At 41.8% G+C, this 140,291-nt stretch overlaps 10 protein-coding genes across 10 annotated transcripts in view; 3 read left to right on the plus strand and 7 right to left on the minus strand.

The window, feature by feature from the left end:
• Positions 1-1,515: 1,515 nt before the first annotated feature.
• On the minus strand, positions 1,516-9,603 carry actr6 (actin related protein 6). Its single transcript, XM_088339518.1, has 11 exons — positions 9,211-9,603; positions 7,053-7,170; positions 5,993-6,061; positions 5,799-5,922; positions 5,600-5,735; positions 4,456-4,512; positions 4,293-4,391; positions 4,149-4,227; positions 3,918-4,089; positions 2,827-2,965; positions 1,516-1,906 (listed from the first exon to the last, which is right to left on the minus strand). The coding sequence occupies exons 1-11, from the start codon at positions 9,276-9,278 to the stop codon at positions 1,777-1,779; spliced, it is 1,191 nt and encodes a 396-aa protein (XP_088195644.1). The 5' UTR covers positions 9,279-9,603; the 3' UTR covers positions 1,516-1,776.
• Positions 9,604-11,168: 1,565 nt separating this feature from the next.
• On the plus strand, positions 11,169-33,945 carry LOC148362080 (glucose-6-phosphate isomerase-like). Its single transcript, XM_088339515.1, has 18 exons — positions 11,169-11,413; positions 13,051-13,141; positions 15,045-15,113; positions 15,180-15,299; positions 15,364-15,447; positions 19,440-19,586; positions 20,571-20,642; positions 20,760-20,804; positions 20,891-20,944; positions 21,014-21,074; positions 22,569-22,612; positions 22,681-22,833; positions 27,207-27,336; positions 27,401-27,477; positions 31,280-31,408; positions 32,886-32,961; positions 33,508-33,574; positions 33,661-33,945. The coding sequence occupies exons 1-18, from the start codon at positions 11,292-11,294 to the stop codon at positions 33,782-33,784; spliced, it is 1,665 nt and encodes a 554-aa protein (XP_088195641.1). The 5' UTR covers positions 11,169-11,291; the 3' UTR covers positions 33,785-33,945.
• Positions 33,148-37,143, minus strand: mphosph6 (M-phase phosphoprotein 6). Its single transcript, XM_088339516.1, has 5 exons — positions 36,980-37,143; positions 36,780-36,892; positions 35,024-35,114; positions 34,174-34,271; positions 33,148-34,109 (listed from the first exon to the last, which is right to left on the minus strand). The coding sequence occupies exons 1-5, from the start codon at positions 37,016-37,018 to the stop codon at positions 33,983-33,985; spliced, it is 468 nt and encodes a 155-aa protein (XP_088195642.1). The 5' UTR covers positions 37,019-37,143; the 3' UTR covers positions 33,148-33,982.
• Positions 37,144-38,392: 1,249 nt separating this feature from the next.
• Positions 38,393-47,700, plus strand: kcnj11l (potassium inwardly rectifying channel subfamily J member 11, like). Its single transcript, XM_088339519.1, has 5 exons — positions 38,393-38,840; positions 39,756-39,989; positions 43,066-43,335; positions 44,791-44,998; positions 46,277-47,700. Exons 1-5 carry the CDS (start codon positions 38,682-38,684, stop codon positions 46,648-46,650), a joined length of 1,245 nt encoding a protein of 414 aa, XP_088195645.1. The 5' UTR covers positions 38,393-38,681; the 3' UTR covers positions 46,651-47,700.
• On the minus strand, positions 45,292-50,550 carry LOC148362083 (CD59 glycoprotein-like). The gene is made up of 3 exons (XM_088339520.1): positions 50,231-50,550; positions 48,231-48,332; positions 45,292-46,893 (listed from the first exon to the last, which is right to left on the minus strand). Exons 1-3 carry the CDS (start codon positions 50,445-50,447, stop codon positions 46,694-46,696), a joined length of 519 nt encoding a protein of 172 aa, XP_088195646.1. The 5' UTR covers positions 50,448-50,550; the 3' UTR covers positions 45,292-46,693.
• Positions 50,551-53,321: 2,771 nt separating this feature from the next.
• Positions 53,322-73,110, plus strand: LOC148362084 (transcription initiation factor TFIID subunit 4-like). The gene is made up of 16 exons (XM_088339521.1): positions 53,322-53,830; positions 56,888-57,125; positions 57,187-57,314; positions 60,392-60,493; positions 61,389-61,529; positions 61,590-61,712; positions 64,306-64,395; positions 64,489-64,647; positions 64,730-64,793; positions 64,862-64,973; positions 66,931-67,100; positions 67,667-67,797; positions 68,034-68,159; positions 68,234-68,290; positions 70,107-70,232; positions 70,305-73,110. Exons 1-16 carry the CDS (start codon positions 53,351-53,353, stop codon positions 70,437-70,439), a joined length of 2,382 nt encoding a protein of 793 aa, XP_088195647.1. The 5' UTR covers positions 53,322-53,350; the 3' UTR covers positions 70,440-73,110.
• A 2,254-nt stretch (positions 73,111-75,364) lies between these two features.
• Positions 75,365-91,228, minus strand: hbp1 (HMG-box transcription factor 1). Its single transcript, XM_088339522.1, has 11 exons — positions 91,136-91,228; positions 88,723-88,827; positions 86,527-86,701; positions 84,300-84,420; positions 84,117-84,231; positions 83,933-84,054; positions 82,782-82,938; positions 79,836-79,980; positions 77,552-77,791; positions 77,211-77,352; positions 75,365-76,071 (listed from the first exon to the last, which is right to left on the minus strand). The coding sequence occupies exons 2-11, from the start codon at positions 88,778-88,780 to the stop codon at positions 76,054-76,056; spliced, it is 1,293 nt and encodes a 430-aa protein (XP_088195648.1). The 5' UTR covers positions 88,781-88,827; positions 91,136-91,228; the 3' UTR covers positions 75,365-76,053.
• A 4,619-nt stretch (positions 91,229-95,847) lies between these two features.
• prkar2b (protein kinase, cAMP-dependent, regulatory, type II, beta) lies at positions 95,848-106,761 on the minus strand. The gene is made up of 11 exons (XM_088339524.1): positions 106,343-106,761; positions 105,199-105,234; positions 104,827-104,882; positions 103,260-103,343; positions 101,888-101,994; positions 101,666-101,819; positions 101,455-101,556; positions 101,317-101,391; positions 98,842-98,910; positions 97,724-97,853; positions 95,848-96,233 (listed from the first exon to the last, which is right to left on the minus strand). Exons 1-11 carry the CDS (start codon positions 106,587-106,589, stop codon positions 96,115-96,117), a joined length of 1,179 nt encoding a protein of 392 aa, XP_088195650.1. The 5' UTR covers positions 106,590-106,761; the 3' UTR covers positions 95,848-96,114.
• A 1,143-nt stretch (positions 106,762-107,904) lies between these two features.
• On the minus strand, positions 107,905-129,721 carry hsp90b1 (heat shock protein 90, beta (grp94), member 1). Its single transcript, XM_088339523.1, has 18 exons — positions 129,553-129,721; positions 125,868-125,970; positions 123,588-123,729; positions 123,399-123,515; positions 122,087-122,418; positions 119,941-120,052; positions 119,728-119,859; positions 117,818-117,934; positions 116,557-116,694; positions 116,405-116,482; positions 114,649-114,714; positions 114,312-114,581; positions 112,554-112,799; positions 111,387-111,523; positions 111,234-111,312; positions 109,756-109,911; positions 109,514-109,615; positions 107,905-108,116 (listed from the first exon to the last, which is right to left on the minus strand). The coding sequence occupies exons 1-18, from the start codon at positions 129,602-129,604 to the stop codon at positions 108,093-108,095; spliced, it is 2,403 nt and encodes an 800-aa protein (XP_088195649.1). The 5' UTR covers positions 129,605-129,721; the 3' UTR covers positions 107,905-108,092.
• A 3,690-nt stretch (positions 129,722-133,411) lies between these two features.
• The window catches only part of nup160 (nucleoporin 160), a 37,080-nt gene continuing 30,200 nt past the window's right edge, over positions 133,412-140,291 (minus strand). Inside the window, exons 27-33 of the mRNA XM_088339526.1 lie at positions 139,538-139,648; positions 138,263-138,386; positions 137,178-137,279; positions 136,951-137,092; positions 134,781-134,906; positions 134,626-134,721; positions 133,412-133,559 (exon numbers count right to left, since the gene is read on the minus strand). Of these exons, the coding sequence (XP_088195652.1) occupies positions 133,467-133,559; positions 134,626-134,721; positions 134,781-134,906; positions 136,951-137,092; positions 137,178-137,279; positions 138,263-138,386; positions 139,538-139,648 (794 nt within the window). The 3' untranslated portion in view covers positions 133,412-133,466. The remainder of the gene's footprint in view (positions 133,560-134,625; positions 134,722-134,780; positions 134,907-136,950; positions 137,093-137,177; positions 137,280-138,262; positions 138,387-139,537; positions 139,649-140,291) is intronic.

Below are 140,291 nucleotides of genomic sequence, written 5' to 3' on the forward strand. Positions count from 1 at the left end.
GCTGCCACAACAAAATTGTGAATATGCTTAATTGCTGTTAAAAGTGTCAATAAAATTGTTCAAGCCAAACCTTCAGGTTGACATTGGTCTAAAACACTTCATTATCCCATTACTGCAATCAAACTGAGTTTTCGTGGATTTTATAGAGGGCTTGAAGCGACTGCCATGTTGGATTACAAGCGACAATGGAAGAAAATGCCACTGCGAATCTATATTTCCAATAGTTTAGAAACTTAATCTAAACTTATGAACTTTTTGGCAATTTTACTGGCTCAAAGTGTTAGTGCTGCCATGCACTTTCTAGAGAATTCATTCATTACATATTACGTTTTGTTTTTTTAATTTGATTTACTGTTTTGTGTATTGTTACCCAATGCTCAATCCATTGCACCCTAGTAGGGAGATTACCACTTGTGAGGCCCCTTCTCAAGGTTTCTTATTTTCCTTGCCTGCGCGTTGGTTTAAGATCAGGGGATGGTGTCATTGTAACCTGTGCAGTCCTTTATGAGAAATTTTGTGATCAAGAGCATCACAAATAAATGAGACTTGACAAAGATACAAGGAAACAAGCTGTATGTGATGAAAAACTACAAGTTGTCATTGGATTTTCCCTGCAAATCAATACCGAACAATGTCAACTATTTGATGAAGCGACCAAGATAGTTCACCCTCGATTAACTTCAATCCTCGAAATGGGTTTGTTAGTCTTTTTTGATTTTGGACAGGTAAGAAGTTTAGGTATAAAATTAAAGGGGAAAAGGCCAGGCTCTAGTGAAAACCCACAGTTTTGCTTCAAATATGGGTCTATGTTATTTACGAACCTCAACTTTCCTTGTTTTCCATCTTTGAAACCCTATCTAACCTTATGAAGCAGATCGATGTGTAGTTTTTCTTTCACTTGTACTCCGATCACGTGACACTTGGAACCCTCCATAATAAAAATTAACCTAAGTGATGAAATGAGTTTATTGTTTTTAACTTTGGACACCTGTGGGAGGGAGATTTCATGAGACGCCAGTTCATTATTTAGACTAATATTGCACAACATTTTCACTATTGGCCAATCGTGTTGTTGTTCTTTGATTCCCGCACCTTTTATTGCGGATCTGCTTTAGTAACCAAGAAGATGTCATAAAAAGAAAGGGCTCAGGGGACAACCTATACAACAGGTTGGACTTTCATATCTGAAGGGTTCTCTCCCTGTCCTCTGTTCAAATCCAAAATCCATAGATGACTTCTCTCCATGAGTATCTACTAAACCTTAAACCTAACAATAACTTGCACTGCTGTTCACTTCGAAAGTAAATATTGGGGACTTCATTTGTGGGTGAAAAATGCTGATATATCGTGAGAAAATAGTCATTTTTTTAATAAATATAATTTGACTTTTCTATCTGAAGGTTTCTCTCCCTATCCTTGCAAGTTCAAAACCCTACATATTTTGAGTGTCTACTATAACCAAACGAAACAGTAACCCAATCATTTCTGAAAAATTGATAGGTCTTTATACCATCACAATTTTAATGTTGTTCTCTTTAATGTGAGACACAAAAGCAAGACACCAAAAACTGGAGTTATAAAATGACATTTTCTCAAAATTGTTCTGGAATATCCAGGTCAGGATAATTGATTCACGTTATCGGCATAAAAAATCAAAATCAGTAAAAACAGTCCCCTAAGAGTGTTTTTGAACAAAGACCAAGTATGTCCTATGATGTCCGAGGACACAGTTTGCTTGTCCTGCGTGGTTGGGGTCCAGTACCACAAAACAAGGTCTCAGATGTCAAACCTTTCTTCACAAATGAAATGTCCATTCTCCTCGTAGTCGTCTCGCGTGACTACCATCTCTTCGTAGTCGGGATCGTTGGCTAGCAGCTTGCCTCCTTCCCACGCATAGGAGATGGGACTGTTTCCAAAAGACAAAATTGTCACCGCGCATACAAGCTAGGGCTGCACGATTCACCGAAATCTAATCGACGGTTTGTCAATTGAGTGACGGAGTGATTGGCAAACGAAAATTGACACGTTTCGGAGTTTAACAGTGCCAGACCAATCAGAAGCCGGGTTTTATGGCACTAGCCTCAGTCCACCCGCCCTTGCACAAACGGCCACCAGAACAAATGCGACAACTCGAAGCTTTAGTGAAAAAGAATTCATCAATGAAATCAGAGTCTGAGAAAAGTCAGAAGAGCGCAAAGAAATGCCGATCACCAACGGGTGCTTCGTGGATTGTTATCGCGTTCGGTAATTGACGGAGGGGGCGTCGAAAGGAAAAGCTAGCAGCTAGGCTATCAACTTTTAAGCCAGCACTGCCGAAAGTGGCTAGTAACCAATGCCGGATCCATTACCCGTTTAACGAATGACATGGAGATACAACCCACGGGAAGCTGCGACATCCATGACTATTTTAATCAACGCAGAGACCCTTCTGAAGTCACAGCTACCAAATGATAGCGTTCAGCTATCTAGATGCTCTGAATTGCTGTCTTACACTGAAAGTCCTCTCACGTCCTTGTACTTTTGTTTAATTACAAAAAAAGTTCATTTGTTTTACTGCAATTCTCCTTTTAATTGTAGATTTATAGTTGTTATTTGGTTACAGTCGATTACCCTCAGTCGGTAATAACGTTGTCTCGAGGTATGTTTGCGTGTCACTATGTTTAAGTTCTCTCCAAAACAAAACAAGCACAGAAATTGCACTTTACATTTAAAATCAAAAGTCGCATCAAATTGCAATACAGTTCTAAAAAAATAACAAATAGTTTTTTTTCCCAAAACCGTGCAGCCCTAATGCTAACAGACGCTAAGTGGCGGCGTGGAACTTACTTGTCGGGCAGCGTGACTTTGACGGGAATGTGAGCCGGAACCAGAGCTCGAAGTTCAGCTTGCAAACGCTCCCGGAAGCCCGGAAATAAAACGTTGCCTCCGGTCAGGATGATGTTGCCGTACATGTGAGGCTGCATGTCTGCGCACACGCAAAGTTCATGCTAAGGGTTTAGCATTAGCGTGCGTAACCACGCCAGGGATATCAAAATGTCATCATAACACAGCGGTGGTCAGTCCTTTTTTCCATTTCAAGCAACCAGCATTCCAGTTTTCTGATAATATACCTTGTTAATTGCATTAGAAGGCTAGTGGATAATTAAAAAAACTCTGGTGCAATGATGGTAGAACAACTAAAAACCTTCCTTTGAATTTATCTGGAAAGTATCTGGAGCATCGCATTTGGGGGTGTGATACAACTTTCAGAATGGCAGGAAAGAAAACTCTCATGAGAAACTTGACAGTCTATTCCTGTTCTAACAACTGAAGGCCATTCCACGTTTAAGATTCTCTTACTCTCTCTTCCTTTAGTGGGGCACCTTCTCGAGATTTTTCAATTTCCTCATGCTGAGGTTTTGAGTTTTTCCTTGCCCTCGAGTATGTTTTAGATCAGGGGATGATGTAATAATAGTCTGTCGTGTGTACAGCCCTTCTTGTGATGAAAGGCATTGCAAATAATCATGACTTGACTTTTTTGGGCCAGTTTCATATATGGCTTTTTCTTTGCCACTCTGTATTGAAGCCAGCATATCGGAATCCCCTTTTCGCTGTGAATGTTGAGACTGGTGTCCTGTAAGGCATTTATTTCTCATACTCGAGACTGATAGACTTGTCCTCTTGCTTGGTTGTGCAGCGGGGCCTCCCACGACTCTTTCAACTCTGTTTGAGCTGTTCTCTGACGGGAGTAGTATCTTGCGGGAGATCTTCTTGGGAATCTCTAGCAAGGAATAGTTTTCTGGCCATTTTGAAAGTTCTATCACACCTATAAATGCAATGCTCCAGATACTGGACCATCTGTGTTCTCAGCTGTGCATTTGGCCGGTGAGGCATAGTTTGCCCACCCCTGCCCTAAGTGAAAGAATAAGAGGCGAGACCTTCTGATAGAGACTGGACAGAGTCCACGATGGCCTCGGGGATCCCCATCTCCTGGATGCCGATGTCCGACGGGTGGAAGAGCATCTCGGGAACGGCGAAACGCTCGTTGGCCAGCCTGAGGATCTGCTCCCCCGTCTTGTACTTGCCACTCAGCACCACCTGGTCAGCAGGCTGGCAGAAGAGGCATGCTTAGGGCGACGCCTCACAACTAGGCCACGTCCGACTCTTACTTTGCAGAAGCCTTTTTTAATGCCGCTGAAATCGGGAAGAACGTAGTCCCTCATCACGGTGTTTTGGAGTCCCTTCAGCCTGGAAGCAGCCACAAGGTCAGCTTCAAGGGCGCGGCGCTGGGCCGACGGCCGTCCGACTCTTACTGTGCCGTGGTCATGTCCTGGTAGAAGTCCTGAGACACGAAGCAAACGTCCTCCTTCACCTGGTTGATGACGTGAGTCTCGTCCATTACGTGCAGCTGCCTGCAAAGGCAAAAACGCTGAGCCGGACGCCGATTGCGGTGCTCCGATCTGTGGGCAAACTTACCGATAGGAAATGATCTCTTTGAGGTGATTGGTCAGCAGTTTCCCTCCAACACTGACCCTAAAAGGAATGCTCGTTATGTAATTGAGAGGGCAAAAAAGTACAAACACTAATGACAGAGATCACACACCTTTTCCATGGCCAAATTTAAGCACTTTTCAAAAACTTTCAAGGCCAATCTTTCCATACCTTTAAAAAAACGAAATCTAGCACCAATCAAAAGTAGATTGTTTTCTTTAAGACTTTGATGATTAAAATCTAGTGGGCGATCATTCTTCTAACACATACTTTGTGCTATTTTGAGCTGTTCCTATCTCTGATCTACAATCTTTTTGTGTCCATGGGTTGGACATTCTGCCTCAACCATTGACTATGCCACACTTGTTTACAAACAAGGAAAAAGCTTCATAGGCGTTGGGTAAAAAAGGAGTTCAATACGGAAAAACAAAACGAAAGAAACGACTGTATGCATAAAAAGCAGAAACCTGAGCCAAATTTGGACTCTCCTTAAGGACATCGATTGCACAGAAGCGGAGTGAGTTCATCAATTGTTTTGTTTTACTTATTAAAATTTAGATATTTTGCGTGTTTTGCAGAGGATTTGTGTCTAAATATAATTTAAAATATTTTCTTTTTACATTTAATCATTTATTTATAACACTGAAGAGTTCTTTATCTTTATTTTATTGTTTTACATTTTCAGGGATTTTGTGTTTTTGTTTGACTTTAAATCTGTTCAGTGTGTAAAAGCTGAAATTGTTGTGTTTTTTAGATCTGTGAATATTTTAATTAATAGTTCATGTGTTTGCAGGGATGCCCTGCAAAACATAGGAAAAGACTAGTTACTAAATATTTTGGTGCATAGTTTTATTAGAGCCGGCTCTTCTCAGTGAGCAGAGGCAAAAGAGATGGTTTTCTAAATAGTGCTGTCCCCTTGGGTGCGACCAGTAGGGGGCGGTGACGCTTCACATGACAACGCGTGGTCTTTAAAATCAGACTGCCAGAAAACATGGCCATGGCAACTAGTTCAAGCATTTTCAAGTACCTCACACAAAATTCAAGCATTTTCATGACTACAAATACACAACATTCAAAAACAAGTATTTCAAGCACCCAGACAAACCGGGTAACGCGTGAACGGGCCCACCTGCGTATGGCGTCCTTCATTCTGCTTCCACGGCAGTAGGGGGCGATGTGCGTGAAGGAGAAGCCGCTGTCCACCAGCAAGCAGCACAGCTGGTACGGTTCTTCCCGGAAGTATCGGCGAGCGCTCATGGAACCGGCTGAGCCACAAAATAAGCGGGGTTAACGCGGGGTGGCGCCCGTCGGCCACGTTCGGTACTCGCCATTTATCCGGAGAGCCGACTGGAAGCGGTACTCTTCGAACAGGATCTCGTTCATGGACTCCTGGATGGACGTGAAGTTGAAGTAAGGCTCGCTGATGAGGATGCTGCAGTCGGGAAAATCCACCTGCAGGGGAAACGACGACGTGAGCGACCGAAAAAGGATGAGGGGCTCGACGGCGAGGGAGGTGGGCCACCTTGAACATTTCTTTACCGAACAGGTGGTCCCAAACTTTCCGCTGGACGTCCCAGTTGACCAGGTAACCCTGGGGAGATAACCGGGCAAAGGTCAGAGGAGCAACGTGACTGGTGAGGCCGCAACAGACAATTAGTGTTTGTCAATTAACTTGACAAGAAAAATATATACAACTATTTGCTATCCACTGGCAAATATGTAAGATACTATTTCCTACCACCTTATCCGAAGATCATATTATACTTGGGACTTATAATACAGAACAAAAAAGAAAGAGCAATTCTTTTCATTTTTTGTGTAGGAATTTGGTTATATCTTTGGATATGATCAACTCTCCCAATATGAAAATGATATATAGTATGCATAAAAATCTGCCCCCTCATGTAGAGTTAAACATGTCATGGTTATTATTTGTGATTTATTTATTATGTTTACTTATTTTCAGATTCTTCTTCTTTGTTTTCTGCAGCACTATCTGTTCTGTAGAAAATTGATCATTTCGTGTCATGTAGAAACAGGCTAACACTAAAAATTAGAAACTTTCATGCCAAGTTTTTTTGTAATGATGCATCCATCCATTCATCCATTATCTGCACCCCTTATCCTCAGTAGGGTCGCGGGGGTGCTGGAGCCCATCCCAGCTATCTTCGGGCAGTGGGCAGGGGACACCCTCAACTGCTTGCCAGCCCATCGCAGGGCTGTAATGATGCAATGTTTAATGAAAAAAATATGTAAAAAAAAAAAAAAAAAAAGTAAGATAACTTTTTAATAGAACTGTCTTGGCTTCCTCTGCCGGACTACAGTGGTACTACTCTCAGCATCCCTCTTGTTGCATTGATTAAACGTACTAAGTGGGTCATAAATCACCGGATACAACGAATCGATGATCTAATTAGTTGCCTTTTTAAAGGGTTCGATTGTGGCCAAAAAGTAGGGGCTTGTAGTCCGGAGTGTACGCTAGTTTGAAAAGCAAAACCAAAATGAGCAGTTTCTGGACAATATAAATGACAGAAGTGACGATGGCCTTGTGCTAAGCGCAGAAGACGGAATTGAGGGCCGACCTTCTGGAATGGCAGAATGTAGAAGAGCGCCGAGGGGTCTTTAATCTCATCCAATTGGTTGGCGGTGAACGTTTTCATCCGGGACGTCTTAGAGCGGAACTGGCAGTTTGGAATGACACTGGAAAGGAGAAGAGAGTGCAATTTATGTGCTAGTACAGCGGTCGGGAACCTTTTTGACCCAAAGAGCCATAAAAGAAAAAATATTTATACACATTTTTGGAGGGTACCCCACCTTATATCTGAAGACCAAATTCAATAAACCCGCTATCTAGACCAAAACGAATTCTTCAGCAAATTTTATTTCACTGCGTGACGTTTGATGATTTGATAGATCTATGAAATAACATAAATGCCAGATCCTGTGTCCCATAGCAATCCGAATATACCACCTAAAATGTGTCTCCCTCCTTGAGTTACTTAAGAGTGTTGAGGTTCATTTTTGCCCTACATAATGGTTTCAAAACAAGGTGCGAGCATAGTTCTTTTGTAAAAATGTCACAAAATACCGCAAAGGGCAACATTTTCCTGTGGTGTGTCTTGGGCAAGTACAGCCTGGTGGCGCCTATCCCTCTCCAGGCCAACATACGTTTCCACCCTGTCTCCAACCGGGGACCTTTCACGTATTAAAAATGATTGTTAACGTGTTTAAAAATCTCAAACTAATCTGGATAATCTACTTACGGTAGTCACACATAATAGCAGTGAAATCTCATAACTGGCCTTATATAAAAGGGACGGTGTGTATTATTTTTACCGTTGTTTTGTGTTCCGCAACAGAAAATGTGTACATATAAAACGCAACAAAGCATAGGAACTATGGAAACTCATAAGTACCAAACCAGATCATTTGAGGTATTTATATACCCGCAGAAGCAAGATGGTGGACAAATATGTTAGGTCCCTCTTGGAGAGCCACAGGTTGTCATTTAAAAGCGCATTTCTCGACCCACCAGTATTTTGAAAAAGCACTTTTTTTAAACTTGTTCATTTATTTTAGCTTATGATTCAAAACAAAATAGTTATCCCTCATTTAACGCAGGAGGTATGTTCCTAAAAAAACTGGTGATAGGGAAATCTGTAAAGTAAAAACCTTGTTTATTTTTACAATTACAATACAATTGAACACTATTATACACTAGAATTTTTTTTTTTTTGGTGGAGCTGAAAACGAGAAGGACGAAAGATTGAGAGCGTCATCAAAACAGGAGTTCGTCCAAATCTATTTGGAGGTCCATGCGTTCCACTGGCTAGAACTTGGTTAGAGATTTAATTTCCCCCAATGTTCCTCACTTTAAATCTAGGATTAAAACACATCCTAAAGCTTATGCATAACCTATATTTGATGTTGAACATTGCTGTGTATTATTGGCCTGGTCATCCTGGAAGGGGGGTGACCTCATGTGCAGTCCCTTCTCAAGGTTTCTTCATTTACCTCTATTGAAGTTTTTGAGTTTTTCCTTGTCCTCATGACGGTATTGGATCAGGGGATGATGTAATAATACTCTTTAGTTTGCAATAATCTGTGGTCTGTGCAGCCTTTTGAGACTCCTTGTGTCACAAATCTCTCTCATTTTTTATATAAAGCTTTTCAAGTCAAGACTTCCCAAAGCGCTTTACAGTGTGCTTCACATTTCCCAATAGTGACCGTGCAGCCATGTAAGGCGCTAACCTGCATATTGGGGGTTCAGTGTCTTACCCAAGGACACTTCGACATATAACACGGAGGAGCCGGGATTCGAACTGCGATCTCTTGATCCCAAGACGGGCGCTCTACCTCCTGAGCCACTGCCGCCCTAAATAAGTAATAAATAAACTGGACTTGACTTGAAGGCAAAGAAAAAGCATTTTACAGGCTCCTGCATTTTTTGAAAAATAAAATTACTGTATTAATATCTTTATTAACAAATAACTACTACGTGGGGGAACTGTCAGGCCAATCAGATTCCAGAACACAATACAAATACGCGAAGTAGTAAAATCGTGAAAAATAAACCGCGTTATATGGAGGGATCACTATATATTTAACGGATAGTTTTTAACAACTAGGGTGCCTATATAATATACACTGTCCCTTTAATGAGTAATTGTAAAATAATTTGTGGTCATTCAGAAACGTTATTAGCAGTGCGCTAGCACAAGCTAACATGGCGCAGCTCACCTGACTTCCTCAGAGCTGTATCCAACTTTTGCCGTATAAGCTCCATTGTCCAATATTAAAGTGGCCATTGGGAGTCCAAAGTGAATTTCTAAAGCGTTATTTGTAGTGGAATACGTTTACGTTTAGAGCGTCGCCATCCCAACATTCTCCCCACTGCTCCACGCTTATTCGCTGCCGGAAGAAAACAATAAGGGACCTGGGAAATGCCGGTGCGGCCATCTTTTGTTGCCTTGTCGTCACGTAATATTTAAAAATCTTGGTGCGTGGGTGAGTAAAACAAATAAACAAAGCAGTTGAATCCACCCAAAAAATGTGTACAATGCAGATAATGAATTAGCCTGCGTGAAATGTTAATTGACACGGGACAGAAAGACGCCAGCAGTATTCGTTTTAGTGTCCCCAGCAAAAGTCGTTCGGGAAGAAACAAATCTGAACATTTAACAATTCCGCTTGATCAGATTGAAATAACTCTCCCCAAAAATATCATCAAGTCCCAAATGTAAAAAAAAAATATATATCTTTACCTTCCAGTCGAAAATGTATTAATTTAACTGTACATCATAATCACGTGAATAAAGAAAGAGAAAGAAAAAGAGGAACAAAGAAGAAAATATACAAAAAGCTAGGGAAAAAATAAAAGATAAAAAGGAGAAAAAGCACACAAAAAATAGAATAGAACTGTCTTTATTGTCATTACAACATTGTATGCAATGAGATTGGACATGGCACTCCAGGGTAAAATGTGTAATAAAGTCTTTGAAAAGGAAAAAAAGGATAAAAAAAAACCTAAAAACTATCAGAATAAATAGGCAAAAAGCAAGATAAAAGAAGGAAAAAGAAAAAAAATGGTTAGGGTGGAAAGATGCAAACATAGAAAATAATTTTTAAAAATATAAAAAGAGAGGTCTAAATGTAGTGGAAGCTAAAGCTCTTGTTGATGATAGTAATGAGTGGAGAGGTGTTGTAAAAGGATAGTGTGATGTTTTGACGTGTTCTAAGGGATGGGCAGGGCACCTGTATGATGCGGTAGGGGTAAACCAGCGAAAGCTGTCGAGCCCTTCTGTTGAACAAAAGAGTGTGTTGTGTCACCATGACTTGAGTGACACTGCCGCTTTCTTGTGTCCCGTTTCATCTGGAGGGACGAAAGCATAACCGACTTACGTGCCGAGGTGCCCAACTTGTTTGGGTGTTTGGGCAATTGGGTTGGCCATGGTCAAAATTGTTGTCTGTGTTTTTTGCTTTTTAAAAAAAAAAAAATTATTTTCTTTGTTATTGTGTATGTGTTTGTGTCGAGTGATATGACCAGGGTAGATAGATAGATAGCTTGATAGAAAGCCTGATAGCTTGATAGAAAGCCTGATAGCCAGATAGAAAGCCTGATAGATAGATAGATAGATAGATAGATAGATAGATAGATAGATAGATAGATAGATAGATAGATAGATAGATAGATAGGACAGACAGACAAAAGAAGGAAAAAGGAAAAAAAGCAAGAAAATATAGGTAAAAAAAAACTAGTCAAAGGAAAAGAAAAATAAGAGGAAAAGCAAGAAACTAGAAGGAAAAAGCAAGAAAAAAGAAGAACAAAATTAAAGAAAAAACAAAAAAAACAAGAAGAAAAACAGCTTGAAAAAAACTAAAAGGTTTTGGAAAAAAAAGAAACAAAATTAAAAAAAAAATTAAATGCTAAAAGGAAAAAAGAGAGGGAAAATGAAAGTGAGGCAAAAAAAAGAAGTAAACCGCTATGAAAAAGGAAACAAAGACAAGAGAAGACAAGAGATCCGGCTCCTGATTGATATTGAGCCTGCTCATAAAGCTCTTTCGTTCACGAACGACATGCCACTGTTTCCGAATGCACACGGCCCTACTACCTGCCGCGCCTCCTTGCTTTAATTTTGCACACGCCCATGGACTCATTCTCCCCGCCGTTCATTGGCTCTAAATCATCAGGGGGCGGGCACTCCTCTCCTCCGCCCCTCAATCTTTCAGCGTCTCTTCCTGGCTCCGGAGTCCGCGTTGAGAAGCTTAAGCGGCGGCTACATTCTCGTCTCGTCGTTCTTATTTCGGTTCTAGTTGTGGCCATGTCTCTCCTGAGCGACAACCCCGACTACCAGCGGCTGCTGGAGTGGCACCGCGCCCACGGAGGAAGCCTGAACATGAGGGACATGTTCGCCGCCGACCCCGAGCGCTTCCGCCGCTTCAGGTAGGGCCAAATCTCGACGCCCTCGCTTTACGTCGCCGCAAGGTCAACGTCGTACGACGCCATTAAATTACTCGATATTAATTGTGAATACATCCGTTAGCCCTTTTTTAAAAACAAGACGCTACTCTGCGAGCTTCACAGAAGCTAAAAATTTCCGTTCTCCAAGCTGTACACCTGTCCAAAAATCAGAACAGTCGGAAATGAGAACCCCCTTTCCGACGTTCGATTGAACAGTGATGACGTCACGAGCTGGTAGACGTGCGCTGCCGCACGTGCGCCATGCGGAACCCCGCCCCCGTTTAGCGTCCTTTCTAAAAAGCATTATTGTGTATACTTCATATATGTTATATATATATATATATATATATATTTATTGTTTTTTTTTCCATCCTTTCATTCATGTTATCACGTGATAAACCCCCCCAAAATAACGGGTTGAAGCCAAAGGCTCATCTTAGTCATGTCCCCCAAAATAACTCCTTCTATCAAACATTCAAGCAAATGAGCATAGATAGCTTCATTCATTAGTCCATTTAATATGGACAGTATTTTACCATTTCTTAGATTCTATTATTTTCCATCCTTCTCTTCTTTACTCTAACCCAGGGGTGTCATACTCATTTGAGCCCACGGGAGAAAGAGTGAGGGAGATAGAAGAATAGGGAGGTATAGAAAGGCAGAAATGGAAAGAAGGTGAGAGACAAAAGAAAAGGCAGAAAGAGAGAACGAAAAGTAGAGAAAGGGAGAAAGAAAAAGAAAGCGTGACAAAAGGGGAAAAAAAGAGAGACTGAGAGGAAGAAAAAAAAGAAAGGGATACAGAAAAAGAAAAGACTGAGAGAGAGACAGAAAGAAGAGAAATATCAAAAGAAACCAAAATGAAAGAGAAATGAACTAAAGGGACAGAGGGCAAAAGTAAAAAGATGGACAAAGAGAGAGAGAGAGAGCAAAAGAAAGAGAGACAGAGATAGACCGAGAGAGATCGACAAAGAAATAAGAGCCAACAGAGAGAAAAGACAGAAAAACAAAACGGAGAGATGGAGACAAAAAAGGGTCAGGGTTAGGGAGGTGAGAGAGATAGAAGGATAGGGAGGTAGAGAAAGGCAGAAATGGACAGAAAGTGAGAGACAGAAATAAAAGGAAAGGCTGAAAGATAGGAGAGAAAGGGAGAAAGAAAGAGACAAAGGGAAAAAAGAGTAAAAGAAAGACAGACACTGGGAGGAAGAAAAAAAGAAAGGGGGACAGAAAAAGAAAGACTTGGAGAGAGACGGAAAGAAGAGAAAAATAAAAAGAAACCAAAATGAAAGAGAAATGAAGAACTAAAGAGACAGAGGGGGCAAAAGAAAAAAGATGGAAAAAGAGAGCAAAAGAAATGGGGACAGAGATCGACCGAGAGGGAATGACAAAGAAATAAGAGACTCACAGAGAGAAAAAATGGAAAAACAAAACAGATAGTTGGAGACAAAAGATGGAAAGAGAAGAAACAAAAAGGAGACAAATGGAGAAAAGATGGGAAAAAGTGAGAAAAAAAGAGGATAGAGAAAAACGGAGATAAAAAGAAAAACAGAGGGAGAGAAAGTGACAAAGAGATGGTAAAAGGCTCCAAAAGGGTTAATTTTTTGTGTGTGTGTTGGCACTAGCGTGAAGGTGGAGAGCGACGAGGGCGAGCTCCTCCTGGACTTCTCCAAGAATCTCATCACGCAGGAAGTCCTGAAGATGCTGCTGGACCTGGTAAACTCTCCTCCGCCACACAATTTTCTCGCGCGGCCGAAAGAATAACCTGAAAATCTGCAGCGGTTGCTTTAGTACCTTCCTTTTCCACGCGACTGGTTTCCCTCATCCACCCAAAGCACTCTGGGACTTGTAGTACAGACCTTAATGATATATGCCACGCAGCACCCTCTCCAAACAGCCCTCGTGCCTATTGGTTGTTTTCTACCGGATATTACTTTTCCTGCCCCCTTTGCCCGAAATAAACGCTGGTGTATCCGTCTATGTATAGCAAAAATTGTATCCGTCTATATACAGTGTAAGTCTAGCCTTTTGTCGAGCCGTATATGAGCAAAGGGTCCTCTTTCTCTCTTTCTTATTCATTCTTTTTTCTCTCTTTTCCATTTCTCTTAGGCTCACTCTCTCTTTTTTCTTTCTTAGCATTGTTCTCTCTCTCTCTTTCTCCCTTCCTCTTTCTATTTCTCTTGCTCATCCTCCCTCTCTCTCTCATTTGCTTTTTTGTGTACCAGAAATACAATAACATTTCTTTGGGTGTCCTGACGACATATTGATGTCACATGTATTTGCCTAATCATTGGCACGTCGTAATGGCCGCCCCATGAGACCATTAGAAAGGGACAAAAATCCAAAAGTTGGCGAGAAAATTGGAAGCAGCAAGATTGTGCCGTTTGACGCTACTTGGCCAACGCTATCAGGAAGTCGGCAAGCTTTATTGTGAAAGTGCCTGAGGGAATGTCGCAAGCTAGCGTTGCATCGCAACCGACTCGACTTGCTGGGGCTGACTGATAATTGTATTTCCCCGTAGGGCTGCAACAACGAATCGATAAAATCGATTATTAAAAGGGTCCGCGATTAATGTCCTCATCGATGTGTCGTATTGCTGATTTATGAGCCACTAAGCACGTTAATTGAATGCAAATAAGTGCATGGGATCCCGTGGAGCTGGAATGTTGTAGTACCGCGTTGGTCTGGAAGAGGGCGCCTTGAGACAGTTTCTATAAAAGTATCCAACCTTTTTTTTATTGAACATTGCATCATGACATAATTTGGCCCGGAACAGCTAAACACTACAAAGTTAGCAATTCTTAAGGGAACAAAGTGCTACAGATATACAGAGAAAAAGTATGAAAATAAATTGATAATATATATAAAAAATGATAATGATGTCATGTTGATCTCAACACAAGGGGCAGATTCTTAAGCATATCGTATATTATTTTCTCATTGGGAAGATTTAACCCAAAAAACAAATTTGTTGAAGACCGTTTTCAAAGCGGGTTCACATTTTTGATATTTTTTGAAATGGTAAAGCAATTTGAATTTATTGCTTTATCTACATTTTTTTAATATGATGCGTCTAAATGTCATATGTTCTTGGAATCAGGTGGTAGAAGAATACTATCTTACACAAGTTGCAGGTGTATAGCATTCAATTCTGTGTATTTTTGTTTATTTGTCAAACACTTAGGTTTTTTTATTGTATCCTAGAGTTGTCTGTTGTTTTGTGTAATCATTTTTCTATCCGTGCAAAATTTCAATATCGAGTCGAGAAAATAAAATCGCTTCAAGAAATCCGATTCTTCGATTATGAATCTTGAGTTGCAGCCCTACTTTCCCACTATATTTAATGGGGAGCCATTGCAGACCATACGAGACAATTGTCTGCCCTTGTGTCCGCTAGACCAGAGCAGATTTTTTTCTGTCTCACCACAAAATCAGCAATTTTTAAGACGTTTTACTTCAATGGTGTATTGCAGGATAAGACGGGCAGTGCCTCCTTCATTTTGATAGCACAACACCTGCTGCCGGGTGTCGCCGATGCTCGTTAGCAAACGGTTACCTTAAAAACCGATGCCTTGGACGGCGCACAAGCGTCGTTTTTTTATCGTTGTGTCTCGTACAGGCGGAGTCCCGAGGAGTGAAGCAAGCCCGGGAAGCCATGTTCCACGGGGACAAGATCAACGTCACCGAGGTGAGCGTCGCTCGGCTCCGCCTCCTTCTTTACAAAAACCTGTGCTGATTGGCCGCACCTTTCCAGGGACGCGCCGTGCTGCACGTGGCCCTGCGCAACCGCTCCAACGGCGCCATCATGGTGGACGGACAGGACGTCATGCCCCACGTGAACCGCGTTTTGGACAAGATGAAGCTTTTCTCGCAGGTTTCCGCGCGAAAGTTTGCACGCGCGTCGCTCTGCGATGCTGATTTTTCGCCTTTTGTGGCAGAAAGTGCGCAGCGGCGAGTGGAAAGGCTTCAGCGGCAAAAGCGTGACCGACGTGGTCAACATCGGCATCGGGGGCTCCGACCTGGTGAGTAAGAATGTGACGATTCGGTTATGGCTAAGCCCCGCCCTAAAACGCCATGAGCCAATCGCAGTGCACATAGCAGACTCCATACACACTGCTGGCACATATTTATATATATTTTTTATTTATTGTTTTTACAGTTTTGTGCTATAGTATTATTAGTTTATAGTGTTTTTTCGAAGTTTGATTTGGCAACAATAAAAAAAGAAATATACGTGTAAAAATGAACAATGCTTGTCGTCAAAAGCAAATGATCTGCATTTGATCTGCATTTATATAGCGCTTTTCAAGTCAATGACTTCCCAAAGCGCTTTACATTGTGCTTCACATTTCCCAATAGCGGCCGTGATCTGTGCAGCCATGTAAGGCGCTAACCTGCTTATTGGGGGTAATTGGGGGTTCAATGTCTTACCCAAGGACACTTCGACATGTAACACGGACAAGCCGGGATTCGAACTGGGATCCCTTAATCCTAAAACGATCGCTCTACCTCCTGAGCTACTGCCGCCCAAATTGGCTTGAATGTGACTTCAATTTTATGGAGGCGAGTCAGACTCTCCTACGTGCTTTCTCTTTAAATGTTTGTGTGTCACTAAGCTACTGCCATGATACGCAAGATCTGCTTTTCAAACTTTCCGAGTAGTCTTTTTTTTGTTTTTAGCTGTTTCCAGGTTAAAACGCTCCCAATCTTTATAAATGTTGTTACTTGGCCGTCATTTCTGTTAGTAACCACTTGAGATTGCTCGTGAGCGCCTTTATAGAGATTATATTCATGCGAGATGTCTCACTCTGTTGGAAAAACGTGTCTGGTGACCAGGGTTTGGTAGGGTTACTTTAACTGGATTACTTTCAATTACTTTTGGATTGCTCCAATACCAAATATGCTAATAAAAGACAAAATAAACTCAATATGAATAAAATGACCAACTTTTGTGCAGGCTTGAGGAGTAACGGAATACATGGAACGGCAAAAATGATGTTGGCAAGCTGTTTGGATTTATTTTCATTTTGTTTCTGTCGCATTTGATGTTAGTTTTGCCGGAGATCAAAGAGATCAAAGCCAGGAGAGAAAGCTTACCACGTGTTGTGAGTCATCATTTTAGTCATATTTAGTTTCTTTTGTCTTTTATTAGCATATTTGGTATTGGAGTAATCCAAAAGTCATTGAAAGTAATCCAGTTAAAGTAACCCTACCCGACCCTGCTGGTGACAACAGTCTAAAAGATTTCAGAGCTGCCTACAGACGCTCCCCTACTTACCACCATTTAACTTACGCAAAACGATAAATACGAACAATTTTTCGGGATGTGGAAAAATATCCGGACATTGCTGCAAGTTAGATTTTGTATCGTGTGCACCTTTTTTTCGAGTGGAGGACATTACTGTAGTGTTTCTTCCCGCTGCTACCAGCGTGTGGCACTGTGGGAGGTCACACAGCATCCACCCGAAAGTAAAAAACATCTGCTTACTCTTCCTAGTTACCGTATTTTCCGCATTATAAGGCGCACCGGGTTATAGGGCGCACCCCCCAAAAATAGTTTTTGGTCCTATATTTGCTATACATAAGGCGCACCGGATTATAAGGTGCTACAACGGGAACGTCGACAAAACAGTCAGATAGTTCAGTCCAACTTATTACCCCCTTAACATTCCCAAAGCTTGCAAAGAAACAAATACGTGTCTCAGACATATACGGAAACAGTGTCCGTACGATGTCACCAAACAAACATTTCTTAGTTTCCATTTTATTTTTTGCTGGCAACTGTGTGTACAGCAAAGTAAGAATTTGATTGTGCAGGGAAACGGGGTTCTTTACTGTGCATGTGACAATAAACACTTTGAATTGAATTTAGTTTAAAAATAGACTCATCACAGAAACATCAAGATTGTTCTAAAACAAGATACCGGGAAAATATAAATCCGCATAGCTCACCTAAGTTCTCTTGCAGCCTTCACGTTCATTAATGATACGTAACCGTGGTCTTCTTACAACCGTGAGGAGAGTCAAATATTTACTAATACAGAATAGTAAAAAAATGTTTTCTCTATGCCGTAGCGCAACCCAACGTGTGATTCACATTCATCTTTTTCGGCCAATCGCAGGCTTTGTTTCGCCCCTTTAGCATGCGAGCCTGTAAATGATAAAAAGGATCCGCCCCCTTTACCTCCGAATAACTTTAGCCAATAGTGACTGATTCAAATGATGATTGACACATTGGTTAGGAAATGAAACGCCGGTATATAAATCCCAGCATACACCGCCTTCGGGGGAAAATCGAGTCGGCGGCTGCTTGCCTTAGTTGCAAGACTTTGCCACTTAATATTGATCCATAAATAAGGCGCACTGTATTATAAGCCGCATGGTCAGCTTTTGAAAAAAATAAAGGCTTTTAGGTGCACCTTATAGTGCGGAAAATACGGTACTGTGTAAACATCTCTCCTTCAGCTGCTCATAATCCCACCACTGCCACCAATGTAGCCTGTCGTTTTATTTATATTTATAAATTTATTTATGTATTATTTATTTATTTATTCATTTATTTATGTGGGTAATGGATTGCTCCTTGTTCGCGGTCTCTTTGGAGAGCGACAACGTCAGCACCCGTTGATTGAAATCAAACCGAACTCTCTCCAAAATTCAACTCTCGCGCTTCCGTACACTCTCATTTGTCGCCTTACTGACATCATTCATGCGCATTGCACATTCTAGGAACTTATTGTATAATATCTCGAGCCTCCATTCAACATGGTTGGTGTGAAGAGGCGAGTTTTTTTTATTTTGAAACGAAAGTGGAATAAGAAAGCTTGATGCGGTTGACAAAATGGTCGGATCGCTTTTCTTCGGCCACTTTTTACCACGTAGGACAGAGGTGTCAAAAAGGCGGCCCGCAGGCCGGATCAGGCCCGCAAAGGGATTGAATCCGGTCTGTGAGACAACGCTGAGAGAAGCGCAAGAGAAAAACGAGCTGCAGGTAAAAACATGTCCACATGATGTTGCCAAAGCCAGGTGCCTCTCACAAATGCTGTACTTGTATTTCTTTCTCTCTCTTAGTTGTATTTCTCTCTCTCTCTCTCTCTCTCTCTCTCTCTCTCTCTCTTTCCTTCCCACTCTCTTTATCTCTTTCTTCGTTCCTCTTTGTCTCTTTCTCTCTGTATCTTTTTACGTTCTTTTGCTTCCTCTTTTTTCCTTTTATCTCTTTTCTTTTTCTCTTTCTTGCTTTCTCCTCTCTTTCTCTCCTTCTCTTTCTGTTTCTCCTTTTTATCTCATTTGTTTCTCATGTTCTCTTTCTCTCTTTGTTTCTCTTTTTATTTCTTTTGTTTCTCACGCTCTCTTTCTCCCTTCCTCTTTCTTTGTCCCACCCTCTACTTTTCTCCCCCTCTCTTTCTCTTATTTCTTTTTTTTTCTCTAATCTACTAGCCCCACCCCTGAGAGAATGTTGTACTATCGTGTGGCCTCAGAGTTAAAATGAGTTTGACACCCCTGATGTAGGAGGACCTCTTGAAGCCCTTCTTCCTAAAGTAAATTAAACTCAACTTTATCTTTACAGAGCATTTTATTTTATGAAATGTTTATTTTTGAGTACACAACAATACAGGTTATTTATACAAGCCTTAAATATATATAATATAATAATAATTTCCTTGTATTGTCATTCTGTGTAACAATGTACACAGAACGAAATGTCGATTGCACCTGACCCGATGCAGCCGCAGCCAAGAGAGGGCGCCGCCGACCACTTTTTAAGTCTTAGGAATGACTCGGCCGGGGCGCGAACCCGAACCTCCCAGTCTCAAAGCGGGCGCCTTACCATCTAGGCTACTGAGCTGGTGTATAAACCATAATCATACAAAATATAGCACTGAAGCAACTAAGTCGGGCAGTGTGTGTGTGTGTTTTTTGATCGATTTTTGTCGTCAACTAATGGTTGATTCCTTAATGGCGGCGTCTCTTGCGGGGGTTTGCTTTTGAGTGACGGGTGTCGTGATCCCTCCAGGGTCCTCTGATGGTGACGGAGGCGCTGAAGAGTTACTCAGAAGGCGGGCCCAACGTCTGGTTCGTCTCCAACATCGACGGGACCCACCTGGCCAAAACGCTGAAGCAGCTGGACCCCGAGAGGACCCTATTCATCATTGCCTCCAAGGTGGGTGCTACGCCGACTCTGATCGGCCTCGAATCAGGCTTTGAATCGAGTCTTGAATTGGGCTTTTCATTTGTCGTGGTACCGGGCTTAAATCAGGATTTGAATCTGGCTTCAAATCAGGCTCGTTTTAGTCGTTAATCAGTTTCTGAATCGGGGCTTGAATCAGGCTTTTATTCATGGCTTGTCTTGGGCTAGTTTATGTTAGGTTTTTGGATTCAGGCTCTGAATCGGATCTTGAGTTGGGATTTGTATCAGGCTTAGAATCGGGTTACTTCTGGGCTTGAATCAGTCTCTGAATCACTGTTGGTCTCTGGCTTTAAATCAGGTCAGTTTCGGGCTTGAATCAGTCTCTGAATCAGCCCTGGTCTCTGGCTTTAAATCGGGTTAGTTTCGGGCTTGAATCAGTCCCTGAATAGGCGCTGTTCTCTGGCTTTAAATCGGGTTAGTTTCGGGCTTGAATCAGTCCCTGAATAGGCGCTGTTCTCTGGCTTTAAATCGGGTTAGTTTCGGGCTTGAATCAGTCTCTGAATCAGCCCTGGTCTCTGGCTTTAAATCGGGTTAGTTTCGGGCTTGAATCAGTCTCTGAATCAGCGCTGGTCTCTGGCTTTAAATCGGGTTAGTTTCAGGCTTGAATCACTCTCTAAATCAGCGCTGGTCTCTGGCTTTAAATCGGGTTAGTTACGGGCTTGAATCAGTCTCTGAATCAGCGCTGGTCTCTGGCTTTAAATCGGGTTAGTTTCGGGCTTGAATCAGTCTCTGAATCAGCGCTGGTCTCGAGCTTTAAATCAGGTGAGTTTTGGGCTCGAATCGGGCTTTGAATCAGGTATCGTCTCAAGCTTTGAATTAGGCTAGTCCTGGGCTCTGAGTCAGACTCGAGTCAGGCTTTGAAATGGGCTCATCTCAGGCTTCAATTCAAGCTTGAATCAGGCTCAGAATCAGGCTGTTGTGTGTCTCCGGTGTGACGATTTGGATTTGTGCCCGCAGACCTTCACCACGCAGGAGACCATCACCAACGCAGAATCTGCTCGCGATTGGTTCCTCCGCACTGCCAAAGACGTAAGTGCTTTTAATGACTCGCTTTTGTGACTTTTGGCCCGGCAGAACCTGAGTCCCCGCTCTGATTTCCCTCACAATTTTTTGTGTCTGCACGTTGTCCCCGGTCTCTCTTTTCAGAAAAGCGCAGTGGCCAAACACTTCGTGGCACTGTCTACCAACGCGGTGAGTCCGAGGCCGTCATCGTTGGGCTTTTTGGGTCATCTAGAACATAAAACATGTTGGATTTCTTTCTTTTTGTGCGCGTTCAGGTCAAAGTGCAAGAGTTTGGAATCGACCCGGCCAACATGTTTGAGTTCTGGGACGTACGTAGACGCCGACGATTGTGTTTTTTTTGTTTTTGTGACGTCTGACGCTAACGCCGATTTCCGCAGTGGGTGGGAGGTCGCTACTCGCTGTGGTCCGCCATCGGCCTCTCCATCGCGCTGCACATCGGTAGGTCGCCTTGTTCCCGCCCCCGCTCGGGCCGCCGTTAAAAAGTGTATGATCGTCCAGACCATTTGGGGTTTTGTGTCAAAAAGTCACTTTTTGTCCGATGGTCTGAATTTTATATATCGCTTTTCAAGTCAATGAAGCGCTTTACAATGTGCTTCACACTTACCCATTCACACACACATTCACACACCAATAGCAGCCATGCAGCCATGCAAGGCTACCTATCTGCTAGGGATTCAGTGTCTTGCCCAAGGACATTTCGACATATAACACAGAGGAACCGGGAATCTAACCTGCTACCTCTTGATCCCAAGACGAGCGCGCTACCTCGCCTGATGTCTGTGTTCTCCTGCCCACATTCATCTCCTATGGGTGGACAGTCTCAGAGATGGCTTTTACTTTGCAACTCTGCATCTCGGCATCACCTGTAGATCAGGGGTCAGGGACCTATGGTCCGCGAGCCATACTCAGCCCTTTTCATGAGTACATATTTCTCGGCGGATTTCTTCTTGACTCTTGATCGCTAGTAGACCGGTATTTTCCGAGTAAGGGGCTGGTCCATGCATGATTTGGTATCATACCAAGAAAACCTTCAAATCACATCTTAAGCTAACAGGGAGCCAATGCAGGTTAGCTCAAATCGGGGTCATGTCATCAAACTTTCTTGTTTTAGTTGAAAGTAAAAAAAAAAATTATTTTCAGAAGGTTGCCAAAATAATATACTGTTTTGGGTGCTTGTTTTTAAGCACACAATTTGATATTTGTTTTCTTAGTCATTTTGTAAATGAAATGTAATGAAATGATCTGCATTTCTATAGCGCTTTTCAAGTCAATGACTTCCCAAAGCGCTTTACAGTGTGCTTCACATTTCCCAATAGCGGCATTGTATTGCAGCCATATAAGACGCTAACCTGCTTATTGGGGGTATTAGGGGTTCAGTGTCTTACCCAAGGACACTTCGACATGTAACACGGACGAGCCGGGATTCGAACTGGGATCCCTTGATCCCAAGACGAGCGCTCTACCTCCTGAGCTACTGCCGCCCCAATTTTGTAATTGTTGTTTTTCTGTAGTATTATTTGTGTTGTAGTCGCACAACAGGACAACACGGTCAAAGTTAGCACCACAAAAAACGTGTTTTAGTAGTACTTGACTATTGTCGTGATATTTCGACCAGCCGAAATTCGAAAGCCTGCCAGTCCGCATGTGGCTCGCGGGCCGCAGTTTGCCCATCATTGATGTCAACGCACTCAATAATGCCATTTTGGATTTAGTCCAACTATGAAATATTTGGATCAGTCCTTTCATTTATCCATCGCTCGTGCATGCAAACGCATTCGACTCATCCTATTGCTTGTTCCACCCCATCCAGGATGTAGTTTGATGCTGCAAAGCACTGTGGGACTTGTAGTGCAGAAATCTATCAGACATTATCATACATTTCTTGTGGCTGCAGCATTTTGTACCAACCGCCCAATCGTTTTCTCCTTTCAGGCTTCGAGAATTTCGAACAGCTCTTGAGCGGCGCCCACTGGATGGTGAGCGAGCGGCAGAATCGGAAAGCGCTCCGTCCCGCCGTCTTTTGACTCCGAGTGTGGCGTTGCAGGACAACCATTTTGCTTCGGCCCCCCTGGAACGCAACCTCCCGGCGTTGCTGGCGCTTTTGGGCGTTTGGTACGTCAACTTCTTCCAAGCCGAGACGCACGCCATGTTGCCCTACGACCAGTACATGCACCGCTTCGCCGCCTATTTCCAGCAGGTTCGTGCGTACCTTTGTTGAAAACATGGCCTAGTCCCGTTTCTTTGTTTGGCCCTTAATCACAAAAATCTCAAAGGACTGCACAGGCCCCAATGACGACATCCCCTGATCTGAAACCGGCAGGCGGGCAAGGGAAAACACAATAATAATAATAATAATAATTCCTTTGTATTGTCATTCTTTGTAACAATGTACACAGAACGAAATGTCGATACACCTGACCCGTTGTAGCGAGTCGATGCAGCCGCAGCCAACAGAGGGCGCCGCCATTATACCAATTAGGTATGTCTCGGCCGAGGCGCGAACTAGCGACCTCCCAGTCTCAAAGCGGGCACACTACCATCTAGGCTACTGAGCTGGTAATAAGCTCAGAATAAGGAAAATATGAAACCTTGAGGAGGATGCCATGTCAAATCAAATCAAATTATTTGCAAAGCACTTTTCAGGTAACATTACAGTGGATTCAGAGCTTCGCGGGTCTAAAAAATAATAATAAAATAAAATAATATATATATATATATTTTTAAGCATTTTTGAAGGGGCGTCGCTACTTCGCGGATTTTCACTTTTTGCGGGTGGTTTTGGTCCCCATTAACCGGGTCTAAAAAATAATAAAATAAAATTTAAAAAAATTATAATAATTTCAGTCAACTCACTCGCTCAGTCACACCTAGGGACAATTTGGAACGGCCAATTCACTTTAAATGCATGTCTTTGTCCCACTGCCCGATGATTGCTGGGATGGGCTCCAGCAGCCCCGCGACCCTACTGAGGATAAGCGGTGCAGCTGATGAGATGAGATAATAATTTCATTTATTTATTTATTTATGAAGCATTTTTGAAGGGGCGTCGCTACTTCGCGGATTTTCACTTTTTGCTGGTGGGTTTGGTTCCCACGAACCAGGTCTAAAAAATGATAATAATAAAATAAAATAATTAAAAAAAAAAAAAATTGCATTTTTGAAGGGGCGTCGCTACTTTGGGGATTTTCACTTTTCGCGGGTGGTTTTGATCCCCATTAACCGCGATAACCGAGGGATTACTGTATTCATACAATTCAATCCCCTCCTGTATTCCAACCCAAAACACCCCATACACAACAATTAAAATACAATAAAAACAAAGGAAATAGTAATAGAAATAAAATGTGACGATGTCAAAGGCACAGACTAAACATGTGAGGCAAGGGACCTGAGGGAGGCTAATTTAAACACAGGGTTAGCAATAAATGGCATCAAGATTTTCAGCCATTGAACCACAACCAACCAATGCGGGCCCCCCAAATGAGGAAACACCGAAATATAAAAATGACCAGTAAAACATCTGCGGAACAAAACCTAAAAATGTGAAATAAAAAGTCAAGTACTACACGGTGAAAGATTAGGGGTTTTGGGAACTGGTTTGCTGACTCATCTCGGTTTTCCCGCACTCCGCCACCAACTTTTTGAAAGTGTTGGGATTTAACTATTAAAATGTACCGTTTACCAAATTGCTCAAATTAGTTATCTGACTCCAATAACCAAACACGACCTACGTTTATCCAACAATTCTCGGGCGCTCGTTTTTTGAGAGAGAAATTACCAGGAAGGCCGACATTTCCACACTGGGACGGATGTTTATTATTCCTAAAAGCGGATCTAAGTGCAAACAGGAGAGCAGCCCCCATCCGAGTTGCCCGGGATCATTTATATATTTCAACAAACAAATCAAAGGCATCCCACTATTTCCCAATTGGCTATGTGTCTGCAGCAAACTTATGCTTGCTCTTATTGGTTAACTTCTCCCTGCAAGATGGCGTCTCGGCTTCTCCCGTGGGCGTGCCGAGGTAGTTCTTTTGTGCCCAACAATCTCTGGTCGTCTTGCGTCAGCACACCCACGCCTCCTGTTATCAGAAATGTCCTAGACAAAATATTATGCATTTCACACAGCCTGCCCTGACCTTTTATTGTACATTGAACTAAAGCATAGTCAGTGAATATCTTTATTGCACTAAACTGAATATGTGTAATTTGTAGTCAATCGTATAAAATCCTTCATAGTCAAACGTATAAAATCCTTTAAAAGTAGCACTCCTTTATAAAATTATGTTGTTAGACAAAATTGCACTATAACATTGACCTATCCTGCTTTTTATGGTGCCATGTTTGCACTTTTAATGTTTACATTGGGATATGAATGGGTTTTATGGAGATTCTGGATTTCCTTTTCTTTATTGGATGAACGGATACTCCAAACAAAGTTTTGTCTTTTTTGACAAAGACGATGAATATTTTGAATATGTTGGACCGGAGAGCAAAACATGACATTAATCGAGCTGTAACAAACGCACAAATTATAATCTCTGTGTCTGATTGAGACGCTATCGGGCGAATCTTCCACAATATGACAGAGGTGTAGGCAAGCTATCCTATTCAGATTCTTCACATGGAACTAAAACCACAGATTAGGATCAAATATGGCACCTAGATTTATGACCGAGTCACTTCAGATGATATTACATTTTGTTTTTTTCCAGGTTAACCCACACCGAACCAGAACCGTTTTTTGTTTAAAGGCAAATGACGTGATAGTCAGAAATGGCATTTTACAACAAAAAGACAGGGGAGTTCAAAGTCTTACACTAGTGCAGGGGTCAGGGACCTGTTTGACTAAAAGAGATATAATAGCAAAAATATTTTTCATTCGTTTTTCTGAGAAAGCCGCACCTTATATCCTATTAAAGAATTCCACAAAACCACCAAACAATAGCTAATCTTTCAGCACATTTAATTTCTCTGTGTGTTGTTTGATGATTTCATTCAATTTATGAAACAATGCCAGACTCTTGTCTCCCATTCCAACAAATATACCACTTTAAACTTGTCTCCCTCCCACGGTGACTTCAAATCATTGAGGCTCATTTTGACCTTCATTTTTGGGGTAAATACCGGTAATGGTTTCAAAACGAGGTGCAAGCAGAGCTCTTTTGTAAAAAATTCACAAAAACTGCAAACTAAAAGTTGATGGATGTATTCCCCTTCAGTGCAGTGGGCGTGTATAAGAGAGAGGGCAGCGTGCTGTGTGTGCAGAGAGCTGCCCACCCAATCGAAATGTTCTGTGTGCTCAGATAGCGTTTTGGGGTGATTACAGTTTGTTCTGTAGCTTTTTTATCATCAAGTGTCTCAACAATGAACCTACATTGTTTAATGAGCTTCCTTATGAAGGATTCTTTAGCCATGGAGAGCCAAAATGATATCTGTTGGTGTGACACCTGGACTGTAAGACTGTGCCCTTTTGTACTAGACCCAACCTTCATCCATATCAGCGTTGCTTCTGCTATGCACGCACCAAACTCGTATTTGAGCTGATCGGAATTGGAACGCTACAGTAGAAATTCGCACAAATAGCATTTTAGCTCTGACTCATGAAAAGAGCCATATCTGTCCGGTGGGACATAGGTTTCCAACCCAGAGTTCCCAGGGATCCTTGAAAAGTCTTAAAAGGCATTGAATTCAACATTCTCAAAATAAGGCTTAAATAGGCATTAAAGGCTGTCAAATCTGGGCAGCACGGCGGCGCAGTGGTTAGTGCGTGTGCGGCACAGTTCTGAGGTCATGAGATTGAACCTCCTGTGTGGAGTTTGCATGTTCTCCCCTTGCTTGCGTGGGTTTCCTCCGGGCACTCCGGTTTCCTCCCACGTTCCAAAAAAGCATGGATGTCAGGTTAATTGGCCAATCCAAATTGTCCCTCGTTGTCTGTCCCTTGTTGTCTGTCCCTGTGTCCCCAGCGACTGGCTGGCAACCAGTTGAGCGTGTCCCCTACCCACTGCCCGAAGATAGCTGGGATGGGCTCCAGCCCCCCCCCCCGCGACCCTACTGAGGATAAGCGGTGCAGATAATGGATGGATGGGTCTTAAATCTGATTTTCAAAAGTCTTGAAAATTGAAAGATTTTGTAATATTTATCAATTGTCTTCATCCAGGTAGTACAGCGTTTTTATGACGCTACTCTTAAAATTGGTCATGATTATAGCAGTTGTGTGTTTTTCCCAAAAGTTTTACACTGGAGTAGAAAGTCATTTATCAGGCTATACGATAAAGATCCTTCACCAATGTAGCAGAAGAGTTTTGGGGAATTGGGAGTTCTCTGCCACTTTGGTCCTGAGGATCCGTGATGGACTGTAAACTTCCTTTTAATGGATTGTTTTTTAGTTTGTTTTTCAACTAGACCAAATTTGGATTCAAAGTAAACATTCATGTGGCGTTTCTTTAGTTTTGTTTGTTCCATTCGTATTTTTTGTTGTTGACTGTAAGTCTTAAAAAGTCTTGAATTTTCTGTTGGAACCCTGTTCGGGATTTTAAAAAAAAAACGCCGTTCATGGTATTGCTTCCGCAGGGCGACATGGAGTCCAACGGCAAGTACATCACCAAGGACGGGAGTCGGGTCAAGTACCACACGGGCCCCATCGTTTGGGGCGAGCCGGGCACCAACGGACAGCACGCTTTCTACCAGCTCATTCACCAAGGTGGCGCTCTTGCACGATGATTACTCTGGCGTCCGCGCACGCTCACTTTTGTTTTCGTCCGCAGGCACTCGCCTGATTCCCGCCGACTTCCTCATTCCGGCGCAGTCTCAAAACCCCATCAGGGACAACTTGCACCACAAGGTGAGGGCAACAATGGCGAGCGTGCGATGGCGCTCATCATTGGCCAATCGGGCGTGACTCGGCCCCTTTCGCAAGCGCCTGTTGCGTCACCAGTTTTGGCTGTTTGCCCTGCGGAGGTTGCGCAAACGTTTGCAAAATCTGACATCTCGGTCTTTCTTTTGTGCGCCGAGAAACGGAGCGCATGTGACGTTCACACTTCCAGCAGTATCCCTTGTGTTGAAAAATAAAATGATAAAATAAAAGATATAGAATACAAAAATACCCAATATAACGTGTTGATATAGAGTATTTCAATAGTACTACGGAAAATACACACTGTCATAAAAATAGGGTAATATGCAAATGTGGGGGTGGGGTTTCATGTGGGCTTTTACTCCCCGGGTGGAATTAAAGAGCCTCATGGCATGAGGAAGAAATGATCTCCTCAGTCTGTCCGTGGAACAAGACTCTGACCAGGGTTAGGTAGGTAGGGTTACTTTAACTTGATTACTTTCAATGACTTTTGGATTACTCCAATACCAAATATGCTAATAAAAGACAAAAGAAACTAAATATGAATAAAATGATGACTCACAACACGTGGTAAGCTTTCTCTCCTGGCTTTGATCTCCGGCAAAACTAACATCAAATGCCACAGAAACAAAATCAAAATAAATCCGCTTTTTGCCGTTCCATGTATTCCATTACTCCCCAAGTCTGCAAAATTTAGTCATTTTATTCATATTTAGTTTCTTTTGTCTTTTATTAGCATATCTGGTATTGGAATAATCCAAAAGTAATTGAAAGTAATCAAATTAAAGTAACCCTACCCAACCCTGACTGTGACAGCAGTCTGTCGCTGAAGCTGCTCTTCCGTTTGGAGATGATGCTGTGCAGTGGATGTCATGAATTGTCCATGATTGACCCCAGCTTTTTCAGTTCCCGTCTAATCTCTCTGATTAGTGAAAGTCTATCAAATCTGAACTCTTGAATTTGTTTGAACACAAAAGATGAAGTTACATTTTGGATAGTCCACCAATTTGCTTTGGTGGAAACATGGCGTGAGCGCAATGTTGGAAGTATCAAAACGGCGATTCGCTTTCGGTCGCACCATCTCTTGTGTGCAAGAAGTATTTGTGTTTTATTTCTTTATTTATTCATTTGTGACGCCCTTAATCACAACAAAAAGAGGGGGAAAACATATTTTTTCACAGTTGTCTGCATTGGTTTAGGGGGGTGTTGGCCCTGGGAAGGAAGCCCGTTTGTCCTAGTTTTCAGGGACCTGTGGCTTTCAATTGTGTCGACTTGGTCTTCAATTTGATTTCAAAAGGCATTTCGAAAGTCTTGAATTGAGCTGTAAGGGTACAATTTGTGCTTTCCATTTGTGCGCCTTCTATTTTTGTCCAGCAGATGGCAATGCCGTATGTACATTTTAAAACTTGAAATGAGTTACCGTATTTTCCGCACTATTAGGCGCACCGGGTTATAGGGCGCACCCCGAAAAAATATTTTTGGTCCTATATCTTCCATAGATAAGGCGCACCGGATTATAAGGCGCTACAATGGGAACATGGACAAAACAGTCAGATAGTTCAGTCCAACTGATTACCCCCTTAACATTCCCAAAGCTTGCAAAGACGCAAATACGTGTCTCGGACATATACGGAAACGGTGTCTGTACGATGTCACTCAAATGCATCGTTCCATCATTCGGAAGGTTAAAGTCTTGGGATTCAAGAAATGCCAACCATTCCTTAGTTTCTATTTTCTTTTTCGCTCGCAACTTTACTGTATATATGACAATAAACACTTGGAATTGAGTTGAATTTAAAAATAGACACTCCATTCCAGCCATTATCTGCACCACTTATCACAGAAACATCGAGTTCAGTCTGAAACAAGATATATAGCCGGAGTAGCTCACCGAAGTCGTTGTGTTCATAATAATGTGCAGCCGTGGTCCTCTTATATCCGTGAGTGTAGTAAATCCAGGAGAATAAAAATACAAATACAGTATAGTAATAAATGCTTTCTGTATGCCGTCAAACCTCGTGCTATACACATTCATCTTTTTCGGCCAATTGCAGGCTTTGTTTTGCCGTTTAAGCCAATGCCAGCCTGTAAATGATAAAAAGGATCCGCCCCTTGACCTCCGAATAACTTAAGCCAATAGCGATCGATTCAAATGATGATTGACACATTGGTTAGCCAATGAAACGCCGGTAAATAAATCCCAGCATACACCGCGGACTACTTGGCGTTCGGGGGAAAATCTAGTCGGCGGCTGCTAGTTAGTTGGAAGACTTTGCGAATTAATATTGATCCATAAATAAGGCGCACTGTATTATAAGGCGCCTGGTCAGCTTTTGAAAAAAATAAAGGCTTTTAGGTGCGCCTTATAGTGCGGAAAATACGGTATTTGTCATTGATAACATGAACGAGAAAAGACACGGCACTCCAGGATAAAGTCGGAATAAAGACTTAAAAGGAGAGGTGAAATACTGTCAGGCCAAATAGGCAAAACTATTTTACAAGTTATTGCATGGAGACTGTTCTAAATTGTAATACTAGTGCATTTAAAAGTAGTGTAAAATAAGTCAATACATAAGATATGATTGAATATAAAACTTGCCATTTCTTCAAACATATTTAATGTGGAGGAAGATCGCACTTTTCTTGAATAAATAACTCTCAAAAGAATTGAGCATTATTGCCAGCTGAGTTTAAAAAAAATCATTCGCCAATTTTCATTTATGCCAATCGTAGAGTCTAAATGGTACGTCCTTTTAAAACATGAGCTGAAGTAATCCAGCGCGGTTCCCAAAAAGTTTTTTGTTTTTTTTGCAGCTATTTTAAGCTGTTCCCATGATCTTTTTGTGTCAATGGGCTGCTACAAACTGACATGAATTCTGCCATTCTGATTCAACAATGCTACGTCACACTTGTTTACAAACACACAAAGGACTTGTTATGATATGTGTTGTGGTAATAATGGAGTTCAGTACAGAAGACAAAAAAAAAGAAATAACAATAGAGAGCAGAAAAAATTCATTTTAATGGTATTGATTGCGCCGAAGCAGAATGCATTCAATCTTTTAATCTTAGAGACTGCTGATCTTTTGCTTTTTGTTTTAATTATTTTAATTCAACTTTTTGGCCTGTTTTTCAGGGGATTTTTGTCTAGATTGATTAAAATTACCGTAGTTGAAATTTTTCATTGTTTTCATTTGATCTTTTATAGCACTGAAAAGTTCATATTTTTATTTTATCGTTTTGCATTCTCAGGGATTTTGTTGTTGATACGACTTTAAATCTGTTCAGTATGTATAAAGCCAAAATTGTTTTGTATTTTACCCTTTTTGTAGATCTGGGAAGATTTTAATTTATATTTAAAACATATGACATGCTAAACATATGACATGACCAATTACTAAATAGTTTAGAGCATAATGTTTTATAATTTTTGACAATATAGCATTAAAAAAAAATTTAAGATCCGAGGAGTCGTTTGGAAGCCAGCTCCTCTGAGTGAGCTGAGCCAAAAAGAGTGTTTGCTTAAATAGAGCTGTCCTCTTGGGTGCAACAAGTAGGGGGCAGTGACCCTTCACATAACACCATAATGGCAACCCACCAGAGCAGGCGTCTTGGCGTCATTTTCACTGCTTTTTATTGTGTGGTTATTAGTCGGCCTGCCAAGAAACATGGAACAACAATTTCAAGCACTTCGCCCAATCTTCAAGCATTTTCCTGGCGTTGAAAACACAACATATTTAAGGATTTCAAGCACCCGTACCTCGTCTGTTAATGTGCCTTTTGTTTCCAGATCCTGTGCGCCAACTTCCTGGCGCAAACGGAAGCCCTGATGCGAGGAAAAACACCGGCGGAAGCTCGCAAGGAACTGGAAGCTGCCGGCGTGACTGGACCGGCGCTCGACAAACTCCTCCCTCATAAGGTAGTCTTTTTTGGGGGGGTGGGCTATCTAGCGGGATGAAAAAGCCTGATTGCTGTGGAGAGTAGTACCATATTGCACCACAGACATGACAAGTCTTCTTTCGGTGTTGTCGTCGGTGGGTGCCGCAGTAACGAATCAAATTGCATTCGCTTGGCATCATTCTTCCAGCAACGACCGATAACGTTCAATTTCAAATCCCATTTATTTTTTTCCACTACAAACGTCTCAAAAGGGTCTTCACAATACAATTTTTAAAGCTTAAATGATCATGTTGCCTTCGTTGACGGTCTAAAATGTTCTTTTCATTTTCGGTCAGCATCACAGGGGCTATACGCATTATTTATTTTGCTCATCCACAATTTTGCTAGTGTTACTACGTTTGTCATCTTTTTTTTCCCCCTAAACAAGAATTATGCTTTAAAATGAGCAAACATGACTCTCCAGTGCAACCATTTTTAACATGTTATAAGGAAACGTGTCGTCTGTCATTTTTTTTATTTTCCATTTCTTTAACCTGTTTTCCAAGTTATCATTTTTTTTTAATCTTCTAGGAAAAAGGGAACAAAACTAATCTGCCAGTGGAACAAAAAAAGTGTTCTATTTGTTGCGGCTGTAGTATAATATATTAAAATCAGCAAAATGATGCACACCATTTTTTGATTTGATTTTTGCAGTGCAATCTTAAAACGAATAAGTCATTGAATATACTGTAAAACCTCATGAGCAGAAAACGCAGAAAGCTTTCTGCTGCCACCTACTGATATGGATGAATGTTACAATGACTTGGGTGATGGTGGCTGTACATAAAATCAACCTTAAATTCTTATTTGATCGAGTGGCGGCTCTCGCATGACACCTACGGGTGATCTTAGATGGCTTTAAGATTCAACTTATCCAGGAAGAGATTTGTGATGCATCAAAGATATAGAAGTTATAGGAAATGCGCAACAGCGATTATTTTCTTCGCTTTAGTGATACGAGTCTTGATAATCTTACACAGTTGGTCAGAACATCTGAACAGACTACTTACCTTCTTGACCTTGTTGTTTTTCCTTCATTAGATAGATACTTTATTCATCCCCGTAGGGAAATTAGCACTTCCAGCAGTATCCTTGTGTTGAAAAATAAAAGCCCATTTGCTGTGGAGAATAGTGCCATATTGCACCACAGACACAACAAGTCTAAGAATCACCCAATAATAAATTGGACAGAAATTCAAAAGTGTGCCTTATAATCCGGAAGAGGCAGTTTTAAAAATAGAAGAATTGTAAACGCAAAGGCGCTCTCAACAGCCTCTGCAAATTTCAACAGGGTCCAATTCTTTCTTTTCACAAATATCATTTGAAGATAATTGCCAAATTGACCTGATCTTACGAGAACACAACAAAATGTGAAAACTTTGATGGACTTTCTGTGAAAACGTCGTCATGTTGAAGAAAGAAGTGTCTAACTTCATGTTTTGCATTTCTTTCTGAAGGTGTTTGAGGGAAACAAGCCCAGCAACTCCATCGTCTTCAAGAAGCTGACGCCCTTCATGCTGGGAGCGCTCATCGGTCAGTGCCGTCTCTGTTCTCCTTTGGGGGGCTTCCCGCCATTCTGGGGGCGCTCCTCCTCAAATTGCTCATCCAGTGAGACCATACAAAAACCCAGCACAAATTCATCTTAGTTTACTGAGAAAATCCCTGAGATGTTTGGGATGATTTCATCAAGAAAAGATAAAAAGGAATGAATTTCCTGAATAGTTTCATAAAAATATATTTGGTCAACATATAGAAAATCAGTTCTAAACACAATTGCTCCACATTCCACCAAAATAACCACATTTGATATAATTCGGCATATATTTCAGTAATTTTGCATACGTACATTTAAAAATTGAAAAAGTCTGGTTCAAAAATAACGTTTGGAACGAGGACTGCAACTTAAACTCGTTGTGGTGCAGGGGTAACGAAAAGGCAACAGCTTCAGGTGCGATGCAGATGTGAAGGTTGCTTAGAATTGGCATCCTTATGCTTTCTATTCAATTTACGTTGAAGTTCTGAGTGATGAATACAAAAAAACTCGAACGCCGATTTATATTGACAAACGTGTGTGTTCAGCCATGTACGAGCACAAGATCTTCGTCCAAGGGATCATCTGGGGCATCAACAGCTACGACCAATGGGGGTGAGTTTGTCCCTTCCCGGACCCAGTTTGGGTCGGGTATGACGCCGCTCACTCATTTTTTTTCAAAATTTGTTTTTGTGCCTAAGCGTGGAGCTGGGCAAGCAGCTGGCCAAGAAGATCGAACCCGAGCTCCGCGACGGCGCTCCGGTTTCTTCTCACGACGCCTCCACCAACGGACTCATCAACTTCCTCAAGAGCAACTTTGCCTGAGGCTTTCCTCTCCTCGTCCACGCTTCCTTTCACATCCGCTTGTCCCGATAGAAGGCCGCAAAAAGCACTTCCTGTTGTTCGATAACCCCCGTGCCAGTCGTCGTGCGAAATAATACACCCCCCCTCCTAGAGCAAATTAAAAAGTCTTCTTTCACCCGAAATCCAGTCCTTTTCTTGGGTGACCCCGACACATGTGCGTCAGGGGCTCGGTTTGAGGAACTTTTTCTTGTTGTCCTCCTCGGGGACGTCGTCTTTGTCCGCGACGGCGCTCCGGTTTCTCTTGCGGGCAAACTTGTTCCTCAGGCTGGCCACCAAACCTTCGTACCTGCGAGACAACCAGAAGGGTCAGCACGGTCAGCGAGACCCGTCCGCGGGGTCTTCCCACCCACCTGAGCGCCATCTCTTCGTCCGTCACGTCCGCCGGCATTTTCCCGAAATCTGCCGCCTCCTGCTGGGCCGGCGCCGGGTTCATTTGCGCCATCAGCCTCTAGGGGGCAAAAGAGGAAGTCGGGTCGGGCAGAGTGAGGAGGAGACTAGGACAGGGGTCCGGAACCTTTTTGACCCAAAGAGCCATAAAAGCAAAAAAAGTTTTAAAAAGAAATTGAGAGAGCCACATCATATATTTTCAGACAAAATTGAAAAAACACGTTCTCTAGACAAAAGCTAATTCTATTTCACTGTGTCATTTGATGACCTCATCAAATGTATGAAATGATAATAATGGCAAATCCTGTGTCCCAAATCAATGTAAATATGCCATTTACAATTCGTAATCCACCTTCAGTTAAGAGTGTTGAGGCAATTTTTTCCATGAAATTTGTCCTTAACGGTTTCAAAACAAGGTGCATGCAAAGTTCTTTTGTAAAAATGTCACAAATGACTGCAAACGGTAAGCATATAGTCATATTCACTTTGGGTGTAGACTGCACTGAGCGAGAGAGAGAAGGAAGTGCCTTGGGCTGTGTGCAGGGATCCGCCCACCTGTACTGCTCACCCAATCAAAGTCCTTTGCCAGCGTTTTTATTTATCAGTTGAAATGGTTTCTTATTGAACTTCTGCATGAAGTTTCTTTGGCTTTTTATGGATCAAAATCGGGATGAAATCACTTGACTTTGGAACGCCACAGAGAGATGTGCAATAGTACATTTTATTTCGAAGCCATACGTACTCATGAAAAGAGCCGTATAAGGCTCCCGAGCCATAGGTTCCCTACCCCTGGACTAGAATAATCAAACCCACCTCCACTTGGGGATTGAAGCCTCGGAAGGAAAGGCGGCCGTACAGAAGCCCCTCCAGCGGCACCACGCTTGGTTCCTCCACCACTAGGTTCCTGGTGTGGAGCAAACAAAATGATCAAGGAGATGGAGAAAAATCCTAAAAGCTCAGGGTCTCACAGTCCTCAGATCAAGGGTGGGCAGATGACGGCTTGCGGGCCACATACGGCCCATCGGGCGCTTTAATCCTGCCCACCGAAAGTTCAAAATGGAATTATATAAACACAATAATTCCATTTTTCTGGCGAGGGACATAGAAGCAGTTTCTAAACCAAGGATCCGCAAGAGACAGCCTGCATCGGTCTTTTTAATCCTCTCTCAAATAATACATATATGCATAAAATGGTTCCAAAAGCGGGCAGCACATCGGCACAGTGGATAGCGCGTTGTGCTTCACAGTTCTGAGGTCATGAGATTGAACCTCCCTGTGTGGAGTTTGCATGTTCTCCCCGTCCTTGCGTGGGTTTCCTCCCACATTGCAAAAACATGCATTTCAGGTCAATTGGCCGGTCCAAATTGCCCCTAGGTCGGAATGAGCGAGTGACTTGTCTGTCCTGTGTGCCCTGTGATTGGCTGGCAACCAGTTCGGGGTGTCCCCTGCCCACTGCCCGAAGATAGCTGGGATGGGCTCCAGCACCCCCGCGACCCTACTGAGGATAAGCGGTTCAGATAATGGGTTCAAAAAGCTCTACTGACAAAAAATGAGTCTTGTCCCCAGTGTCCCCGTCATTGAAATAGCTGGATGCATTTTTGTTTCATTCTTTTGAATCACTTCTTAATCAAAATACTTTATGTTGTGGACAAGAAATGGCCACAGTCAGCTTTTGACTATCCTTAGGTTGTGGACCATGATTGGCAATACTCAAACTTCAAATACAATGGCAACCATTTTTAATTGTTCCCTCATTAGCATAAAGAGCTCAAAGTTTCATCTGAATTGGCAAAATTTGAATTATTGTTATCACTAAAAGTGTATGTGCTTTGAGAAACAAATCCGTGTTTCACTGAATTTGTAACAGCGATGAGAGTAAAAATATTTTTAAAAGGCAATATTTTATAGGGACAGTGTGTATTTTTTAGCAGCTAGCGGTAAAAACAATATTGAATAAATACTCAACAAAAATACCCAAACTATCGTTATAGAGGTGCATTATTTAAAGTAAGTGTAAGCTGAGAAATGTGTTTAACAAATCGTGAACCTCACGTAGAGGGAGCTGAAATAATTTTTAGCCAAATGAAAAGATGAAAAATGGTGTGCGTCTTGGTAGATTGCATTCTTCTTTGTGCATGTAGCACTTTACACTTAAAAGAAACTACTTTGAAGAAATGATTATTCTTATATTGTCCTCATATGGGTGATAGGAAAATGACAGTAATATGGAGGTCTTCTCGTTATAATTTACCACTGGGACCATTATATTTTTGCACGTCCGTAATCGATATGCAACTCTTGCATCATGGTACCCTGTTTAGGTGTAGCATCTCCTGTAGGAAGATATGATGCTTCCTAGGACAGCACCATAGGGAACGCAACCGGAGAGCGGTTGTTTACAAGCACTACTCCTAAAAACATAACATTATATTTCGAGGATTTCAAGCACCCGTATGAACACTGTCCTGTGATTTGGATCTTCTGATGAGAGGATGGCATTCTTATACAATTTTGAGCTTTTTCTCTTTATGAAATGTTGACGTTGCTGATGTGAGTGTAGGGAATTTACTCTTGCATGCGTCGTTGTGGCAAGTCGATGTACCAATGCTCGTCACTGATCATCCTCTTCTCGCCATCTTGAAGTTGCTTTTTGGCATCTTCGTCCATGCCCCGCTGCATGAACTAAAACACATGGGTGACGTCACTTCCGGACAAATGTTTACACGTGCGCCTGATGGTTTAGCTCCGCTAGCCGATAGCGTGACTTACCTTCATGCGCAACAGATTTTTAGACAGTTTGGCCGACATTTTCCGAGTTTCTCGACAAGGAAAGAAAGAGAAAAAGATGAAGAAGGAGGCGACGTCGAGGGAGCCGGGCGGTCGGTCGTTTCTTGGTTGTCGTTTCCGCTTTTCTTCTTCTTCGTTTAACTTCATCGGCGCGACCGCTTTGCGCATCCACGTCAGCGCCCTCTTGAGTTCGTTAGCATGCTAACAGGAAAACAATGTAGCACCTAAGTCGATAAAAACAACGAGTCTGAAACCTTTTTAAAAATACCCTTAGGGTGTTTTCTGCTCAAATGTCATTTTAAGACTACTTTTGCTGTTGAATAAAAAGAAAACCGGGCGGCGGAAACCTTGTAGAAGGTTCTATCTTTTATTATTATCGTTATTATTATTTTTGGAATGCTTTATTGAGCAAAACGCAAACTCAAAAATGCATTGCAATATTGCGTAACCAAGTATACAGCAAAACAAATACAGAGATAAATAAACATGCCACGGTAGAAAACACAAGTTACATAAAAATAGCGATTTTTTTTTTTAGTTTGAATGGCCTTTTGGTTGGTCGCAAGCTTGATGGACAAAATATATTGTTTTATTTCACAATGAAAAGTGATAAAATGGTATTTTCAGCCTGTGAATTTGCACTCATTAATGTAAAAATGATGAACTTTATTTCGAACATGATAAACACAAAAACAAAACAACAAGTCAGTCCGTTGGCGTCCCCTTCAGTTCGTAATCACGCAAAACCAGAACAACAGCGCCACATTTCAAAATAAGTCGATAGAAAAACTATAACTCTGTCTTGAAAACAGGTTAAAAAAAACTAGAGTTATTTGGTGTCAAAATTTATTTTCACATCTACGTTTTCGTCGAATAACAATGAAAAAAACCGGGCGCAGCGACATCGGGCTGTTTTAACTTGAAAAGGCGGCGGAAACGTTATAGAAACTCTAACTTGACATCAAGCTAACAGGAACAAACGAAGTCAAAAAGAAAAAAATAATCATAACTTTGTCTTCAAAACAGTTCAGAAAACGCCTGATAGTTATTCCTGTTCAAATTTGACTTTAATTCAGCTTTTTCTGTTGAATGATGACGAAAGAAAACGGCCACATCCGGTTTGTGCTTTTTTACTTCGGAAAAACGACGGAAACGCTGCCGTCTAACTTGACTATCGTCTATTCACAAACTAGAGCGAACGCTCGCGTCCTTTCAAAGTAAATCAATAGAAAAAACAATAAATCTCTCTTGAAATCGGTTTAGAAAAGCCCATAGAGGTATTATTTCGTTAAATTTACTTTCAACTTCGATTTTACTGTCGAATAATGTTGAAAGAAAACCAGACACAGCTGCTTGGCACCCTTTTACTGTGAAAGAACGACGGAAACGCTGTAGGAGGTCTCACTAGACCACCATCGGTCGTCCTCCAAATGTCAGAAGATGGATCTCGAAAATATCCTCTTTCGTTTCGAAGAATTCGGTAGTTGAGGCAGAAGGAAACAATTTATGGCTGGAATGACATCAAATATTTTCATTTTTTCTGCTAAAATGGGATTCGAACGCCGCACTTGCCAGCGTCTTCTGACGTCATCAAATTGCATCTTTGGCTAATCATTTTTTAGCTTTTTATTTAAACTCTTGCTAATATTTGCTATTTTGAAGTCGTAAATCCGTTTTTTGAAGGATGCTGGCCAGGAAGGGCCTGGTTCCGGACGGGTTCCTGCTCACCCGGCTGGCGGAGGAGCGCAATGACCCCAACCGGAAGCGCTCCAGGTGCCAACGGGCGCGCTTTATTACAAAAACCGGTTCCTGTAACGTGGCCCATAAGAACATCAGAGAGCAGGTGAGCTTCGTCCTCCGGGACGCCAGGTGGCGCCGTTGCGCTGTACCTGGGAGGCGGGGTGCTCTCAAGCTGATAGTCTGAGGCCCCCCCCCCCCGCCTTCATATGAAAGTTAAAGGGACAGTGTGTATTCTTATTATCGATAGTATAGAGCAAGGGTGTCAAACAGGCGGCCCGCGGGCCGGATCAGGCTTGCTAAGGGATTGAATCTGGCCTACAAGACAACGCTCAGAGAAGCACTAGAGAAAAATAAGCGGCAGGTTGAAATAGGTCCACTTGATGTTGCCAAAGCCAGGTGCCTTTCACAAAGACACTGTACTTGTATTTATTTTTCTCTCTCCCTTTTCCTCTCTTTTCTCTCACTCTCTGTCTCCCTCTTTCACTCTCCGTGTCTCTCTTTTTCTCTTCCTTTGTTGCTCTTTGTCTCTTTCTCTCTCTGTGTCTTTTTACTTTCTTTTGCTCTCTCTTCCTTTTTTCCTTTTCTATCTTTTCTCTCTTTCTCGCTCTCCCTTGCATTCTCCTTCTCTTTTTTCTCTCCTTTTCTTTTCTCTCCTTCTCTCTTTCTATTTCTTTTTGGATTTCTTTCTTTCTCTCTCTTTCATTTCCCCTCTCACTATATCTCTCTTTATCTCTTTTGTTTCTCTCATCCTCTCTCTTTTTTTGCTCTTTCTCTCTCTCTTTCTCCCTTTCTCTATCTCTTTGTTCCACCCTCTCTTGTTTTCTCTCCCGCTCTTTCTCTGATTTCTTTCTCTCTAATCTACTAGTCCAGCCCATGAGAAAATGTTTGTTCTATTGTGAGGCCCCCGAGTTAAAATGAGTTTGACACCCCTGGTATAGAGGTTCCTGCTCGGTACGGTTCGTATGAGTATCAGGGTGGATGCCCTGATACGGCCTAACACGCACGCTCTGCCCGGCAGGGTCGCTTCTTGCAGGACGTTTTCACGACGATGGTGGACCTGAAGTGGCATTACTCGCTTCTCATCTTCACTTCGGCCTTTTTGTGTTCCTGGATGTTGTTCGCCATGGCCTGGTGGTTGCTGGCTTTCGCCCACGGGGACCTCCAGACCGGGCGGGGGCCCGCGGCCCCCGTGCCCTGCGTCACCGCCATTCACTCCTTCACCTCCGCCTTCCTCTTCTCCATCGAAGTGCAGGTACAAACACCTGCTATACACTGGATGCTAACATGCGGATGCTAACGACTACGTGCTAGGAAAGCACATGCTAATGTGTCGGTGTTAACGACTACACGCTAACAACGGATGCTAACAACTAAATGCGAACGACTCAATGCTAACAGGTGGATGTTAATGCGTAAATGCTATTGACATGCTATCAAGTAGATGCTAACATGTGGATGCTAACGACTCCGTGCTAGGAAAGGACATGCTAACGTGTCGATGTTAACGACGACATGTTAACGACTACATGCTAACAACAAATGCTAACAACTAAATGCCAACGACTACATGCTAACAGGTGGATGTTAATGGGTAAATGCTATTGACATGCTATCAAGTAGATGCTAACATGTGGATGCTAACGACTCCGTGCTAGGAAAGGACATGCTAACGTGTCGATGTTAACGACGACATGTTAACGACTACATGCTAACAACAAATGCTAACAACTAAATGCCAACGACTACATGCTAACAGGTGGATGTTAATGGGTAAATGCTATTGACATGCTATCAAGTAGATGCTAACATGTGGATGCTAACGACTACGTGCTAGAAAAGGACATGCTAGCGTGTCGATATTAATAACTACATGCTAACGAGTGGATGCTATCAACTGCATGCTAATCACTACGTGCTAACGACTACGGGCTGACAACTAAATGCGGATGACGTCATGCTAACAGGAGGATGTTAATGCGTAAATGCTAGTGACATGCTATCAAGTAGATGCTAACATGTGGATGTTAACGACTCCGTGCTAGGAAAGGACATGCTAACGTGTCGATGTTAACGACTACATGTTAACGACTACATGCTAACAACGGATGCTAACAACTAAATGCGAACGACTACATGCTGACAACTCAATGCGAATGACTATATGCTAACAGGTGGATGTTAATGCGTAAATGCTAGTGACATGCTATCAGGTAGATGCTAACATGTGGATGCTAACGACTATGTGCTAGAAAAGGACATGCTAGCGTGTCGATATTAATGACTACATGCTAACGAGTGGATGCTAGCAACTGCATGTTAATCACTACGTGCTAACGACTACAGGCTGACAATTAAATGCGAACGACTACATGCTAACAGGTGGATGTTAATGCGTAAATGCTAGTGATATGCTATCAAGTAGATGCTAACATGTGGATGCTAACGACTACGTGCTAGAAAAGGACATGCTAACGCGTCGATGTTAACGACTACATGCTAACAACGGGTGCTAACAACTGCATGCTAATCACGACGTGCTAACGACTACATGCTGACAACTAACTGCGAATTAATTCATGCTAACAGGTGGATGTTAATGCATAAAATCTAGTGACATGCTATCAAGTAGATGCTAACATGTGGATGCTAACGACTATGTGCTAGAAAAGGACATGCTAGCGTGTCGATATTAATGACTACATGCTAACGAGTGGATGCTAGCAACTGCATGTTAATCACTACGTGCTAACGACTACAGGCTGACAATTAAATGCGAACGACTACATGCTAACAGGTGGATGTTAATGCGTAAATGCTAGTGATATGCTATCAAGTAGATGCTAACATGTGGATGCTAACGACTACGTGCTAGAAAAGGACATGCTAACGCGTCGATGTTAACGACTACATGCTAACAACGGGTGCTAACAACTGCATGCTAATCACGACGTGCTAACGACTACATGCTGACAACTAACTGCGAATTAATTCATGCTAACAGGTGGATGTTAATGCATAAAATCTAGTGACATGCTATCAAGTAGATGCTAACATGTGGATGCTAACGACTACGTGCTAGAAAAGGACATGCTAGCGTGTCGATGTTAGCGACTACATGCTAACATGTGGATGCTAGCAACTGAATGCTAATCACGACGTGCTAACGACTACAAAGAAACGACTACATGTCGACATTTACATGATAAATTAGATCAAAGAGCAGGAAGTGACACAGAAAACCCGGAAGTGCTTTCAACTTATTTATTCAACAAAAACCGTTGTTGTAAGAACAACACAATGGTAATAACATAGTAATAACACGATGCGTTATTTGTGAGGATATGTTTTAGTGTTTGAATTATTTTGAACCCTGATAATGACAACCTGGTAATAAATTTGTAATAACATAGTTGTAACATGATTCATTGTTATTTGGGTTGATGTGATTAATCGCATAGTGAAAACACAGTACTTATAACATTACTGAAAATGCGTCCTTATTGAAGTTATATATATAAACACATATACTATTTTATACGCTGTTTTATTCCACTTATACTCAAACATACTTGTCCTAAGTTTGACTTCAGCCTTGAGTGCAACCGCCTTTGCTTTGGAATGTGTATTTGGTTTCAGTCTCTGCAGATAACAATGACTTATCACCTCACCTGGGGGGTTAGAATGTGTGTGTCGTGCCCCATTCTGTCCGGAGGGCGATGACCTATCACCCTCCTCCCAAGCTTCAAAGGACAATTGGGAAATTTGCATCGACACGGCGCGGACCAATCAGCCGGAGGTTTGGTCATGGGGCGTGGACATTTGATCACCATGTGTCATAGAAGCGGGCAACTCGGAAGCCCCCGCCGCTCGCTCTGTCTCCTGCACACGTTTGTAATTGGCACAGGCAGAGACCTGATTTGTTCAACTCTTTGATTCGGCTGAAAAAATTCATATGTGGACTGTACTCGGCTCAATAATTCCTTCGACTTCTGGACATGCTCCAACTGGATTACACAAGACACGGGAATTGTCTTCGGAGTCACATTTTAGTATATGAAATGTTAAAACCTTACAAACTAAATAAAGACAACATGGTAACGACATAGTAATAACAAGATTATAACACAGTAATAAGTCGACGCGTCCTTCGGGCCGATATGTTATCGTGTTTGAGTTGTTGTGAACCCCAATAATGACAACGCGGCAATAACATGGTAATAACATAGTTCTGACAGTAATAAGAGCGCCCCCTTATTTTGAACCCTGATAATGACAGGCGTTGAATAGCATACTGACAAGTTTTTTGGGGTTTGTTCTGCTGCTATCAGGTGACGATCGGTTTCGGGGGTCGGATGGTGACGGAGGAGTGCCCGGCGGCCATCGTGGTTTTGATCGTGCAGAACATTCTGGGCCTGATCATCAACGCCGTCATGCTAGGTTGCGTCTTCATGAAGACGGCGCAAGCTAACCGGCGCGCCGAGACGCTCATCTTCTCGCGCAACGCCGTGGTGGCCCCCAGGAACGGACGCCACGCTTTCATGTTCCGCCTGGGCGACCTTCGCAAGAGCATGATCATCTCCGCCACCGTGCAGCTGCAGGTGAGCAGCTAACGATAACAATAGCGGCTAGCATACAGCCACAGCCTGCAGACAGGCGGCTAACACGAGTGGCTAGAGAAGGAAACAGTCGGGAAACCGGCTTTACTTATATGGAGCAGCTAACAATAATATTAGCGGCTAGTGTACAGCCATAGCCTGCAGACAGGCAGCTAACACAAGTGGCTAGAGAAGGAAACAGTGGGGAAACCAGCTTTACTTATATGGAGCAGCTAACAATAATAATAGCGGCTAGTGTACAGCTATAGCCTGCAGACAGGCCGCTAACACGAGTGGCTAGAGAAGGAAACAGTCATGAAAACGGCTTTACTTGTATGGAGAAGCTAACAATAATAGTAGCGGCTAGTGTACAGCCATAGCCTGCAGACAAGCCGCTAACATGAGTGGCTAGAGAAGGAAACAGTCAGAAAACCGGCTTTACTCATATGGAGCAGCTAACAATAGTAATAGCAGCTAGCGTACCGCCATAGCCTGCAGACAGCGGCTAACACGAGTGGCTAGAGAAGGAAACAGTCATGAAAACGGCTTTACTTGTATGGAGAAGCTAACAATAATAGTAGCGGCTAGTGTACAGCCATAGCCTGCAGACAAGCCGCTAACATGAGTGGCTAGAGAAGGAAACAGTGGGGAAACCAGCTTTACTTATATGGAGCAGCTAACAATAATATTAGCGGCTAGTGTACAGCCATAGCCTGCAGACAGGTGGCTAACACGAGTGGCTAGAGAAGGAAACAGTCGGGAAACCGGCTTTACTTATATGGAGCAGCTAACCATAGTAATAGCGGCTAGCGTACCGCCATAGCCTGCAGACAGGTGGCTAACACGAGTGGCTAGAGAAGGAAACAGTCAGGAAACAGGCTTTGCTTATATGGAGCAGCTAACAGTAATAATAGCAACTAGCGTACAGCCATAGCCTGCAGACAGCGGCTAACACGAGTGGCTAGAGAAGGAAACAGTCAGAAAACCGGCTTTACTTATATGGAGCAGCTAACAATGATAATAGCGGCTAGTGTACAGCCTTAGCCTGCAGACAGGCCTCTAACACGAGTGGCTAGAGAAGGAAACAGTCATGAAAACGGCTTTACTTGTATGGAGAAGCTAACAATAATAGTAGCGGCTAGTGTACAGCCATAGCCTGCAGACAAGCCGCTAACATGAGTGGCTAGAGAAGGAAACAGTCAGAAAACCGGCTTTACTCATATGGAGCAGCTAACAACAGTAATAGCAGCTAGCGTACCGCCATAGCCTGCAGACAGCGGCTAACACGAGTGGCTAGAGAAGGAAACAGTCGGGAAACCGGGTTTACTCATATGGAGCAGCTAACAATAGTAATAGCGGCTAGCGTACCGCCATAGCCTGCAGACAGGCGGCTAACACGTGGCAAAAGTCAGCTAGCAGTTGTCTTCGTTGTCGCTAACCGTCGCTAACCGCGGCTAGGTGATCCGGCGCACGGTGACGTCGGAGGGCGAGGTGATCCCGGTGAGCCAATTGGACATCCAAGTGGAGAACCCGCTCCGGAGTAACGGTATCTTCCTGGTATCGCCGCTCATCGTTAGCCACACGCTGGAGAGGGGGAGTCCGCTGTACGACCTGTCGGCTAGCTCGCTAGCCGGCGCCGACATCGAGGTCATCGTGATCCTGGAAGGTGGGCGTCGCCCAACCCGCTCGCTCGTTAGCATGAAGCATAAAGTTGCTATTGCTAAATTGGACACTGGAATGAACCAAGAACTGATATTGTATTATGCAGCTAATGCTAATGCAGCGAGTGTCAAGTGGCTGGTGGTTAGCTTCAGCTAACTACGGTCATTAATGCCGTTAATATTAATGCTCGCTGCGAGCCATAGGCAGTAGCTGCATTGGCATTAACGGCACTAGCGTATGTAAAATGCTAATGCTAGCCGTGAGCCATAGGCAGTAGCTGCATTAGCATTTCACAGATATTAGTACCGTTAATGCTAATGCAGCTACTGCCTATGGCTCACAGCTAGCATTAGCATTTCACAGATATTAGTGCCGTTAATGCTAATGTGGCTACTGCATACGGCTCACGGCTAGCATTAGCATTTCACATATGCTCGTGCCGTTAATGCTAATGCGGCTACTGCATTCGGTTCATGCCTAGCATTAGCATTTCACATATGCTAGTGCCGTTAATGCTAATGTGGCTACTGCATACGGCTCACAGCTAGCATTAGCATGTCACATATGATAGTGCCGTTAATGCTAATGTAGCTACTGCATACGGCTAATGGTTAGCATTAGCATTTCACAGATATTAGTACCGTTAATGCTAATGCAGCTACTGCATATGGCTCACGGCTAGCATTAGCATTTCACATATGCTAGTGCCCTTAATGCCAATGCAGCTACTGCATATGGCTCACAGCTAGCATTAGCATTTCACATATCCTAGTGCCGTTAATGCTAATGTGGCTACTGCATACGGCTCACGGCTAGCATTAGCATGTCACATATGATAGTGCCGTTAATGCTAATGCGGCTACTGCATACGGCTCACGGCTAGAATTAGCATTTCACATATACTAGTGCCGTTAATGATAATGTAGCTACTGCATACGGCTAATGGTTAGCATTAGCATTCCACAGATATTAGTACCGTTAATGCTAATGCAGCTACTGCATATGGCTCACGGCTAGCATTAGCATTCCACATATGCTAGTGCCATTATTGCTAATGCAGCTACTGCCTATGGCTCACAGCTAGCATTAGCATTTCACATATGCTAGTGCCGTTAATGCTAATGTGCCTACTGCACATGGCTATTGCTGCTTCGAGTGAATGATAGCAAATGCGCCACTAGCATCACGAATACTTGTAGCTAGCTGATAAACAAGTTCTACCGGTTTAATCGATTGGTACTGTCTTGCTACGCTAACGCTACACGCGTGTTTTCTGTTTTAGGCGTGGTGGAGACGACCGGCATTAGCATGCAAGCTAGGACGTCGTACACTCCCGACGAGATCCTGTGGGGGCGCCGTTTCGTATCTATCGTTAGCGAAGAGGACGGCCGATACTGCGTGGACTACTCCAAGTTCGGAAACACGCTTCCTGTTCGCATGTCGCCGCTAAGCGCTAAAGAACTGGACGCGACGCGAGGGGCCACGCAGGGGCCCCGGGAGGACCCGGAGGCGAGGCCCCAGGGATGGGGGTTGGTCCGGGCCGGGAGGGGCGGTTTCCGCAGGGGGGGGCGCGCCCCACAGGAAGCCCGGCCTTGGTACGACCCGGAAGAGGGGGAGGAGTTAGAGGCGGAGCCTCGATCCGCCGCGGACGAGTAAAAACGGCGGCGGGAAAGTTTCTGTTTTATCGTCTTTATGGAGTTCAGAAAAGGAGCGCGCTCAGCAGCAGCCAGCCAATCAGCAGCGGCGTTTGCGGCCAGGCCACGCCCACCGCGCCGGAGTTGCACAGGTTGTTGTTGCAGCATCGGTAGGAAAACGAAGACATGGCCGCCGGGAACATTTGCGACAGTCGGGAATTGTCGCAGTCCGTGTAGCGGATACACTGGCGCACCGTCTTACCGCCTGAAAAACACACAATAACGTCTCATTCCTGGACCTTCGCGTCCTCCACGCATTCTTCGAATGATTTATGACCACATTCCACACATTCCTTGCATTCCTGTTTTCATTTCATGACCCGCCTCCTACATCTGAGCTAAAATGCTGTCAAAATATCGATAATGACCTATTTCCAAACATTCCTTGCATTCCATAGATTCCTCGCATTGATTTTTTAAAAATATTTTTTGACCACATTCCATACATTCCTTGCATTCCTGTTTTCATTTCATGACCCGCCTCTTAGATTTGTGCTAAAAAGCTGTCGAAATATCGATAATGACCCATTTCCAAACATTTATTGCATTCCGTAGATTCCTCGCATTGATTTTTAAAAATTATTTTATGACCACATTCCATACATTCCTTGCATTCATGTTTTCATTTCATGACCCGCCTCTTAGATGCGTGCTAAAAAGCTGTTGAAATATTGATAATGACCCATTTCAAAACATTCCTTGCATTCCGTAGATTCCTCGCATTGTTTTTTTTAAATTATTTTATGACCACATTCCACACGTCCTTTGCATTCATGATTTTCATTCGTTGACCCGCCTCTTAGATTCGTGCTAAAAAGCCGTCGAAATATCGATAATGACCCATTTCCAAACATTCCTTGCATTCCGTAGATTCCTCGCATTGATTAAAAAAAAAATTATGACCACATCTTGTCAAATTTATGCAAACAAGATTTGATTTTATGACCATCTCATGAGAATATGCTGCTGAAAATGATTTATGACTGCATTAAATGATTTCCTTGCATTTCAATCGTTCCTTGCGTTTATTTTTTGTTTTATGACCCCGTATGTCATATATTTGCAAATGTGCCGTCAAAATACGATTCCAAACATTGATTGCATTGAGTAAAAACAGAATACATATTTAATATGCTTCCTGTCAGATGTATTCAAATGAGCTGTCAAAGGATGATTTATGACTGACTGCATTCCATACATTCCCTTTATTGTGAAAAGGAGATTTCAAATTTATATAAAAAGCTTTTTTTATGGCCACATTGCAAACCTTCCAGTCATTGATGTTTTAAAAATTGTTTTATGACCCCTGCCTGTCATGTTTTTGGAAAGGAGCTGTGATATTTCTTCAAACGTGCTCTAAAATTGATTCATGACCACATTCCACACATTCTTTGCATTCATTTTTTTATTTTATGGACCGCCATTTATGCAAAAGAAGTATGAAAATCAGAGAGTACATTTGCACAGGTTTGCCAATTAGGGTCTTAAAATAGCTTGTAAGTAAATGAGAGTTTTGAGGTCCTTTTGTGGCCCTACACTTACCTTGGACGCTGAGAGTAAGGCAGGCGTCCTCTTGGTTGCACTCGTGGACGTTCTCGCAGCGACCCGTGTAGTCCTCGCACCTGTAGCAGCGGAGGGCGACACCTGCAGGCCGGGAGGACAAAACGTCGTAAATCTCACCTCCCTTTTATAACCGCAAATGAAGGCCTTGAAAATCTTTACATTTTTGTTTACAAGTCTTAAATTTAACCTTCGTATTTTTTCATTTTTTCTTCTGAAGGTATTGCGTAACTGGCAAGGTTTTGTTCAATGGGCTTTAGTCTGTGGTAGCCTATGAGGGCCAATTAGAATGTTGATTGACACATTGGTTAGCCAATTAAATTCCCAACATAAATATATACAATTTATCAATGTATATTTTAAATTAGGTGTCACGGTTGCCATGGCCTCCAATTGGCCCCGCCCGTGTGGTGCCAGCAGCGGCTCGTTGACAGATTGGCTTTCAGTCTATTTAAGTGCAGTCTTCTCACTCTTCCTTTGTCAGTCCGTCAACAAACCTCTGTCCCGAAGACGTGGGTTTTGACTCGGTTCTGTTTCCTGTTGGTATTTCCTGTCTGGTACTGTTCCCGTTTATTTTTGTCCTGTTATTATGATCCCCAGTTTACATTACCGTCTAGTTTGTCCAGTTTAATTTCGATATCCTGTTTTGATACCAATCTTGTCTGTCCCATCCTGTCCAGTATCGACCCAAATCTGGTCAGACAATTGGTATCGATCTGGTTGGCCTCTTACTTCCTGTCATTCCACGCCAGACTGCTGCCTAACGTGCATGACTCCCCATTTCCCCATAAAAAGCTTGTGTGAGAAACGTCACGCATTTGGGTCCTGATCCTGTTCCGGTCCATGACATTAGGGCTGAAAATAAATGTGCGCAGACTAATTCTTGATTCATGTTTCACACAGTTTGTCACGGTTGCCCTGGCGCCCGTTTGACCCCGCCATGAGGCACCAGCTTCTGTCACGGTTGCCATGGCGCCCAATTGGCCCTGCCCGTAGGCGCCAGCTGCAGCTTGTTGACAGATTGGCTCCCTGTCAGTATTTAAACTCTGTCCTGTCAGTCCCCTTCTGTCGGTCCGTCTGCAAATCTCTGTTTTTACACGGCAAGCCCTTTTTCGCCTGTCCTGTGTTTTTGCTCCTGTTTTTCTCCTGCTACGATCTGTTTTAAGCTAGACCACGTCTGCTCTCCCGTCCCAATTTATGACATGTTATGATCTCAACCACATCTGTTCTCCTGTCCCGAATAACAATCCGTCAATGATCTCGACCACGTCTACTCTCCTCTTCTGGCTTTCGACTTTTTTCCGTTCCTGACACTGCCATCGCTCGCCACGGAAGTCCCACTTCCGCATCTGAGCAACCTACTCCCTGCGACTAGCAATCTCTGGATCGTGTGTGCGCTCCTTTCCCTTCTTCCCGACAAAACTGTGAGAAACGTTACGGGAGTGGGTCCTGTCTCCGTTCTGGTCCTGACGCCATTATTAAGCGCGAATGCGCACAATGAAGCGGAAAGAGAAGTGAAACATTTACAACTCTTTCACAATGTTTTAAAAAATTGCCCAACGTATCTCACACATTTGCAAAAGTTGTAGTGTTGTAAACTACACTTTTGGAATTGTCTAGATGTACCCTTCGAAAAATATGTCAATGTTTAGTTTTTCAGATTGTAATCAAATTGGAACTGGGGCCAGGTAAGACCACGCAACTTTTTTCAAGCTAAGACGCTCGTGCGACACTCATCGGCATGCATTTGATTCCAAAATGAATTCAGGCGAGAATAAAAACGTTTCTATTTCTGTGAGTTCCGACTCGCATCTGGGACAAAACTTCAGAGTGACATAAAGGGTTCAAAAACAGTTCCGGGTCCTAAATTTCACTGGATGTGGTCTTGAGAAGGTTTTAAAAAGTCTTACATTGGAACGGAAAAAAATCCCGAGGGGAACCCTGCACCCGAACGTCCCGAACCCCAAAGCGAAGACACTCACCTTGCCGAAGCAAACTGAGGAGAATCAGAACCAGGACCGGACCCAAGCGCGGCGACATGACTTCTCCCTCTGCGGCTTGTGCAGGCTCCACAATGCGTTTTTGTAGACTGTGAGCGTTTTTGTGCGTTCGGGTAGGCTTTTGTGTGTCCTCCCCACGCAGCCGTCTTTTCACAAAGACACGCTCTGAGCACGCGCACAAAGAGGACACTCGGCCCATTCAGCGCCAAACAAACGTTTAGTCACAGGGAAAGTTTAAGACCACTTTATTTGCTTTAGTTGCCGTTTTCACAAAGCAGAAAAAGGAATAAGCGATTCTTAAATTTGGAGAAAGAAATAAACAGCTGCAAATATATGACGTAGAAAGAAATCAAGGCATCAATACATTCAAGAAAAAGAAAAGTACACGAGATTTAGGCATGTTGGCGTTTTTTGGAGTCCTTTATTTTTTTCGAGTATTTAGTTGAGAATTTGGTCATTTACAGTGTCATGATTACTGATGTGAATCAGCTGTGCCCGCTCCTTTGGCGCCATATGCCGCAGGTTTTGATTGGCTCCCTGTCAGTATTTGAACCCTGTCTGTCCCCTGTTGTCAGTCCGTCTGCGAACCTCAGTGTAAACTAGGCAAGCCTTTTTTGACCCTGAAGCCCACCTGTCCCGTTTTTGCTCCCGTCTGCGTCAAAAGTTTGCAGCTGGTTCAGAATGCGGCAGCTAGACTTTTGACTAAGACGAAAAAGTTTGAGCATATTACTCCTGTCTTGGCCAACTTGCACCGGCTCCCAGTCCACTTAAGATGTGACTTTAAGGTTCTCTTATTAACATATAACTGCTTGCAGGGACTTGCACCCTCTTATCTCTCTGATTTGATTTCCTCCTATGTTCCTGCACGGAGTCTGCGCTCGTGAAATGCCGGTCTACTGGTGACTCCGAGAGGCAAGAAGTCTGCAGGCTCGAGAGCGTTCTCCATCCAGGCCCCGGTGCTATGGAATGCCCTGCCTCCCGAGATAAGATCTGCAACCTCAATGGAAGTTTTCAAATCGAGGCTTAAGACACATTTCTATTCCAAAGCTTATGATTGATGCCCACCTCATATTCTGTATTGTCCTGTCTTTTTCCGACCGCCGGCCTGGTGGTGATACGAAGGAGAAGGACGATTTGAGATGAGTCAGCGGACCAGCGTTTGACCTGAAGCATGTGAACGCCTGCATGGACCAGCCGGCAGAGATGGGAAGCTGCGTCGTGACCGTCGTAGACTTTCTGGACTAGTTTACAGGCTGGGGGCGTCGCTGCTGTCATGCACTTTCCGGACAAATTTTCAACATGCTACCTAGTGTTTACTATGTTTGTGTACTGTAATGCTAAATGTAATTCACCCTGGTCGTCCTGGAAGGGGGTTACCACTTGTGAGGTCCCTTCTCAAGGTTTCTCTTTTTCCTCACGCTGAGGTTTTGAGTTGTTCCTTGCCCGCATGTTGGTTTAAGATCAGGTCATTGTGTCATTGTAATCCTGTGCAGTCCTTTGAAACATTTTTGTGATTAAGGGCTATATCAATAAATTTGACTTGACTTGACTTGTCTGTCTCAGGCTACGACCTGTTTTGCTCTCCTGTCCTGGTTTTCGTCCTCTTTTGTCCTCGACCACGTCAACTGTCCTCTCCTGGCTTATGACTCGTTTCCGACCCCAACCACGTTTTTGCTCTCCTGTCCCGGCGACTGACCCGTTTTTTTCCGTTCCCGACACCGCCATCGCTCGCCACGGAAGTCCCACTTCTGCATTCAGAGTGACCTGCTTCCCGCGCCCAGCGATCACCGGATCGTCGGTGCAACCCCTTTCCCTTTTTTCTGTTGAAACTGAGAGAAACGCAACACAAATGGGTCCTGTCTCCGTTCTGGTCTTGACACGTTGGCTTGTCTGGGTGTGATATTCAAATCGCTTTGATAATGTGAAACGTTTTTAGGTGATAAATATGAAAAAAAACACGGAAAACAGGAAAGGGAAATGCTATTTCACGACAGTGTATTTTGTCATTTAGATGGTGTATTTTGCTGCGTGTTTTTGGTATGTCGTCAATTATTTTGTCACGTATTTCTGGTCTAGGAAAAACGAAAAAACAGAGCAAAAGCTAGAAAAAAAACATGGAAAAGATATAAAAGAAGAAAACTTTCTCTCCAGCTCTAGCTTTTAGCTCTCTCTCTCTTTCTCTCTCTCGCTTGCTTTTTGCTTTGTCTCTCTCTCTCACTCTCTCTCTCTCTCTTTCTCTCGCTTGCTTTTTGCGCTATCTCTCTCTCGCTTTTTGCTTTCTCTCTCTTGCTTTTCTCTCTCTCTCGCTCCCTCTCGCTTTTCACTCTCTCTCCATCTCTCTCTCTTGGTTTTCTTTCTATCTCTATCTCTCTTGCTTTTCGCTTTCTCTCTCTCTCTCTCTCCCTCTTTCTCTCGCGCACTTTTCTCTCTTTCTTGCTTGCTTTTTGCTTTCTCTCTCTCTCTCTCTCTCTCTCTCTCTCTCTCTCTCTCTCTCTCTCTCTCCCTCTTTCTCTCTCGCGCACTTTTCTCTCTTTCTTGCTTGCTTTTTGCTTTCTCTCTCTCTCTCTCACACTTTTACTTTCACTCTCTCTCGCTCGAACTTTTCCCTTTTTTTCTCTTGCTTTTCACTCACTCTCGCTCTCGCTTTTCTCTCTCGCTTTTCACTCTGTCTCGCTTTCTCTCTCGCTTTCCCCTCGCTCTCATTTTCCCTTTCTATCTTTCTCTCTCTCTCTCTCTCTCTCACTCTCGCTTTCCCCCCTCTCTCTCTCTCTTGGTCTCACTTCCTCTCTCTCTCTCTCTCTTTCTCTCCCCTTCTCTCTTTCTCTCTAATCTACTAGTCCGGCCCCCGAGAGAATATTTGTTCTAACGTCTGGCCCTGGAGTAAAAATGAGTTTGACACCCCTGTTTTAAATGAATATTTTTTTTTTTTTTTTTGATGAGACGGTAAAACATACACGATCCCTTTGGCTCAAAGTGCGCCCTCCCCCCCGCTAGCGGGCGCTCTCCGCCACTCGCCGCCTTTTCATTCTAGAGAGTTAGGCGAGCGCTCGGCGCACGCGCAAATCCCAGCAAGGCGATTTGCACACGGCCCCAGCATCAAAGATGGCGGGAGCCCCCGACCCGCTGGAGGACATGCTCTTCGATCCGGTAGACGAGAAAGCCGTCAGCGACCTGGTGGGCTCCCTTCAAACTCAGTTGGGAGGCCCGGACGACAAAAAAGAGGCCGAAAGCGACGGAGCGCCCGCCGCTCACTTCTCAGGGAAAGTGCGGGAGCCGCCGCAAGGGCAGCAGCCCATGGCGTTGGGGAAGCTCCAGCCCGCCGCCGAGCGCGGACTCGCTGCTTCCCCGTTGGGGACGCCCGCTTCCGGACTTCAAACTTCTATTACGGCCCCTGGTGTTAACGTCTTTAACGGCGCCGCCGGAGCCGCCAAGTTGCCGACTTCGGACCACCAAGCGGGGGCGACCACCACCGCCACCACCACGGTTACCACCAGCAGCAGTCCACAAGCGCCCTTCGGAGCCCAGTCCAGAGTCCCTTGCCCCCTTCAGAACGGACCAGAGTCCAGAACCGGACCCCCCAAGGTAGGTGCGGCAGGTCCATTAAAACCAGGACAAACAGGCTCGGAGACAATTCCTTCCCCGGGGGCAGCACCACCCTAAACGAGCGCGCGAAACTGAAAATGTACACTACTGTTTAAAGTTTGCAGTCTCTTTGAAATGTCCTTAATCTTTAAAGCAGAAGCACGGTTTTCCAATGAAGAGCAAAATAAACTGTCCAGAAATACACCCCAAACATTGTTAACGGGGTAACTTCTCCAGAGCCATCACCACCTTAAACAAAAGCACATAACTGCAAATGTACACGATCGTTCAAAAGTTTGCATTCTCTTTGAAACATCCTCATCTTTAAAGCAGAAGCATCACTTTCCAATATACTATAAACTAATTGGAAATACACCCCAAACATTGTTAACGGAGTGCCTTCCCCAGAGCCATCACCACCCTAAACAAGCGCGTGAAGCTGAAAATGTACACTACCGTTCAAATGTTTGCAGTCACTTTGAAACGTCCTAATCTTTAAAACAAAATCAATGTTCCAATATGCTATAAACTAATCGGAAATACACCCCAAACATTAACGGGATTACTTCCCCAAGGCCATCATCACCCTAAACGAGCGCGCAAAACTGAAAATGTACACTACTGTTCAAAATTTTGCTGTCACTTTGAAATGTCCTCATCTTTGAAGCAGAAGCATTGTTTTCCAATATACTATAAACTAATCGGAAATGAAATGAAATGATCTGAAATGAAATGATCTGCATTTCTATAGCGCTTTTCAAGTCAAAGACTTCCCAAAGCGCTTTACATTGTGCTTCACATTTCCCAATAGCGGCTGTGATCTGTGCAGCCATGTAAGGCGCTAACCTGCTTATTGGGGGTAATTAGGGGTTCAATGTCTTACCCAAGGACACTTCGACATGTAACACGGACAAGCCGGGATTCAAACTGGGATCCCTTAATCCTAAAACGATCGCTCTACCTCCTGAGCTACTGCCGCCCGAATACAACCTAATGATTCTCTTTTTCTCTCTTTCTCTTTCTCAATTTGTATCTCTCTCTTTTTCTCAATTTAATTCTCTTTCTATTTTTCTCTTTCTTACTCACCCTCTTTCTTTCCCTTTTTCGACCTCTCTCTCTCACCTCAATTTGTCTCTTCTTCTCATGCTGACTCTTTTTCTTTCTGTCGTTTCACTTCTCTTGTTCTCTTTATCTTTCTCTTTTTTCACTTTCTTTTTCTCTCTATATTCATTCCCCACTTCTCCATTCATATCTCTATTATGCTCTCTCTTTTTCTCTCACTGTTTCACTCTTTCCCTCCCTCTCTTTCTCTCTCTTTCTCCCTCTCTCTTTCTCTTAAACTTACTAGTCCGGCCCCCGTGAGATTTTTTGATAGCATTTGTGGCCCCCAACTAAAACCAGTTTGACACCCCCGCTATAGGGTAAGCTAACTCCCGTCGCTAATATTAGCATGTGTGCTCACTAGCCATAAAAAAAACGCATAGCCGACGTACATTTGAGTCTGTCATTTTGAGAGGTAGATGTTTAGAGGTTTCTAACTAGCAGCTTTGGAAAACGGCAGTGTCAACGTCTACCCTGAAGAGGTGACTTAGATGCTTGAAGCTAGAGTGACCAGGAACATAGAACTTTCACGAGGAACTCGACAGTCTATTCAAGAAACAAAGGGTATTTCATGCGAGAAATTGCCAAGAAACTAAAGATCTACAATGGTGTGTACTACTCCATTCAGAGAACATTACAGAGTAGCAAGAGGACATTAAGTCAAGTCATGTTTATTTGTAGAGCCCTTAATCAGAAGGAGTCTCAAAGGGCTACACAGACCACAGATTATTGCAAACCACAGACTATTCTGACAGCATCCCCTGATCTAAAACCTACACGAGGGCAAGGAAAAACTCAAAAACCTCAGGATGAGTCGAGTCAAGTCATGTTTATTTGTAGAGCCCTTGATCACAAGGAGTCTCAAAGGGCTGCACAGACCACAGATTATTGCAAACTACAGACTATTATGACAGCATCCCCTACATAATATTTGGTCGTGTAGGGATTAAAGAAGCAAAAACAACCTGAAGAGCCTTTTGGTCACCTAATGACTCCCAACACCTCAGTTGGGTTGAGTGAGGGGGCTGGGAATCCCCTCCTCTAAATCAATCTCCCAAAAAGAGTCAGAAATGACTCTAGCCATTTCCCACTAGGGGGATACGGCTGTAGTATATATATAATATATAATATACCGATTAAAGGGATAACCACAAACCTGTCTTTTTTTCATTTTCTCCTTTTATACTTTTTTTCTTATCTTCTTTATACAACATCATAATTCGTAATATATTGCATCAAAGCAAGTGAGCCGTTTGAGAGCCGGCTCTCTTGAATGAGTTGAGCCGAAAAAGCCGGTTCTCTAAAAAGAGACGGACTTTTCCCCACGCAACTTGAGATCGGCGTGCAGACAAAAACTCTGACCGCGAGACCAAAACAACAATGGCGGATCTGCCTGACGAAAAGTTCGGAGTGCGGTAAATCTTTGTTAAAAAAAATGTAATCGGGTAATAATGACAATTTTGTGTAAAAAAAGTTGCGTCCTGAGGACGCACGTTGATTCGAGACTATGCGTCCCCAGCAAAAATCATGCGTGTCACGCAGGGACGCGGGCAAACGAGAACACTGCGAGCCGAAGAAGCCGGTTCCTCGAAAAACTCTACTGACTTTACTCAACTTCGGTCAACCCCGACATTGACTTCCAAATACCGCATTTAGAACCCAGCGTCAGGGGAGCCTTTGTATTTTTACCTTCATGCACGGTAACTTTGACTTAAATGGCTTCTTAATCAGCAATTTCAAGCCCTGATTTTTGTGAGCTGGCTCGATTTTCTTGTGCGCGGAAAAGCTCTGGGTAGTGCGCAATTACGCACACACGCAGCTTAGAGGGAACATTGATCTCGACAGTCTTTTATTTTTTATTGTGTGTTTACCCTCGAGTGCAATGTCTACCCGGCCGGATATCATTTTCAGCGCTTTGATTTCAATGACATTCAAGCTATTCTATTCATTTCTAAGACACCGGCTCCACTGGTGCCCGGGACCTCGCCCGGCTCACCCGCCACTCGCCCGTTCACCCCTCCTGTCGTCAAGCCAGTTGTCAACGGACCGGTCGGGACCCCCGGCGGCACGGTCCAGCTCCAAAGACCCCCGATGGCCGCCAGTCCCGTCCGCCCGGTCGGCCCCCAGCCTTCTTTAGCCGCCCGGCCCCAGCAAACCACCATCCAACTGCCCGCCGGCTTCACCATGCCCCCAGGTGAGCCCCTTCCTCTCGCCCGGCGCCCGTCCACAGGATTGAATCGTGGCTTTTCCCGTAGGCATGGTTCTGGTCCGCATCGAGACGGGCCAGCTGGTGATGGTGCCGCAGCAGGTTCTGGCACAGGCCAAGTCGCAGCAGAATACCGGCACCGGTCTCCCCAGGGCTCCGGTTCCCGCCCTGGTCCGGGTCAGTATCGACTATTTTAAAGACCATTTTATTAGTCCACTAGTCACCCACTATTGAACCGATGAGTCTGATCATCGGATCATTAGATAGATAGATGGATACATACTTTCTTCATCCCCGTAGGGAAATTCACACTTCCAGCAGTATCCTTGTGTTGAAAATAAATAAATAAATAAAATAAATGGAATACAGAAATACCCAATATAACGTACTCTTACATACTCTATGTATGTAAATAGTGCTCCGGAAAATACACGTTGTCATAAAAATAGGGTAATATGCAAATGTTGGGGCTGGGGTTTAATGTGGGCTTTTACTCCCCCGGGTGGAGTTAAAGAGCCTCATGGTATGAGGAAGAAATGATCTCAGTCTGTCCGTGGAATAAGACTGTGACAGCCGTCTGTCGCTGAAGCCGCTCTTCTGTTATTCAGTTTCTCTTTTATTTAGTATGAATTTGATTTAATGATATGGAAAATGACAATGCAGGGCTCCCGCAGATCCCTGAAAAGACATTGAATTCAAGATCTTAAAAACAGGGTCTAAATTGGCATTAAAATGTCTTAAATCCAGTTTTGGAAAGTCTTAAAAATGTGAACAGATGAGATTTTTGTTTGTTTGAACTGAAAAGATTGAGTTACATTTTAGTTATACAGTGAGCATAATGTTGGAGGTATCAAAACGGTGATGTGCTTTCAGTCGAGTCAAGCCACAATACACATTGCAACTTGGGACCGTGACCTTTTCTTTGGACCATGTCCGCAAAGTCCACATTCAACCCTGTAAGACCCAGATATAGAAAAACAGAATCACCTGGGTTGTAGAGGCACCATTCCCTGTGGTGTGTCTCGGGCAAGTACAGTCTGCTGGCTGTTTTTTGGTTAGGTGTTTGCTCCCTAACATGAAACTGATAGCACTGGTTTCCATGGATATCAGTAGCAGGAGAAGCCTTCTGATCCGACTCGGATTCATCATCTGGTCGCTCTTTTGACCACTTCGATAGTGTTATAGAAGGTCTTTAGAGATTAAAACATAATCTTTGCAAAAAATATATATTTTTTGGTAACATTTTACGATAACGTTGTTGTATTTACTTCTATACAGTATAATGAATCCAGATGGTGAAAGTTGTGCACCCGTGAGCCGGAATTTCCCACCCAAAATCATTGAGTCTGAACAGTAGCACCTGATGACTGTGTTAATGTAAAGTGGGTCAACGACAAAACATTTCTCCCACTTTTTGGAAAGGATAAAAATGGTGGCCTTTAATAAGGAGAAATAGCTGTCCATGGCGAAAAGCTGCGCCAGGTCATGTGTATAAGACGCCGTGTATTGCATGCAAGAAATATTTTTGTTTTCGTGACTTGGTCCTAAAATCTTGAATATAACCAGTGTTAAGATGTAGGGAACTTGCAATCACAGTCTTATTCCACGAACAGACTGGGGAGATCATTTCTTCCTCATGCCATGAGGCTCTTGAACTCCACCCGGTGTGGAGTAAAAGCCCACATGAAACCACACCCCCACATTTGCATATTTCCCTATTTTTATGACAGTGTGTATTTTCCGTAGCACTATTTAAATACTATATACTCTAATACTCTAATATACACGTTATATTGGGTATTTTTGTATTCTGTATATTTTATTTTATTTTTCAACACAAGGATACTGCTGGAAGTGTGAATTTCCCTACAGGGATGAATCATGTATCCATCTATCTCTCTCTAACTAACTCTATATCTCTCTCTATTTATCTATCTGTTTATCCCTCTCTATCGCTCCCTCTATCTATATATCGCTCGCTCTCTTTATATCTCTATCTATCTCTATTTATCTATATATCATTACATCTCTCTATATATCTATATCTATCTCTCTACATCTATCTATCTGCACAGGAAAATGGTTACAATAAAACACTAACATTTGTACAAAAAAGATTATAATTCCATCAGCTGCACCGCTCATCCTCAGTAGGGTCGCGGGGGTGCTGGAGCCCATCCCAGCAATCATCGGGCAGTGGGTAGGGGACACCCTGAACTGGTTGCCAGCCAATCGCAGGGCACACAGGGACAGACAACTCGCTCGCTCAGTCACACCTAGGGACAATTTGGACCGGCCAATTCACCTCAAATGCACGTTTTTTGGAGTGTGGGAGGAAACCGGAGTGCCCGGAGGAAACCCACGCAAGCACGGGGAGAACATACAAACTCCGCACAGGAAGTCCGGAGCTGGATTTGAACCCACGCAGGAGGTTCCCAAGACCTTAGAACTGTGCCGCACAAGCGCTAACCACTGCGCCGCCGTGCTATCTAAAATCAATCAGCCACAGTCTTTGGTCAGGAGAGACATTTAGCCATACATAAACAATTTATAAGGGCGCGGGAATCATAAATTAATTAAAATCAAGTAAACAGCCTTTATCCCAAGCTAAAGACCAAGAAAAGGCTCATTTACATTCAGTGGTCCTCACCAAAGAGTGCAACAAAAAAAAAACGTAACCATAACTGGTGTTTCTTTTTTCGGACTGGCTGCGTTTCATTTTAGATACGTTTGTCAGGCACAGTCTGCCATCATGCTCAAAATATATATATGTATAAAACACAATGCATGTCAAGTGTATTGACTTCAACATGACTTGAATCTTAGTGAGGCAAGTCTGACGCCATTGCGTTCAACTGTTTTTGTTTTGAATGTTCATGCGTAACTGAGCTACTGCCATGATACACAAGATATGCTTTAAGCGCCCTCAGCAGAGATTCTAGCCATGTCAGATCCCTCACTCTGTTGGAAAATTGTGTCCGGCCACAATAGTCTAAAATAAAACGTATATTTCACTTTCTATTAACGATTTGTTTGACGAGGTCGACTAACGATTGCACCCCTAGTGCCCATATGCCAGGTTTGGTTCTGGCAATGGTTGGGACCTTTTGACACGGTTACAACATAGTAATAACATTAAAATATGTCATTTTACGAATGCATATGGAACTGGGTGCTCTTTGCACTCATTCGTAACAAAAAAGAGGCTCTCGTACTTGAAAGACCCCTGGCTTACAGATTTGAATGTCTTTTAGGCTCCCGTGGCCCCCCAGAACGTCCGTTTGCCCACCACCACAACGACACATCAAGGAAGGATTCTCCAGTCAACGGTGTCCTCGAATGCATCTTCCCCGCAGGTAAGACGCTTCAAAGTACAGTGGAACATCGGTTTTCGAACGCCTCTCAGTTTGAACAAATCGGATCTCGACCCAAAATTTCGAGAAATTCTTGCTTCGCTTTTCGTTCAAAAAATCGGAGTTCGAACGCCGGTACGCTAGGGGCAACGCTGAGAGGCGTACGAGTGTAGATTGCCCCCACCCCTCGTGAAGAACTGTTGTCACATGAGCGCGCACTCCTTTTTGCTTTCGTTTTTAATATCGGTGAACAGAGTGTTTTAACCCCTAATTATGCCTCGGAAGAAGGTCGGTGCAAGCAGCAAAGTTGCTACAGGTGAAAAAAGAGGAGTAGTGCGTACAACTATTGCATTTAAGAAAGAAATAATAGCAAAATATGAAGAAGATTTGCAAGTTTCCCTTCTTTCGAGGGAATAGAGCATGGCTTCTGCAGACCACCACAAAGGTAAGAAATCCTATTCATAAATCTTTTCTTTATCGTTTAACCGCTCACCACTTGTTGTGGAGACCCGGGTGCTAAATGACGTGTAAACGACCTGATTTTTTTATTTTTATACGTTCATGTTAGCGTCATCTTTCGTATGGAAGATGACGCTAACGCGAACGTACGATTAGCCTGGGTTAGCTTCATGTTTACGTTCGTGGTAAACATTCAGGGTGTTGGAACGGATTAAAACGATTTTACATGACTTTTAATGGGAAAAACGATTTTCGGTGATCGACCAAATCGGTTTTCGAACAGGGTTCTGGAACGGATTATGGTCGAGAACCGAGGTTCCACTGTACTGGGGAGCCATACCATTTGTTCAAACTGAGAGGCGTTCGAAAACCGAGGTTCCGCTTTACCTCAAACGTGAGTTTTTCCTAGAGAGCATTTTTGAATCGTCTGTCTCCAAAGGTCGCCCCGGGTCCTCCCGGCACCGCCGGCGTCCCCCTGAAGGTGGCCCCGCCCCTCAAAGTCCCGGCGGCGCCCGAGGGCACGTCTCTGGCCGCCACCCCGACGCCGGCGACGCCCACTCCCGCCCCGCCCATGTCGCAGGTTTGTGTTTTTCGGCGGTGCGCCGCCTCCTGACCTCACGCGCCGTGATACCCTCTCCAGGAAATGCAGGAAAACGTGAAAAAGTGCCGAAATTTCCTGGCCACCCTCATCAAGCTCACGTCCAGCAACTCCAGATCGCCCGACACCTCCAAGAACGTCAAAGTCCTCATCCAGGACCTGCTGGTGAGTACGGCTGGTCGTACACAAAGAAAAACACACAACGAAACACATGACAAAATAAATGACGTGCAGTACACAAAAATATACAGATAGATAGATAGATACTTTATTCATCCCCGTAGGGAAATTCACACTTCCAGCAGTCTACCCCGTTGTTTATTAACAGATTAACATGATGCCCTAGGGTGCTTGTAGCAGAGTGGATGACGTCACACGCTAGTCCAAAAGTTCTACATCCCTGCGGCAGATGGAAATCTTTTCTTTGTGTCCAGGGATACACCACCTCGTGTTAGCAAGTCCTCTCCGATTCCCCCAGGCTTTTGTGTCTCTGTATAGCGGCGCGGGTAGCTCTGAGTGGCTACACGTTAGCGTCCGGAATGCTAAACGTGAGCCACGTTTCCGCAAAACACAGCAACTGCGCTCCCTGTGCGCTTCGATATTTTCCACCAGCACTCGTTGATCTTATTTGGTAGTGAGTTCGCATTTACCATGATTACGGATGGTACCGAAGACTTATAACGCCGCTAGCCGCTTCGCTAGCTCCGGCTCTTCTTCCACGATAGGCCCCTTCATCACGCCGGCACGAGAATTCTTCAGGGCAAGGAGTTGATTCCTTGAATAAACGCATTTTTGTGCGCTAAAACCCATGTCCATAGGATAGAAGTAATCCATAGTGTAGTTGTCAAAACGGGAAGAAAAACACCGAAGATAGAAGCAGACAGTAAAACAAAAAAATCACAAAAAGTGAGAGATAACAGGGGAGCTGCTAGAAAGGCAGCCGCTCGATGGCGGCGCCGCCATAATAACAAAGTACCCAACAAAGTACAAGATGAAATGAACGAAAATACACAACATGGTACATGAAGAAATGAAGAACAAATCCACGACAAACATTAACACCCCAAAACACGAAATCAATGTAAAAATACCCAACAAAGCACACTAAAAAGTACACGACGTAGCTATTTCTACATTTAAGTTAAACTTGTGTTTTTTTTTTTTTTGCTTTTTTGTTTTTTTTACTGTTAAATGAGAAAATAAATCTTTAACATACAAGACTTTAAACTTATCTGACTAACTACTTAATTTATTATTTTTTTTTGTTGTGCAAACTAAATGAGGTATTTTTATCAAACAATGTACAGTATCATTTATTTCTGATCAGTTGTGGTCACCGTGGTTATTTATATAATACGACTGGAATTTGGGATTGTACTTTATTTTTAACTTGCTTTTAAAGTTTTACTACATTCTTATCCCATTTGTCTCGAAGAAAAGATGTTTAAAATGAGCAAAAAGTATCTGCGAGTAGAACAATATTTGACCACACTATAGCTTGTTTTCTGTTCTGTTGATTTTATTTGTTTGTAAAATACTAAGGGTGTTTTCAATCTCCGTATTCAGTGCTTTTAGCACTGATTTTAGCGGTGCCACGGAATACGGCGCCATCTAGTGGTCAAGTAATACTTTCTTAATAAGACTGTCTATCTACCCTGGTTATATCCCTCGAGAGGGGTGACCGACATCAACACAAACACATACAAAAATAAAGAAAATAAAAAAGGGGGAAAAGTAGCAAAAACGCACACAAAAATTTTGGGCCCGTGGCCCACCCAAATGCCCAAACACCGAAACAAGTGAAGTCCCTCCAGATAAAAACGGGACACAAGAAAGCGGTTATGTCACTCGGGTCATTGTGACACAACACACTCTTCTGTTCAACAGCAGGGCCCGACAGCTTTCGCTGGTTTACCCCTGCCGCATCATACAGGTTCCCTGCCATCCTTAAGAACGCGTCCAAACATCCCACTATGGTTTCTTCCCCAGAGCCATTACCACCCTGAACACACACCGCACAAAAAACTGAAAAACTCTTGCAAAAACACTACCTCATACGAACGTAAAATGGTACTCATGTCTATGTTTCTTGCACAATGTTGACTGCACTATGCTTACTGCTCACCTTGCACAATGTTGACTATCTTTTTTGCACTCTGACTATTTTTGCGCCAAATGCATATTGCACAAACCCTATACGATACCAAACTGTATGTAACATCCTACATGCTGACATTTCTTGTGCAAATTTTGTGTAAATTATAACTATAACCATATCCTCCTTGTTTTATAGCCTTATGTTCTCTGTTCCTTTATCTTCTTGGGTTTTTTACCTCACTGTGAATGTGTGAAACTGGAGTGTCATGCCCAATTTCGTTGTCACAATATGTTAACCCATTTGGTAACAATGACAATAAAGGTATATTCTATGACAGGGCGCCCCAAAACTCTAATCCCGGGGGCCAGAAATTTGAGACACCCGATACAAACATGATTTAAATTGAGGAATTATGAGGACTATATTAACATATTTTGTGCAGTGCATTCTTCAACATCTTTCAAAAAGATGGATGATTTAATACAGTTCCCTGTCCGTCGTGTGCAGTGGTTAGCCCATTTGCCTTACACGCAAAAAGTCCGGGGAGAAGGATGGGCGCCGCCCAAGGCACACCACAGGAAATGATGCCCCGACCACCCGTGTGCTTATAGGATACACCCACCCAGCCATAGTTAGCTTACGCTTATTGTGTGTTTGCAGGACGCCAAAATCGAACCCGAGGAGTTCACAAGTCGTCTGCAGGCGGAGCTTAAGTCTTCCCCCCAGCCCAACCTCATCCCTTACCTGAAGGTTGGCTCCGCCCACCTCGTTAACCGCATCGAACTCCGCCCACCCCGTTAAGGACACCGTCTAAACTCCGGTTATCGCTAATCATCTTTGCAGAAAAGTCTTCCCGCCTTGCGTCAGTCTCTGCTCAGTAACCAGCAGCTATTGGTCGCGCCCAACACTTATGCTCCGCCCCCGAGTCCCACCATCATCAGGCCCCGCCTACCCGTGACCAACACCGGCGTACGGATCAACGCGGCACAGCCCACCGCCATGGTAACGAGCCCCTCATTCGTCTTTCTCCATCTCGACTGCTCCCGGAAACATCCCTGACCTGATTTCTTTTGTCGTCTTGAAGGCGATGGGACGCGGCGCTGCGATGATGGTCCGTCCCCCCCTGGTGGCCGGAGTGAGAACTGCAGGTGAGTCTGGGGGCACGCCAGGGGTGGACTCTTAGTAGCTCAGAATCGATATTCGTGTCGATGCGCAGGTATCCCCATACGAGGACCCGCCCTGGGAGGAGCCGGCGCAAGGGGGGTGGTCACTGTGGTCTCGCCGGCCAATCAGAAGAAGCTGGGAGACCAAGGAGGGGCCAATTTTAGGTGAGTCTGACATCTTCTCTTTCTTTTGGGAAAAAATTGTGGATGTTTGGGGGAAATGTATGTTAGTATGTGCCTTGCCATCATGGAATTTTATTCCTATGACTTTTTTTTTGTTTTCATTGTATTTTAACCATTGTCTGCATTCGGTCAGGTATTTTATTTGTCCACTCGTCACCCACTGTTGAAACGATGAGTCCGATCATCGGATCATTATTTAGTTTCTTTTTAATGTAGCATGAAGTTGATTTGATAATCCGTGGCTCCCGAGGAACCTTGAAAAGTCTTAAAAGACGTTGAATTCATGATTCTAAAAATAAGGCCTTCGTTGGCATTAAAACGTCTTGAATCTAATTTTCAAAAGTCTTAAAAATGGGAACACATTCAATTTATATTTGTCTGAACTCAAAAGATTAAGTAATATTTATCGATTGTCTTTGTTCAACAATTTGCTGATTTACTTTGGTGGCTAAATCACGTGACCTCAAAACGGTGATTTAGTTTCAGTCGGGCCTTTCTGAGCAAACTTGGCAGTCTCATGTCTCGCCACAGTACACTTAGCAACTTTGGACCGTGGGAAAGTGTCCATTTTTTGCTATTCTGTAGGCATGAGTCATGCTAACAGGTTGATGCTAACGGCGACATGCCAGAGCCCAGCCCCAACTCTCACCATTTCTGCGGGACTTGTCTAGTTATTATTATTGTTATTATACGGGCGGCACAGCGGCTAAAAACTGGTACGTAATGTCTACGAAGCACCATGTCGGGTTGTTGGGTGGGGATAAAGGAGGGCGTTTTATTGTCTTGTGGTAAACTGAATGTTTTTATACAAGTCTTGGCCTGAAGTGCTTTTCAAATACATTTGATTTTATGTATTTATATATTGTAATCCCTATATTTCTTAGTATTTTAGGCCAATGGACAAACAGTACCTTATGATTAGTACCTATTGTTTGGAAATAAACTAAATGTATCGTTTACCAAATTGTTCGAATTAGTTATCGGACTCCCTTAACCAAACATAGCCTTCGTTCACCTAACAATGCATGCTCCTTTCTTTTTGTGAAAAGACGGACAAGAGATCGGCATTTCCACACGGGGACAGATTTATTTTCTTAAATCATTTAACTAAGTGAACTCCATCGAATTAGCCGAATTAGTGTCTCGTTCTCCTTCGATCTTCTCCGATCTTCCACGTCTTTTCACAAGCTGGCGTGCCGGCTCCTCCCATGGGCGTGCCGACTCCTCCCACGGGCGTGCCGACTTCTCCCATGGGCGCGCCAGGTGCCAGCTTCGCCACCTCCTCGCCGAAGGGCGTCACGATGTTTGTCTTTGTGCATCTGGCCTTCTCCAGTCAGCGCTCACAGGAATTCTGTTATCAAAATACGTCTGATGCATTCCAGACAGCCTAACCTTCTAATGTACCTTGAAGAAAAACACTACTACTACATCAAACTGAGTACATGTACTTACTTTGTACTTAATTTTATAATATCCTTGATAGTCAAATGTATAAAATCCTTCACTATCTATTTTTATTTTAGTGGTTGACCTAAAAAATACATTTACAACCTGGTAATAACAAAGTGATAACATAAATTCTTTTAGTTGCGCCATTCGGTAACAAAAAGTAACTCTTGGCTTCAAAGATCGGTGACCCTTGTATTACACACTGTTCCTTTTAAGGGAATGGGAGACGCTGGCTGGAGACGAAAGAAGGCTTTGTTGACTCAGTTGTTTTTTCTGGAAAGCCACTTTGTCTTCTGATCTGGTTTTAAAACAATGTAAACTGTTATTCTTAGTATAATAAAAAAAAGATCGAGTTTGCAACGTTATTAGGTAGCAAATTTTCAATTAAAATTTGCTGGAAATAACATCACACAGTTTGAATCCTCGTTTGGACAAAAGGTATGTCGAGGGAAGGGACGGATAAAAAAAAAAAAAAACTCATTTGTTTTAGGGACGATGACGACATCAACGACGTGGCGTCCATGGCGGGCGTCAACCTGAGCGAGGAGAACGCCCGAATCCTGGCTAGCGGCTCGGAACTGGTGGGCACCAAGATCCGATCCTGCCGAGACGAGGCCTTCCTCCCCCAAGGACTGCTGCACCGACGCATCACGGAAACGGGTGAGACTTTTTTCTTCCCCAGTCTCCTTCTCCAGCCACTTGCTTGCAGGTTATGGTCCGCTGTCACTATAAGCAGATCTGTGTAAATAAAGCTAGCGCTTGCAATATTTTATCGGTCCTTTTAGTTGCTTCTCCGGTTCCCACTCGAGACATTTACTATCTCACGATCTTGGTTTTAGATTTAGAAATGCTTAATGAACTTGAAAAAGCGGACTTTTTTGGCCACCCTCTTGCTACTACGGAAGCCCGAATGAGGATTTAGGCAAGAGGGCTCGTCGTGGTCCGCTTTTGTTATTTAACTCCCACTTTCTGCACATTCAGGCATCTTCTTTTTCCACTGTGTTCTTCTCTAGCCATTTGGCTGCAAGTTATGGTGAATATGTCAATGGTATACAACTCCCAACCCACCCGTCACCTTTGTATTCTTGCTCATAATAAGCGTAATCCTGCCTTTTAATTTTTTGTACGGAGTTTTGATGCCAAGGGAGCTTTCAAGACCTGGTGTCATGAACCTGAACCATGAACTTTGGACGGGAGCATTTTTTAAAGGTGGCGTCTTTTTATAGCTCGCAGGTTGGGCGTGAGCGAAGTTCCCCCCGAGGTGGTCAACCTGGTGTCGCACGCTACACAATCGCGCTTGCGCTCGCTACTGGAGAAGCTCTCGTCGTTGGCGCAACACCGATCCGACGCCGTCAAGGTAGGTAGCGAGCGTTGCCACGCTAACCTTCGCCATTGCGGATCCGCGCTATGCTAACGTTTGCGCTCGATGCTCAAGTTTTCATCGTAACACCGCTAGCCGCGATCCAATGCTAATGTTCGCCATAGAGGTAGCGCTGCTAGCCACAACGGGATGCTAAAGTTTGCCATTGTAACGGCGCTAGCTTCCAAGCGCCGCTAGCCTCGACATGTTTTAACACCGCCCTCTGCTGGCAGGACGGCGACCGGCACGAGCAGAGCAGCGACGTTCGCGCCCAACTCCGCTTCTTCGAGCAACTGGAACGAATCGAAAAGCAGAAGAAAGACGAACAAGAGCGAGAGATCCTGCTCAAGGCTGCCAAGGTAGTTTACGACCCCGCCCACTTCTCAGACCCCGCCCACCGGGGGGCTTCACGTCCTATGCCTTTTTGTGGCAGAGTCGAGCTCGGCAAGAAGATCCGGAGCAGGCCCGCTTGAAACAGAAGGCAAAAGAGGTGGGTGACCGTGAAATCGAATGCCGGAACGCTAACTGGCTCCAATTGAATATAATTGACCTCTAAATGAACAAAACATGAAAGACTGAAGATACAAAATAGGTCGGTGCATAAACTAGCTATAACAGAAGAAAACGTGAACATAAGAAGATGCGCGTAACATACTCGGAAATACAGAAGGTCCCAAGGCCAAATAGCAAAAACAGAACAAAACATGAAAGTGGATGGATGTAAGCATACTCAAGCGTGGATAGAACAACACAATGTCATTCGGCACAAACGACAATTTTCACACATGGTCAGAACAAGTGCTCCGGTGACGATACCGTGAAATGTAATGCTACGATACTAACCGGCTGAACAAAACATGAAAGGAAGATGCAAATATGTTAATGCATAAACCAGCTCTAACAGAACAAAACATGAATACAAAGATTTTAAGTAACATCCCCACACGCTGACACAACAAGACCATGCAATATAATGCTAGAGTACTTACAGAACATTTAAGTTAAACAAAAGATGTCATGTTGGAATTCCAACAAACCAACTGACACAATAGGACACAGAGAACATACTCATGCTAGAACACCAACACCAAGTTTAACAGAACCAAACATGAAATGAAGAAGATATGTTAATGCATAAACTAGCTCTACAAACAAAACATGAATGAAAATATTTAACGTAACATCCCCACAGGCTGACACAACAAGACCATGCAATATAATTCTAGAAGACTTACAGAACATTTAAGTAAAACAACGGACGATGTTGGAACTCCAACGAACCAACTGACACAAGAAGAAAGAGGACACCGAGAACATACCCCGGCTGGAACACCAACTCCATCGAAGTTTAACAGAACAGAACAGAACATGAAAGGAAGAAGATATGTTAATGCATAACTAGCTCTAACAGAACAAAACATGAATACAAAGATTTTAAGTAACATCCCCACAGGCTGACACAAGAAGACCATGCAATATAATGTTTCGAGACTTACAGAACATTTAAAGAAAACGAAAGACGATATGTCGGAACTCCAACGAACCAACTGACACAAGACAAAAGAGGACACGAGGATATACTCATGCTAGAACACCAACGCCATCAAAGTTTAACAGAACAAAACATGAAAGGAAGATGACACAAAAAGCACTCTGTGAGGCCACAAATAACACGCAAGCTCATGAACTAGCTGTAATTGAACGGAATCACTGAAAAGCACCAAAACTGAAGTGCAAAAAATACAGTACGGTAAAGTCGCAGAACATTTAAGTTAAACGACAGACGTTATGTTGGAACTCCAACGAACCAACTGACACAAGACGAAACAGGACACTGAGAACGTACTCCTGCTAAAACACCAACACCATCGAAGTTTAACAGAACCAAACATGAAAGGAAGAAGATGCAAGATATGTTAATGCTTAAACCAGCTCTAACACAACAAAACATGAATAAAAAGAATTTGAGTAACATCCCCACAGGCTGAAACTACAAGACCATGCAATATAATGCTAGAACACTTACAGAACTTTTAAGTAGAACACCAACGAACCAACGGACACAAGACGAAACAGGACACTGAGAACATGCTAGAACACCATTGAAGTCTAACAGAACCAAACATGAAAGGAAGATGACACAAGAAACACTCTGTGAGGCCACGAAATACCAGGCTAACTCATGAACTAGCTGTAATTGAACGAAACGACCGAAAAGCACCAAAAACAAAGTGCAAAAAATACAGAACATGAAAGTCGCTCCTCCCCCCCAAATCCCGATTTTGTGCTTTTATTTTGGCGGGCAGATGCAGCAGCAAGAGCTCGCTCAGATGCGCCAGCGCGACGCTAACCTGACGGCGCTGGCCGCCATCGGGCCCAGGAAGAAGCGCAAAACCGACTCGCCGGGCGCCGCCCCCTCCCCCGTCGCCGAGGTAACGCCGCCCACAAAATGGCCGAACGCCGTCGCCCGCGGGTAAAAACCGGGCGCCGTTTTTTTTGCGCAGGTGTCGCCCTCGTCGCCGCGGCAACCCTGGCGCCAACGCATCACCAGAGTCAACCTCAGGGATTTGATCGCTTGTCTGGAGCAGGACTTTAGCACCGCCCGCTCCCTGACGCTCTACAAGGCGCTGCTCAAGTGAAGGCGCGCCCGCTCCAGCCAATCGCGTGCCTTTCCCGTCCCGACGGGCGTCAGGGGGGCGGTCCCTCGGAGGCCGGCCGACCAATCGCGGCGCCGGGTGAGGTGGCGGCGCGGGCTAACTTTTGGAGGGGCCGCATCGGGGTGAGGACCTTGGCACCGGGGCCCGTTTGGATTTGGTCCTGTTAGCTGGGGTCTCCAAACTTTTTTTTGTTTTTTAACCAATTAGCGCAAAGCTAAAATCGTAGCTTAGCCAGATAGCTAGCTACAAAGCCAAACAGGTAGCCAGATCGCTAGCTAAACGAGTCAAAAGCCGTCTAAATAGCCTCATGGACAGCCGTCTAGAAAGAAAGTCAAAACTTAGCTCGGTAACTCACAAAAAACTGCAATCAGTTAGCTCGATAGCTTGTTAAATGGTTCAAAGGTAGGTAACTAGAAAGGTAAACAGGTAACAAACTAAAAGGACGTTACATAACTACCTGAAATTGCTGGAAAGAAAGCTTCAAAACAAAGCGAGATAGCTGACTATAAACAAAGCTAAAACTTAGCTCGGTAACTCACAAAAAACTGTAATCAGTTAGCTCGATAGCTTGTTAAATAGTTCAAAGGTCGCTTGCTCGTTAGCTAGAAAGGTAAACAGGTAAAAAAACTAAAAGGATGCTCGATAATTAGCTGAAATTGCTGGAAAGAAAACTTAAAAATAAAGCGAGATAGCTGGCTAGAAAGTCCAGTAGCTCAGGAGGTAGAGCGCTCGTCTTGGGGTCAAGGGATCCCAGTTTGAATCCCGGCTCCTCCGTGTTACATGTCAAAGTGTCCTTGGGTAAGACACTGAACCCCTAATACCCCCAATAAGCAGGTTAGTGCGTTACATGGCTGCACGGCCGCTATTGGGAAATGTGAAGCACACTGTAAAGCCTTTGGAAAGTCATTGACTTGAAAAGCGCTATAGAAATGCAGATCATTTCATTTCAAAATTTAGCTTGGTAACTAGCAAAAACGGTCAAATGTTAGCTGGATAGCATGCAAAAGGGTAGAAAGATAGCTAGCTACAAAGCCAAACAGGTAGCCAGATCGCTAGCGAAATGAGTCAAAAGCCATCTAAATAGCCGCATCGAAAGCGTAAAACGAAGCCCGACAACTGGCTAGAAAGAATGCCAAAACTTAGCTGTGTAACTAACAAAAAAACTGTAATCAGTTAACTCGATAGCTTGTTAAATAGTTCAAAGGTTGCTTTCTAGTTAGCTAGAAAGGTAAACGGGTAACAAACTAAAAGGATGCTGGATAACTAGCTGAAATTGCTGGAAAGAAAGCTTAAAAACAAAGCGAGATAACTGGCTAGAATGTCCAAAGTTTAGCTTGGTCAAATGTTAGCTCGATAGCATGCTAAAGGTTAGAAAAATAGCTAGCTTTAAAGCTAAACAAGTAACCAGATTGCTAGCTAAATGAGTCAAAATCCATCTAAATAGCCTCACCGACAGCTAGCTAGAAGGAAAGCCAAAACTTGGCTCTGTAACTAACAAAAACTTGTAATCAATTGGCTTGATAGCTTGTTAAATAGTTCAAAGGTCGCTTGCTAGTTAGCTAGAAAGGTAAACAGGTAAAAAAAACTAAAAGGATGCTGGATAACTAGCTGAAATTGCTGGAAAGAAAGCTTCAAAACAAAGCGAGATAGCTGGCTATAAACAAAGTAACTCGGTAACTCACTAAAAACTGTAATCAGTTAGCGAGATAGCTTGTCAAGTAGTTCAAAGGTTGCTTGCTAGTTAGCTAGACAGGTAAACAGGTAAAAAACTAAAAGGATGCTCAATAACTAGCTGAAATTGCTGGAAAGAAAGCTTAAAAACAAAGCAAGATAGCTGGCTAGAATGTCCAAAGTTTAGCTTGGTCAAATGTTAGCTGGATAGCATGCAAAAGGGTAGAAAGATAGCTAGCTACAACGCTAAACAGGTAGCCAGATTGCCAGCTAAATGAGTCAAAAGCCATCTAAATACAGGGATCAGAATTTTCCGCGGATCCGCGGATTTCCGCTGTTTTTGAACCCCAAAGGCATTCCGACTTTTTCACTTTTTGTCTTGCGTAGCAAACAAATTCAAAATCCGACTGTCTCACTCTTTCCTTTATTGCTCTGGCGCACCCTGGCGGCCGTTAGAAAAATTGGCCGCATTGTCGCACAAGCTGCAGGGACTGAACTGCATTTGAACTTATCTTGCAGTATTTACAAAAAAATCAGTTATGTGGGCACATTATTTTAATCTTCTAAAAATGTTACTTAAATGATAAATATAAGCATGGTTTTGGACAAGTAAATTGCCTAAAACCCAGGTTTTGGGGTGGGGGTGGGGGGGGGGGCTCCTCCCTGGTTTATTCCTGGACGTTGGCTATTTCAGCTGAAAATGAAAATCTCCATTCTGATCCCTGTAAATAGCCGCATCAAAAGCGTAAAACGAAGCCCGACAGCTGGATAAAAAGAAAGCCAAAACTTAGCTCGGTAACTCACAAAAAACTGTAATCAGTTAGCTCGATAGCTTGTTAAATCGGTAGCTTGCTAGTTAGCTAGACAGGTAAAAAAACTAAAAGAATGCTAGGTAACAAGCTGAAATTGCTGGGAAGAAAGCATAAAAACAAAGCGAGATAGCTGGCTAGAATGTCCAAAGTTTAGCTTGGTCAAATGTTAGCTGGATGTTATCTTTCTAGATAGCTAGCTACAACGCTAAACAGGTAGCCAGATCGCTAGCTAAACGAGTCAAAATCCATCTAAATAGCCTCATCGAAAGCTGGCTAGAAGGAAAGCCAAAACTTAGCAAGGTAACTAGCAAAAAACTGTAATCATTTAGCTAGCTTGTTAAACAACTACAGTAATACTACAGATATACTACTATAGTAAACTACAAAACTACCACTTAAATACAACAGAAATACTGTGATGAAAATACAAATGAAATACTACTGCAGAAATACTACACAAACACTACAAAAACATAATAGAAATACTACAAAAATTTGGGAAATACAACAATAAAAATACAATTACAGTAATACTATAAAAGTAAATACCAAAATATATGGTTTTGCTTTCATTGTGAGTATTCAAAACCAATTTGGTGAAACTTATTAAGAAGTAATATTACGACGTTCCTTCCTAAATGAGCAAAATCGTCAAGGGAATCGAACCCTCGACCAAATTCTTCGACCCGATGCGGCCCGCCCCTCCAAATGCTTGCCCGTCGCCTAAACGGGAGGTCCTTTCTGGGTTTTCTTTTTCGGTTTCCTTTCATTTCCCTCCGACGCGTCGAGCGCTAAAGAATGTTCCGAGGCGTCCAGGTCGTCCCGGTTTTTGACGTTTCCATGCCGATCCGGAACCCCTTTTGTCCCTTTTTCTCCTTTATTTTTCCGAAGACGAGCGCGTTTTCCACGTATTTATATTTCCTACCTTTTCTCTGTCATCCACGAAGGACCGTTTGTATCCTTTATGCAAATAAAGACTTTGGGAACACGGCCAGGTCATTGTCTTGCGTCGCCGTGACGACGGCAGACATTTTTCGTTCCCGTCTGTCGAGTGGAGCAAAATGTCTTTGTTATTGAGCGATGGAGTGATTTGGATTTAGTTGACATGAAACAAGCAGCACGGCTCGTGTGTGCGGTACAGTTCTAAGGTCATGAGATCGAACCTTCCTGTGTGGAGTTTGCATGTTCTCCCCGTGCACTGCGGTTTCCTCCCGCATTCCAAAAACATGCATGTCCGGTCAATTGGCTGGTCCAGTATAGCCGCCCGAAGATAGCTGGGATGGGCTCCAGCACCCCCGCGACCCTACTGAGGATAAGCCGTGCAGATAATGGATGGATGGAACGAGGCCCACCATCTTGCTGCCCCACAAAGACAACAAGCTACTTTTTCTTTCTGTCTTCTTTATGTCTTGCTTTTTTTCTTTTCTCCCTTTATCTTTTTTTTCTTTTACCCGTTTTTTTTCTTTTATCTTTTTCCTCTGGTACCACTCCAAGCACCAAACACCACCTCTCCTGATATGCTCAACCACACCTCCATCCAACCCAGCAGCCTTCCCTTCATTCATGGACCCAACTGTTGGTTCTACCTTCTCTCATTCGAACCGAGGCTTCTGTCCGCCACTCACAGCCACAATACACAATACAATGAAATACTCAGCCCATCTCTTGCCTTTCTGCCACTTTCCTACAGACCCGTCTCCCCTTTCCTGACCCTCTTCACTTCCTTTTGTAGCACAACACGATACAGTGACATCTAGCGGGCAAATATTAACACTGTGCCATTAAACATCGGATTGGATTTTATAGGGACCCCGAATTGAGTGGTTGTGGTTGAAATCATTAAAATAAGAAGCCAAAAACATGTATTCAAGGCTTCTGTCCGCCACTCACAGCCACAAAACAACAAAATACTCATCCCATCTCTCCGGCACCTCTTGCCTTTCTGCCACTCTCCTCCCGACCCATCTCCCCTTTCCTGACTCTCTTCACTTCCTTTTGTAGCACAACATGATACAGTGACATCTAGTGGGCGCAAATATTAACACTGTGCCTTTAAACACTGGATTGTATCCAAAAACACATGTATTGCCTGGTCTTCAGAATCTAGAAATTTGCCGTGTAACCCTAAATGACCATTTAGCCGAACAAGCTGGCCCGGCATTTCAGGATATTTTTTTTTCTTTCCACTGTTTCCTTCTCTAGCCACTCGGCTGCAGGTCGTGACTTGCTAATATTGTTAGCTAAGTTTAAGGGTGTGATTTCAATCTCTGTATCCAGTGCTTTTAGCACTGGTTATTGGCGGTGCCAGGGGGCCATCTAGTGGTCAAGTAAGACTCTTATTAAGACAGGGGCCCCAAAACTCTCATCCCGGGGGCCAGGATTTTAAGACCCCCGATTTAGCCGGTACAAGGAAGACATGAGAAAGTCCTAATAAGCTTTATAAAAGTGATTTATAATAATATGATACAAGGAAGGAGAGCTGTACATTATTGACACCGCGGCGGCCATTAAAGCGGGAAGAGTTAATTGCCGTATAAAGTGCCAGAAGAAGAAGCAGCAAAAGTCCCCAGAAGAAGAAAAGGGGCGGGGACACGGGCTCCCGTAAAATGGCCGCTTCCCTCCGTCGATGCGTCGGGTGGACCGAAACCCGACGCCGCTTTCCTTTTTGCATACGAGTCGTAGAGCGAGGGCGTCAAACCTCTTTGAGATCCGGTCGGTGCGGTAGAAAAATATTCTTGCAGGGGCCGGACGAGCAGAAGAGAGTGAGAGAAAGAAAAGTGGAGATAGAATGGAGAGGGAGAATAAAAAAGGAAGAGAGAGAGAAAAGGAAAAAGGTAGAGACAGAGAAAAAAGGGAAAAAAAAGAGAACAAACAAGAGAAAAAGAAAAATACAGCTACAGTTGCTTCACAAGCAAACATGTTTTTCCCTTGTGCTTCTCACACGGGCCGAATGAAGGCTGCGGGCCGGACGTTTGACACCCGTGCGATAGCGGAAGAAAAAGAGGGCGACGGCGCTTCCGCGTCGGCAGGAAGTGGGCGGAGTGGGCATCCTCGCCGTCGATTGGCTGCCGCGGGAAGAGGCGGAGCCAAAGCGCCCGGTGGGCGGATCCACGTTAAGTGGCCTGGGAACCCTGTTAAATGGAAACGAGCACAATTGAGCCATTTTATATATATATATATATATATATATATAATATACTGATTTTACAGCATTTATAAGCAATCCAGAATGTATATTGTTTTAGTTATTCATTTAAAAATGGATTTATCAATTTCTTATTTTTATTTATGTTTATTATCAATGTATAGTTCTAGTTCACAGGTGTCAAAGAGGCGGCCCGCGGGCCAGATCGGGCCCGCTAAGGGATTGAATCCGGCCCGCGAGACAACACTCAGAGAAGCGCAAGAGAAAAACAAGATGCAGGTTGAAATAGGTCCATTTGATGTTGCCAAAGCCAGGTGCCTCGAACACAGACACTGTACTTGTGTCTATCTCTCTCTCTTTTCCACACCTTTTCTCCCGCTCTCTGTCTCTGTCACTCTCTGTGTTTCTCTTTTTCTCTTTCTCTCTTCATACCCTTTGCGCTTTCTTTTCTTGTTTCTGTCTTTCGATTTCTCTTTGGATTTCTTTCATCCTCCCCCTTTCTTTTCCCCCTCTCTCATGACTTTTTATCTTTTGTTTCTCACGCTCTCTCCCTCTCTCTCTTTTTCTTTCTTTGTCCCGCCCTCTCTCCTTTTCCCTCCCTCTTTCTCTTATTTCTTTCTCTCTTTTTCTTTCTCTTTAATGCACTAGTCCGGCCCCCGACAGAGTGTTTGTTCTATCGTGTGGCTCTCAAGTTAAAATCAGTTTGACACCCCTGTTCTAGTTGGAATAGATAAAATATGAATATCTAAAATAAATACAAACAAATCAAGGAATGTATCAATAATATACAAAATGTATAAAATAAATGAAATTTAAAAAAAAATGAAAATACGAAAAAAAATCTTTTAAAAAATAAGATAAATTATGATTTAAATAGAAATAAATGTGAATATAGAATAAAATAGAAATATTGAAAATACATTAGAAGTAAAAAAAAAAGAAAATATTAGAGTTGTTTACAGTCAAGAAATACAAGATTTAAAACAAAATCAAAAAGAAAAAAAATCAAGAATGGATTATAGATCCTATCTATCGCTGAAAGTCTGTTATCATTCGACACTGCCCCCTGTTGGCTAAATGCCTCAAGAGCTACACATTATTAAAAAAAAAGGAAAGCGGGGTTACCGAGTTGGTCCTTTTTCTCTTCCAGCAGTCGGGATTGAGTCTTTTCTGCTCCTCGGCCAAAGCTTTCGCCTCCATGGTATACAACCGCCGTTCTTCACTCTTCATTTTCTTCCACTTGTCGCCCAAAATCACACTGATGGCTCTGCCGATGAGGGAAAACCGCATGGTGGTTTTTTTACGTTTTTTGTGACATCATAATAGTGACTTATATGGACGAAAGGGACAAAAATCATCCGAAGAGCCGTTTGGCTCTTTTTAGCGAGTCGAGCCGAAAGAGCCGCTTCTCGAAAAACTCGACCGACAATTACGTTTATCGGTCCTTTCGAAACGTCGTCCCTCACCTGTTGTCCTTTCCCGGGTACATTTGCGTATACTCCACGCGATACTTCTTGGCGAAGAGCATGAAGGCGTTCATGGGGCGCTTGCATTTGGTGGGCGTGGCCGCTCCCGCCTGACCCCGCCCCCCGGAGGAGCGCGGCGAATCCGAACGCTCCGACAGAGAGCTCCGCCTCTGCCGCTGCTGGCGGGCCATGCTGCTCAAAACGTACACCGCCGACGAGTCCAGCGGCGTGAAATCGTAACTGCGTCGGAAATGGAAGGGGGAAAAAGGAACAAAACAGGAAAATAAGCCTACTAATCGTGTAAATAAAGAAAACAGGGAAAGGGATGCGGCGTGGAATCCGTGCTAAACAAAACATGAAAGTGAGAAGATGCAGGATACGGTGGGATACCACAGGTTCTAACTGAACAAAACATGAAAGCGAAAATGGAGGGAGGAAGGGAACAAAACAGGAAAGTAAGCCGACTGCTCGTGTAATTAAAGAAAACAGGGAAAGCGATGCAGGGTGGAATCCCTGCTAAATGAAACATGAAAGTGAGAAGATGCAGGATATGGTGGGATACCACGGGTTCTAACTGAACAAAACATGAAAGGTATAAAACACATTCACTAACATGAAATTCAGAAAAGGTATAAAACACATTCAGTGACATGAAAAACGTGAAAGTGAGAAAATGCAGGATAGGGTGGGATACCAACGGGTTCTAACTGAACAGAACATGAAAGGGGCCCAGAAATCAGAAAAGGGATAAAACACATTCACTAACATGAAAAACTCCCCCCAAATATGCTTATATCAATATATTCAATGTATTTATTTTTGCCCGTTTTTAAATCCTTTTTTTCTATTTTGCCATGCAGGATTATTTCAACTCAAATATGAAAGTTTTCCCTTTTTACTTTCCTGCACTTGTTTAAAGCTTTCACTTCCTGTTTTATAGGAAAAAGGTGGAAAATATTTCATATGTATAAAATAAAGGGCAGTATTCTAAAAAATTAAGGGGGAAAAAAGGAAAAAGAGGGGGAATAAGGAAAACAAAAATGAAAAGGAAATGAAAGTGAGAAAAGGAAAATTGAGAGAGGGGAAAAAAAGAGAGTGAGAGAGAAAAAAAAAGGAAATAAAAATCTTTGCAGGGAGATTCCCATTCGGCCTCAACAGTGTATCCTAAATAAAACTTATCATATATCACATCTTTTTTTAAGGGAGTGCACGTGTCATGGTTTGGTGCCTGCAGTCCCTCTTTTCTCCCAAAAATGGCAGCTCTACCCCCTTTTCCTCTCTCTCTGTATTTGCTATTAGATCATCAGCCACCTCTCATATAATGACTCCCGACTCCCACCTCACGTAGCGCAATCGTTTTGATTCCTAAAGACTTTCTCCGGCTAAAACAATCAAGCTTGGTCTCCCGCAAACTCTTTCTTCAACTCCTTCCTCGTTTTAGTCTCACCCACTCCAAGACCTGCCACTCTCACCTCCCTCCCCTGTTCCTTCTTTGTCCCATGATTATCATGCACCCGGGCCATCTATCTTCAAGGTAATCTCCCATTCGACTGCATCCCTCGTATTCCTATTGTGTACTGCACGGGTGCGAAATGGGCAGCCCGCGGGCCAGATCGGGCCCGCTAAGGGATTGAATCCGGCCCGCGAGACAACACTCAGAGAAGCGCAAGAGAAAAACAAACTGCAGGTTAAGATATCTCAACTTGATGTTGCCAAAGAAAGGTGCCTCGAACAAAGACACTGTAATTGTATTTCTTTTTCTTTCTCTCTCTCTCTCTCTCTCTCTCTCCCTCTTTTCCACCTTTTTCCTCCCATTCTCTGTCTCTTTCACTCTCTGTGTCTTTTTAACTTCTTTTGATGTAACTTCCTTTTTTCCTTTTCTCTTTCTCTCTTCCTACCCTTTGCGCTTTCTTTTCTCTTTTTTCTCCTTCCGTCTTTCTATTTCTTTTTGGATTTCTTTCTTCCTCTCCCTTTCTTTTCCCCTCTTTCACGACTTTTTATCTCTTTTGTTTCTCACGCTCTCTCCCTCTCTCTCTTTTTTGTCCTGCCTTCTCTCCTTTTCCCTCCCTCTTTCTCTTAATTCTTTATCTCTCTTTTTCTTCCTCCTCAATCAACTAGTCCGGCCCCCGAGAGAATGTTTGTTCTATGGTGTGGCCCCCGAGTTCAAATGAGTTGGACACCCCTGGTGTTCTGCGTTTGGGTCCGCACGTTGATGTAAAAAGGAGTTTTTCCGCCACCTTGTGGCCGTTACAAGCAACGCTCCAAGGTAGAGTGCCAAACGAACCTCCTGAAAGTGTCAAAAACCAGCGAGTCGTCGCATTTGAGCGCGTCGGGGTGCGTGGGGGGCAGGCACAGGTCGCCCATTTGCATCTCGTAGCACGGTATCCCATGATGCACCACCGTCAGGCTCGGGTAAAAGGAAGACCACCCTGAAAATGGAAAAAGATACCTGTTGGGAGGAATTGCGCATCGTGCAACACGGTCTAGTGCACGGGAGACAAAGCTGAGAGAAGCAGGAGAGAAAAATGAGCTGCAGGTCTCACAAACGCTGTACTTGTATTTCTTTCTTTCTCTCTCTCTCTCTTTCACTCTCTCTCTCGTCCTCCCTTTTTCTCTCACCTTCTATCCCCCTCTTTTTCATTCGCTTTGTCTCTCTTTTTCTTTCTTTGTTCCTCTTTTTCTCTTTCTCTATCGGTTTCATTTTACCTTCTTTGGCTCTCCCTTGCTTTTTTTCCTTTTTTTTTGGTCTCTTTTGTTTAACATTTTTTATCTCTCTCTCTCTCTCTTTCTCCCTTCCTCTCTTTCTTTGTCCCATCCTCTCGTTCTCTCCCTCGCTTTCTCTTATTTCCCTCTCTCTCTCTCTTTCACTCTCTCTCTTTCGTCCTCCCTTTTTCTCTCACCTTCTATCTCTCTCTCTTTCACTCGCTTTGTCTCTCTTTTTCTTTCTTTGTTCCTCTTCTCTTTATCGGTTTCTTTTTACCTTCTTTGTCTCTCCCTTCCTTTTTTTCCTTTTTTCTGTCTTTTCTCTCTCTCTCTCTTGCATCAACCTCCTCTTTCTCCCCTGCTCTCTTTCTCTTTCTATTTCTGTTTGGATTTCTTTTTCTCTCTCTTTCTTTCCCTCTCTCTCACTATTTTTCTTTTCATCTCTTTTGTTTAACATTTTTTATCTCTCTCTCTCTTTCTCCCTTCCTCTCTTTCTTTGTCCCACCCTCTCTCTTGTTCTCTCCCTCTCTTTCTCTTATTTCTTTCTCTCTTTTTCTTTCTCCTCATTTCTTTCTTTCTCTTTTTCTTTCTTTTGTTGTTTCTTTTTTTCTTTCTTTGTTCCTCTCTTTTTCTCTTTCTCTATCGGTTTCATTTTACCTTCTTTGGCTCTCCCTTCCTTTTTTTCCTTTTTCTGTTTTTTCTCTCTCTCTCCCTCTTGCATCAACCTCCTCTTTCTCCCCTTCTCTCTTTCACTCTCTCTATTTCTGTTTGGATTTCTTTTTCTCTCTCTTTCTTTCCCCCTCTCTCACTATTTTTCTTTTTGTCTCTTTTGTTTAACATTTTTTGTCTCTCACTCTCCTTTATCTCTCTCTCTCTCTTTCTACCTTCCTCTCTTTCTTTGTCCCACCCTCTCTCTTGTTCTCTCCCTCTCTTTCTCTTATTTCTTTCTCTCTTTTTCTTTCTCCTCATTTCTTTCTTTCTTTCTCTTTTTCTTTCTTTTGTTGTTTCTTTTTTCTTTCTTTGTTCCTTTTTCTCTTTCTCTATTGGTTTCATTTTACCTTCTTTGGCTCTCCCTTCCCTTTTTTCCTTTTCTTTCTCTCTCTCTCTTGCATCAACCTCCTCTTTCTCCCCTTGTCTCTTTATATTTCTATTTTTTCTCTCTCTTTCTTCCCCCCATCTCACTATTTTTCTTTTTGTCTCTTTTTGTCTCTTTCTCCCTTTCTCTTTCTTTGTCCCACCCCCTCCCTTGTTCTCTCCCTCTCTTTCTCTTATTTCTTTCTCTCTTTTTCTTTCATTTGTTGTTTCTTTTTTCTTTCTTTCTTTCCGTCTGCCTTTCTTTCTTTCTTTCTCTCCATCTTTTCTTTTCATTCTTCCTTTTTTCTTTCTTCCTTTCTGTCCATCTCTCCATTTTATTCTTCCTACCTCATGAGTCCGGCCCCTGAGAGAATGTTTGTTCTATCTTGTGGCCCCCCGCCTAGGGTTTTGATCCGGCCTGCCAGACATCACTGAGAGAAGCGAGAGAGAAAAATGAGCTGCGGTTTTAAATATGCCCGGCAGGTGTCGCCAAAGCCAAACTAAAGCAAAACTCTTTTTCAGTCTCTCTATCTCTTACCCTGTGTCTTTCTCTCTTTTTTTATTATTTTAGTCCTTCTATCTTCTTCTTTTTCTCTTTCTTTCTTACTTTTTCTTTCAATTTCTTTCACTCTCTCGCTTTCCCTTTCTTTTTCACACTGACTCTTTTTCTCTATCTCTCTATGACTCTCTCCCTTTCACTTCTAATTTTCTTTGTTTCTTTTCCCCCTCTTTGTTATGTATTATTCTCTGTCTATACCTCTCCCCTTTTCTTTCTCTTTGTCTTTCTTTTTCTCTGTTTCTCCCATTCTTTTATTATTTCAGTCCTTCTATCTTCTTTTCTTCTTTCTTTCTTTCTTACCTTTTCTTTCCATTTCTTTCACTCTCTCGCTTTCCCTTTCTTTTTAACACTCACTCTTTTTCTCTATCTCTCTATGACTCTCTCCATTTTACTTCTAATTTGCTTTGTTTCTTTTCCCCCTCTTTTTTATATATTATTCTCTCTCTATATACCTCTCCCCTTTTCTTTCTCTTTGTCTTTTTTTTCCCTGTTTCTCTTTCTATCTTATTATTTCAGTCCTTCCATCTTCTTTTTTCTTTCTCTCTTTTTTCTCTTTCTTTCTTACCTTCTCTTTGACTCTCTCCCTTTCACTTCTAATTTTCCTTTGTTTCTTTTCCCCCTCTTTTTTCTATATTATGCACTCTCTATCTCCTTTTCTTTCTCTCTCTCTCTCTCTCTCTTTGTTTTCCTCTCTCTTTCTCTTAAATCTACTAGGGTGGCCCCCGGGACATTTATTTTCTAGCATGTGGCCCTCAGCTAAAATGACACCCCTGCTCTGGAGTATAGATACCAAAATACCAGCAGTACAGTAATACTACAGAAAAGTAGTAGAAAAGGAAATAGGAGATGCGGGTTTCGAACAGGGACCCGATCGACCCCGGGGCGTACCGCTACCTTTTCCTCGTACGAAGAAGGGATGGTCCAATCGGCATTCGGCACTCAGGAGGCCCTCTTCGGGGGAGCCGGGGTCAAAGGTAAGCTTGAGGACCGCCTGCCCGTAAGACAGCGTCTCCTCGTGGCCAATCAGCTTCAAGCCTTCGCAGCCGAAGCGCTGGGCGGAGAAAAGGGGAGACGGTCATCCCCGTTCTGCGTTCCGATTGGCTCCACGGAGGGAGACGCTTCTATGGCCAACAAATGTGGACCCGTCTGGGTCTTTGGGTTTTGAATAGAGACAGTATGTCTTTTCTTCCTTATAAGACTTTTCATTTGGGGTAAGTAAATGTAGTTTTCCTTAAAATCCACAAGATGGAGACAAAGTATCAGGTCAAGTAAAATGGTTTGTGTCCTTAATCAAAAAAGTTGTACGTTGAATGATTATTTAAAAATTATAATTAGATAAAAGTTATTTGAAAAAAAGGATTTGACTATAAAGGATTTTATACGATTGAATACAAGTTACATTTATCGAGTGCAATGAGGATTTTCACGCTGTTCCAAATGGGGAATGTTTTGGCTGGGGGGGACTCTGACGAAGGACGGCAGGCATCGTTTTGATAAACGCTCGGCTGTTTTGAGTTTTGCCAGACATCGAGGCGAGGGGGCGGACCCCACGTAGGGGGCTTTCCTGGCACGTCCATGGGAGGAGCCGGCACACCGGCTTGCGGGAAAAACGTGGGGGCCGAGAGGAGAAGCGAGATGATCGAGAGAGGAGGCTTGATAGAGACTCGAGCGACACTAACTCGGCTAATTCGATGGAGTTCACTTAGTTCAATTGTTTAAGAAATGAAATCCGCCCCCGTGTGGAAATGCCGGTCTCTTGTCCATATTTCCATCAAGAAACGAGACGAAATCAAAACATAAGCCTGTCATTCGGGTTTGTTCTTTGGTTTCAATGTGAAAAAGAGTATTTCATAAATAAACTGGACGATTCTCCTCGATACTCCCACGAGTAGAAAATGTCCCAAAATGTACTCCAGCAAACAAAAAAAACGGAGTAAAAGAAACGCGTTACAACCCGCCTCCAGATTTAAGTAACGGGCTCGATGTAGCCTAACGTAGCCGAGTACAGTTTCTTCCCGCGAGTAAAGTAATAGAGTGAGGTGTACCTTTAGCGAAGGTCCGCAAGACGCCGTCACGTCGTCGTCCTCGGAATCGTCGTCGGAATCGTTGAGTTGGTCCACTTCCTGCCACTCCAGGTTCAAGCCCCGGTGGAAGCGGAGGCGCGTTCCTTCAAAATAAAAGAGGAATAGAAAGGATTTTCAAGCAACCGGGGTTGCTCCGCCCACTCACCTTTCAGGAAGCAGTGCCAGGCGGTCTCGGGCCAAGAACAGGACCAGGCCATGTCCTCGTCGTCCGAGAAGGAGGAAGACATGGAGAAGACCCCGGACTCGGATTCGCTGCTGGCCTGCCAACGGGAGGTCTCCGTTAGGTCCTCAAAATGGCCGCCGCCCCCCCCAGTTACCGGCTGTTTACCCTGACGCGCCGCCGTTCCCGCAGGTGGCCCCTAGAGGGCGTCGGGGCGCTGCTGGCCAAAGGGGGCCGGGCGTAGGAATGTAAGCTGCTGCTGGTGCCGAAAATGTGGACCGGGGACGATCTGGGGGGGGGAAAAGAGAAACCACGTCGGGCAAAACTACTCTTTGACCGATATGCCGCGAATATATATTTCAGGCGTTAAACGTAAAGACATTTAAAGAAAAAGAGAAGAGAAAAAAATAGAGAGGAAGAAAAGGGAAAGCAAAAAAGGGAGAGAACGTGGAATAAAAAGGGGAAAAGCAAGAAGAAGGAAAAAAAGAAAGAAAACAGAAATAGAAAAAAGAGAGGATAACAAAAAGGGGTAACAAAGGAAAAATGACATAGAAAAAAAATTGAGAAAAGGGGGGAAAGAGGAAAGGAAAAGACATTTAAAGAAAAAAGAAAAAGAAAAAAAGTAGAAAGAAGTAGATGTAGAAGTAGCAAGAAAGGGGTTAGAAAAAGAAAGAAAACAGAAGTAGAAAAAAATAGAAGATAACAAAAAGGGGTAAAACAGGAAAAATGACATTGAAAAAAATTGAGGGAAGGGGTAAAAGTGGAAAGGAAAAGACATTAAAAGAAAAAAAGAAAGAGAAAAAAATAGTTAAAAAGGAAGAAAAAGGAAGGCAAAAGGGGAAAGAACATAGAATAAAAGGGGAAGAAAAAGAAAGACAACAGAAATAGAAAAGAGAGAGGATAACAAAAAGGGGTACAAAAGAAAAAATGACATAGATAAAATTGAGAAAAGGGGAAAAAGGAAAAGGAAGACGTTTAGGGAAAAAAAGAGAAAAGAATAGATAAAAAGGAAAGAAAAAAGGGAGAGAACATGGAATAAAAAGGTGAAAAGCAAGAATAAGGAAATAAAAAGAAAGAAAACAGAAATAGAAAAAAGTGAGAATAAAAAGGGGTAAAAAGGAAAAATGACATTGAAAAACATTAAGAAAAGGGGGAAAAGAGGAAAGGAAAAGGAAGACATTTAAAGAAAAAAAGAAAGGGAAAAAAATAGATAAAAAGGAAAAAAAGAAAGCAAAAAGGGAGAGAATATGAAATGAAAAGGGGAAAAGCAAGAATAAGAAAACAAAAAGAAAGAAAACAGAAATAGAAAAAAGTGAGAATAAAAAGGGGTAAAAAAAGTAAAAATTAACTAGAAAAAAATTGAGAAAGGGGGGAAAAGAGGAAAGGAAAAGGAAGACATTTAAAGGAAAAAAGAACGAGTGAAAAAAGCAGAAAAAAAGAAGGAGAGAACATGGAAGAAAAGGGAAAGAAAAAGAAAGAAAACAGAAATAGAAAAAGAGGATAACAAAAAGGGGTAAAAAGAAAAATTACATAGAAAAAAAAGAGAAAAGGGGCAAAAAGAGGAAAGAAAAAGAAAGACAATGAAAGAAAAAAAGAGAGAAAAAGTTGAAAAAAAATAGAAAAAAGGAAAGCAAAAAGAGAGAACATGGAATAAAAAGGGAAGAAAAAGAAAGAAAACAGAAATAGAAAAGAGAGATAGTGAAAAGGGGTAAAAAGGAAAAATGACATAAAAAATGAGAAAAGGGTGAAAGGAGGAAAGGAAAAGGAAGACATTTAAAAAAAAGAAAGAGAAAAAAAATAGATAAAAAGGAAGAAAAAGGAAAGCAAAAAGGGAGAGAACATGGAAGAAATAGGGAAAAAGAAAAAGAAAGAAAACAGAAATAGAAAAAAGAAAGGATAACAAAAAGGGGTACAAAAGGAAAAATTACAGAGAAAAAAATTGAGAAAAGGGGAAAAGAGGAAACAAAAAAGAAGACATATAAAGGAAAAAAGAAAGAGAAAAAAATAGATAAAAAAGAAGAAAAAGGAAAGCAAAAAGGGAGAGAACATTGCATAAAATGGGGAAAAGCAAGAAAAAGGAAATAAAAACAGAAAAAGAAAAGAGGGGATAATGAAAAGGGGTAAAATAAAAAGAAAAAATAACATAGAAAAAAATTGAAAAAAGGGGAAAAAGAGGAAAGGAAAATGAAGACATTTAAAGAAAAAAGAAAGAGGAAAAAAGGAGAAAAAAATAGATAAAAAGAAAAAAAAGGAAAGAAAAAAGAGAGAGAACAGTAATAGAAAAAAGAGGGGATAACGAAAAGGGGTAAAAAAGGAAAAATAAGAAGGAGAAAGAAAGAAAAAGCAAGCGTGCTGGAAAACATTAGCCACGCTGTGACTCAAGCTAGCGACCCACCTCCTGTCTTTGAGCAGCGGGCTCTGCGGGCTAGTCGCGATGTTAGCTAACTCGGCTAACCAGTTGGTGGCGCCGGTCCCTCCCTCCTGGTGGGAAACCCCGGCTCCCAGCTGGAAAACGGCCCCGGGCCCCTGAGGGTCCTCCTCCTCCACCGCTCGCAGCTCCGGCATGTCGTCTGCAAACGCAAAAAAAAAAAACATCTTCGCGAGCATTCTCTCTTGGATACGTCTTCGATGCTTAGGAAATTTGGGTCACGTGACCGGCAGCCAATCACAACTCGGCTGCCGTCATTCGAGCCGATTCGTCGACGAATCCAAAGGAGAACCCACCCGACTCATCGTTTGTTGCAGCCCTAATTTGATAAACGCTTGGAATTTCGTCAAAGTTTCGTATTACCGAATATTCTGGACAATTTTTCTCACCAAAACTTTGATATTTGAATCGAGGGGGAAATCAAAAAATATGTTTTTTCCAATCGATTCATTGAACCGATTCATCGATGTTTAAAGTAATGCAAAAAAATACTAGAGAAATACAACAAAAATACGACAAAATACTACAGAGATACGATAAAAACACTACGAAAGATACATCACAAAATACTACAAAAATACTGCTACAGTAATACCATAACACAGAAATACTAATCCAGAAACACTACCAAAAAATACTACAAAAACACTACAGCACAGCGGTAATACTATCAAAGAAAACACAGAAATATTACCACAAAAATACTACCAAAAAATACTATATAAATGCAAAAAAAACCTACAGAAATACAACAAAAATACGACAAAATACTACAGAGATACGATAAAAACACCACGAAAGCTATATTACAAAATACTTAAAAAATACTGCTACTGTAATACCATAACACAGAAATACTTATCCAGAAACACTACAGAAATTCTACAAAAACACTACGGCGGTAATACTATCAAAGAAAAACCAGAAATATGACCACAAAAATACTACCCCCCAAAAAAAACTATAAAAATGCAAAAAAAATACTACAGAAATACAACAAAAATACGTCAAAATATTACAGAGATACGATAAAAACACCACGAAAGATATATTACAAAATACTACAAAAATACTGCTACTGTAATATCATAACGCAGAAATACCAATCCAGAAACACTACAAAAAATACTACAGAAATTCTACAAAAACACTACGGCGGGAATACTATCAAAAATACAGAAATATTACGACAGAAATACTACCAAAAAACATACTACAAAAATGCAAAAATAAGAAATACAACAAAAACACGACAAAAATACTACAGAGATACGATAAAAATACTACGAAAGTTCCATAACAAAATACTGCTACAGTAATACTATAACACAGAAATACTAATCCATAAACACTACAAAAAAAATACTACAGAAATGCTACAAAAACACTACGGCGGTAATACTATCAAAGAAAAAACAGAAATATTACGGCAAAAATACTACCCAAAAAAAATACTACATAAATGCAAAAAAATACTACAGAAATACAACAAAAATACGACAAAATACTACAGAGATACGATTAAAAACACTAAGAGAAAGATACATAACACAATACTGCTACAGTAATACCATAACACAGAAATACAAATCCAGAAACACTACAAAAAAATACTACAGAGATGCTATAAAAACACTACGGCGGAAATACTATCAAAGAAAAAACAGAAATATTACCACAAAAATACTACACAAATGTAAAAAAATACTACAGAAATACAACAAAAATTCGACAAAATACTACAGAGATGCGATAAAAACCCCACGAAAGATATATCACAAAATACTACAAAAATACTGCTACCTTAATACCATAACACAGAAATACTAATCCAGACACACTACAGAAATTCTACAAAAACACTACGGCGGTAATACAATCAAAGAAAAAACAGAAATATTACAAAAAAAAATATTATAAAAATGCAAAAAGATACTACAGAAATACAACATACCGAATATTCTGGACAATTTTTCTCACCAAAACTTTGATATTTGAATAGAGGGGGGAGATGAAAAATGTTTTTTTTCCAATCAATTATTAAAGTAATGGTTAGTGCGGCCCTGATTGGACAATTTTCTTTTTTACATTACAGAATATTCTGCACAAATTCTCTTTCCGTCCAAAGGAGAATAAAGGGAAAAAAGAAAAAAAGGAGGTTACCGAAATCCATCTGGTATCCGGGCGAGGACGGCAGGTCCCGGTTGCACATCTGCTCCATTTTGCCGATTTTTAGCTCCCGTTCTCATCCGAGTCCCGTTTTCGTTCCTGTTTTCCGGACCGGGGGAAGCAAAATTAGGCGTTCGCGCGGGAAATCCCGCAAACTACACCGAAAGGCTTCCTTCTTGACGATCCCTGGCCCGGACCTAGCTTTTATTTTGCTAGCCGCGTTAGCCGCTAGCACGGCTTTAGCGCCTCGTTACCTCATGCTAACGCTAGCATTGTGAACACAGACGCTAAGGAGAAAATATATGATCTTATTATTAGCGGTGGGCCGTCCTGAAGGACCTTAACCGGGTCACGGTTACGGAGAAAAAAAGGAAAAGAGGGGGAAACGAGGAAACGATGAAAAAGGAAAAGAAATCATGGAGAAAAGAGAAAAAAAGAGAAAAAGTGAAAAAAAGACAATAAGAAAAAAAAAGCAAAGAAACAGTAAAGTAGAAAAAAATGAAGAAAAAAGGAAAAACTAAGAATAAATGAAAAAGGATCAGGGAAAAAGGGATGAAAAAAACAAGAAAAAGAAGAATGGGGAAAAGAAAGCAAATAAAAAAATGGGTAAAAAAGAAAAAGAGGGGAAAACTAGGAAACGATGAAAATCAAAAACGAATCATGTGAAAAATTGAGAAAAAGAAAACAACAAGTGAAAAAAAGACAATTAGAAAAAAGGCAAAGAAACACGAAAATAGAAAACAAATTAGAAAAAAAGGAAAAACTAAGAATAAATGAAAAAGGATAAGGGAAAAGGAAGAAAAAGAAAAGAAAAAATACAATAAAAGAGAAGAATGGGGAAGAAAGTAAATCAAAAATGGGGTAAAAGGAAAAAGAGGGGATAACAAGGAAACAATGAAAAAGGAAAATAAATCATGGGGAAAAGAGAAAAAAAGAAAGAAGTAAAAAAAGACAATTAAAAAAGTAAATTAGAAAAATTAAAAAAAAAAAAGGAAAAACTAAGAATAAATGAAAAAAGGTAAGGGAAATGGGTAGAAAAAAACAAGAAAAGGAGTAGAAAAATTACAAAAAAAGAGAAGAATGGGGAAAAGAAAGTAAATAAAACATGGGAAAAAAGAGGGGAAAACTAAGAAACGATGAAATACAAAAATAAATCATGTGAAAAATAGAGAAAAAGAAAAGAACAAGTGAAAAAAAGACAATCAGAAAAAAGGCAAAGAAACACAAAAATAGAAAAAAAAATGAAGAAAAAAAGGAAAAACTAAGAATAAATGAAAAACGATAAGGGATAAAGGGATGAAAAAAACAAGAAAAAGAAAAGAAAAAAATACAATAAAAGAGAAGAATGGGGAAAAGAAAGCAGATAAAAAAATAAGAAAAAAAGGTAAAAAATGAAAAGTATAAAATGGGAGTATAGGGAAGAAAAATGGAGGACAGAAAACCAAAGAACAAAAGAAAATAGCAAAAAGAAGAAGGGAAAAATATATATATTGTGGTTACCCTTACCAGCAGGTCAGCCTCACTTTATGGAAACTAAATTCTCCACTCAGCTTTTGATCAGTATTAGGAGGCACTCAATAACACACTGTCCCTTTAATATTTCCAAGGCGGTGCTTGTGAAGCGGCCTAAGTGACACGTGACATTTAGCGGCAATAGTTCATAATAGAAGAATAGGAATAGAGATATTTTTAATAAAAATCCAAGAAACGTTTTGTGTCCTCCCTCTACTTCATTTTAGCAAGTAAATCGATAAGAAAAAGAAGAAATGAAAAGATAAAAGATGAAAAAAATGAAAAGAATTCCTTTGTCCCTTAATGAAGAGCAAGGCCGGGTCACGTGACTCCGACGGCAGGCCTTGTTTATAAAGTTGGGAGCTCCTTCTCTGCGCATGCGCACCACGCACCTCATTCATTCTCCATTGCGCAGCCCAAAAGTCACATTAAAAGCACCAAAACTTATTCCAAACACAGCTTTTAACGCACAGTTCGAATCCCTTTTGTCGCAATAAAGAATATCGCGACGGGGTTTTCTCCTTTTTGGCTTTTTTTCGCCAACAAAAGAATGTCAACAAGTTGAGGCATGACGCAATTTCGCTGCTGGTTGAAAAAAAAATGAATGACATCCATCGGAACCGCGTCCTATTCGTCACATCGATTATTTTCCTTCGAATTCGAACATTTAAATCGACGTTCGATGTTTCAAAATGGGAAAAAAAACAAAAGGAGAAAACGGAGAAGAAAAAAACCCCGCACGACGCTGGAGCTCCCGTTCGACGATCGAAAAGCGCTTGACAACCGCGCTAAGTCCCCCGCACGGTGATATCGACTCACACTATCTCATATTTTTTGTTCTAAAATGACTTTGAAGCGTTTCGATGGCGTAAAAAGCGTCCAAATGTGGACTTACCAGCCCCGTCGCCATCGACAAACTCTCTGTGGTATTCGCTCAGGAGTTGGGTGGGAGGGTCTCCAACTCACGCGTCCGATTGGTCGAGCGGAGAGTCATTCACTCAGACGCTGGGATATCATTGGATGCCGTGGCTGAGAGAGATAAATGGATAGGCGGGGTTCAGTTTGTTTATCGTGGCGTGATTGGACCAAAAGTCAGAGGATGGTGACGCCTACAAACAGCTGATTGGCAACAACAGAACAATGCCGATGGCTTTTGTTGTTTTTTTCGACTTTTCTCAAGTTTTGTTTGGTTTATTTACTTCTTTTAAGTTCAGATTTGTAAGATGTGTCGTTTTTGCTTACCGTCAGATGGGTTTTTTTTTCAGTTCCTTTCAGAAGCCAGGATATCTATCTATCTAGACATCCATCCATCCATCCAGAGATCTATGTAGACATATATCTAGACATCTATCTATCTATCTATCTATCTATCTAGACATCCATCTATCTAGACATCTAGACATCTATCCATCTATCTATCTAGACGTCTATCTATCTATCCCACTAGACATCTATCGAGACATCTATCTATCTATGTAGACATCTATCTATCTATGTAGATATCTATCTAGACATCCATCCATCCATCCAGAGATCTATGTAGACATCTATCTAGACATCTATCTATCTATCTATCTATCTAGACATCTATCCATCTATCTATCTAGACATCTATCCATCTATCTATCTAGACGTCTATCTATCTATCTATCTAGACATCTATCGAGACATCTATCTATCTATGTAGACATCTATCTATCTATGTAGATATCTATCTAGACATCCATCCATCCAGAGATCTATGTAGACATATATCTAGACATCTATCTATCTAGACATCTATCTATCTATCTATCTATCTAGATATCTATCCATCTATCTATCTATCTAAACATCTATCCATCTATCTATCTAGACATCTATCGAGACATCTATCTAGACATCTATCTATCTATGTAGACATCTATCTATCTATGTAGATATCTATCCAGACATCCATCCATCCATCCATCCGTCCAGAGATCTATGTGGACATATATCTAGACATCTATCTATCTAGACATCTATCCATCTATCTATCTAGACGTCTATCTATCTATCTAGACATCTATCAAGACATCTATCGAGACATCTATCTAGACACTATCTATCTATGTAGATATCTATCTAGACATCTATCTATCTATCTATCTAGACATCTATCCATCTATCTATCTAGATGTCTATCTATCTATCTATCTAGACATCTATCTAGACATCTATCTATCTATGTAGACATCTATCAAGACATCCATCCATCCATCCATCCATCCAGAAATCTATGTAGACATCTATCTAGACATCTATCTATCTATCTATCTAGACATCTATCCATCTAGACATCTATCGATCTAGACGTCTATCTATCTATCTCGACATCTATCGAGACATCTATCTAGACATCGATCTATCTAGACATTTATCTATATAGACATCTATCTTGGTCATATCTTTCAAGAGGGGTGACCGACAGCAAGACAAACACATACAATAACAAAGAAAAGGAAAAACAGAAAACTGGTTTACCCCTGCTGCATCATACAGGTAGTGAGGGGGGGCCTCTCCTCGTGAGAAGTAAGAGAATTCTCCCGCCGTGGTCGAAAGAGGCGACTAAAGTGTAGGGAGCGAGGGGACCGGGAATCCTCTCCTCTCTATCTCTACTCCTTAAGAGACAGCAAGGCAAAGAAAAAAAAAAGGGGGGGGCGGGAGACAAAAAGGTCTCGCAAACCCTAGTTATAGGGTCACTAAATGTGAGAGGACATGGAAGTAAAGCGACTGAGTGGAAGAAAGAGGAAGATCGGAAGGATGATGACTAAAAGGAAGGTTGATGTGTTAACCTTGAGTGAAACAAAGGATATTTATGCCTAAGGATTAGTTCTTTTGTTGTGAAAAAACGTGACTTTTGACAACCTTTTTGGGACAAATGATCCTTTTCCTTTTTGAATGTTATTTATCTATCTTTTCTTTTCAATTTGTGTAACTTTTATAGGTTCAAATGTAGGTATTTTTTATTTGGGTGATTTTTGTTGTTGTTATTTCAGCCGATTTACTTCATCCATCCATCCATGATCTGCACCGCTTATCCTCAGTAGGGTCACGGGGGTGCCGGAGCCCATCCCAGCTATCTTCGGGCAGTGGGCAGGGGACACCCTATACCGGACCGGCCAATGAACCTGACACGCATGTTTTTTGGAATGTGGGAGGAAACCGGATTGCCTGGAGGAAACCCTTGCAAGCCCAGGGAGAACATGCAAACTCCACACAGGAACGTTCGATCTCACGACCTCAGAACTGCGCTGCCCTCGATTTTCTTTAAAACATTTGTGCAAAGACAACAAAAGAAATGTATAGAAAAGTGTTTTTTTATTAATCGAGGCGAAAAGTGAAAATAGGAATTCTGCAGACGGGAGCAAAAACAAAACGGAATAACTCTGCTCAAGCGCGAACAATATCCGACAGGAGAAGCCGATCGAGGTAGACGTAAGCGTGGGATCATAAAACGAGAAGAAAACGATATTAACGCCGGAAAAAGGCTTCAGTGACAGTGTCAATTGTTTGTTTTTTGTTTTTTTTTTGCAAAAAAATAAAAGTTAGCCACAAAAACCAGGACAGCAGTTTCACAAAGGGGCTCAAAAAAGCTCCACGTTAGAGTTAAGCGACCCCGAGTTTTCCCGTCCGAGAGCCGAAACCAGACACGAGTAGAAAAGACGTCGTTTTCCGACCGCTACCCGACTAAGATGTGACAGTGGCGCGAAAATCACAAAAATATTAAAAAAGAAATAAAGAAAAGGGATCCTCGTGGATAGGAATGCACCACAAAAAAGAAAATGGGAAAGAAAGAAAATGCAAAATAAAGAAAGGAAATTGGATGAAATAGAAATAGAACAAAAATGGAAAATGAAGAAAGGAAAATGGAAAAAATAGAAAAAGAAAGGAAATGGAAAATAAAGAAAGGAAAATGGATGAAATAGAAAGAGAAAGAAAATAGAAAATAAAGGAAAATGGTTGAGATATAAAGAGAAAGAAAATGGAAAATAAAGAAAGGAAATGGATGAAATAGAAAGAGAATAGAAAATAAAGGAAAATGGTTGAGATAGAAAGAGAAAATAAAGGAAAATGGTTGAGATAGAAAGAGAAAAAAAATGGAAAATAAAGAAAGGAAAATGGATGAAATAGAAAAAGAAGGAAAATAGAACAAAATGAACGGTGAATGGATGAAATAGAAAGAGAAAGGAAATGGAAAATAGAAAGGAAAATGGATGAAATAGAAAGAGAAAGAAAATGGAAAATAAAGAAAGGGAAATGGATGAAATAGAAAAAGAAGAAAAATAGAACAAAATGAACGGTAAATGGATGAAATAGAAAGAGAAAGGAAATGGAAAATAGAAAGGAAAATGGAAGAAATAGAGAGAGAAAATGGAAAATAAAGAAAGAAAAATGGATGAAATAGAAAGAGAAAGAAAATGGGAAAAAAAGAAAGGAAAATGGATGAAATAGAAAGAGAAAGAAAGACAAAGTAAACTAGAAAGAAAAGAGGGAAAGAATCCAATAAAGCTAGCCCAGAAGTGTTTTTAATGTATGAAGTTTGAGAAATGCCTTGATATAAAATGAATATCAGGGACAAACAAATGGATGGAGTATCTTTTTCTAATTGGCGTGTAAAAAGAGAAAAAAAAAGACAAACGGAAAAATGGACAGAAAAACAGAAAGACAGAGGAATAAAGAAAAACAAAAAATACAACAAGAAATAAAAAGAAATGGAGAAGCAAAAATCAATCTTGAAAGTAAGACAGAAAGAGAAAGAAAACCTCAAGGTAGGTTTAGAAAAGCTTGCTCGGAAGCAAGTTTCTGTGGTAACAGGCCCCGTCCTTTCTCTTTCCCTCTCTCTCTCTCCCTCTCTTTTCTGTATTTCTCTTTCTCTCTCTCTCCCTCTCTTTTCTGTATTTCTCTTTCTCTCTTTCTTTTTTTCTGTATTTTTTTCTCTCTCCCTTTCTGTATTTCTGTCTCTCTCTCTCTCTCCTTTCTGTATCTGTCTCTCTCTCTCTCTCTCTCCTTTCTGTATCTGTCTCTCTCTCTCTCTCCTTTCTGTATCTGTCGCTCTCTCCCCTTTCTGTATTTCTGTCTCTGTCTCTCTCTCTCTCTCTCTCTCCCCCCTTTCTGTATCTGTCTCTCTCTCACCTTTCTGTATCTGTATCTCTCTCTCTCTCTCCTTTCTGTATCTGTATCTCTCTCTCTCTCTCTCCTTTCTGTATTTCTCTTTCTCTCTCTCTTTCTGTATTTCTCTTTCTCTCTCTCTCTTTCTGTATTTCTTTATTTCTCTTTCTCTCTCTCTTTCTGTATTTCTCTTTCTCTCTCTCTCTTTCTGTATTTCTTTATGTCTCTCTCTCTCTCTTTCTGTATTTCTGTCTCTCTCTCTCGCTTTCTTTTTTCTGTATTTCTCTCTCTCTCTCTTTCTTTTTTTTTCTGTATTTCTCTCGCTCTTTCTTTCTTCTGTATTTCTCTCGCTCTTTCTTCTGTATCTCTCTCTCTCTTTCTCTCTCTCTTTTCTGTATTTCTCTCTCTCTCTCTTTTCTGTATTTCTCTCTCTCTCTTTTCTGTATTTCTCTCTCTCTCTCTCTCTTTTCTGTATTTCTCTCTCTCTCTCTGTCTCTCTCCGAAACGGATCGCTGCGGTCTCTTTTTGACTCGGAAACAAAAAAGTCAGAGTCAAGCCTAGATTCAGGCTTAACTAACTCAGGGTTTCCCCTCGTCCCCTTATTCTTAAACTCAAATGGGAGGAGCAAATCTTTTTCCCGTCACGTCCCGGAAAAAACGTTTTCTTTCGCGTTTTTCTTCTTCTTCTTTTCTGACTCTGGTTTTTTCGGGGGGCGGGGTCGGGGGCGGGGTCTCGGTTGTTTTAGGTGTTGGCCCCGCCCCCGAAGAGCGCCAATAGTTGGGCCTCGTAGTTGGCGATGTTCCGCTTCATGATTTCCATGCAGGGACCCAGAAGACGCTCGAAAGCCAGGACGTCCATTACTGGGAACAGGAAATACACAAAAGAGGGACTTTCAAAATAAAAGACGCCTGGCCTAATTCTAAAAACCATTTCTCCAATAACAGCATAAAGGATCCTAATATTTCCGTAGTATATTTTTCTCGTCGTATTCTTCTATTATAGTATTACTGCGATGGTATTTTTGTAGTTTTTCTGTACAAGTATTTGTGAATACTTCCACAGTAGTATTTATTAAGAATTCTATAGTATTACCAAAGTAGTATTTTCTCATATTGTAGTATCTCTGTAGTGTTACTGTACTTTGGTCGTCTTTTGTCATTGTATTTTTGTATTATAGTATTACTGCAATGGTATTTTTGTAGTTTTTCTTTACAAGTATTTGTAAATACTTCCATAGTCGTATTTAGTAAGAATTCTATAGTATTACCAAAGTAGTATTTTCTCAGTATAATATTGTAGTGTCTCTGTAGTATGACTGTACTTTGGTCGTCCTTTGTCATCGTATTTTTGTATTTGAGTATTACTGTAATAGTATTTCTGTAGTTTTTCTGTACAAGTATTTGTGAATACTTCCATAGTAGTATTTTTTTTAAGAATTCTATAGTATTACCAAAGTAGTATTTTCTTGTATTGTAGTATCTCTGTAGTATTACTGTACTGTGGTTGTCTTTTGTCATCGTATTTTTGTATTATAGTATTACGGCAATGGTATTTTTGTAGTTTTTCTGTACAAGTATTTGTGAATACTTCCATAGTAGTATTTACTAAGAATTCTATAGTATTACCAAAGTAGTATGTTCTCAGAATAATATTGTAGTATCTCTGTAGTATGACTGTACTTTGGTCGTCTTTTGTCATCGTATTTTTGTATTTGAGTATTACGGCAATGGTATTTGTGTAGTTTTTCTGTACAAGTATTTGTGAATACTTCCATAGTAGTATTTATTAAGAATTCTATAGTATTACCAAAGTAGTATTTTCTCAGTATAATATTGTAGTATCTCTGTAGTATTACTGCAATGATATTTTTGTAGTTTTTCTTTAGAAGTATTTGTGAATACTTCTATCGTAGTTTTTATTAAGAATTCTATAGTACTGTATTACCAAAGTAGTATTTTCTCATATTGTAGGATCTCTGTAGTATTACTGTACTTTGGTTGTCTTTTGTCATCGCATTTTTGTATTTGAGTATTACTGCAATGGTATTTTTGTAGTTTTTCTTTACAAGTATTTGTGAATACTTCCATTGTATAATATTGTAGTATGTCTGTAGTATTACTGTACTTTTTTTTAATCCTTACACTAAAACACCTTTCAAAGTGCCTCGTTTAAGTGTAGCGTGGTCCCATAGGGGGCGTTGGCCCCTCATAAGACAATGCCATATCGACTCATGCCGGATGCCGTTCATCACGGGGGGAAGAAGACACGCAGTGGCAAAGCCGAGCCACTAGAGGGCGGCGTCGGCCTTGTTCGAAAGCCGGGAAATGCTCTTTCTCGGGACGGGAAGTACCTAAACACTTGACGTGGCCCACGGCGTAGACCGAAGCGGCTCGGGGTCGGTTGGTGACCAGCGCCAACTCGCCAAAGTATTGACCGCGACCGCAGCGAGCGATTTCCACTTCCTCTTCCGCGTTTTTGTTCTGTGGACGGAAACAAAAATCCATAAAAATTAAAAAAATGTGGCGTTTCGACCCCTTACGGACGAATGACTCTGAAATCAAATATCGGGAATCGTTTTGGGAAACCCCGAAAGAAAACAGCTAGGAAAAAAAGACGAAAGGAATAGGCTACCTGAAAAACAAGAAAGAAAAAGAAATGGGAAGAAAGGAAAACTCCGGAAAACAAGAAGAAAATAGAGAGAAAAGAAAAGCAACAGTAAAAAAAATGAAAAGAAAAAAGGAATAGGCTACCTGAAAGACAAGAAAGAAAAAGAGATGGGAAGAAAGGAAAACTCTGGAAAACAAGAAGAAAATAGAGAGAAAAGAAAAGCAACGGTAAAAAAAAAGAAAAGAAAAAAGGAATAGGCTACCTGAAAAACAAGAAAGAAAAAGAAATGGGAAGAAAGGAAAACACCGGAAAACAAGAAGAAAATAGAGAGAAAAGAAAAGCAACGGTAAAAAAAAAAGAAAAGAAAAAAGGAATAGGCTACCTGAAAAACAAGAAAGAAAAAGAAATGGGAAGAAAGTAAAAAGCGAAGGACAAAGGGGGACAAGAAAAAAAAGGGATAAAACAAAGAAAAGAAACATGTAGGAATTGTGGAAAGAAAAGAAAACTGCGGAAAACAAGAAGAAAATGGAGAGAAAAGAAAAGCAACGGTTAAAAAAAAGTAAAAAAAAAAAGGAATAGGCTACCTGAAAAACAAAAAAGAAAAAGAAATGGGAAGAAAGTCAAAACTAAGCGAAGGACAAAGGAGGACAAGAAAAAAAATGATAAACATACAATCAAAAAAGAAAAAAAACAGAACACACAAAATAAAAAAAATAAAAAATTAAAAAATATTTAAAAAAAACACAAAGCGAATCACAATCCGTTAAAAAACCAAAATGGAGGATGCGGTCACCCGCTCCAGCACCCCCGCGACCCTACTGATGACATGCGATAATGCAGATAACGGACGGATGCGGTCACCCTGCTCATCGCCATGACGATGCGGACTTGGCCCGACTCCACGATGTAGAAGCAGTCGGCGGGATCGCCCTGAAACGCAAACGTCCGCATCGGTTAAAACGGACCGAACCAATTCAATTGACAATGATTAAGTCGGACTGAACAAATTCAATTCTTCAAAATGCAGATGGGATTGCATAAGCCAAGGGTGTCAATGATGTGGCCCGCGGGCCGGGTCAGGACCGACAATGGGTTGAATCCGGCCCGCGAGGTAAGGCTGAGAGAAGCACAGGAGAAAAATGAGCTCAGGTTTCAATCAATCAATCCAATCACAAAACACCGTTTTGTTTTTCTCTCTTTTTGGCCTCTCTTTGTTGTTTCACTTTTCGTCTACTCGTCTCACTGTGTCTAGCTCTCCCTCTTTTTTTCTTTTTCTCTCTCTGTCACTCTTCTTTGTGTCTTTCTTTTTAATAAAATAAAAGCACAGATGGTAGAAAAAGAAGAAGGATAGAAGGGAGAAAGAAGAAAAAGAAGCAGAAAGACGAAAAAAGAAAGAAGACAAAAAGAAGGGAGAAGAAGAAGAAATAAAAGTACAGACGGTAGAAAAAGGAAGGATAAAAGGGGGGAAGAAGAAAAAGAAGCTGAAAGAAGAAAAAAAATGAGAAGACAAAAAGAAGGGAGGAGAAGAAGAAGAATTACAAGTACAGACTGTAGAAAAAGAAGAATAATAGAAGGGAGGAAGAAGAAAAAGAAGCAGAAAGAAGAAAAAAGAAAGACAAAAAGAAGGGAGAAGAAAAATAAAAGTACAGACAGTAGAAAAAGAATAGGAGAGAGGAAGAGGAAAAATAAGCAGAAAGAACAAAAAAGGAGAAGACAAAAAGAAGGGAGAAGAAGAAGAAGAAACAAAAGTACAGACAGTAGAACAAGAAGAATGGAAGGGAGGAAGAAGAAAAAGAAGCAGAAAGAGCAAAAAAAGAAAGGAGAAGACAAAAAGAAGGGAGGAAAAGAAGAAGAAATAAAAGCACAAATGGTAGAAAAAGAAGAAGGATAGAAGGGAGAAAGAAGAAAAAGTAGCAGAAAGATAGAAAACTAAAAGAGACAAAAAGAAGGGAGAAAAAGAAGAAATAAAAGTACAGACGGTAGAAAAAGGAAGGATAAAAGGGGGGAAGAAGAAAAAGAAGCTGAAAGAAAAAAAATGAGAAGACAAAAAGAAGGGAGGAGAAGAAGAAGAAGAAATAAAAGTACAGATTGTAGAAAAAGAAGAATGGAAGGGAGGGAGGAAGAAAAAAAGAAAGAAGACAAAAAGAAGGGAGAATAAGAATAAAAGTACAGACAGTAGAAAAAGAAAAATAATAGAAGAGAGGAAGAAGAAAAAGAAGCAGAAAGAAGAAAAAAAAGAAAGGAGAAGACAAAAAAAAGGGAGAAGAAGAAATAAAAGTACAGACAGTAGAAAAAGAAGAAGAGTAGAAGGGAGGAAGAAGAAAAAGAAGCAGAAAGAAGAAAAAAAAGAAAGGAGAAGGCAAAATCAAGGGAAGAGAAGAAGAAATAAAAGTAAAGACGGTAGAAAAAGAAGAAGAATGGAAGGGAGGAAGAAGATAAAGAAGCAGAAAGAACAAAAAAGAAAGAAGAAGACAAAAACAAGGGAGAAGAAGAAGAAGAAGAAATAAAAGTACAGACGGTAGAAAAAGAATAAGAATGGAAGGGAGGAAGAAGAAAAAGAAGCAGAAAGAACAAAAAAGAAAGAAGACAAAAAGAAGGGAGAAGAAGAATATAAGTACAGACAGTAGAAAAAGAAAAAGAATAGAAGAGAGGACGAAGAAAAATAAGCAGAAAGAACAAAAAAACAAAGGAGAAGACAAAAAGAAGGGAGGAGAAGAAGAAATAAAAGTACAGACGATAGAAAAAGAAAAAGAATAGAAGGGAGAAAGAAGAAAAAGAAGCAGAAAGAGTAAGAAAAAAAAGAAAGAAGACAAAAACAAAGGAGAATAAGAATAAAAGTACAGACAGTAGAAAAAGTATAAGAATAGAAAAGAGGAAGAAGAAAAATAAGCAGAAAGATCAAAAAAGAAAGGAGAAGACAAAACGAAGGGAGAAGAAGAAGAAGAACGGAAGAGAGCAAGAAGAAAAAGAAGCAAAAAAAAGAAAAAAGAAAGGAGAAGGCAAAAACAAGAGAGAAGAAGAGGGAGAATAGGAAAACACTGGTTTCAAAAACCTTTCTTTTTTTCTATCTTTCTTGAACTGTTTTTTTTTCTACCTCAGTTCTCTCCAACCTAAAAGGAGATCAACACCCCTGGCTTAAGGCAATGATGCTAAGGCATTAGCATTAGCATTAGAATTAGCATTAGAATTAGCATAAGCATTAGCATTAGCATAAGCATTAGCATAAGCATTAGCATAAGCATTAGCATAAGCATTAGCATAAGCATTAGCATAAGCATTAGCATTAGCATAAGCATTAGCATTAGCGCCGTCCCCAATGTTAGCGTTAGCGCCGACCTGCGCGATAATCTTCTGCGCGTCGCCGTAGACCTGAGTGGAGATGACGTCCACCACCTTCATTCTCTCCGAGAGCTTGGAATAGAAAAAGACAGATCCGTTATCCCCGCTCGCTCCTCCGTCGTCTTCCGGACGTACCTGGAGAGAAGTGAGAAGCGGCAGCGTTTGGATAAAAGCTTCGTACAATTTCCTCTTCTTGGCCTTGTTTTGCACGATAATCCTCCGGAAGGTCAGACGGTCCTGGCGGGAAAATCACAGAAAAACACCGTCACGGGAGGAGACTGCCCCCCGGTGGCCCGGAGGACCAGTTCTGTTTTTCGACCGAAAGGCTAAGGAACCGGTCCCTCACCAGGCACCACAGCGCCCCCTGCGTGTCGGCCACCACGCTCGCCGCCCTGGGGGTGTTGTACATGAGCGCCAGCTCGCCGAAGCTCCCTCCGTGGTCGTAGCGACCCACCCTCTTTTCCTCGCCGTCCTCTTTCACCCAAACGCTGAAAACGCCCCTGGGAAGGAACGCAGTTTGCGCGTGAGCGCGGCGCCGTCTTAGCCGCCGGCTAGCTTAGCGTCCGACCTGTCGATGACGTAGAAATTATCGCCGTCGTCGTCTTGCTCGATCACGCGTTCGCCTTCTCGGCAGGATTTTTCAAACATGGCGTCCAAAACGGCCGACGTTTCTTCCTGGAGAGGCAGAAATACCGTCACCGTTCGGGACCGTTTTCGTGAATTTACGGCAGGGGTCTCGAAGATGCGGCCCATGGGCCGGATCGGGCCCTCTAGGGCAGGGGTGTCAAACTCATTTAAACTGGGGGGGCCACACCATAGAACAAACTTTCTGTCGGGGGCCGGACGAGTAGATTCAAGAGAAAGAAAAAGAGAGATGAAGAAATAAGAGAAAGAGGGAGGGAAAAGGAGAGAGGGTGGGACAAAGAAAGAAAAAAAGAGGGAGGGAGAGAACGTGAGAAACAAAAGATAAAAAGTTGTGAGAGAGGGGGAAAAGAAAGGGAGAGGAAAAAAGAAATCCAAAGAGAAATAGAAAGACAGAAGGAGAAAAGAGAAAAGAAAGCGCAAAGGATAGGAAGAGAGAAAAAGAAAAGAGAGAAAAGGAAAAAAGGAAGTGAGAGCAAAAGAAGCTAAAAAGACACAGAGAGAGAAAGAGACAAAGAGCAACAAAGGAAGAGAAAGAGAGACAGAGAGTGAAAGAGACAGAGTGGGAGAAAAGGGGTGGAAAAGAAAGAGAGAGAGAGAGAGAGAGAGAGAGTGTGAGAAACAAAAGAGATAAAAAGTCACAAGAGAGGGGGAAAAGAAAGGGAGAGGAAGAAAGAAATCCAAAGAGAAATAGAAAGACAGAAGGAGAAAAGAGAAAAGAAAGCGCAAAGGATGGGAAGAGAGAAAGAGAAAAGAGAGAAAAGGAAAAAAGAAAGTTAGAGCAAAAGAAGTTAAAAAGACACACAAAGAGAAAGCGACAAAGAGCAACAAAGTAGGAGAAAGAAAGACACAGAAAGTGAAAGAGACAGAGTGGGAGAAAAGGGGTGGAAAAGAGAGAGAGAGAGAGAGAAAGAGAAAGAGAGAGAGAGAGAGAGAAAGGGAAGAATAGAGGGGGGGGAGAGAGAGAGAGAAATAACTCCAAGTACAGTGTCTTTGTTCGAGGCACCTTTCTTTGGCAACATCAAGTGGACCTATTTCAACCTGCAGCTCGTTTTTCTCTTACGCTTCTCTGAGTGTTGTCTGGCGGGCCAGATTCAATCCCTTAGCAGGCCCGATCAGGCCTGCGGGCCGCCCGTTTGACACCTGTGTCCTAGGGTATTGAATCTGGCCTGCGAGACAACACTCGGAGAAGCGCAAGAGAAAAGGAGCTGCAGTTCGAAACCTGTCCACTGGATGTCGCCAAAAGCACAGCAGCTGGATTTCTCTCCACAAACCCTCTTCCCTCCCTCCGGACTTACGGGATCCAGGTTCTTGAACAAAAGGATGTCCCGGCAGGCTTCCTGCAGTCTCCGACGTTGCTCGTCGGTTTTGGGGTGCGCCACCTACGGGTCGATCCAAATCAGATTTCCGATTACATATTGAGCAAAAAAAGAATCATTTTTGGACTTCTTTTTCGGAGCGTTTTTAGAGAAAAAATACACAACTGTATTACAGAAATGAGGGAAATATATTTTGAGGAATTTGATTGAAAAGACAAAGATTTTGTAACACGTAGAAAAAAAAAATCACTATTTCAACAACGACAAAATCATTTCTCTTTCCGAATGAATTCGAATCAAAACGGATGCGTTTTTCCAACATTTTACACTCGATGGATGGCTCAAAATAGGCATACCGGAAATTAGAAATAAAATAGAAAATATTAGGAAGAAGTGGAAGAAAAATGGAAGGGAGAAGAAGAAGAAAGGATAAATAGAAGTGAATTAAGATAAGGAACATGAAAACAAATAAAAGGAAGAAGAATAGAAAGAAGGAAGATATAGAGGAAGAGAAGAGAAAAAAAACAGAAGGAAGAACAAAGAAGAATAGAAGTGAGGAAGAAAGAAGCAGAAGAGGAATAAAAGGGAGAAGACAAAAAGAAGGGAGGAAGAATAAAAGTACAGACGGTAGAAAAAGAAGAAGAACAGGAGGGAGGAAAAAGAATCACAAAGAAGAAACAAAAAGAAAGGAGAAGACAAAAAGAAGGGAGGAGAAGAAGAATAAAAGTACAGATGCTAGAAAAAGAAGAATAGAAGGGAGGAAGAAGAAAAAGAAGCAGAATTAAGAAGAAAAAAAAGAAAGAAGACAAAAAGAATGGAGGAGATGAAAAATAATTAAAAGTACAGACGGCAGAAAAAGAAGAACAATAGAAGGGAGGAAAAAAGAAGAAGAAGAAGAAGAAAATGGAGAAGACACAGAGAAGGGAGAAGAAGAAGAAATAAAAGTACATACTGTAGAAAAAGAATAGAAGGGAGGAAGAAGAAAAAGAAGCAGAAAGAAGAAAAAGAGAAAGAAGACAAAAAGAAGGGAGAAGAAGAATAAAAGTACAGACAGTAGAATAGAGAATTACAGACAGTAATAGAAGAGAGAATTAGGAAAAATAAGCAGAAAGAACAAAAAAAGAAAGGAGAAGAAAAATAATTAAAAGTACAGACGGCAGAAAAAGAAGAACAATAGAAGGGAGGAAGAAAGAAGCAGAAGAAGAATAAAAGGGAGATGACACAAAGAAGGGAGAAAAAGAAGAAATAAAAGCACAGACGATAGAATAAGAATAGAAGGGAGGGAAGAAGAAATAGAAGCAGAAGAAGAATAAAAGGGAGAAGACAAAAAGAAGAGAGAAGAAGAAGAAATAAAAGCACTGAGGGTAGAAAAAGAAAAAGAAAAAGAATAGAAGGGAGAAAGAACAAAAAAAGGAAGGAGAAGACAGAAAAAAGGGAAGAGAAGAGGAAGAATAGGAACCCATCGATATCAAAAACCAAAAAGGAAGCAAGCCGAAAATGCCAACAAAGATTCAAAGGTGAAATTGGAAATTGAAAGCCAGTTTACTCTGGTCTCTTTGTCGTCGTCCTCGTCTTCGTCCGGGTTGAAGGCTTCGGCGCAAACTGAAATACGCATCAAAGACACAAAGAAGACATGAAATTACGTCGAATGAGAATCAAAGACACAAAAAGACGTGAAATTACGTCAAATGGGCATCAAAGACACAAAAAAGACATGAAATTACATCAAAGACACAAAAAAAGACATTAAATTGCGTCGAATAGGCATCAAAGACACACAAAAATACATGAAATTACGTCAAATAGGCATCAAAGACACACAAAAAAAGACGTGAAAATACGCCCAAAAGGCATCAAAGACACCAGAAAAAAAAGCAAACTTGAAGACTTCGGATCAAAGAAAACGACAACAACTCACCCGACGCTCTCCTGATGTATCGCTGGACGACGGGACCTACAAAATAAAGCGGATTGGAGTCGGGACGCGTACGAAGGAGGTCTCCTGCCAGACATTTTATAAACCTGACCCACTTCTGGAAAGTCCCACCCCGTTTCCGTTTTGTTGACTAGGGTGACTAAAATAAACCGGCTATCTTGCTGCTAGCACATACTTTATGCTATTCTAGGATATTATATTGTCAACCAGCTGCTCTAAAGTGACATGAATTCTGCCATTCTGCTTCGATCATTGCCTCTAAACTGGGGTTCAAAAGAAAGTAGCTTTTAAGGATAAAAAGCAGAAAAATGAGCCCAATTTAGATGTGCTACTCTAGGATCTGTTTGTGTCGACGGGCTGCTCTAAACTGACATGAATTCTGCCATTCTGCTTCAATCATTGGCTCTAGACTGGAGTTCAGAATAAAGTACTTTTAAAGTATAAAAAGCAGAAAAAATAAGCCCAATTTGGATACGCTATTCTAGGATCTTTTTGTGTCAACTGGCTGCTCTAAACTGACATGAATTCTGCCATTCTGCTTCGATCATTGCCTCTAGACTGGAGTTCAAAAGAAAGTACTTTTGAAGTAGAAAAAGCGGAAAAATGAGCCCAATTCGGATGTGCTATTCTAGGATCTGTGAGTGTTAATGAGCTGCTCTAAACTGACACGAATTCTGCCATTTTGCTTGGATCGTTGCTTCTAGACTGTTGAAGAGTACGGTACTTTTGAAGAATAAAAAGCAGAAAAATGAGCCCAATTTGGACTCATTTGAATGATATCAATTGCTCCGAAGCAGACTCTATTCATTCTTAGAGATTGCTGATCTTTTGTTTTATTTCAATTGATTGTTTTTTTTTTTTGCACTATTATCAGAGGATCTGTGTTTAAATAGGTTAAAACATATACAATTATTATTTACTATATCATTTTGGTGCATAATATTTACACAATGAGGTTAAAAACGTCTTACGATGAATTGATTGTTTTTTGCAACAAGACGAGAGCAGGCTAGGCATGCTAATGCTAAAGCTAGCATTGTGCCCCATGACGCGAACGAGGCGCCCCGAATCGTCATCGAACAGGTTCCCTTTTCCGGTTGCGCTTTTATTGCCTGCATTGCGGTACCTTGAAAGTCCTCGTCGTCATCGTCCTGGTCCTCGTCGATGCGCAGGGCCTGCTCCAGGAAATTGACGGCCTTGTTGCAGGCTGGGGCGGCGGGGGGCCCCCCATTGGGACCCCCACCGGGAGCCTCCTTGAGCCTGGTGAAATACTGCAAGGCGAAGTCCAAAAGATCTTGCGGCTGGTTCCGCAGAACCTCCACCGTGAAGCTCTGCAGAAGCTCCGTCAGACCTGCCGGGATTTCGATGCTCATTCCTGGGGCGGGACCCGAAATCGAAAGGGGGGTGGGGGGAGATATCGTGGGGCGGGGGGAAGGGGGACGCGACCACTACAAAAACGACAAAGAGGAGAATAATCAAAGACGCTTCTTCAGCATCCTCGACATCTTCTTCGAGGATGACGATGATGGCGAAACCGGAAACCCACGCGGGTGACCCCGGTTGCCATGGCAACGCCCCCTCCAATTGCCATCGTCTTCATTATGCCATAGAAGAATATTTCTTTTTAACCGAGATTCTTTTGATTCGTCGATGAGAAAGAAAAGAGTAGAACCTAAGAGAAAGGAACAAGGAGAAAGATGGACAAGATAGTCAAAAGAAGTGGGACAAAGAGAAAAATCCGGTTACATCTTTTGTGGGGCTTGCCTTTGGCGCCATCCAGTGGTCATATTTCTAACTACAGCTGGTTACTCTTCTTGACCGAAAGAAATCTGCTCGTTTAAAAGCCAGTATTATGAGATTTCTAGTTGATTGATGCTATGCTTTTGTTAACAATCACTTCAAGAGCTAATATAAATCCTTGTCGTATTAATTCCTGCAAAAAAAAAAAAGATCCCAAAAGTGCTTTTGTGTATAGGTTTGAAGCATTCCCGCTTCATGGAAGGAATGCTTACAGGATTCCCACTGAAGGAATTTATACATTTGACTATAAAGGATTTTACACGATCGAATACAAAGTACATTTAATGCAAAAGATATTCACTGACTGGGCTGTGGAGCGAGGTCAGGGCACCCTGGTGGAAAATGTCGTTTACAGGAACGGGACGTAAGATCATCAGCACATCCAGACGCAGAAGGCCCTGATGACGTAGAAACGCTCGGTGTTGTTTTGAGTAGCCCAGACATCGGGACTCTCCTACCAGATGGTGAAGCCCAGGGGGGCTTCCTTGGCACGCCCATGGGAGGAGTTGGCACGCCATTATGCGGGGAGAAGATGGCCAATAAGAGAAAGCTAAAGGACTTGAGAAAAAAAGCTTCTCAGAGACTCCAACGTCAATAATTCAGCCATTTTCAATGGAGTACACTTAAATTGTTTATGAAATTAAATCTGCCCCAGTGTAAAAATGTGGGCTTTCTTGTTCATCTTTTCCCTCAAGAAAGGAGTGCGCATAAATTGTTGTGTTTGGTTAATGGATTTAGATAACTCATTCGAACAATTTGGTAAACTGCACATTTTCATAATTCCCAACAAGTCAAAATGAAGCAAACGTAAAACTTTTACACACAATATACTGCATCGTCATTTCAAAATGGCAACTTCCTTGGATTTCAAAGTAAAAGACAAAGACATTTGTCCTTTCGACAGGAAACATTTATTGGAGATCCTCCCATCAACATGTCATTAAATATTAACAAATGTACAAGCGCCGGGAATGTAAAAAAAACAAATGACACAACACAAACAGGCGCTCCTTAAAAAAATCCCCCCCCCCGACCAGAAGAGGGCGCCGGTCTCACTCCCACCACCTTTTCAAGCCTCACAGTTCTTTTTCTGGGATGTCCTAAGAGAGAACACACACACACACACACACGCAAGGAATGTTAAAGGGACAGTGTGTATTCATTCATTAAACACTCAAAGTATCATCTAATGCACAGGTGTCAAACAGGCGGCCCGCGGGCCAGATCAGGCCCACTAAGGGATTGACTTCGGCCCGCGAGACAACACTCAGAGAAGCGCAAGAGAAAAACAAGCTGCAGGTTGAAATATGTCCACTTGATGTTGCCAAAGCCAGGTGCCTCGAAAAAAGACACTGTACTTGTATTTTTCTCTCTCTCTCTCTCTCTCTTTTCCACCCCTTTTCTCCCACTCTGTCTCTTTCACTTTCTGTGTCTCTCTTTTTCTCTTCCTTTGTTGCTCTTTGTCTCTTTCTCTCTCTGTGTCTTTTTAACTTCTTTTGCTCTAACTTCATTTTCTCCTTTTCTCTTTCTCTCTTCCTACCCTTCACGCTTTCTTTTCTCTCTTCTCTTCTTCTGTCTTTCTATTTTCTCTTTGGATTTCTTTCTTCCTCTCCCTTTTCTTTCCCCCTCTCTCACGACTTTTTATTACTTTTGTTTCTCCCTCCCTCTCCCTTTTTTTCTTTCTTTGTCCCGCCTTCTCTCCTTTTCCCTCCCTCTTTCTCTTATTTCTTTATCTCTCTTTTTCTTTCTCTTTCATCTACTAGTCCGGCCCCCGACAGAATGTTTGTTCAATCGTGTGGCCCCCGAGCTCAAATGAGTTTAACACCCCTGGTCTAATGCAACTGAAAACAAGTGCTACAAAACACAAGGAAGATGACAAAGTGCAAACATTTTTTCTTTAAAAGGGACAGTGTATGAGTCGACCACTAGGTGTCAGGGTGTGGTGTTGTGCAACCAAAGAAAACTAGAGAGATTGATAGTGACCAAAAAGCACCATTTTATGCATTTCCCCCCCAGACTTTTGCAAAGAATGAAGAAAAGGAGGAAAAACAAAAGGGGAATAAAAATGAAACATTGGGAAAGGGGGAAAATAAAAACAAAGAAAAAACAAAGAGAAACAAGGGGAAATGATAAAAAGGAAAAAGAAATGGGAAGAAAGTAAAAACTAAGCGAAGGACAAAGAGGGGGCAAGAAAAAAAGGGATAAAACAAAGAAAAGAAACATGTAGGAATTGTGGAAAAAAAAAATGTAGAAAACAAGAAAATGGAGAGAAAAGAAAAGCAACAGTAAAAAAAAATCTTGGGGATATCTGCAGCAGCAAGATGACTGAAAATAATGTCGGCGTTTTATCGGTGAGCCTCATCTGATGTCAAATACGCCTTTTTGCTGAATATAATCAATATTGGTGTGACTTAAAAAGGTCTGTTTTACCACTTGGAGGCGCTAAACACTACCCACTGTCCCTTTAAAGAGGCCTAAAAACCAGACGCTTTCTTACTGCTTTTTCCTCATCCGCCGTCTCCTCCTCCTCGTCGTCGTCGTCATCTGCCGGCTCTTCTTCGGGTTCTTCTTCAGGTTCCTCTTCGGGTTCCTCCTCCACCTGCAGTCACAAAGGACAATGAGACACCGGGAGCTTTTTTTGGGCTCTAAACCAGGCAGGGGTTTCAAACTCTGGCATGGGGGCCACACGCCGGAGGAAAAAATAAAAACGGGCTAGTAGATAACAGAGATTTTAGTGACCTTCTCCTCCAGGGGGACGTTCATGCTGAGCCGGAGCATTCTCTCGATCCGGTCCCCGTAAGCTTTGGTGTCGGCCAGCTGGTAACCCGAACGCAAGGTGGCCGTCTCAAAGAGGACGGTGGCCAGGTCCCGCGCCGTCTCGTCCTCTGCCTCCGCCTGAAGACCGACAAAACCAAAAATTGAATATTAAGTGAGTTTCACAATTTCTAGTCAAACAACTGGTCAAGTAGACATACGCTAGTGTACTTCAAGTCGTTTCACACAACCAAAGTAAACAGTTCCACAATATAAAGTTTGTTAACACGGCAGTGTCACATAAATCAAACTCACGCCTTGAGACAACTTGTCAAGTAGAAATCTGCAACTGCAAATCAAATATTTTCATGACTCAAGTAAACGGTAAAGCAATACAAAGTGACTATCCAATCCACTATGTTAAGTGCGTAACAAAAGAACTACATTACCCAAAGCGCCACATTGTTGCTGAGCTTGCGCAGTGCTCGCCCCAATGTTTACAGTTGCAAGTTATGGTTTATCGAACAACGCAAATGATCAACACTATCAGAAATATCGTTTAGTATGACTTTCCTCCAATCTGCAACATTATGCTTTGGCACTATAAATAAAAATAGTGTGATGGCCCTAAAGTCAAATGCCTTTTACTCGATCATTAGTCGAGGGGTTAGGATTCACTGCTCTCACCATCTCATCTCTGGTTCGAATCTCGCCGAATCCAAATTTTTGCCATATTGGACTGATCCACCGTTGCACAAAACTTAAAACCTCATGAATATCAGGCACACAAACGTAACAGTCCTCTCCCCCCTCATAACCATTTTCCTTTTTGTAAAGTCTTGCAAGTACATTTGTCATTTTTGGTTTTATTATCTTAATCTAACTGATGCTTTTATTTTTTTTTAATATATTTGTTTTATCCTCATCTCTCATCTAATTCCATTGTGTAATTTATACTCATTCATCCTATAAATCCATTCTTGTCCTTCATCCATCCATCATCTAAATCCATTGTCAAGCATACTCATCTAGGCCTGGGTGATAAAACGATAAATAATTATGGTGATATAATTTTGCCACGATGAAGAATGAAAAGTCAGAGAGTGAGTGAGTAAGTGTGGACGAGTGAGTTGCTTGTCCCCTTTGCTTCTCTCTCCCCGGCTGCAGCTGGTTAAAAAAGCTGAACAAGTCTCTTGCCTGGTGTATTTTCCACCGTTAGCCAATTTATAGCTCTATGGTGGTCTGCGTCTTAGACCCCACAGTTGTTTGTCACTGTGCGCCTTTTTTCTGACAATCCCGGGACAAAATTTGACTTCAAATGCAATAGGATGTGATCAATAGAGATTATCAACGATACGCGAGACCAGTTTTGGGCACATCGCCCAGGACTATCTTCATGGAATACAAGAATGTGAACGATCTCTGTTGACATCTCTCATCGCCACGTTTTTGTTTGCACTCACCTTGACGCGATTGAGCATCTCCTTGATGAGCGGATGCTTGGGGTTGATTTCTAAGGTCTTCTTCTGGCTGGCGTAGTAGCTGCGACAACAGACAGGGGAAAAAGGTTAGCGCGTGGCCGGTGGCGCCCCCTCTCGGTCGGAGGTCAAACCCACTTGGTGGAAATGTCTTTGCCCGTCTGGTAAGCTTGCGCCTTCATGATCCTCTCCATGTTGCCCGACCATCCGTATTGGCTGGCCACTAGAGCGCACGGCGACTTGGTCAATCTCTGCGACAGGATCGCCTTCTCGATCTAAAAAAATATTTGAAGGAGCTTTAGGGCTGCCGCAATGAGTCAACCGCGTCAACAAATTTGGTTTAGGCAACCAATGAGAAGACATTTTCATATTTTTGGAGGGCCTGACAAACATGAAATGCATGCAGTCCCAAGAACCAACGTTAATTCTTAAAATAAAAACGACAAAGACCCTTGTTCAAAGTGCTGGATTTCAAAACGAGCCAGTTTGTTTTGTTTACTTGATTTGAATGCATTATTTATTTTCCTGTCCCTGAAATATGGATGGAGGTTTATGGAAGTATGTCTCGACTGACTGAGAACTGCGCCCAATTGATTTCAGATGTGCATTTGTTTTACATTTTTGCAAAAATAAACTAGAATATTGAAACCAACATCACGCTAAAATCGAAATAAAATTGAATAATATCCGATGACGTGGCCCAATAATGAAGTTGTATACTATTTTATTCCACTTATACTCAAAAATACTTGTCCTAAGTTTGACCTCAGCATTGAGTGCAACTCTTAAGAAGGGTGTCGTAAACCTTTGCTTTGGAATGTGCCTTTGGTTTCAGTATGTGCAGATAACAATGACTTATCACCTCGACTGGGGGGGTAGGGCGATGACCTATCACACCCTTCTCCCAAGCTTTAAAGGATTATTGGGAAATTTGCATCGATTACTGCGGACCAATCAGCCGGCGGCTTGGTCATGGGGCATGAACATTTCATCGCCAGGTGTCATAAAAGTGGGCAACCCTGGAGCCCCCGTCGCTCTCCTCCACACGATTGTAATTGGCAGGGAAGAAAGATCCGATTTTGTTCAACTCTGATTCGGCTAAATTAATATATGGACTATATTCGGGGCAACAATTTCTCTGACCTTAACATGCTCCAACTATAAAGGTTTAGACACATGAAGTGTCTTGGGAGTCAGATTTCAGTTTAGTAAATGTTAAAACCTTACAGATACAATGGTTGGTGACTAGTCAAACCATAAAAACGGTCGCCAATCTCTGTATTTGATAAACGGACGCGACTCGACCTTGTCCTTGAGGGCGTCGTCCTTGAGCCACGTGGTGAGGGGCTCGTATTCTTTCTCTTGGGCCTCCCTCTTCTCCTTGGCCTGCTCGCTCTCGTCGAACTTGACGCCTTCCTTGGCCACGTTCTGGAAACGTTTGCCGTCGAATTCCGGCAAGGCTTGGATGCAGTACTCGTCCACCGGCTCCGTCAAATAGATCACCTCGTAGCCTTTCTTCAGGAGACGCTCCACGAAGGGCGACGCCTCCGCCTGAACACAAACGAGAAAACACTGGCATTATATTGGAGTTCTACAGTTAGTCTGCCTTTTTGAAATTAATTTTAAAACCAAGTGGGTGAAATACCACAATTGAAACAACACACCACATGAATTAGGGGCAATTAAAAAAATAAAAAATAAAATCACATTTGGTCCCCCTGAAAAAGATCTCTCCAATGTTTTAGACATGCAAAACAAGAAATGTTTCCAGAACTTCATGGATCCTCTGTCAAAACTGGCAGAAAAATACCAACTTTTCGATTGAGAGCTTTGATTTATGAGATTAACTGTCACTGACACAATGGCCTCATTAAAATCAACAGCCATCTACTTCCGTCGTTGTGCCTTTCACACCATCACTATCGTCAAGTTTTCAGAAACAGTCTTTCGGAGATCGATATTTTTGACGTATTCTACGGAAACTGCTGATTGACATGTGTTTTTTGTCGATAGATTGCGGCGTGGCGTTAGCCTCGTTGCATGTTTCGGATGGGGAGTTAGGTGGATACTATCTATCGACTTTGGTCATATCCCCCATGAGGGGTGACCAACAGCATAACATACAAAATAAAGAAAATAAAGGGGAAAAAGAGCAAAAACACACAAACATTTTTTGGACCATGGCCAACCCAATTCTCCAAACACCCAAACAAGTTAGGCACCTCGGCACCTAAGTCGGACATGCTTCCATCCCTCCAGATGAAACGGGACACAAGAAAGCGGCCGTGTCACTCGGGTCAGGGTGACACAACACTCTGTTTGACAGCAGGGACCGACAGCTTTTGCTGGTTTACCCACGCCGCATCATGCAGGTGCCCTGCCCATCCCTTAGAACGCGTCCAAACATCCCACTATCCTTTTACAACACCTCTCCTCTCCTTCCTATCACCAACAAGAGGTCGAGCTTCCACTAGATTTAGACCTCTTTCCTGCAGTGCACTCATAACACCATCCATCCACGTCAATGGCGGCCTTCCTCTCAGTCTCCTTCCATTGACTTCTGCTCTGTAGATCCTCTTCAACATTCGTTCCTCATCCATCTTCTCCATGTGTCCAAACCAACCGAGTACTTCCTTAACCACACGCTTGCTCAGTTCCACTACTACCCCAGTTCAGTCTCACAATTTAATTTCTCAATCTATCCAATCTTGTCACTCCTAACATACTCCTCAAACACTTCATCTCAAAAACATTTCATTTCCTTCTCAAATCTGCGTTCAGGCTCCAAGTCTCTGCACCATACAACACAGTCGGAACAATCCCACTCTCATACGGTCCCCTCTTAACATCCATAAGAGGCAGCAGGAGATACACTGCTGCTAAATCGCGTTCCAAACACAAAGAGTAGAACAGAACGAAATGTGGAACCAAAACGGTACAAGGAATTGAAATAAATAGTCAAGCCAGCCTGACTTCAGATTATAGACTTGGTGCCCAGTGCGAGGTTTATAAAATGATTCAACCGGTTTCTCCAGATTGCTTAGTGAATCAAGCCCGCAGTACCTCCTTGCGGTTGGTTCCAGCCATGAAGTAGATCTTGTCCTGCTTTTCCTTCATGCGCTCGACGTACTGCTCCAGGCTCGCCAGTTCCGTGTCGCTGTTGGAGGTGTTGAAACGCAGCAGCTTGGCCAGGCGGGTTCGGTTGGAGTGGTCCTCGATGACGCCCAGTTTGATGTTGGTGCCAAACTCCTTCCAGAACTTTTCGTTGTATTGCTCCTCGGCGATCTTCTTGATCATGTCCAGAGTCTTGCGCACCAGCTTCTTACGGATCACCTGATCGGTGAAGACAAAAAGGGGGCCGTGAGCGGAGGGTCTGCCAGACCTCAGATCCGGAACTCACCTTGAGAAGTTTATGCTGTTGGAGAGTCTCTCGGGACACGTTCAGAGGAAGGTCGTCAGAGTCCACCTAACAAAAATGTCAAAAAGCATCAAAGGTTACTGTCTAGACCGGGGGTCAACAGCTTTTTTGGAGGATAGTTGCTTTTAAGATACAAGTTTTAAAAACTTGTTGTCGCGTTATTAGAATGTTCTTATCGATATATAATTTCAATGCAAAAGGTAAAAGGATAAACATCAAAAAATGTTAATAATACAAGTGTGACTTACTGGGGAGCAGCATTCACAGTACCAGTACAATTGCACAGACAAATTATGCTCATAATGTTAACATGTTATTTAAAAAAAAAAAAAAAAAAAAAAACACATTGAAGCCACTTTATTTTAAAAAGCCATTTGTTAAAAAAAAAATTGATATGCATTTCCAAAATAAATGTTAATACTACCCAGTTGGATGAAAAATAAGTACATTCATGGATAACTTAAGCCAGCGATCAGCCTTTGAGGGTTACTTTTTTTTAACCCATTATTTAGACATGAATTTCCAAAATACTTGCTAATAATTTCCAAATATTATCTCACGCTAACTGTAAACAAGGTCAGCAATGAGCTAACGAGTCATAATAACAGCTAAATCCTGACAGCGTCATGCTAACAAATTATGCTAACGAATAAATGTTAACAAGTAATGCTAACAGCTACATGATTACTGCTTCATATTATGACCTGGTTGAGTGAAATAATTATTGGTTGCTGAATACAAATGTTTACTTTATTCTGAAATCACAAGTCATGTTGCTATGGCAGCAATAAGTATATTGTGGATAACATTTAGATTCGGCGTCAACCTCCAAGGGCAATTATTTCTTACTGATTAATATGGAGGGTTACAGAGTATGATATACATTTTTGAAATAAACCACGTCATTTTTTATCCTCCAAAAACGTGCAATTTGAACCGTACAGAGGGGTAGGATATCGAGATCATACTCATATTTTAGTCATGCAGTCCAAATCATTAAAATTGGATTATTTATCCAAATTTGTCACTGTACAACTCCTATTTAAGGTCAACAAAAACAGGGCCAGAAAACATCCATCAATTATTCATTCGGAAAGAGGGAAATTATAATTTAAGGGGCTGTAGTAGATTCATAATCCCAAAGGTGAGAACCAACAGGAAAAGTATGTGTGTGTGTAGTCAAGCTTTGGAACGGTTTGCAAGATGAGGTCAAACGGTGTCGAACTATTCACTTGTTCAAATTTAAATACAAAAAAACATTCCTGGCGGAATACAGAGATGAAGGAAATGGGATACGAGTGAGATTGGGAATGGTGAGTCTAGAACTATGGTTAACTTTGTGTTATTGTTGCTATTCTTATATTAATTGTTGTTATAACATTGGTGTATTTCATAGGTAGGATGAAGGGGTAGGGAATACAAGCATTTGCTTCTTACTACCCCTTTTCAAACATATTATGCAACATTATTTTGTTGTTGAGTTATTGTTTTTATTTTAAAGTTCGAATAAAGTTTTCATTTATTCATTCATCTTATTTTAGGACACCATCTTCATTCGGTTATCATCGAGTTGGGCAATTATGAACTCAACAATTCAGGATACATGTTTTCGGAATAAGCCTATTTTACGGTGAAGGACGAATCATGTGTGCATTAGGATTTCTGGAGCCAATTGGAAAACAGATATAGCCAATATTAAAAGGCTTACAATAATTTAGGCAAGACGAAAAGTACTGACCACTCCCTTGACAAAGTTGAGATACTTGGGCATCATGTCGTTGAAGTCGTCCGTGATGAAAACTCTCCTGACGAAAAGCTGAGACCAGACGCCGCGTTAGACTAAACCTGGCTTCGAAGCGGTCCTCGCCAACAAATGCGATTGGGCCTTACTTTGATGTAATCGTTTTTCTTGGAGCCGTACTCGTCGAAAAGACCACGGGGGGCCGCGGTGGGCACGAAGAGGATGGACTTGAAGGTGACCTCGCCCTCCGCCGTGAAGTGGATGTGCGCAAGAGGAGTCTCGCTGTCCTATGGGGAGACAAAGCCAAATGTCAGATGGGGAAGTTAGATGAAAATTCAGGATGCGTTAAAAGGAAAGTTAGAATAAACAGGATCCTTGCTTCAGAGGGCCTCATCAATTACATTTCCTCAGTGATGGGTGCTGTAGTCTGTACAGTGTTGATGGTAGAATACAGTAAAATGTCACTACATCTTCAGTCATAACTATACGAGTTTTCCAGTTACAGTAATCCTTTGATGTGTTGCGGTTCTGCTACTTAGCAGATTTTCATCGTGCATCGCGTTCCGGGCCAAATTATTGCCCAAATCAGGTTTCTATAGAAAGTTGCTCCATCTGCACGAATGCCCAAGTCGGTAAAGGATTTTATACGATTGTCTACAAGTTACATGTATTCAGTTTAATGCAATCAAGATATTCACTGACTCTGCTTTAGTTCAATGTACAATAAAAGGTCAGGGCAGGCTGTGTGGAAAATGTTTTTTCTAGGACATTTCTGATAACAGGATGCCTGGGTGCACTGACGCAGGACAACCAGAGATTGTTGGGCACAAAACAACTGCCTTGGCATGCCGTCATGCGGGGAGAAGATGGCCAATAAGAGAAAGCTAAAGTTAGATGCAGATGACACATAGACAATAGGGGAATAGTAGGATGTCTTTGCTTTGTTCTTTGAAATGTATAAATGATCCTAGGCAACTTCAATGGGGGCCCATCTCCTGTTTACACACTGGTTTTGCTAGTTTTCAGCTTGTTAACAGGCTTTGTGAGAGCTCGATAACGATCCAGGTGATTGAAATAACCTGTATTGGAGCAGAGAAACTTCTAAAAACATGCAGGACGTGTGGCTCTCCAGGACCGGGTTAGCCACCCCTGGTCTAGAGAGTCAGACTGCCATTGAAAACCGGCAATAGAAACAACTTCAAGCTTGTTGCCCGAAATGCAAGCATTTTCCTGACCTTCAAGCACTTTCAATGATTTCAAGCACCCCTCAGAACCCAGAATCAAGAGGGAAGATTCAAAAGGGCGAGCCAGAACGTGTTCTGTTCTGGAGTTACAATTGAAGTCTCTTAACTGTCACTGTGCGCCGTATTCCACCCAGTTGGCCGAAATACGAAATGTTGATGGTCTCACCTTGGAGAAGGTCTTGTAAAAAGCATTGTACTCGTCCTCCTCCACATCCTTCGCCGGCCTTTGCCAGATGGGCTTGATGTCGTTCATCAGCTCCCAATCCCACACGGTCTTCTCCACCTGATTGGAAGACGGAAAGGCTTTTGCTCAAGGTGTTATGCAACCATATTCTATTGCAGGCATTTCCAAACTATTTCAAGCCGAAAGCTACCTTTTGTTACCAATTAGTGCGAAGGGCACACACTTTCAGATACATCTCTAAAACAGCAACATAGCTAGATGGCTTACTAAATAGCTAAAAAGGATTAACAGGTAAAAACCTAAAAAGGGAACTAGATGGCTAGCTAAAAGTCAAATTCAATCTAAATACCCAGATATAAAGCTAAAAACAACGCTAGATAGGTATGTAACAAGGTCGCCAAAATTGAGCTTGCTAACTAGCAAAAAAGCTCAAATGTTATCTATAGCATGCAAAAAAAGATGTAAAAAGCTAGCTAGATGGCTTGCTAAATAGATAAAAAGGTGGGACGAAAGCTCGCTACAGAGTTGTAGTTACAGTTAATCAGTAAAAAGATGAATACATTTGTTTTATACAGCAATAAAATTATCATTCTATTCTGAACTGCTTACTTATAATTATCAATACATGAACAGATTATTTCATGAAGCCCATGAACTGGAATATATTTGAATTTCAAAAAGAACGAATAAACAATTATCTTAAACTGTAATAATCACTACAAGTGCTTCTGACATTGAGAGACATCAGAGTTGGAACCCACAGAAACGATTTTTTTTTTTTTTTATTCTCGCCCGAATTGGTTTTTGCAATCAAAAGCCCGGAGATAAGTGTCGCATAGGCATCTGAGCTGGAAAACGGGTGAGACAATAGCTTGAAGCCTTACCTGGCCACAATCAGAATCTGAAAAAATTATCCTTGTAGTTGACGCATGGTAGGTTTAAGCATTTCCAAAAGTGGCCATTTGAAGACCACCAGTTTACAGCACTAAAACCTTTGCAACCATGTATTTTAATTTTTTTTTAGACATTGTGAAAGTTGTAAATGTTAGACTTATCTTCCCAAAAGTCAATGATTTTGCACACTTGCGTGCAGTCCTGGATCCAAGTAGCATTTGTGCACATTCATTTTGGGCTCCGATTTGAATACTCATTGGAATGTGTATACATTTTGGGAATTTTCATTGGCTAGCCAATGTGTCAATCATAATTTGAATTGGTTATTACCAGCTATATGTATTTTGATCTCTATTTTATCAAACAGGCCCATTTAGGCTAATACAGGCCGTGAAAAAATATATTTTGGCGTCAATCAAAAGGTCAGAGATTAACAATTATATTGGGAATAATTTGATAGATACTTTATTCGTCCCCGTAGGGAAATTCACACTTCCAGCAATGTCCTCGTGTTAATAAAAAATAGATATAGAATACAAAAACACCCAATAAAGTGTTAATAAAGAGCATTTAAATAGTGTTACGAAAAATACACAATGTAATAAAATAGGGTAATATGCAAATGTGGGCTTGGGGTTTAATGTGGGCTTGTACCCCCCCGGGTGGAGATAAAAAGCCTCATGGCATGAAGAAGAAATGATCTCCTCAGTGTGTCGTAAGTTTTTTTTTAAAGAGGTCTTCATTTTTAAACGTATTTTGTGAAAAAATAAAAAATAAAAATGGTAAAAATAATTAGCCTGACTTCCGCCCAGTAAATTGAGTTGCTTGCTTTTCATAGAATTTTGAGTAGCAATTTATTGTTTAAAAAGCGCCTGACAAAGTTGATAACGTAGCGAAAATTGTTTGCAACAAGATTAGACACAGCAATACCGGAGAAACAAGATAAAAAAAGAAAAAAAACGAGAAGAATGTCTGGATAAACGGGCACAAATCTGTACCTTTTTGGTTTTGGGCTTGTCTTTGTCCTCTTCTTCCTCCTCTTCCACATCAACCTCATCATCAGAGGCTTCTTTTTCCGGTTCTTCAGTCGCCTCTGCGTCTTCGTCGATGGGCTCCTCCACTGTCTCAGTCTGGCAAAACCATCAAACGTGAGCTTAAAAATGCAAAAACCTGGTGCGCTGAAGACACACGAGTGTCGTTTGGTGCATTACCTTGCTCGCCCAAACATAGATGGGAAAGTTGATGAACTGAGAGTACTTCCTGACCAGGTTCTTGATGGTCTCCAACTCCAAGTAGTCTGTGGCCTCCTCCTTCATCACCAACCTGCCAAATAGGAACACTGTTAATAATGACCATCGTTTCAAAAACAAAATGGCCTTCTCATAAAAAACTTGAAAAGGAAAAGATAGACAATAAGCAAACGATGGCCCTGAATTAGTTCTATAGGGGTTGACATGGTCTACTAATCATTTCAAGTCACGTTTTTTATGATGGACACCTGCAAAGGAAATTTCACAGGGTGCCAGTTCTTTGACTATGAAACCTCACCAATGTCATTTTTACTATGCATTGTTTACATCACATGTGTCAAACGGGCGGCCCGCGGGCAAAATCAGGTCCGCTAAGGGATTGAATCCGGACCGCGAGACAACATTCAAAGAAGCGCAAGAGAAAAATGAGCTACAGGTTGAAATATGTCAACTTGATGTTGCCAAAGCCAGTTGCCTCTCACAAAGACACCGTACTTGTAATTATTTATTTCTCTCTCTCCCTCCCTCCCTCTCCCTTTGTCTTTTTAACTTATTTTGCGCTAACTTCCTTTTTGCTCTTCCTACCCTTTGCGCTCCCTTTTCTCTTCTGTCTTTTCATTTCTCTTTGGATTTCTTTACTCCTCTCCCTTTCTTTTCCCTCTCTTTCACGACTTTTTATCTCTTGTTTCTCACGCTCTCTGCTCTCTTTTTCTTTCTTTGTCCCGCCCTCTCTCCTTTTCCCTCCCTTTCTCTTATTTCTTTATCTCTTTTTCTTTCTCGTTAATCTACTAGTCCAGCCCCCAGCAGAATGTTTGTTCTATCATGTGGCTCTTGAGTTCAAATGAGTTTGACACCCCTGGTTTACATCATTGTCACCGTTAGCCAGTCATAATGCGCGTCTTTGATTTCCACACCCTTAGGAGCGTATATGCCCTTTCTAACCTTGATTTATTAAAGAAAGGGGTCAGGAGAGGATTTTTAGTACACGTTAGAATGTTTACATCTTGAGGGGTTCCTGTATCAATTCAAATTTAAATTGTCTTAAGAGCGTTTACCAAACTTTATAGATAACATTTGGTCCTTGAGCATGTTGTAGTAAGTCTTGAGGGTTTAACGAGCTTTCTCCTGTTCTCCTTGCAATTTCAAATCAATGCATGTCTTCGCTCCCCATTTTAGAGTCTATTCAGCTACGAACTTGTGTCAGAGGTGGCGAACACGCGGCTCTAGAGCCGCATGTGGCTCTTGGCCAATGAGAATGCGGCTCCTTGCCTCATCACATTTTTTATATAGTGTGGCTCCTTGCCTCGTTTCATGTTTAGTCACCCCCCCACCTCTTAAAACACACTTGAATCCATCAGAGTAAATAACAAATAATAAATATTTTGAAATTAATTTGGCAGATGTTTTTATGTTGCTCCGGACACATAACTGACTGCCAATTATCTGCGTAGGTTAAGGTCAGGGGTGGTGTGGCTCTTTGACTCTCAGTTGAAAATGTCGTCTCTTTGTGTTAAACTTGTTCGCCACCCCTGCATTATGTGAAAAATAGTAGACTTCTTAAATAGGGCTCAGGGGAGGGCTTTCAGGTCACCTCCTTAAACATGACTTGACTCCTGTTATGTGTCTACTCAACTGTAAACCTCATACGTAATTGCATTGGGTTATCATCGTTCCTAGAAGATTAGAGGAAACTTCAGTGACCGGAGGTTGACGCAGATGATACAGAAAGTATGGCATGATTGACATTTTCCACTTCTGTTGATTTCGGACATAAATTAACACTACAGGATTTTGCTCGATTTGTGGGTGAGAAGGTAGAAATATCATTGGTATGTTGTAAATATAAGTACTGTCAAACCTCCGTTTATGCATTATATGTATAATGTTGGCAACTCATTTCTTTTCTAGAAGGGATGCTGAAATATTTTCAGATGTAATCACGGTGTTGTGTATTTAGAGCGCACGGGTTTCAGAAAAGTGCAGCCACAAAAAGAAACAAGCCGCAGTGTTTATATTGTAGCATAAAAATATCAGCTCGTAGAACGAATTTTACGATAAAACAGATCAGCGCAGGTGCTCGTTTTGCCATACGGCCGGGGGGACCTACGTGATGGTGGTGCCGCGTCCCAAGGTGTCCCCTCTAGGGTCCTCAATGACGGAGAACTGGTTGGAGTCAGACTCCCAGATGTGTTGAGTACCGTTGTTGTGCTTGGAGGTGACCAGCACCTTGTCGGCCACTAGGAAGGCCGAGTAGAAGCCCACGCCGAACTGGCCGATCAGTTCCGAGGTGGACTGGTCCTCGGACTGCATCTCAGTCATCTTGTTGAGGAACTCGCTGGTGCCGGACTTGGCGATGGTGCCCAGGTTTCGCACCAGCTCCTCCTTGGTCATGCCGATACCCGTGTCCGTGATGTGAAGCATGTTTTTCTCCTTGTCCGACTGAACCACAAGGACGAAAAAGATGGGGGATTTGGTCAATTTCACATTCTTTCGAGAACAGGTTGCGGGCCGCATTTGGGTCAAAAATGTGGCATGGCGGCCAGACTAGGAGGGAAAAGATTGATTTGGTACAGTCTAGAATATGGAGGAAAAAAGACCCATCTTTCTTTCAAAATGAATATACATGTAATAACTCATTTGAGATTCGCTTTAAAATACAACATTTTAAAACCTCCACGAGGACCACTCCATTTAGAAAACTGGCTGTTTTGGCTCTGCTCATTAAGAAGAGCCAGCTCCTACATGGTTCCTCAATTTTTTTCTACGTTATCAATAAAACACTATGCACTAAAATAGTCATTTGAAATTCAATATATTAAAATCTTAATGATAAAAAAATTGCAAATACAGAGCAAGTATGATTTTTTAGAGGCAGAGAGTAACATGAAAGGAAACTGCGAACTAGAGTGCCACAGGAAACCTTATCATAAAAAAAGTCATTTTTAGACGAGAGAAAAAAAATGTCTGTCAAGATCATAAATCAAGCAGAAATGCTTTTTGCTATGTTAAAATGATCGGTTGAATAAATTGGAAAAGATCATTTTTGAAGAAACAATTTAGTTAAAAAAAAATTAGTTGGCACTTGTGTTATTAGTGCGATGATATATTTAATAATTTTTAGCGATTTTCGTTTGGCGAGCCAGATTAAAAACGATGGGCCGTAATTTGCCGGCCGGCGTTGTACAACATCAAATTTTACCGTATTTCCAAGACTAAGGCGCACCAAAAGAAAAGGGCCAGAAATTCAAAAAGGCGCATTATGTACCGGAATACAGTAAATAAAATGAGAAAAGCATTAACAATTTAGGTGCTATAGCTGCAATTAGTCCGGCGTGTCTCATTTATTTCACAAAGGTCCATTTACGGAAGGGGCGGCTTATAATCCAGTGAGCATTAGAGAGCCACAATGGCGTCCATACTTTGATTTTGATGGTTAGCTCTTCGTTGGCAGCCAGCGCGTCCTCGTTGGTCAGCGACAACAAGCGGATTTTATCCAGGGCGTCCGAAGCGTTTGAAATCAGCTCCCTGAGGAAGATCTAAACACAAAATTATTTCAGAAACACACCTAAACACAACACCTTATATTTGGTTTTCAAAATGGGTCCCACCTCTTTATTTTTATACAGCGAGTTGATAATGAGCTTCATCATGCGGTTGACTTCTGCCTGGAAAGCGTGTTTTTCAGATTTTTCCCGAAGTTCCTTAATCTGAGCTGCGTTCAATCCGTCCAATTGGATGGCTTCCTCCTCCCTGAGTGGGGAATGGCAAAACTTTAGCCGAGAGTCCGTTTTAAACCAATATAGTAGACCCTTGGGATACGGCAAACCCTTCTTACATTTCTTTCTCTCAAAATGTCCGATTCCTTTACTAAGATTTACTCTCGTGTAGTGTTCAAAAACGACACTAACCGGTGGATATACTTTAAATAACAAATTGTTTGACGCAATACAGTCCATTTTTCTTTTGTGCTTCTCTCAACATAGTCTCGGGATAGAGCGACCCCTCCTTACAGCGTTTTCACTTCGAAGTGCTGAATAGTATTTGTTTAAACCCTTTACGACATTTCATCCTACGTTACATCTTCAAAAAAAAAAGGATTTTGGATGCCCAAAGAATGACAGGGGGCGCTAGGGGCCATCGACCTATGGCTAAACCTTGCCCTCAAGTATCCAAGCAATCACAGTGCACATTTCAGACTCCATAGACTGAAGCTCTGCTGGCATTTCCATTAAATTGCATTGCAGTTTGTTTTCCCTTCCTATCCATCTATCTATCTATCTATCTATTTATATAGGTCATATCCCTCAAGAGGGGTGACCGACAGCAAGACAAACGCATACAATAGTACAGAAAATAAAAGAAAAAATAGCAAAAAACAATGTTTTGGAACATGGCCAACCCAAACGCCCAAACAAGTTAGGCACCTCAACACCCAAGTTGGTCATGCTTTCGTCCCTCCAGATGAAACGGGACACAAGAAAGCGGCCGTGTCACTCGGGTCAGGGTGCCTACATTTTCAATTTTCAGATAGGCAAACGGTCTGCTTGGGGTACATGCAAATCCGATACAAGGTATGCGGAGAAACTGGGCGATGGTGTGTATTTAACCTATCCAAAGCCGCATTTAAATCGAGAAAAGGGTCCATTTTGGATAACGCTAAGCGGTCGTCCACTGCACCAACTCAACGTGGATAACGTTAATAAGGATGTCTGCATTTGTTCTAGGGTAAGTGAAAAAGAGTTTGAGGCATCATTATCACTTCACTTGATTGTAATAATAAGTTATTTCTAACGTTAATATCTCTACTATTAGGCTGACGCTATGTATGGGAGTTCAGCGGCCTGTTGTGTTAGTTTTGTATGTTGGTATTCATACGTGATTGTTAACTTTTGGAGCTTAGCTTTTTTACCTTATCGCAGTTTTTTTTCATGTAAAAAATGTTGTGCAATGTTATGCTGAATGATTCAGGGTAAATAATAACAGGATGGTAAAAAGCCTTGTCCTGGGAATATGCAGCTTAGACTTGCACTCGCCTTAGCTTTTCATCGACTTTCAACAATGAAATCATGACGATAAGCCTCCAATGCTTAGTTCAGATCTGTTCGGTGACGTTTGAGATAATATGTCATCTTTCTGGCATCAATTGCTTCCTTCCAAATGTCCCCTACTGACACACACACCTTGGTGCTCTTCACACAATTTCCAATCTTTGTCCGAGTGAGTCAAGTGGGCGAGGGTCAGCCAGAGCTTAATAGTATTTCCCAAAACATTGGACATCTATACATTTGCAAGCGTAAAAGCTACAATAATAAAAAATACAGAATATGACATCCCTCCTTTTTGACGTTTCCACGTAAGAGTGTAGAATAAAATGTTTTTCAGCCTCTCTAAGAAATTAGCCCTACTTCACAACAACAAATAATTGGACATCCCCCAAAAAGTCCAAAATTCAAACTTTGCAGCTGTGAAAAAGCGTATGACAAATTTCTTCTCGAAAGAAGCCAGTCTGCTATTGTTTGCGTTACGGCATCATGAAAATTTACTTTGACGTGCACCAATAAGGTTTTAGAATTAACCTACATCTATGTGTGAGAACTGAAAGTCACACTGTAATGCACTTCAAACGTCAATAAAAACTCAAATAAATGACAAAAGGATTCACCAAATAAGGAATGAAAACACAATTTTGATAATCTGCGATTTAGGGAATCGTAAATCCATGGGTATTTGCTCCGAATACACACTGGTTTCTTAAAGTTGACCAGTCCCCAGTCAAGAAATAATCCAATTCCTACGGAGACCTTGATGAGACACTCCGATGAACCAGATCCTTGTCGGATTTAAGTCAAACATTGGAGAAAAGACAACCATTCCAGACAATTTCCCACCTCTGAACCACTTCATCGTCCGTCTTGGAGCCGTCCCTGCTTTTGCCAATGTCCTCGTCCACCGTGCCGTCCACGTCCAGTTCGTCTTCGGCCCTCACTGCAGCTGAAATTCAAGGACAGGCGTCACCAATGAACAAACCGACGGCCTTTATCGGCATCATACGAGTAGGACAGAATTGGAGAGCTTTTCCTTTTAGTGATTTAACATCAATTGAAAAAAGGTCATTCCTAATTGGGACGTACCATAGCCCCTTTTTACTGTTACTTGTTTATTTTCTGTAGTGCAATCCAGAAAAGAAACGTTTTGGATTTATTAAAAAGAGGTATTAGAATAGAATCATCTTTGTTGTCATTGAGAACGTAGTGAACATCGTCTGTAATGAGAATAGAATTGGCACTACAGGATAAACGCGTAATCAAGACTTAAAAGGGAAAAATAAGATTAACGAATGTCAGGATAAGTAAAGATAGCTTCTAGCTTATGTGCTAAATGCAGTTTTCCTAGTGCCATTACATCCAACAGCAGAGCCATTTTTCAATTCAACTGGCAAAATATACATTTGTTACATTGTTCCGTACTTTAGTGTGGGGAATAAACTGGCGTTTTAATTGTTTGGATATTTCTAATTACAGCCAAAAGTGAAATATCTGATATGAAAATGTTATATTTCCACAAAACTATACTTTTGGCTATAATATATCACAAAATATGAAAAATTGTGTATTGTATTCTTTTTGCTTTATTATTTTTTTGTTCTTCAGCGTAGGGATGGTGCTGGAAGTGTGAATTTCCCTGCGGGGATGAATAAAGTATCTATCTAAATTCCACTTGAAATGCACAAATGAGGTAAAATTGTCAAGTCCTGTTTATTTGTTTGGCCCTTAATCACAAAGAGTCTCAAAGGGCTGCACAGATCAAAGACTAATGCAAACCACAGACTATTATGACACCATCCCCTGATCTAAAACCTACAAGGAGGCAAATAATGCACACATTATCAACATAAAATATAGGTTATTCATATGCTATAGAATAGAAATGTTTTTTAAAAATTGTCCTTCTTAAAGTGTTTAAGAAATCATTATAATGAGTATTTTGTTTACATTTAAAATAAAGTAAATAAGTTTAAAAAGGAATCTGAAAAGTAGTTTTTAAATACATTGACACATTATTGATGCTTATTCAGGGATCATAATGGAGATTTTCATTTTCAGCTGAAATAGCCAGGGTCCAGGGGCCGCAGGCCCCGGCCAGGTCCAGGGCGGAGCCTGGTGGGGGGCTCAGTGGGGCGAAGCCCCCCTGAGGCCAACAGCATTTATCTTATTTGCTATGTGAAAATTGCACTTGAATGAATTAAATCCAACAAAACAGAAACCATGTATTTTTTTCAGTTTTAAGATGTTTAAAACAATTGGGGGATTACAATGTTACAACCATCACCATTGTTGTTGTGCTTTGATGATGAAGATGGACCTTGTATTTAGCTACTAATCAACAATATATATGAAAATTTATACATTAATAACCATTCATCATTAATTTGAAAATAGAATGCACAAACTGAACATGCTTAAAGAAAATACATGTCAGTCTGTGACAGTCTTCTCCAGCCATGACCACTTAAATTTATTCTTGATTCCTTTATCAATCTCGGAGACAAAAGCCTCGTCTTCTTTTCTTAGTATTTTCATATTTACTTTTTCAAACACTCATTTCACCGTTTGAAAAGACCGGAAGGAGCGCCATGTTTGAGAAAGCCAATGCTCTGAACAAAAGCTCCGCTGATTGGTTATCAGCGAACCTATCGACCAATGGTAGGAGCCGATCTATTTGTTGTGTGTTATAGATCTAATGCGCTGCGCTTCTTTTTGCCGATTTTTCTCGCGATCTCTAACTGCTAACTTGGGGTGATGAAACAGTCACGTATCATACCTCACCCCCCCAAAATATTTTCTCATCGAATTTAGACGATTTACGGGAATGACCTTTGGGGTTCAAAAACAGCGGAAATCCGCGGAAAATTCTGATCCCTGCTTTTTTTCTTTTATTGTACCATTATTCAAAATGTAGTTTTAATAAGAAATTGAGCAATTATTATTTTGTTTACTATTTGACTGATAATGTGATAGCAGCTTATTTGATCAACCCCAAGAATATGTTTAACAAGTTAAAAACGTATCTTTCAGATTTAATTTTCCCTATGTTCCGGTCCGGAGCAGTCGCTTCGAAAACGCTGGTCTACTATTGATCCCAAGAGCAAAGAAGAAATCTGCATGTTCAAGAGCGTTCTCCATTCGAGCCCTGATGTTGTGGAATGCTCTTCCCCCAGAGATTCGATCTGCAACCTCAGTGGAAATGTTTAAATCACTTCTATTCTATAGCATATGAATAACCTATATTTTATGTTGACAATCTGTATTGGCCGTCATGTAGGTTTTAGATCAGGGGATGGTGTCATAATAGTCTGGTTTGCAATAGTCTTTGATCCGTGCAGCACTTTGACTCTTTGTGATTAAGGGCCAAACAAATAAACAGGACTTGACATATTCAAAAAGTAGTTATAATAAGAAACTGAGCAATTATTTTGTTTACTATTGGACTAATACTATGATAACTCGACCGTGGATCAACCACGAATGTGTCCAACAAGTTCAAAATGTATATTTTTTCCATTTTACTAAAATTTTAGAGTCGTAATTTAATTGTGAAATATGAAAAATACTTTCATGAAGCAAATAGAGTCCAAATGTATTCTTAATGTGTGTCAAAATAACAAGGCAATGTTTAGAAACGGTAATTACTATGGAGTCTTGAGTTTGATTACATTTATGACAACATAATCACGTAATGAGACTAATAATCAGGGTTGGGTAGGGTTACTTTAACTTGATTACTTTCAATGACTTTTGGACTACTCCAATACCAAATATGCTAATAAAAGACAAAAGAAACTAAATATGAATAAAATGACTAAATTTTGTGCAGGCTTGGGGAGTAACGGAATACATGGAACGGCAAAAATGATGTTTGGATTTATTTTCATTTTGTTTCTGTTGCATTTTATGTTTTGCCGGGGATCAAAGAGATCAAAGCCAGGAGAGAACGCTTACCACGTGTTGTGAGTCATCATTTTAATCATATTTAGTTTCTTTTGTCTTTTATTAGCATATTTGGTATTGGAGTCATCCAAAAGTCATTGAAAGTAATCCAGTTAAAGTAACCCTACCCAACCCTGCTAATAATGACCACTTGACACATTGTGGGTGGATATTTTGCCCTTTGTGGAAGGTTTAAATTTGTAATCTGTGCGTTTACTCGCTACTATAATTATCGTCCGTCCTTATATATGGTCTGCATTTAAATAGCGCTTTTCAAGTCAATGAAGACCTCCCAAAGCGCTTCACACTTACCCATTCACACACACACACTCACACACCAATACATGACTTTAATGAGGAAATTTCGCACAATTAACGGACCAAAAATGAAAAGCAAAGGCATTACATCAATTTATTATTAATTTCGCATTTAGTGAGTCAAAATAAATCGTACATTTATTCTTCATCCCGAAAACTTTTGAATGAAACGCGAGTGTCACTGAAAGCTAGCATAGCATGCTAGCAGTGGCAAGTTCCCGGTGCGACAGAATTCAATTTGACGTCAGAATTAACGGCGTTAACTCACCGAAAGCCAGGAGCGCCAGTAAAAGTCCAATTCCCCACGCCCGCTTCATCATTTTAATCTTGTTTTTTAGAGACCAAAATCTGAAAAGATGAAGACGCCACACGCTGTGTGTCTTAGTTCTACGGACAATGGACCGCCTTCGGAACCACAAGGCAGTTAAATGGGAGGAAGACGACCAATGAAGACGCACCACGCACCCGCCTTGACCAATCAGAGTGGGGACGACGTGCCCGTGCTGACCAATCGGCGTCTTCGACATAAGACGATACGCTCAAATCGTGGCCGCCTCTCATTGGACAACAAAATGACTTCTTTAAATAAATACGTGTTACTTTGATATTTGTGTTTTAATATTACGCAACGACTGTTTCGTCATCAATAGAAAAAACAATTTGGATTTCTATTCCGTATAATATATGAATTACACTTACAATTACCGTCGATGTCATCGACGTTGCATGCAACGAGATTGGACATGGCACTCCAGGGGGAAACATGTCATAAAGACACTTTGAAGAGGAAAAATGATACAAGACTATCAGGTTGAATTAGTAGTGTACTAATAACACATGTGTCAAACAATGTTCCCTCTAAGCTGCGTGTGTGCGCAATTGCGCACTACCCAGAGCTTTTCCGCGCACAAGAAAATCGAGTCAGCTCACCAAAATCAAGACTCAAATTTGCTAAATAAAAAGCGAATTAAGTCAAAGTTACAATGCATGAAGGCAAAAATACACGGGTTCGCCTGACGCTGTGTTCTAAATGCGATACTTAAGTCAATGTCGAAGTAGAACGAAGTTGAATAAAGTTAGTAGAGTTTTTCGAGAACCGGCTTCTTCGGCTCGGCTCACTAAAAAAAAACGGCTCTCTCGGGTCCCAAACGGCTCTTCAGGATGTTTTAGATCCTTGAATCCCAACGTGACCAAATATTATGTAAAATTATGCACAAAATGACTTAAAAAAATGGGGGAAAATAGAGCAAAAAAAAAAAATATAAAACCAAAATGAAAAAGTAGTGAAAAGCTGAGAAAAAAAAGAAACAAAAACAGGAAAAAGAGAAAAAAAGAGCAGGAAAAAATCTGAAAAAAAGAAAAACAAAAAGCAAGAAAAAAAGTAACAGCTAGGAAAAAATAAACACGAGATTTTTTCAAAGGAATTTAAAAAAAAACTGAAAAAAGGGAAAAGAAGAAAAAGTTCGTGTAGCATTCAAATCATTTCCAATGATATCAAGTGAATCTTGTTGCCAACATTGTACTTCCACTAAAAAATGCGGTTAAATACAGTTGTGTATCGTGCAACCGACTAAATAAGCCCCCCAAACATGTTAGTATTATGCGACAAAAGATACCGGAAAAAAAATGGAAATCTTGTTAAAACAAACGACGTTTTTAGGCCGTACAACCTTTGCAATCGTACATGAGTCAATTCATTCAAAAGTGAAAAATAATTTTGCCATGCCGGAAACTCAGCAAAATGTAACGTGATGTCAAGTTTTGGACATGTTTGATAATGACTTAGTTGCCACACTTGGGATTATGGTGGCTCACAGTTGTTTCAAGCGTTGCTCACCGACTTTGAGTGAACGCTCAGACCCGTGGAAGATTAGAGGGAACATTGGTGTCAAACCGTGGGCCAGTTTGAATCGGGCGACAGAGACCCACGAGAAAAAAAATAGCTGCAGTTTTAAATACGTCCACATGATGTCACCCTAGCCAGGCACCACTCGCAAAGCAACTGTAGTATTGTTTTCTCTCTATTTTCCCTTCTAGTCTATTTTTCCCCCTCTTTTCTCTTGCCCTTCATTTTATCTTGCTCATTTCTTACTCCTTTTTTCCTCATGCTCACTTTTCTGTCCCTTACATTCTTTTGATCTTTCTTTTTCCATTTTACTTCTTCTCCCTCTCTTCATTGTGCTCTATATCTCGATCACTCTTGTTTTTGCTTTTTATTTCTCTTTCCTTCGCTCCATCTCTTAAACTTGCAAGTTAGCAAAAACAGGCCCAAGTTATAATAACAATATCGGTGGCGGCAGTCGCTCAGGAGTGCTTTTCTCAGGAAGAAATGGTGGCGGGTGGTCAGATTCCTGGCTCATCAGAGTCAAAGGTGGATGCAATAAAGAAGCACGTCTCCAAAAGAAAAAAAGGTTCAGAAACTGCAATATCACTGAGTGCAATTTGGCTGCAGCATCTCCATCTACGTGTTTGATGAAAATGTTACAAACTTAGCCATTCAAGTTTAGGAATTTCACCATCAACCGTTAGGGGCATTGAAATCACGTATGATTATAGTCATAACCTTTCTCTACATCAAAAACCGAATGTCAAATGGACAGAGGGCCAAATAATAGTCTTGTTCCACGGACAGACTGAGATCATTTCTTCCTCATGTCATGAGGCTCTTTAACTCCACCCGGGGGCAGTAAAAGCCCACATGAAACCCCACCCCCATATTTGCATATCACCCTATTTTTTATGACAGTGTGTATTTTATGTAGCACTATTTGAATACTCTATAGCAAAACATTACATTGAGTATTTTTCTATTCTATATCTTTTATTTCATTATTTTATTATTCAACACAAGGATACTGCTGGAAGTGGGAATTTCGCTACGGGGATGAAGAAAGTATCCATCTAAAAACTATATTCCGTGACAATCACATTAATAAAGCAAAGAAATTCTTTCCTGGATATAAAAAGCTCGATAACAAATTTATTTGCAAATATTCAAATGAATGAGTTCGAAAGAGCTGCAACGAGAGAGATAGACGTCTTCATAGAGAACTCAAAGCCAAAATGGGAAGTTAGTGTGCGAGAGAGTACGGAGGGGGACTGAGAGATGAGAACGTGATTAAAACAAGAAAATGTAAGAAAGGCGAGAGAGTAAGGGGGAGAACCAAGAGACAGAACAAGAGAGGATGAGAGAACGAGGGAAAGGGGGAACAAGATAGAGAGGAGACTAAGAGGGAGAGAGAACAAAGACCAGAGAGAACAATAGAATGAGAGGGAGACAACAAGGGGGGAGAGAGAGAATAATGAGAGGAATAGAAAGAATGAGAGAACGAGGAAAGAGTGAACAAATAGAGAGAGAGAGGAGACAAAGGAGTAAGAACAAAGACCAGAGAGAACGATAGAATGAGAGGGAGACAACAAGGGGGAGAGAAAAAGAGAAGAATGAGAGATAATGAGAGGAATAGAAAGAGAATGAGAGAACGAGATAGAGCAGACGAAGGAGAGAGAATGATAGAATGTGAGGGAGACAACAAGGGGGAGAAGAATGAGAGAATGAGAGGAATAGAAAGAGAATGAGAAATCGAGGAATGGGGGAACGAGATAGAGAAAGAGAGGAGACGAAGGAGAGAGAACGATAGAATGAGAGGGAGACAACAAGGGGGAGAGAAAAAAGAAAGATAATGAGAGGAATAAAACGAGAGAGAGTGAGAGAACAAGATAGAGAAAGAGAGGAGATGACAGAGAGAGAATAGAATGAGAGGGAGACAACAAGTGGGGGAGAGAGAAGAATGAGAGATAATGAGAGGAATAGAATGAGAGAATAAGGGGAGGGGAACGAGATAGAGAAAGAGAGGAGACAAAGGAGTAAGAACAAAGATGAGAGAGAACGATAGAATGAGAGGGAGACAACAAGGGGGAGAGAAAAAGAGAAGAATGAGAGATAATGAGAGGAATAGAATGAGAGAATGAAAGAATGAGAGAACGAGAGAGTGGACCAGCGAGAAAAGAGAACAAAGACCAAAGAGGACAAGAGAGGGTTAGGATATTTGCCCCAATACAGTGAAATGTCCCCTGCTCTACTTAATCCAAGATGGCCTCCCAGAGGAACATCACTCCAACCGTTTGTGTCAAAATGTGATTTTATTAAGAAAAGAAGAAGAAGAAAAAGATCCTGTTCAAAAGTTAGGCGCTGGCTTGCGCGGCTAGCTTGACTCGCGTGGCGCCCGCCACCATCTTGTGGTAGTCCGCCAACTTGCCTCCCACTTTGTGGTAAAGCTGAGAAAGAGAGAAAAAAAATTAGCCGGGTGTTGACACGCCTGTCCACCGGGGGGCGCCGGTGAACTTTGTTTATTTTTCTTGTATTGTTTTTTTAAATGCAGTTTTTGCTTTTTTTTTCTTCTATTTTTCCTAGCTTTTCACTTCTCTTTGCCTTTTTTATCTACTGCTGTTTTTTTCTTAGCTTTTTTTTATTCTATCGTTTTTCCCTTTTTCTTTCCCCCATAACTTTTTTTTCTTCCTGCTACTTTTTTTTTTACCTCTTTCTAGTTTTCTTCCTTTTATATCTCTTGCCTTTTCTTTTCCTTTTTCTACAAACCTTCACTTCTTTTTCTCTTTCCCGAGCTTCTTTGTTCATTTTTTAACTTTGTCCTTACCCTTTTTTGTATTTTATTTATTTCTTTTGTTTCTTTTATCCAACCCTTTCCTCAAATTTTTCTTCTATTCTTTTTTGTAGCTTTCACTTCTTTTTTTGCTTTTTTTCTTCCTCTTTTTGTCTTTTCTTAGCTTCTTTTCTTTCTTCTTTTCTTTCTTTTATCCTACCCTTTCCTTAATTTTCTTCTATTCTTTTTCCTAGCTTGCACTGCTTTTTTCTTGTTTTTCTTCTTTTGTTTTTATCCTACATTTAACGTTTTTATCTTGCTTTTTTTCATATTTATTTTGATAAATATTTTTATTCTTTTTTTTCTAGTTCTACTTCCTTTTTTCTTAATTTTCTTATTTTATTTCTCTTTTCCTACCCTTGACTTAAATTTTCTTGCATTTTTAAATCCCTTTGTATTCCCATTATTTTTTTTCTTCTCTCCTTCCTGGCTCTTTTTTCATGCCTTTTTCTCCCTCTTAGTTCTTTCTTTTTTCTTCTTTGGTTTCTTAATTCCTTTTTTCTTTTGTGTATTTCCCACTTTTTTAAAACCATTTTCTGCATAATAATAATAATAATAATAATAATAATAACATAAAACACAACTAAACCGTGTGAAGAGCCAGACTGTTTTTAAGAGAGCCGAGCCGAAAGAGCCGCTTCAGTAAAAGGGTCCGTGATTCCCACGGGCCGGGGCGTACTCACGCTCTGATTGGACTGCGTGCTCTTGAGCGCCTCCAGCAATTGGTCGACGGCCGTGTACGGCAGCCACACGGTGGCGCCGCGTGCCGAAAGGGGCTCCTGAAACGAAAGCGGTCAGCGGCCATTTTGTGAACGTGAGCGGCGTTAGCGTGGGTTACCTTGAGGCCGAAATATTGGTGCCCCCGTCCCAAGATGGCGTCCACGTACTCCATCACCAGCTCGGCCGCCGCCTCCAGAAGGTCGAAGTTCAGGTAGAGCCGCAACAGTGCCGGAGCGTCCACTTCCTGTCGCGCAAAAAGCTAGCTAGAATTGCTAATATTTGGCTAGCGATCGCGACACAGGGTACCCGGATCGAGCTCAAATCTAGAATTTCTCATCACTTTTAACACATTTTCCCCGGAGGAAATAGATCAAAACCAAATCATTTGTTCCCGGATCGAGCTTCTATCTAGAATTTTCATACCTCAAACAAAATCTTCTCATAGAAAACAACTCAAAAGCAAATATGTTCCTGGATCGAGCTCATATTCAGAATTTTCATATCTCAAACAAAATTTTCCCATAAGATGAACTGAAAACTAACTAATACGTTCCTAAATCAGGCTTTTGTTTAGAATTTTCTATTCTTGAACAAAATTTTCCAATAAAAAAGAACTCAAAACCAAACCATTTGTTCCCAAATCGAGCTCGTATCTAGAATTTTCACATCTCGAACAAAATCCCACGTAAGATTAACTGAAAACCAACTAATTTGTTCCTAAATGGGATTCGTGTTAAGAATTTTCAAAACTTGAACAAAATTTTCCCCATAGAAAAGAATTGAAAACCAAATAATTGGTTCCCGGATGCAGCTTCAATCTGAAATTTTCATAACTCGAACAAAATCCCCCATAAGATTTTTTTTCCCATTAGGAATAACTGAAAACCAATTCATTCGATTCCCCCCTCTTCTCATATCTTGAACACACTTTCCCCATATGAAATAACCAAAACTTTTTAATTTGTTCTAATTCTGCCCATAAGGAATAACAAAATATCAATCCAATCCTGGCCTCCCAAAACCATCAGATCATACAAGATGGCGGCGCCCCTGTTCGGCTGCGGCGACATCGGCTCGCTACAGTTTTTTACACTTCGGTCATAAAACCCAGTCTTCGACTCAGTTATGACGGCGAACAAAGTCAACTCGAACCGCAGATTAATATACGATCGCAGTTTTTCTGCTGGATACGCGATCATCAGGAAATCAAGCGCTCGGTGCTACGACCACTCGGGAGTGTTTACGTTGACTGCTACGTCACCGAGTGGCAAGAGAGCGTTGTGACCGGAGGAGGAAGCGATGTTGTCGGGCCGGGCTGACCGCTAAGCTAAAGGCTAAACCCTTCAAAATGCCTCTCCCATCCATTTTCCTCTCCAACGTTCGCTCTCTGGACAATAAACTGGACCATTTACAACTGGAAGTAACATCGAACCGCGAGATGACCAACTGCTGCTCTCAAATTCTGACAAAGACACGGTTAAACTTATCTATCCCGGCTGACGCTCAAGGAAACTGTGCGGGTCAGATGTATCGACATTTCGTTCTGTATACACGTGTACTAGAATGACAATAAAGTAGATCTGAATCTGAATCTGCGACCAAATAAGCTGTTATTTCTGTGGCACTTATTTTCAAGTAGCCTTCTGCTTTGTTGCTGTTATTTCAAGTTTTGATATTTTCTGCAACAAGATATCATTGATGAATGGTATGCTAGCTGTCCGTAGCACTTGTTTTTAGATTCTAGTTCATTGTTGATGAAGAATGGTTGATTCTAGTTAATTTTTGTGGTAAAAAGTTGACGTTATGGATGTCTACAGGCCTTTCCACATGTTGCTCATATTTATTTTTTAGTTTATTGATGAACAAGAATAGTGGAAGATAAATTGGTCAGTTATACGATTAAAATGTCTATCCATGTTGTATATTTGGACAACTCTGTTGGATATTAAAAAAATGTTGTGCGAGTCATTGATCTTGGTGTGGCACACTGATTTGAACAGGACATTTGAAAGTGGCACTCCGCTCCGAAAAGGTTGCTGACCCCTGGTATTGAGGGACCCAACGTAATGAGTAAATATATAATAACTAAATGAAAAATCTTGAAAAAATATGAGATTAATTTGTTCCCAGATGGAGTTGGCATCTATAATTTTTCGTATCTTGAACAAATTTTCCCCTTGAGAAATAACTGTTCCCAGCCTGTAACCCTTATTTGGTAGAGTAGCTGGTATGCAAAAGGATCACAATATACACAATTTGATGAGGAAAAAATAAAAACGTTTTTTGACCTTGTAGGACTTGATGAGCCAATCAGGCGGCGGCACGCCGTGCGACATGAGCTTGAGCAGCACCTCCCGGTGATGGACGCCGTCGGGCGCCGGGCACTCCGACAGGAACCACCACAAAAGACGCCAGGCCTCGTCCGCCGCGCTGAACCCAAAAAGCCAACGTTAGCGGCGCTAAGGGCAAAAACTAAACCTCGGCGACGTAGCGCTTAGAGTGGAAGGCGGCGAACCTGCTCTCCTTGGTGTTGACCACCGACGGCATCTGATTGGCCGCCAGCCAAAGCCACGCCTCGTTCTCCGCCTCCTCGCCGCCGTACTGAAGGTTGATGCACCTGACCGACAGGACATATTCCGCATGGACAGTGATCCCTTGCTGTATCGCCGTTTTGCTACTACGTGGATTTTCATGGTGCATTGTAATGCAGCACTATTTTTTTCTCTCATGCTCTCTCTCTTCTATATTTCTCTTTATTTCTTCCTCTCTCATTTTTCTACCTTGTTCTCTATATATCGCTCTTTCGCTTCCTTTATCTCGCTTGTAATCTATCCCTTTTGTTCTCTTTTTTTATCCCTCCTCCAATTTTCTCCCTCCCTCTTAAATCTATTAGGACACAGGTGTCAAACAGCCAGCCCGCGGGCCGGATCAGGCCCGCTAAGGGATTGAATCAGGGCCGCGAGACAACACTCAGAAAAGCGCAAGAGAAAAACAGGCTGCAGGTTGAAATAAGTCAACTTGATGTTGACAAAGCCAGGTGCCTCTCACAAACACACTGTACTTGTATTTCTTTCTCTCTCTCTCTCTCCCTTTTCCACCCCTTTTCTCCCACTCTCTGTCTCTTTCACTCTTCCTTTGTTCCTCCTCGTCTCTTTTTCTGTGTCTCAAATTTCTTTTGCTCTAACTTCCTTTTTCCTTTTCTCTCTTTTCTCTTTCTCTCTTCCTGCCCTTTGTGCTTTCTTTTCTCTTTTCTCTCCTTCTGTCTTTCTATTTCTCTTTGGATTTCTTTCTTCCTCTCCCTTTCTTTTCCCCCTCTCTCATGACTTTTTATCTTTTGTTTCTCACGCTCTCTCCATCTCTCTCTTTCTTTGTCCCGCCCTCTCTCCTTTTCCCTCCCTCTTTCTCTTATTTCTTTATCTCTTTTCCTTTCTCTTTAATCTACTAGTCCGGCCCCCGACAGAATGTTTGTTCTATCGTGTGGCCCCCCAGTTAAAATGAGTTTGAACCCCTGTACTAGGATGTGACACCCCTGGAATACTGTAAAACATGGTTTCTACCGGGCCCTACGTGGAATGGGCCCTACATGAGCGAGCGCCTCACCTGAAGGCCAACGCCTGGAAAAGCGGCGTTAGGGGCAAACAGAAGGTGGCGCACAACTGCCGGGCGCAGATGAAGAGTCCGGCGTCCAGCAGCAGGTGCAACAGCTCGGAGGGTCCGACGCCGCCTGGTGGTAGGGAGGACCGCTTTGAGACAGGGGTCAACAACCTATGGCTCGCTAGCTAGCTATGAGTACATACGGCTCGGAGATAAACCCTGCTTAAATGATCACTATTGTTGGAACGGTTTCACACGCATGCAAAGCTTTTTAATGGTTCAGTCCGGTGTACATATAGGACGGCATTTCAGCTACAGCTTACAGTCAAGGAGTCACACTATTACCCCCAGTTTTTAGATTGCTAAAGAATCAATTAAACGAAAGCTCTTAAACCATTTTCGTCCTTGAGACACTTTACGATGAAGAGCCACATAACATGGCGTCGAGTCAGGCCCGCCAATAATGAGCTGCAATTTTTAAAATGTCCACTTGATGTCACCCAACCCGGACATGACTCGCAAAGCTACTGGAGTAGTATCTTTCTGTCTCTTTTGCTTTTACCCTCCTTTTTTTCTCCCTCCCATTCTTTTTCTCTCTTTCTTGCTTTGTCTTTTTCCTCTCTTTCGCTAACTGTCTCTAACCCTTATTTCTTCCCCCTTTCTCCCTATTCTGCTCCATTTTTTCTCACTCTCCCTTTTTTTGTCTCTTACCTTCTCTCTCTTGCTCTAACTCTGTCTCCCTTGTTTTCTTTTTTATCAGTCTTTCCCTCCCCTTCTCTTAAACCTACTCGTCCAGCCCCCACGAGACTGTTTTTTTCTCTAGCATGTGGGCCCCTCGCTAAAAAGAGTTCTGCCACCCCTGACCAAGAGCAATTGGACTGGGTAAGCTCTAGGAATGGGCGGCGCTATACACAGGGCACACACTCCTTCCCCAACGCGTCTGCACCGAAGGTAAATCCTTCCGTATCCTGGTTTACAGTATTTGGTGACATTTTTACAAGGAACTTTGCTTGCACCTTGTTTGAAAACCATTGTTTAGGACAAAAGAGAGCCTCAACACTCTAGAGTAACTGCAGGTGGTATATTTATATTGATATGGGTTTATAGGTTTGATCAAATGATCATACGTCACACTGTGAAATCAAATGTTCTGAAGAATAAGCTTTTGTCTGAAGAGCGTCTTTGGTGCTTTTGTTGAATTCTATCTTCAAAATGGTTGCCGACCCCCCCGCTTTAAGAGAGGGACAGACGGACGGAGGGAGGGACGAACGGCAGCGTTACCTGCTATCGTCGCTGCCCGCGGTTGGTGTCGCACCAGTGCCAGTCGGCACCTGGTCATCAGGAGTTCTTTCTCTAGGTGGCGCAGTTCCAGGATCTCAACCTGACGCTTGACTGACAAAAACACACAAAAAAGTGGTTGCTGGGACCACGGCTGTCCAACGTATAGCTCAAGGGGCGGATCAAGCCCACTCATAGATTTACTCAGGCCCACGAGACGATGGTGAGAGAAGCAGAAGAGGAAAATGAGATGCATCGTGTTTAACAGTGACCTGCAGTGGTAATCATGTCCACTGGATGTCGTCAGAGATGAGAGCAACACCCAAAGCAAACCACCCGAAGTAGCCGTTTTGGCTGACTCCATTTGCAGCCTGCTCATCCTGGAAGGGGGATGATCTCACGCGCGTTCCCTTCTCGAGGTTTCTTGATTTTCCTCATGTTGAGGTTTTTGAGTTTTTCCTTGCCCTCATGTAGGTTCTAGATCAGGGGATGGTGTCATAATAGTCTGTGGTTTGCAATCATTTGTGGTCTGTACAGCCCTTTAAGACTCCTTCTGATTAAGGACATCACAAATAAACATGACTTGATTTGACTTGACATTTTAATCAGGGGTCACTAACCTTTTTAAAACAGCAACTTTTGTGTTACCAATTGGCGCTAACAGCTCCCATTTTGATATACATTTCTAAAATGTGCCATTACCAGATTGTAACTATTAGAAGTTACCACTATGTCTGATAGAAATAACATTTGCTAG

Source organism: Urocampus carinirostris, chromosome 7 (assembly GCF_059441175.1).
Source record: "Urocampus carinirostris isolate Australia breed hairy pipefish chromosome 7, RoL_Ucar_1.0, whole genome shotgun sequence".
Lineage (NCBI taxonomy): Eukaryota > Metazoa > Chordata > Actinopteri > Syngnathiformes > Syngnathidae > Urocampus > Urocampus carinirostris.

Coding starts and splice junctions, on each gene's coding strand:
- actr6 (XM_088339518.1), bottom strand. CDS start 9,278: ATGGCCACTTTAATATTGGACAATGGAGCTTATACGGCAAAAGTTGGA. Junction 4,090..4,148: donor TTAAAAAAGGCTTCTGCAAA/GTAAGAGTCGGA, acceptor CTCTTCTGCCAG/CCTGCTGACCAGGTGGTGCT. Junction 1,907..2,826: donor AAAGTCACGCTGCCCGACAA/GTAAGTTCCACG, acceptor TTTTGGAAACAG/TCCCATCTCCTATGCGTGGG.
- LOC148362080 (XM_088339515.1), top strand. CDS start 11,292: ATGTCTCTCCTGAGCGACAACCCCGACTACCAGCGGCTGCTGGAGTGG. Junction 20,945..21,013: donor ACATGTTTGAGTTCTGGGAC/GTACGTAGACGC, acceptor CGATTTCCGCAG/TGGGTGGGAGGTCGCTACTC. Junction 22,834..27,206: donor TCGCCGCCTATTTCCAGCAG/GTTCGTGCGTAC, acceptor TTGCTTCCGCAG/GGCGACATGGAGTCCAACGG.
- mphosph6 (XM_088339516.1), bottom strand. CDS start 37,018: ATGTCGGCCAAACTGTCTAAAAATCTGTTGCGCATGAAG. Junction 36,893..36,979: donor AAAATCTGTTGCGCATGAAG/GTAAGTCACGCT, acceptor CATGTGTTTTAG/TTCATGCAGCGGGGCATGGA. Junction 34,272..35,023: donor GCTTCAATCCCCAAGTGGAG/GTGGGTTTGATT, acceptor TTTGCCCCCTAG/AGGCTGATGGCGCAAATGAA.
- kcnj11l (XM_088339519.1), top strand. CDS start 38,682: ATGCTGGCCAGGAAGGGCCTGGTTCCGGACGGGTTCCTGCTCACCCGG. Junction 39,990..43,065: donor TCTTCTCCATCGAAGTGCAG/GTACAAACACCT, acceptor TGCTGCTATCAG/GTGACGATCGGTTTCGGGGG. Junction 43,336..44,790: donor CCGCCACCGTGCAGCTGCAG/GTGAGCAGCTAA, acceptor AACCGCGGCTAG/GTGATCCGGCGCACGGTGAC.
- LOC148362083 (XM_088339520.1), bottom strand. CDS start 50,447: ATGGGCCGAGTGTCCTCTTTGTGCGCGTGCTCAGAGCGTGTCTTTGTG. Junction 48,333..50,230: donor CCTCAGTTTGCTTCGGCAAG/GTGAGTGTCTTC, acceptor CCCGGCCTGCAG/GTGTCGCCCTCCGCTGCTAC. Junction 46,894..48,230: donor CCTTACTCTCAGCGTCCAAG/GTAAGTGTAGGG, acceptor TGTGTTTTTCAG/GCGGTAAGACGGTGCGCCAG.
- LOC148362084 (XM_088339521.1), top strand. CDS start 53,351: ATGGCGGGAGCCCCCGACCCGCTGGAGGACATGCTCTTCGATCCGGTA. Junction 53,831..56,887: donor CCAGAACCGGACCCCCCAAG/GTAGGTGCGGCA, acceptor TTCATTTCTAAG/ACACCGGCTCCACTGGTGCC. Junction 61,530..61,589: donor CCGCCCCGCCCATGTCGCAG/GTTTGTGTTTTT, acceptor TACCCTCTCCAG/GAAATGCAGGAAAACGTGAA.
- hbp1 (XM_088339522.1), bottom strand. CDS start 88,780: ATGGAGCAGATGTGCAACCGGGACCTGCCGTCCTCGCCCGGATACCAG. Junction 84,232..84,299: donor GGGAACGGCGGCGCGTCAGG/GTAAACAGCCGG, acceptor TCCCGTTGGCAG/GCCAGCAGCGAATCCGAGTC. Junction 82,939..83,932: donor CTTGCGGACCTTCGCTAAAG/GTACACCTCACT, acceptor TTCTCCGCCCAG/CGCTTCGGCTGCGAAGGCTT.
- prkar2b (XM_088339524.1), bottom strand. CDS start 106,589: ATGAGCATCGAAATCCCGGCAGGTCTGACGGAGCTTCTGCAGAGCTTC. Junction 105,235..106,342: donor TGACGACGAGGACTTTCAAG/GTACCGCAATGC, acceptor TTTATTTTGTAG/GTCCCGTCGTCCAGCGATAC. Junction 101,995..103,259: donor TGTTCAAGAACCTGGATCCC/GTAAGTCCGGAG, acceptor CTGCCTCTCCAG/GAAGAAACGTCGGCCGTTTT.
- hsp90b1 (XM_088339523.1), bottom strand. CDS start 129,604: ATGATGAAGCGGGCGTGGGGAATTGGACTTTTACTGGCGCTCCTGGCT. Junction 123,730..125,867: donor GACGATGAAGTGGTTCAGAG/GTGGGAAATTGT, acceptor TTCCCCACTCAG/GGAGGAGGAAGCCATCCAAT. Junction 112,800..114,311: donor CTGGAACCAACCGCAAGGAG/GTACTGCGGGCT, acceptor GTTTGTGTTCAG/GCGGAGGCGTCGCCCTTCGT.